We start from the raw sequence: 144,179 nt of genomic DNA on the forward strand, positions 1-144,179 counted from the left end.
CGCTATGGGTAGCTTCGGAGAGCAGGTCTGGTCATTTGTCAAGACCTTCTCCCATTTGTTCCTCTCACTTGCTGACACGCACCAGAGACGTACGCGTTAACGCTTTCTTCTGTTGTTCATTCCTTGCGGACGTTTACCATTTCTTTACCGTTCCTCTCTCTCCGCTCCCTATGTGTTCATACGTTTCCAGGTTTTCTAGGCTCAAGACCAACTAATCCTTATGGTGGCATTGACTCTGAGGGTGACAGCATCACAAAAAGGATTCATTTGGGATTCAATTCAGCTTGCTCTAAAGAAAACATCCCATTTTCTCTTTGTTTGATTTTGAGGCAATGAAGTGTTGACCCCTGTCTCTCGTAGGACCAAGAGAGGCACGTGGAGTCTGAGAGAGGATCCTACCTCCAAATATGGCAGGATATGACTTGCCAGTAGTTTGTTTGCACAATACAAAGGATGCGCACCTTAAGGAAGGGGCACGGAGAACAACTTCCTCGATGAATAATCATTTCCAGCTTGGGCTCACAGAGAAAACGGAGATGGGCACATCTCAGTTTGCATGTAAGCGGCGAACACGCAGGCGGAATGGAACGAACGCCACCGTACGCGGAGGGGAGGCACGAGGGCGGCGTCTTGCCCGTCCATACGAGCAGGGGCAGGGGCAGCCGGTGGTGTCGCCCTGGGTGCAGGAGGGAGGGAGAGAAGGAGGCATCGCGCCTGGTAGACAGTTTATTCAGGAGCGGAACCGGGGATTAGCGCTGATGGAACTGGTCTAATCCTGCGGCACGTTCCGATCCCAAAGCGCCCGCACCTAACAAAGGTGCACCACGGCAACCTGCGATAATCATTAACGAGACCACCTGTCAGTCATGGCCTATGGGCGGAACAGAAGTGGAAGGACATGTTAAAGGTTAATGTGCTGATGACGTGCGGCATTAGCATAGCTGAAGGCCCAAAAGCAGTGAAACGAGGCCTTTTAAATGCAACGTGTGTGCCCGTGTGCTCTTTTAAACCTCGCTAGTGAAATGCAGGCTCAGTTCAGGCTGTCATCTCTGATACACAGCAGCACAGTCTTAAAGATCATATATATATATATATAGTTTAGCCTAGACTTGTCTTTCTCTTTTCTAATTTAGTGTGCTTAAGAGGTGTCATGGAGTGCATGTCTTTTAGCTGGCCTTCCCTGTTTTCTATGTGAAGAGTGTTCTTTTATACTTGTTTGTTGTGTATGTCTGTTAATACATATATAATTAAACATCCAAAATAGAGCTTGGAAATATTCCACTCATGAGATTACAGTAGCATTTTGCTTGTTTGTTTATTTGTTTGAGTGGACTCTAGTTTGTGTTCTAACAAGTAAAAAACTTTGCATGTGGGAGTATATGCAAATCTTCCTTATGGTTAAATACTAATGTTACTGTACTACTCTATTTGGCGATGAGGACTCATAGCTTAACCTAAACGCATTTTTATGTCTTTTAACACAAAATGCTTTCATGTCAGTTTTACAGCTGAGACGAACAGTAAATCTCATGAAATTATGTACTGAATATCCCATCTGTCATTTACACCTGCACTGAAAATTGCCCTCTCAGACCTCCTCTCCTGAGGAGCAGATCAGCCAGTCATTTGCTGAACACATCTACAAACCAACTGAAAGGCTCACCTGGATGGCCCTGGTGGCCACGGGCCAGGGTGTAGACCAGGACTCAGGGCTCCTGGAAGTCATTTCACAGCATTAATAGTGAAGCTGTTTCAAAACTAGAGACAACAATAAGATCATACAGAGAGAGAGAAAGAGAGAGAGAGAGAGAGAGAGAGAGAGAGAGAGAGAGAGAGAGAGAGAGAAATCCCTTGCCCCTGACAGCAAGGCAAGTCTTTGCTTAAGACGACACATATTTTTGTCTTTCTCTGATAACCTAGCTACTGATGCCTTGTTATTTTGCAAGCATTTTAAAACCATTTGTCTTAGTTCAGAGTGAAGGAAATCCTACACAACTGGCTTCTGAAAAACAAAGAACTAGTCTTCCCTTTTACAGGGTCAGTACCTTGTATTTACTGTTTATTACATTTCCAGTGCAGTTATGACTAAGGATGTAGAGGTTTCAGTACACATTTATGACTGAATCTTTCTTAATCTACATATTTTGGTAAATAAGGTACCCATTCATATTTGCTAATCAAAGCTCATACACTTTCATTTCTCTGTCCTCTATCTGGATCACTGACTGCCATCAGACACAGCCGAAAGCTAGCATTCTCAAAGTGCTCCAGTAAATGGATTATACAGCAGATTAGATGAGACTGCCACTTGTGCAGGGGGAAAAACAATCATCTCTTTAAAAAGGCAGTTTTACTGGCCGTTAAAGCTCAGTGGCGCACCTCAGAAGTGTTTTGAATTGTGACACAGACATCCATGTCATCAGATGATGAGAGAGCGGGATTCACTGCAGGTGATGAAGATAAGGTCAAGTCTTCACTCTCTTCTCTGGCATCACGTCATGGATGACAGCCCACCACTTGATGCTCAATCCCAGTAAAACTGAGCTTCTGTACATTCCACTTACTCCCACCCCTTACCATGACCTCACAGTTTCCTTCGAGAACTCCCTGGTATCGCCATCCGAAACCGCCCGTAGCCTGGGCAGAACTTTGGACAACCAGTTGTCGTTCTCAACTCATGTTTAAAATCTGACCCGGTCTTGCAGATTTCTCCTTTGTAACATATGAAGGATTCGGCCTTTTCTCTTGCAGGAAGCTACCCAGATGCTTGTGCAGTCTCTTTTGATCTCAACGCTAGACTACTGCAACTGGCTACTTGCTGGTCTTCCTCTAAGAGCCATAAGATCACTACATCTTGTCCAGAATGCAGCAGCACGACTGGTCTTCAGTCTTCCGAAGTTCACACGTTACTCCGCTGCTGTGCTCCCTTCATTGGCTCCCAGTAGCTGCCCACATTAGATTTAAAACCGTGATGTTTGCCCACAAAGCCAAAAATGGACCAGCCCCTTCGTGCATGAGGTCAGTGGTCAAAGCCCAATCCGTACCTCAAGTACTTTGAACCTCAAGTACGGCTCGGCTTGAACTACTAAGATGGTGGAATGAACTCCAAGATGGTGGGATGAACTCCCACTTGCTGTCTGGACAGCAGGGTCCCTTGCAGTCTTCAAACACAAAACACCCATCTATTTGCAGAATATTTAAAGGACAACCGACCCTGCTCCCATATTGGCTGACTAAATTAGTACTTGTAATTGTAGGGTATTGTTTATGTTGTTTAACAAACTCTAGAACTTATTGTTTATAGCACTTATCATTGTTTAAGATAGACCTTTTGTATTTTGTACTTCTAGGTATCAGCATTGATCCCTGTATTCTACAGTATTCTAGTTCACTGGTATGTGGGACTCTAATCTACTGTACTGTACTAGGATATATTCTATGAGTAAATAACAAAGCAATTTTGTAAGTCGCTCTGGATAAAAGCGTCTGGTAAATGCCGTAGATGTAAATGTAAATGTAAATGCAACGAGCAATTCAGGAAGAAGCCTTTAGTTTGTGCGACAACATTACCATCTGGTGGTGATACTGCACAATTACGATGTGCCATTTTCAGCAAGACAAACCACGGAACATTTTGATGTACAAACCCAGAATACTAAAGCGATTATAATGAAACGCTACCGTTTATTACCTTTGACGCAAGCATTAATATTATTGTTTTGGCTTGCTTTTTTTTTTTTTTTTTCAAATTAGTGGCACTTCAAACAGAGATTTATACTTACACAATTTCCATAAATCTTTAGCTCTGTAAGATGTCATACATTTGGTGCTATTAAAGAAGGTGCCATGACTCTATATAGCGTGCCAGGGCAGTTCCGATATTCTAAATAGCTAAAGATAGGCCAGTGACTAAACAAAGAGGCTTTGTGCAGGTTTCCCACGTTCTTGTTCAGGAAGCCACATGAGCACCACCAAATTACTGAAGGCATGTGACTTTTATCTGCAGTTAAGATGGTCTTTCCTCCTTCCTGCAATTGCACATGGACTCTCACACACAAATATTTACAAATACTCGCCATCTAATATTCAAATGGACATTTTTTTATGTACTTAAGAATTCTATAAATACTGCTAAATATTTTTTGCTCACATTTGTGTACAGAAACGAACACACACACACACACACACACACACACACACACACACTCTCTCTGACACACACACGCACACACGCACACGCACACGCACTCACACACGCAAACACACACACACACACACACTCTCTCTCTCACACACACACACACACACACGCACACTCACTCTCTCTCTCTCACACACACACACACACACACACACACACACACACCAGATATTCTTGAATCCCGTTTTGCAATATCCTGTCCCAGTGTCTCAGTACTTCAGTCCTTTAGAAAGAAGGAACCTGTTTAGAAAGAACCTATTATAGTGATGAACAGGACCTCCACAGGAAAGGGAATTCAATTAAGTGGAATGAAAAGCGCAAGAATTAGAGAGAGACAGGGAAAGGTGTGGGGTGGAGTCTCCAGAATTATGATAGCTTTCTTAGTTTAAATCTATCTTATGGTATCTTTTTTTAACTGTCTTAGTTGTACTTAGGGGTACGAGCATTTAAATGTTCACAGTGGGGCTTGTGTTTGTGTTCAAATGATCAGTAGAACTGAAGTACAGTATCATCGTCTTTCTGTAATTCACTACCCATTTAAGTTGCACTTGTCCTCTCAATTCCACTAGATGGCGCTATTGATATTCATTAGTCAACAAATTGCTGACAACATACTACAGTAAACATAACTATCCATGCAACCAGGCATGAGTTGAACTTTATAATAAATTATGCAATATATAACAAAATGGTGTTGATGTTCTATCCATTGGGTGATATAGACTTCAGACCTTCAGTGCACCTCGACCATTAACCATAAGCCTACCTGACATATCACACCATGAGTTGAGCAGAGGGCAGCAATGAGTGAAATAGTAAATTATAGCCATAATTAACTGCCCCAAGCAACCAATAAAGTTTCCCATGGAGATCAGAGTGTACAGTCAGGGTCCCTACCGCGACTTGCTCGGCCAGTCAAGCTTCCCGCTGTGATCAGAGCCGTCTCTGAAGTCCACAAGGAACGGTATTCCCCAGTGAACCTTGCTCTCCCATTAATGACATCCCAATCACTGCCAACACTGATTGCTTTATTGAAAAAGTAACATCATACACTGGGGTATTTTTATCGCCAAGTTAAATGAAAGTGACTGCATGTCAGATTACCAGACCATGTAGATGTTTCTTATATTTTGGCATGTATTAATATTTAATTGCCAGAAAGAAATAACGAGCCACATGCAACCCCCCCCCCCCCCAGAATTATGTGTTGTCACACTGTTTTCATGCAGGTTAACCATCAATAATCTCAGATTCCAGGGACAATATCACCGGGCAACCACTATGTTATTCGTTCAGTTGGGGAAGAAGGTATTGGGCATTATTTTTGTTCTGCATATAAGTTTCTATCAGAATATATAAAAAACTAAGTCTAAGACAGGTGCTAAAATGCTATAGGATTAATGTGGGATGATATTAAAAAAGCATTTAACATCAGCATTTTTTCTATGGCTCTGACTCCAAAAACACTGTGCCTGGGGGCTGCCTGTAATATCAATAATGTTTACAGCATCTCCTATAGCAAATCTGACAGCCTTACTTACAATGTTTACATGTAACTGGTCATATTATTGTCAAAGTTTATTGTCCCTGAAGGGAGATTTCTTATGCAGCATTGTAGCATGAACTAAGACAAGACACACACATTAAAACATTAAACACACACACACAGTAAATTAGAGCCGTAACTGCCCCAGGCAACACACACAGACCATTAAGAGCTTTTATTGCACATACTATAAAAGAGCATTTATTTCTATTACACCTGGTCCTCAGAAATTTATGCCTTATGACTGATGCAAGTAGCTGAAATTCACCATGGAGAGAGTGGGGTTACTAATCATATCCTTTGTCCTACTCCACACCTGTCTATTGAATACATCCGGCAGTGAAATCTGTCGTTCCCCTATAATCTTACTCACTACATTTATAACCTTATAATTCTAACCTCAACTGGCTTCTGTTCTTGGGTTTCAAATTAACATACCAGATTGTACGACCCAGTGTTAAAATAGATACAATGAAAGTTTATTAACATAATGCCATCAATTGTTTTTTATATATTAAAAACATTTAATCACCTTAAAAAGTATCATCACTTCTTGTATTTCTTATTGATAACTTCTATATTTTTTTGAACAGCCAAATCCTTATCTATCACAGCTCCCAGGTATTTATAACCGTCCACAAGTTCTACCACTTGATCCCAAATTTGTTTCTTTAAGTGAATGTTATTTAGTCTGAAATCAATGACCATCTTGAGCTTTTTACGTTCACCCCAGCTAAAAATTCATCTATAGACCCATGTGATCGATCAGCTTATGCGATTGCATTCCTAATAACCAGCAAGGATGGTTGTCATACTACCAATGCAAAACCTTCACATAAAACCTTCTAAGACCAGAACAGTGGTGGAGCTGCTTTTATATGAGAGTGCCTCAAAGGCAAACTAAGTGGCCTGATGGCATGGAGGCCAGGGCACCTACAGGGCATCCTGGTGGCGTACAGGTGTGTGAGGCGGCGTCTGAGCCAGGGCTGAAGAGGAAGGCAGTGCAGCGACAGCTGGGTGGGCTTGCTCTTGCGCGCTGCTTATTTACGCTCCTCGCTGCAGCCATGACAACACAGCCAGGCGGTTTTACTAGAAGAGGGCATGCTACGCTATGTACCACACTATGAAGTTTATCAGCTAGTAACAACACGGTCTTCCTGTGGGTCAGTCTGAAAATGCAATCATGTTATGAATTTCTTCTCAAGTACTGAGGGCATTACTTAACATCAAGACATATCATATTGCCCAAGCATTGGAATAGCTTTGTGGAGGCCAGTGCAACAGACATGTGATCCATTGAGGTTAGCAGTCCATTTTTTCGTACCTGTAGCATACTCCAGTGTGGTACTGTATTATGCATGGATGGTTTCATGACACAGTGGGTGACCTACTTGTTAAGGAAACTGTCAGTTCAGAATGATAATTTCATATATCACTTGCTGCAAATATTTGCAGGTGCTGGTTGGACACTATGAATTGAAAAGTATGTCATAAGCCTCAGGTTACACTTGTTGGTTTAAAATTTATTTTTAAAATGTCAGCTCACTGACGTGAACCTCATATCATTATTTAATTATCATTATCACTAAGCCAACAAAACTGTACAAACTGTTTTAAATGTCGAAGAAGGGGGTTAGTAGTGGCATCAGTAATATCCCCATGCCCCTTTAACATAATTTGAAATTCAATTCAATTCATATTTGAATAGTATTTATCACAGAAACTTCTGGACTTCAAAGGAACCATCTGTACCACAGTCCCTCCTTGCCCAGAATATGTGGTTCATTGGACTTTAAAGGGGCTATACAATGCAAACCTGTGGCATATTTGAATAAGGTGAGTGCGGTACATGAAACTCATTTTATTTCAAATGTCACCTCCTCCAAACATAAATCCCGCATAAGCAAAACAGGAATTTCAAAAAATTCTAACAGTCTTGCTTGATATTAATATTTAGGGCCCTAAAACATCAGCCCCCGCGCCAGTCACATCCGAAACTGCAGCACTTCTGCAGGTGTTGCCAAGAAGTAGCTTGCTAGGTTAGCTTGCAATGGTGGCAATGTGATTTTGTTTGCTTTTTGTCTGCTGAAGCCAGATCATCTTACATCGAAAGTTTCATAGTGACCTAACACGTTTAATTTACTTTGTTAATTAATAATTAACAGTCTTCTCGAGATTGAAAGCAAGTAGCTAACTACCTAGTGTTTCTAGCGTTAGCTAGGTTAGCTACTCCTATCTCTAAGAATCGTAACTAGTATATGCTAGCTATCTTATTTACACTAAGGTTCATTTTATTTACCTGCCTGTGCCAAATATATAGCCTGCCTTGTCATATAAATCTACAACATATGATGCATGTTTGTCAATCCCTTTGTCAGGTAAATATCTAATTTAGCTGTAGTTCACCAACAAGATATAACTCGGAAGCTAACTAGCTAGCTAGCTAATTTGGTTTCTTAGCAACCGCCACTCTCTATCTTGCTAATTTGCTCCTAGCTGACATTAACTTCTCCACCATGGACGTGGACTCATTTCACAAGATATCTAATTAAAATCAGTTTTGTTTTTACCCGACATTGCATGCTTAAACATATAACCTAACCTAGGTAATGTTGTGTTTGGATGCCTGAATGATCAAATTATTCACGACCCCACAAAAAAATAAAAATAAAATAAAAATAAATAAAAGTTCGTTTTGATCTAAGGCCAAGTCAAAGGGACGTAAATAATGTAAAACCGCATCTGGGCATTTCCGAATGCATTCTATGGCACGGTTAATCGTAACAGTCTGCGTCACACTGAGCACACACTGCTGTTATGTATGTATAAGATGTTGTATATGTGAACACAATGCTTGCATCTCAGCAGGAGGAAAAGAACCTGTCTGTCCTGCTGGGGCGTTTTTCAGAGTTTTTGCTGCAGTAAGACAGAGGGGCGTGCTTTGATCATAGGCAGAGCTGACAGAAACACAGGTGTGCTCTGTTCTTCTCTCACACAGTCCACACAAACAGACCCTTCGAAACGGCAAGAACATGATGCATCAGGAAGGAGTGTGGAAGACCGTGAGATGAGGTGAAGAAAGATGCAGCCTTGCTCTTTAGCCAGCATGCTCCCAGAGCACAGGCCTAATGGAACGGAAGACGCACCACGCCAACTTCTCGTTGTCTGTTTGCTGCTCCACCTGCTATGCATCATGACTATTTCGCTTGGTTCATTTATCATGAAGCCATTTGTGGTTTGTTTTAACTTCACCCTCAGGGTGAGCATGTTAATATGTGAAGTATAATTGCCTTCAAAGTAACCATTAAGGTGATGAATTGTAGAAGCAGTATGACCGCTATTATTAACCTCATTAAGTCTTCCAGGATGAGTACCCTGACTGACTAACCCATCTGACACTCAGTCCAAGCTCATAATAAACCTGCTTGAAAATGTAAAGAGTACCTGCCTTATAGCACTGAACCATAGCATTCCATTCCTACATGCTGGCATACCCTTAAACCATACAGCTCACCGAGAGAGTGTCTCACCCTCCCAAATATACCCCTCCCCCACGCCATCCCTCAGTGGGTGCTTAATGCTATGCAAAGTCTGAATGCATTAACCCTGTCTGGTGCGTGCTGCATCCCCCCCCCCCCCCCCCCAGGGGCATAATTGACTATTCCTTAACGAGCTGCTCCTTTTAAGTCAACGTGATAACGATCAGCAGCACTGAGTTAATTATGCATGGAGTAAGCAACCTTGAATACCGCCTTACTGAGAGATTTTGCTTTAATTTCCTATTTGGCTTAATTGGTCCTTCTCTCGCACACTTCGCTCTGCCTGCGGTGCTTGTTTGATTGTTGGCAGCTCTTTATTCTGATGCAGTCTGAGAAAAGTGGGGTATGAAAGGGCCAGAAGGGGAATTTCACCTACGAGTCGGTATGAAGAAGCTTGCCCGCAATTGACTGTTCCTCAAGATGGCAAAGGGGAGGGTTTTTTGTCTCTGTTTTTTCAACTCTCCCTGCTGCATAGTCTCTATCAGGGTGAACGCTACACACAGGCGCGATGCCATGCTCGATGCATTAGACCTTGAAGGCGTGTTCTCTGGGTCATGGCTACACAGTGAAAGCAGCTGTTTACTGCATAGGCCTCAGCAGCTTCAGTATAAATTTGCCTAATGTGTTTTTCACTCAAATCCAAAATAATAGCCCCAGGGTAAATGGTAGCATTAATGTCAATTCAAAATCATTTGCACAATGCCATGACAGCATGTTTAGAAATGCACTCATAATTCTAGATAAATATTGGCAGAAGATGGAGTGTGCCTTGACAAACATACAGATTTTTTAATGGTGTCTGTGCACTGTTGGGGGTTTCTTATATATTAGATGAAATGTGTATTTTACAGGAGTCCTCAGGCATGTGTGAGTGCAGAGATATCCCCATTTAGTACTATGAGCCCTTAGAGGTTAATTAAGGCATGAGATCTTGAAAACAACATACCAACACTGGTAACGCACACACATACACACAGACAATAGATACAATCAGATAGACATGCACAGCATATAAACATACAAAACACTCTTCACAAACGAATGCTTGTTACACTAATATTAAGGTATTTTGCTGCGTGATGTAACTGCTGTCTTAAAACTGCAAATCTTCTAAATATGAAATTCCCCAACGCTGTGAGTATCCATAAAATGAACCACAAATTTGTACTGCCTTAATATCACATATAACAGTGAGTCATTGAAGTTTGTTTTACTCTGAGGCATAACAAAGAAATACATGTTCATGGATTCCATTCTAAAACGAATAGCTGTAACAGCAACAATAAATTTAGGTAAAACGGAGAAATTGGATGACAGCTGCACCCATTGTTATAAGCATTAAGTTGTGAACTATAATTTTCATCCTGTGCTGGTTATTAGAGCAGATTTGCAGTCTGGCTGCTTCCTAAATCGCTCTCTAACCCTACATCATACAGAGCAGAGCGTTAAAGCCCCTTAAACACCCAAATCAGAAAGAAAAGCTAATGGAGGTGGGGCTGTTTCTGCAGCATCTTTGCTTTTGAGGGAACTAAATGTCTTATTTTCATCGTTTAATAAACCGAGTTACTTTGCTGTTCACTTTGCTGTTGTTTTTGGCAGTTAATTTATTTGTAATGTTGGTTTATTTTTAGTTTTTAATGTGTATATTCTGCATATTCTGTAGGATATATTCATATTCATACATTGTACCGCATGTACAGTGGGATGTTCAAGACTAAACGTGAAACTAGAATGAAACTGATTGGTTGAAATAAATGTTTGGTCTACCAATTATTGGGATTGTAGACTTTCTTGTTTTGTTGCTGTTCTTCTTTTTCATCATCTTCAAACAGCATTAACAAATATAGCCCAACCACAGGATGGCACTGTTTCTTTAAAGTGTGACTTGGGGCTGCAGAATTGCTCATGGATCAAAACTGCTTCGGTTAGCTGGAGTATGGGTAGGAAATCCCCTCCTCTGCTAAGAGCTCTCTTCTAATGGGAGAAAAGAATTTCTGAGGCCTAAGACTGCACAGGGATGAATTCTACTCAGCTGAAAACATACCCTCCTCGGTTTACAACTCTACCTGTCATACTGTACACTGTGAAATTTGCTTAAGGTACTTGAATGACAGACTAAATGGCATGGCTGCTATAAAGGATCTCTGGAGAGGGTGTGAGAGAGCCAGGAGTGGAGAATGGCCTTCAGCAGGACTGAGGCAGGGAGGTTAGGTGGGAGGCTACCTTTATCACATGTGAATGAAAGACCGCAATAACTTTCCATGTGGCCTTTTGGGCCAGAGTATGAAGGCTGGGGTGACTCATTGACTGGTATTTGTGGAGCACATTTGTAATAAAGCAGAAGAATGATTCCCTTACCAACACACCTGGAGATGAAAAGATTTACAAAGCTCCATCTCACATTGTGTTATACTGTTTTGAGTGTGTGTGCGCGTGTGTGCGTGCCTGTGTGTGTTCCGTGATAGTAAATTTCTGTATTCAAACAAGACTAGGGTAGGAAGACACAAGAGTATACAGAATACAAACGAGAACAAGTCCTGAAGGGCCATTTGAGCTCAGCAGTGTGTGTGCAAGAATGGCTGAGTTAGTGTACCCTGACATCCTCTTTATCTGAGTGTCTCTAGCTGTGTCTCTCAGTGAGACACATCCATACTGAACAACTGTTGTCCTCCTCCCTCTCACCTTAATCCCACAAGCCCCCTCCCCAGAGTGCAGCTTTGCCAGTAATGGGAAAGCTGTCTCACTGTTCCGTCCACACAAACCGCTCAGACCAGTCCGGTGAAAGTATTCGTGGCCCAAACACCCCCATGGACGGAGCCAAATCTATTTAATCACACCAAACAATTCAGTCCTCATCAGAGAGGTAGTACACGTGTTGTGCAGCAAAATTGCGGTCCATGATCGGGAGAGAAACCCCTGTCGTGAAAAGTTCATGCGGGGGCCCGCCCTTTGTAGACAAAGGAATGGGAGACTCTGCATCGCAGGTAGACAAGGCCTCAAGGCCTACTTCTCTACACCCATCCATCCCTCCACACACACACACACACACACACGCCCTGCACTCCCTCGTGGGACCTTCACACTGTTTATGGGCTGCCATTAAAGTTTGCTCTCCATGTGTGAAATTGTTTTGATGGACTGTGATCATGATCTAAGGAGCAAAGAGGCAGCGCTTGGCTGCTTCCAAAATGCATGGTCATCCTGTCCCGCCGCCCACTACTAAAAGCCCTTTTCAAGTTCCATGATTAAATGGTGTGCTTGATTAAACAAAGGAATTAATTAAATCCGAACACCGGCAAAGAGGCTTTCGGCGCCTGTCAATCATACTAATTGCACACCGCGATGGTTTGGTTATTAGCCACTTGAAGACAAGGTGCAGGAGGTTGTGTATGTGTGCGTGTGTGTGAGAGAGTGGGTGGATTTGAGACACTGAATATGTTGGGGCTTTATATGCTGGGTTAGTCATTGCACTGAGTGCCTGTGTATAAGAGTGTATTGCCGTTTGGAATGGGCTGCTCCAGGGATGGGTCATCTGGGTGACGTCACCCTGTGTAGGATGAAACTGAAAATGTGAAAAAGTGCTCCTATTAATTACTGGTGCCTGATGCCTGCATGCAAATGTATCTTACTGTAAATATTTCACAATTAGCTAGTGCCTGTCTAAGCTTTGTTCCACCCTATCAGTTAATGTAGGTGGAACTTTTAAAGCCTTGTTATTAGCTCACTCCAGCTAAACGTTCACATCAATAAGAGATGGGCTGACGGTGGTCGTGCTGGTCACATGATTCAGCTCCGCCCCCCGTCGCTAAAGGCCCCTGCTAAGAGGAGAATGAAAAATTCATCTCCGTCACATCCATAATTCAGCGACAGAAGCAGGCAGCCACCACCGCTGCATCTAAGCAGGCAGTTGACCCTCACGTAAAAACTCCACAAACCTCGCAGAAGAGACAGACAGAAAGAAGAGACAGAGAGGGCATGTGAGAGAAAGAGAGAGAGAGAGAGAGAGAGAGAGAGAGAGAGAGAGAGAGAGAGGGAGGGAGGGAGCACATATTTTAGCAGACTTTCGTTGGGTCCTGAGTGATAGCCATGCTCTCTGACTCTGCTCCTGATGTGCTGACCTATGGGGGAGGGGCAGAAGTACAGACAAGCTTTGCTTTGGAACAGAGAGCTGGGAGATTGAACAGAGGTGTGGATTTCCCCCCCGAACAGAAAGATGGAAAGCAGATGAGTCATCTAGTGGGAAACAGGTGCAACAGAAAATGAATTTCCATGAAGCAGTGGAGGAGGGAGGTGCTCAGGGGGACACTGTGAAGAGCAGAGAGGGCACACGGAGTGCTGAGGACCCCCGCCGGGGGGCAGCGTACATGGCTTCACTTTGGGCCAACGTGTGCCCTGTGATAGGGCAAACAGGGATAAATGCAAAAACTGCTCCGAAGACATCTGCCTGTCCTGTGACAAATCGGGAGTGGGCGTGCCTGCTGTGTTTGTTGAATGTATCACAAAAAGAGGCTATGTATATGTGGTTTGTGTGTGTGTGTGTGTGTGTGTGTGTGTGTGTGTGTGTGTGTGTGCGTGTGTGAGAAAGAAAGTTTGTGTATGTGTTGTGCATGCAGCACAGGGTAATTAGTATCATTGACATTGTCTCGCCTGTCGGGCTAATCTGTCTACGTGGGGGCTTATCAGCACTGGTGTTTACCAAGTGTGCCTGTGGACGGGGGATCCGCTAGCCTGCCTCTGCCCTCCCCTCCCCACCTATTGTCCAGCCTGACGCCTGGCCACAAAACCAGGCCCCATGTTCTTATTGTTCAAGAACAACCAGCCAGGACAGCCATCAGCAGGCAGCGGGCAGATGGCCCTATTCAGCTGCACGAACAATACAAATAGCTCGACCCAGAGTGCAGGCCCGGGTCCCGGTGCTGGCAGCAGCCCAGCAGAACCAAAGAAAACGAGTCCAACTGCTGCTGTGTTTTAAAGTAGAACGCGGTCAGGTAAGTGAAGGCAGAGATGGCTGGCTTCTGCGCTTTCTTTCCGTCTCAGCAGATGTGTAAGTGAGTGTCGGGGGCGAAAACTCAAATAGGGGATGTGAATGTCGCGTCTGAACAAGGGCAGAGAGGCTAATGGTTGGCAATTATGTCACATCTGGATAGTGGATACACTTCAGTTTGCATTAAGAGAGTTCCAGTCATTTAGTTAAATAAGATCTATAAGTTAAATAAGAGTTTTTGGTCTTTCTTTTGGTCTGGCATTCAGCCTAGGGCTGCAAGTATGGTCACTTTTTCCTAAATGGACATGGTCACTGGCGAACATCACATTTGGTAAATCGTTATAGAGTTCATCATTCCAGACCTGATGCATTCAGCCCAGCAATCTTGCCATGCATGAACGGCATTCTCCAAGCAGAGAGGGGAAAAAAATTTTCTTTTGCATAAATGTGTTTAGGGCCACAGTGGGTGTGTGTGCTGGCCCCACCTTTCATGCTTAAAGGGTCGTCTCCCGTTGTCAGTCCGTGTGCTGGCGTGAGCAGCACAGGCTAAAGAATTTCGGAGTGCTTTTGTAAGCAGTGACCCAAGTTCTATGATGATGAAAGAGTTGATTAAAAATATTGTTTGAAGCGTGGCGTGCCTGCCCTAAGAGACCGCGCCGCCCGGCACACGGAAGTGTGCTAGCGAGTGCTTTGAACACTATTCCTGAGATTAATCTGCATTAATCAAACACATAAATTCATCAAAGGAAAGATAATAATTTGGGTTAAACTAGGTTACGCTGACTCGTGGTCCTTTAAGAGCACTGTGGTTGCTGCAGTCTCTCTCATTATTCGCTCCTCGAGACTCGGGCTAATTGAATAGCGGGCTGGCAGCAGCCGGCGCGGCCGCCCAGGGCTGGCGAGGAATGCGCCCGCCGGCTGGGCCGGTCTTCTCGGATCAAAGCAGAGGGAAGGGGAGCCGAGAGGGTAAGTGGGGCAATGTTTTGAGGGCCCTCCCCCCCCAAAAAAAAGGCTCATATGATCTCAGGGCACGGCCCTGGCACGGCGAGCTCTGTGCTGGCTGGGAAATATCGGAGGGCTGGAGGGTAAAAAAGAGAAATGCCCCCTTTTCAGCAGAGCTGCGCGGAGGAGGGGACGGAGAGATGATGGGAGGGGAAACCAGGGCGCTGGCAGAGGGGGAGACGTGGAATGGAGTGGAGGAATCCTCAAACGCCAGGCACTGCAGCGGGAGGCCAGGCGCTGGTGGGGGGAGACACACGCCGCTTCCTCCCTCTCTCGCGCTCCCGCGCTCCGTCTCCGTCCGTCGGTCCCCCACCGCCCTTGCAGGATCAGCCGAGCCGGAGCCTGGTGGCGGGAGCAGAAGGGTGGAGTGCTCTCATGCCTTTGAATGGGGGTCATGTGTGGTGTCATGTTTGGACCGATGAAAAGAAAGAAGATAAAACGAGCCACTAGAACGCACTTGCTCCCTTTTGTTGGGACTTGTTTGGTTGTCTAAAAAAAGCAGGAGTGATTCAGCATTGTTGGCAGGGAGACAAGGCTGCACTTATAGTCCCTTTTAAAAGTTGATAAAAACGCATTCGTATCCTAATAAAGTATATCCCGCGCGGTATAATTAACATTAAGTCCTCAAACATGCAATTTTGACAATCAGTTCCAGTTCACTGTTTCCCGCTGAGGTGGCCATGAGGCTTTTCACATGCTGTACTGACTAAATGACTAGCGAAAGCTCTAATGCAAGTGACATCCTCTTTGATTTGTTTATTTACTGTGAATGCTGTGGACTGAGTTGGAGGACACCTGTCTAATTTACACGCGATTGAACTGGGCCTTTAAAACAGAAACAGTAATCAAGCATTCGTCTACAAAACATACCGTTTAGCGCCTCCATCACAAGAGCCTCGTTCCCCTAATTCTTGTCCTCGCTTTGTCTCCTTTTCCCCTTCTGATCCTGACTGCCAAACATCTTTTCTTTCAGCCTTGTTTGCGCTGCGATATAATTGCTGTGCACTAATTTCCCTCCGTGTGGCTGGGAGTGCTCTGGGCTCCGGCATCAGCGCGGTAATCAGACACTACTCTGCACACTGACTGCGAAAGCCCGCCAGCCACTTCAAAAGCTCCACACTCACCATATTCTAAAGAGACCCCGCAGAGGTAAGCGTTCGTCCAGGGTGACGGCGCCCTGTACAACGTTTAAAATGGGCCTGGGCTTTATTTTTCATTTGTGCGCATGAATAATGTGCATCTAATCTAATGGTGGTCAGTGAGCTGTCACATATGACCAATGTAGCAGGGTGAAATCTTTCCTCTGCTTTCTTAGCATTCACCACGTCTGGCAGTCATTTCATTTCGGAGGTAGGCTGAGCTCCAGCTTCGCGAATCCCATTTAAATGTTAACAGAGATGTGGAACGGAAAAGGGGGAAGAATAATGGAATGTGCGGAATCCATAACCTGTAGATATCCGCTTTCTCGGCTGGTTGGAGCTCTTTAAGCCAGGCGGGAGGGAGTGCAGGGAGGCCCGCGGCAGGAGCAGAGTCTGTCTTGTGACAGGCTGCAGAGGAAGGAGACTTCACTGAGTATTCAGGCCGAGGGCTGTGGAGCTAATCCACTCAGCCTCCGTTGGGGACCTCCTCTGATAAGGATGACCAGTAACAGCATTCCAGAGATTGCAGCCACCGTCGACCTCCGGATAGTAGCAGAGATGGCGAGACAGAAAGTCATGTGATGCTCACACATGTGAATCCAAACGGGAGGCGTGAGAACACACGCCAAAGTACTCAGAGTTGAGGGTGATGGAAAAACAGCCCCGTTACGAAACTCTTCAAGGACCTCAAGAAGCGCATGTCCATCGGAGGGATCTATTCTGTGCACAGTGAAGAAGTATCAAGCTTCTCTGCTTCTGATCTCCATGATTTTCTGTGATATGATCACTACAATCACATTGTAGGGATTTATATTTAGGAGACCAGTAGCCAACAGCAACATATGAAGAGAGATAAATAATGACAAAGTCACCAAACCGGAATAATCCCTCCTGTTTGGAAGGTAAAACCAGCTGACAGCAGTTCAGGCTGCACTCCAAAGAGATGGATGGACAGGGTGCAGTGGCTCCCACTGCAGTGTTTTCCTACCATTAAAAGTTTCCTGGAAACTATCATATTCCACCCTGCCCTACTGCAGAGAGAGACATGTGTCTAAGCATCACCGGAGAACCTGAAACTATATGTCCTATAACTCATTGCTCCCTGCTATTTTAGGATTCGGGGCCAGTAATGTGTTTCAGACATCAGGCTCCTTCACCGCAGCTGCCTGGCAATCCCATATAGCGGAGGTCAACGTGCACGTGCGCGCGTGTTCTGCCGTGTGTCGAAGACAAAAGAACAGGCCTATCGACCGCTTGCTAAATGTGCGGCCTGCACCAGGCAGGGAGAGTGTGCAGGTTGGGGTCTCACGGTGATAAATCACCTCGGTGTTGTGTACGTTGTCTGCTCCACACGCCTCCACATGGAAATGCCACCAGACAAGCCTCTGGGGCCCAGAGACTACCACCCTGCATTACCATGCATGCTACATGCTGAACGGTAAACTCATTATATGTTTTAGTGTTTTTTGCTAATTTAACTTTTTTTTTTTTTTTTACTAAATCACATGAAAACATTATCTTATCCTGTATTGTATATAATAGATGCATAAATTTATTGTTTAAAAAAAGCTTAAATAAAGAGCATACCAAAATCACTTTGGTCTAATGCTGTACTTGAATCTAATTGCATTGCATTGTATTTAATATGTGTAACTGAAGTAACTGTAGCATTTACTAATCCAGTCAAATTCAGACATTCATTCATTTATCTACTTACAGAATGGCAGCGCCGGTATTTTGGTATTTGTATAGAGAAGATGGACAGTGAAAGAGAGAGAAAGAAGAAAAATAACGTGTGTGTGTGTGTGTGTGTGCGCGGTGATATAGTATCCGTGTCAGACGGCTGGCCGGGAGCCCAGAGATGACACAGAAAGTCCAGTAGCAGCATCACACGCTGAAATCAAGGCAGGCAGGGGTGCTTTTTGTCCTCAGCTGATTACATTAAGGAGTGTGGAGCACGACGCCTACTTTCTCCGACTCCTCTCGGCCCCGCCTCCCTCCCGAGTCTTCGCAGCTGGCAGACGAGGCGCTTATGAAAGCACAACTCCTCTTCCGCTTATTATTCTGCGTGCTGAGGACTTCAGCGGCTTCGCTTCGCCTGTTTCCTCTCCTTTTCATTTCCCTTTGCCATCACAGCATTTGTCTGAATGCGGCAGATCCCCAGCTCTTCAAAGAGAGCGCCAGCTTTCATGAGCCGCGCAAACACAGCAGCTCCGTGCATCTCTACGCTCTCGGTTGCCCTTATTAAAGGGAGGCACGCGAGAAAGAGTCGCTAAACTACAGTCACGCGCATATGGGGGCTACAACCATTAAAACACGCTTTGCACAAATGAGCAAATATGTGCTTGTAATCATGCCTGTCATTCAGAAAGGCTAATAACAGCCTGCACAGCAAATTATAATTACTGAGCACAATAAATGCATTATTTTTCATAGTAGTAATTAATTGCCATTTTTAGACATACAGTGTGCCCCTTCCGTAGGGCAGTGCAATCATTGCTTCTGTCGCTTTGGCCTTTCTGTGCACTGGGGCCATTTTGTGCATAGAGCCATCTCACACTGGGGTTCCCATCCACAAAAACTGTAATTACTCGTGAGTGGACTTGTCATTGTCTAGCTCTGCCGGTCTTGTGTAGGGACAGCACCACAGAGGAGCAGCAACACGAGTCAATCAGCTGAGCTGGGGGGACGCTCCACACTACCACAGCCAGGAGACTCCCAGAGCACGGCTCATTACACCGGGAATCCATGAATTCACACTGGCTGTGTCAGGTTTTCTGGAAATGCGCTCTCATTCACACTTTCTCCCTGTCTTTTTGTCCCTCTGTCTCTCTCTTACTGTCTCTCTCTGTCTCCATCTTGTTCCCACTCGCTCTCCTTCTCTCTCTCTCTCTCTCTCTCTCTCTGTCTTCTTCTCTGTCGTTTCAAGTCAAGTTAAAAGGACTAGATCAAGCCACTACCAGTTTGCTCACCAGAGTAACTTAACTAGCTATTTGAGTCCTGTCTTCACATCCTTTACCTAATGTGCTTACTGCAAAATAACTACAACGTAAATGTCAATCAAATACTTACCAATCTCAAAAAAGAGATAATGACTTTTTAGGGGTTCACCTAACAAACACCTAAAATATCTCAGGGTTTCAAACTAGACGCTGCCGAGACCAGTCCTTTGTGCTGTATGAGTTACAATCAAAAGAACAGGTGTACCATAGCAGTATAAATGGGCATTGTCCCTACAGAGGGTGTAGTACCACCGTTCAAAAACACACTTGCACAATGACTCACGTTCCCCCATGACATCATCAGTAATCAGTAACCTGCAGGACTGACGGGAACAGGCGTACAAAGGCAGTGTTTGGGCAGAGACAAACAAGCTGGTCATCCCATAGAAACCAAACGGAGGATGGAAGAAATGAGGTAGGCAGTGCTCGCTGGAAACAGGCGTGAGTTTGTGTGTGGCCTTTGGGTAACTGTCACAGCAAGACACCGAGCATCGCTTGTGGGTGGGGTAGGGTGGACGTCCCAGACATGGAGAACACCCTTCATCACTAGAGCAGTAGATATGCAGAAGAATAGTGGAGGCAACAGGGTGGATCCCAAATGACAGAAAATTCATCAAAGTGGATGAAGGCTGCTTAAACACCCTTGGCCGCACACTTAGCAACTCGTTTAAATGTCCTCCTCTCGAACATTCCTCAGCATCGTACGTCTGGATGGAGGCGGTGGCATTTGAGTATTCTGGTGTGGTAATATGGGCACATTTTTGTGTGTGAAGCCTCTTGGTAATTTCCCACTGTGCTATACCCACCAAGGCCAACCTTAAGCCCACGCTGTGCTGACACAAAGCCTGTATGAGTTTACGTGACCATACGATACTAACCTCTGTCCACTGCTCATTCTCACCAAGCTGCAAGCTGAACGTGGGAGCTCACGGTTGTAGGGAGGAGGTCATGGGTGTGGGCTACAGATACAACAGCCACATCTGATTATACGGGAGTGCAGGGACTACAGAGATGGCTGTCACAAAGGTGAAAGAGACAAATGGGTGTGAAGCGATATGTGTGTGTGTGTGTTGAAGAAGCGAAATGTGAGCTCCTGTGCGGAGAAGTGACTCTTGCTGATCCTGACCTCAGTCCATGACGCTCCACACACACTCGCTCACACGCTCCAGATGGGTTCATCCCAGTGACAGATTTGGACACAGGAACCCCCCCGAGAGAACAAAGGAACAAAGGACAGGGCCACCCCCCCCCCCCCCGTCCCCCGAGGAGCACCCACAGTCAGGTGGTAAATGATGGAGTGACTAAGAGAGTGAGCATGGGGGTGAGCTAATGTTTCAGCTCTCTTGTACTGTCTCCTGTCCTGTCCTTGCATGGACACACACACACACTGTGTGAATACTTTCCTTCTGCTTCTTTCCTGCTCCATCATTTAGACAAGCTGGAATTCCATTCTTCATCCTGGGCCCTTTTCTTGCTCTTCTTTCTCACTCTCACCTTGTTTGTCCCTGTCATTCTCTCTATCTCTTTTTCTCTTCCTTTCTATCTCCTTTGTCTCCACACTCTCTCTCTCTCTCTCTCTCTCTCACTCTCTGTCTCAGTCTGAATCAGGTAGTCTGACTGTGTTAGTAATGGCGTGAGAGGCAGGGGTGTCTCATGACTGATCGTACAGACGCAGAGGGGTAATAGTGCGCTGGTGATTCACCCGCTACCGAGCCGTCTATCACCCCGCGCTGCAGTGCCACTGCCTCGCTCCCGTGCCGCTGTGGTGGAGAACAAACACCCCCCTGGGAGCGCCCCTGCGACACACACACACACACACACACACACACACACACACACACACACACACACACACACACATATACAAGAACATATACAAAGCTTGCAGGCATCCAAAATCATGTATATGCACATACCATGTCACGGTTAGATCCGAGGGGAATACTTAACATGCCGGAGACGGGCAAAATGAGGAGAACGAGGAACAGAAAATAAACACGGCGAGAACAGAGGGGGAGGATGAAAAGTGCATGGAACAATGCCACAGAGGGAGTGGGTGAGGAACAAAGAGAAGCCATGTGGAAATGTGACAGCAAGCACCCTGAAACAGACGCTAGAAAAATACCTGCTTGAAACAGCAAAACATGCAGCCGCACGTTCCCGGCTCCCCATAAACTCGGCTGAGCCTTCGCTCCACTCATGTGAGTTGCTGATCCGTCGGTAAATGTGTGTGTCCTTCATCTGGAAAACAGCCGTGCAAACAGATTCCACCTTTTTCACCCTGTATAATAAGGAATACTTTAGGCTCCAACCTAGACATTGCTGTGGCCTGTAAAGAGGCTCTGTGTGGCCCTGTGACACATGCTAGTAGAGAGGCCGAGAGAGCTGTCTTTCCTTTCACCATGATGCACGCCGAGGGGTCCACTGTGTTCACGGTGTCCACTTGGTGTCCACCCGTATGGCATGATCAACCACTTCTTACTGAGACAGCAGCCTTACCTACGCCATCGGTCCATAACAGCAACAGAGAGTTTGGTAGAGGGAGACAAATAAGCTGTCAACTTAAATTTACAAACTAATATTTACACGCACACTAATCCACTTGTGGAAAATTGTCTAGGACACGTCGGCTTCTTGTCTGGACCCTATAAAGATACTCTGCTCATAAATAGTCATTTTATTCAACTCAGCTTAATTCCCTCCATTGCAGAAAGAATCCACAGGGTCTACAGCCCTGGAGGAGAGCTTGAGCCACATTAGCATGTATATTAGCATCTAAATGCATGGGCTCGCACGTGGCCCAACTGCTGCGTGTTCCTTCGCGCTGGGCGGATGAAGCGCGAGTCCAGGCCCGGCGCCCTCCCGATCCTTCGCCTGCGGCTCTCGTATCAAAGGGCTGTCTGTTCCGGGCAGAACGGAGGGTTACCACAGAGACGCAGCCCTCACTAGGCAGCGCTTAACCCCATGCTGCGGCCCTCCTCCGTGGGCACCGGCAAAAGCAGCCCCCTGGCACATCATTAAAAAGGCAAACGGAGCCTGGCGTGGGCCTGCCCCCTCACACCCCTGTGGGCAAACCAGAAAATTCTCCTGGGCTGAAGTGGGACCAGGGCTCTAATTTCCCAAGAGAGGCCCAGAGGGACCGTCTGATGGCAGAGACTGTTACCTCTTTCTCTTTCTCTCTCTCTCTGTCTTTGAAAGGCTTTGTCTAACTTCAGGTGATCTCACTGTAGATGGTGTGGGGGTTTTATAATGACACCCTATAGTATCATTACTTTTCTGCAGCTGTCATAGTATATAACACACAGGTGGATTGCCCAGAGCCTTTCCAAAAGGAGACAGGCCAGCTGTCTTACAGCACAATGTGTTGTACTTGAACAAGAATCTGTATAATTTATGCGCAGGCCTCTCCGTGTAAGGCAGATCTGTGGCTGTGATCTGCCATCACTGTAACTGTATAGTGGTTCTTATACCAGAAAGCTGAAAAAGAGAGTGAGAGAAAAAACCCCCACTCACTGTTGTCTGTCCGAACAATCTCGGACAGGATTGTGCAGCTGCATCGTGAGGAGAGTGAACGTATTCAAGGCGCGTCCAGCTGATCTGCTGCAGATAAGATCAATGCTATCGTTTACCGCGCGTCATACTGTCAATAATGGTCCATTCGTGTATTTAAATGCTGGCACTGTCTCTTAGGTGCGTGTAGCTAATTAGTGCACTGGTGGATTTAGCGGCAATAGTGAATAATGGTGAAGACCGTGACCAGGCTGAGTGAAGAGCTAGCCTCCCTCTGCCTGCACGACGCCATGACCTTTGGCGTGTGTTCGGCATGCCTGACGGAGCTGGAGCAGGCAGTGATGGTTGACTGCACAGGCGCAGAGCACTTGTTGCTGGAGCAGCGGGCATGCAGGTGCACACCTGCACAGGCTTGGCCAGCACTGAAGAGCAGAGAGGACCTGTTAGCTAGGCTCCCTGTTCCACTGCTCACACAAGCAGGTGACGAGGAGAGGCCACGGAGGTTGGTGTGTGAGAGGACATGGGAAGTGGGAGGGGAGAGAACAGAGGAGAAACTCATAAGTTGTTTCGCTTTCTCTCTCTCTCTCTCTCTCTCTCTCTCCCTCCCTGCTTCTCACTCTCTGTCTCTCCCTCTTGCTCTGACAATAAGAGGTGATTTGAAGGTTTCCTGCTCAGAGAACAAATTGAGTTTTGCCTTTCTGTCTCCCAGAGCGCATATTTATGAGTGTGTCACTACCTACTGCGCTGTTCTGTCCTACAGGATGTGTGGGCAAAACATAGATGAGCTACCCGTGCCGACCCCTTCACACACACACACACACACACACACACACACACACACACACACACACACACGTACATAAATAGATAAGAAAATGAAGAAAGAATCTACCCACCTCCAGCAGGTCAAATTTGCTTGCCAGCCTTCACCACCAAGAGCTGCCTGTGAGAAAAGAAAACAATAAAAAAAACCACAACAACAACAGAGAGAAATTAAATTCATCCATCAGCAGGCCACTCAGGTGCCATACATCAGTGCCCTATATTTCTTCATAATATACTCTTGCGCCATGCACAGCTGCGTATTCTAGACCAGCCTAAAAAACTAGACGTCCTCTGTGGCTGCTCAGACCAGCTTGCTCTCTCCGGTTCTGGCTGGGCAGTAGCCTGTGCTGTGCGCTCGTGCTCGAGGAAGACCACACGGACCTCCGTGGTTACCGCCGCCGCCGCCCCGAGGCTCACGTGGACGGTGCCTACTGGGCTCCACAACGGTCACATCTGCAGTGCAGCTCCACGTAAGGATGACCTGGTGCCACTGCAAACCGCAACAGCTGGGCAAGCAAACGCTTCAGTTCAGACGTGTTTGTTGTCTCACGGAAGTGGGTGGATTTGCTGCTATTTTTGACTGTAAAAACAAGATGTTATGCTGCTATTTTGGACTGCAGTAACAGCAAGCCTTTTGCATAGTAAAAATCTGCCTGTCAAAAGTCATGCGCATCAAGATTTCTAAATTCATGGAAAAGTCCTCAAAGCATCCAAACACCCACGTTCACTACCCACATGACCTTGTGCTTTCTTGTTATAAAATCGGAACCAATATGTAGGACTTACAGGCAGCAGAACACACAGAAAAATAAAAATGCACACAAACACACACACACACAGCCAAAGCATCCTCAAGCCAGGTGTTTTTCTCTCTCCAGAACAGGCCATGAAAAGTTGTGTGTATGCACGTCTTTGTGCGTGTGTCTGTGAGCTTCATGCCTCATGTGGTCCTGCCCCTGCCTCTGCCCTGTGTAGGAGACTTAGGAGGCCTGTGGGCGAACACACACATCCCACACCCTTTAGATGCATTCGAAATTCAGAGCAGAGGTGTTGTAATGGAGGAAGGGAAACAAGAAAGCAGGCTCTGCATGAACACACCCGCTGCATGAACACACCCACTGCATGTACACACCCTATGGCATGAACACACCTGTTGCAGGAACACACCCGCTGCACGAACACGCCCCGCTGCATGTACACGCCCCGCTGCATGAACATGCCCTGCTGCATGAACACACCCACTGCATAAACACACCCGCTGCAGGAACACACCCCGCTGTATGTACATGCCGCGCTGCATGAACACACCCCTCTGCATGAACACACCCGTTGCATAAACACATCCGTTGCAGGAACACACACGCTGCAGGAACACACACGCTGCAGGAACACGCCCCCCGCTGCATGAACACGCCCTGCTGCATGAACACACCCACTGCATGAACACACCTACTGCATGAACACACCCCGCTGCATGTACACACCCTGCTGCAGGAACACACCCGTTGCATGAACACATCCGTTGCAGGAACACACCCGCTGCAGGAACACGTCCTGCTGCATGAACACACCCTGGTGCATGTAAGGCCTGTTCACTCCCTCACACACAACTCCTCTGTTGACTCCCTCTGATCCCCTGAGAGAGCATCAGTGTAGGTAGACTGCATCTTGGCTGAGGGATTACAGGCCTAAATATACACCTACATTCAAAAAGTGATGAAGGTGAAGAACACCATCACTCCAAGCCAGTCCCTATTATTCTGGATGTTCTACCAACAGGGAGCTCTCCATAACCCAACTTCCCCTGGAAATCCATCAGTAGAACTGACATTCATATCCGAACCATCCGTTCTGCACAAGCATTACGGTGGAGTAGTCACACACTGCTAGAATGCGTGTGATATTATCTGATATCATGTCAACTCCCAGTTGTATTTCAAATGCCGTGTCCTCAAACTGTCCACTATGTAGTCACAAAACAGAAATGGCACTAATGTGACACACATTACAGCAGAGAACAGAAATTCTAGGTCTTATTCAAATATTCTGTCAAAATATTCAAACATATCAATGCCTGTCAGTATTAATTAAATTAGCAGTGCATGTGTGTTTATTTCCACGTTTTTCCTATTTATGAGACCACTTTATGTCATCAACTGAGCTGAGCAGTAGCAAGTCCAGATACTATCATCTTACGTATTATGCAAACCCGATGGCTTCATTTAAAAATAAAATTGCTTTCTGCTCCTTCTGCACGATAGAAGACATCTGGGAAAATGTCATTACAGACCCAAATGTTAATTTACCTGTCTAAGTGAGCGCGTGTGCACGCGCGCGTGTCCGTGTGTCTGTGAGTGAGTGGAGCGTAAGTGCAGCGGTCACCCTGAGAGCTCAGACGGCGCTTCCAAAGAGGTCACAGTGAGGTCCTAGAAACGAAAAAAAAAAAAAAAAAAAAAAAGCTGTCTCCAGCACAAAATCCCCAGCCTTCCGCTTTTCATTTGCATGATAGATCTGCAATGCAGAAGGAGATAAAGATCCCCCCCCACCTCCTCCACCCGGACCTCTTCCTATTGGGTGAAACTGCTGCCGGAGCTAACCGCTTATCGCTTGACTGACGGCTATGTCAGTCGGCTCTGCGCAGGCTTTTTCGGGCCATTTATAGGGACTAGCGATAAGAGGCGCTTTAACCCGAGCGCTGCCCTGTAAAACCGCGGCAGGGCGCGGACTAGGAGGGCGCAGAGCACCGCGGAAGACGCGGGGACGTGGCTGACTGATGAGGTCGCGGCGGAAGTCACGGTGCCGCCTCCGCTAATCCCGCGCGAGTCGGGACGAAACAGCAGCGACCGAACGAATGGGACCCGGCGCGATCCGCCCAGCCCTCCATCAGTCAGGCATTAGCGCAGAATAACATGGCTGGCGGCCCACTCACACGCCGCCTCGCTCATGGATCTTAGTTATGGCTGCCGTTCAACTTTAATTTACAGCGCCATTAAGCTTTGTGTTGTTCCACCTCGGAGGGGCGGCCAGTGGGCAGAGTTTCCAGCCAATGAACACAGGGTTTACAGACGCTCGCCAAAAATTCCTTTGTTGTTAAAAGAAAAACAGCACTCAAAAATGAGTAAAGTATGTGTAGTGCAGGAGTGAACAATCCTTAGCATACACCGGCACAGAAACATGCATATTTGAAATAAACACTCCAATAAAAGCCCCAGTCCGACAAGACGCATTTACACGCCACTACACAGACTTATCAGCTTTAAGATGACGGTCCAGCCATGTGTGGCAGGATTTAATGGACGATGGGAACAAATGTGGATCCATAATCCCAGCGGCTCACGGAGCACACCCAGTGACACTGCCCAGAGAAGTGTCACCTTAATTAAGGTGACATGCATGAGCAATGTCACTGGCTCTTATATCTGCTCATAGAGCATGGGAGAAAGGGTCCCGAACGTGTCGAGACTTTGGGGAGGATGTGAGCTGGTGAACTGAATTAGACACGCGCACAGCTTGTGATGTCGGAATAAAGAAGCTCTTCCCGTCCAGACTTTACGGGACGAGTGACAGGATATCGAGCCACTTCAGAGCCACCGAAACGTTGATCTCACTAATGAAGTCCATCCGAAATAAAGCTCACCACTGAGGAGAATATGAAGTTGGCGCACGACTTCTGCAGGTACACGAGAAGGCATGTAGACTGGGAGTCCTCAACCGGGTGCTGAGCTGCCGTACCTTCGTAGTACCTTTCTGAGCCAAAAGGCAGAACTGCACAAGCTAGCTTGTCAACACCTTTGTTGTTGCTTGGTGACATGAACCAAACGCTTCAGAACTCAGAGCCAGACTATGTTTTACTTTTCATCACTTGTTTTCTTTTGGGCTAAAACTGTGCATCATCCCATTAACAGAGCATCAGGACATTATCTCCAGTTCAGCAGCAAGTAGGCACTCAGGCAGCCCCTGCCAGATAATAATGTGCCCGAGTGCCTCTCTCCTAATGAGAGCCATTTGGGAGGGTGTGCTCAGCTAATATGACCGATAACAAGGGCCTTGTCTAATTGCACATCTAATGTGTCATTTAGAGCTGATGACTTTGATAGGAGTGGTTGGCAAAAGTCCTGGGAGCTCTGATGGGTCTACTGCCCCCATGAGAGAGAGAGAGAGAGAGAGAGAGAGAGAGAGAGAGAGAGAGAGAGAGAGAGAGAGGGCTGGGACAATCTGGCCAAAAACAGGCAAGCTCATTTCCTGTCATGAGTGCAGTCTGCTTAAATTGTCTACAGTGACTATCAACTGGAAGCAAAGCTATCTACAATGTTAATACATAATTTACCAGCAGCACAGATGCATGTAGTGCATTTAGAAAAATATATTTTATATAAAAAATATACCATGAATTAACATGGTTAAAACAAAATATGCAAATGATGGTTGTGAAAGACAAAGAGAGACAGAGTGGTCGTGTGTTTTAAATGAGGCCCATTCCAGTTGATGGCTGTTTGAAGGAGATCGGAGAGAGCTATGCTGTGTGTGTTTACAGATGGGGTCTCTCCATTTGCCAGGTCCCCAGTCTCTACGCCAACACCCACAGCTTGGACCCTGATGTGGAAAAGGCAGGTGTTTATTGTCACTTTACTTCATCGCGCTTTGAGTCAACCACATGCAGGGTTTTGAAAATACTTCTACAAGCTTTTGCAAATGCGCCCTGTGAATGATCAGAGCTCATTTACATGCAGGCTTTGCAGCAGGGAAACTGCCTTGCACAAAATCAGATTCTGACATTTAAGTGCAAAAAAGCCACAAGCCACTGCAAAATTAAATATCAATTTGTCTTACACTCTAATGTTGCTAAGCAAACACCCCAATTACTGTATATATTCAGAGGATTTCCCTATCATTAAGTCAACTCAATGGGCTAGACAAATGATATAATTACTCAGGAAATCAGGAACAAGACCCAGCACAGATGTTTTCATTTGAAATGTGAGTAATATTCAATGGTTGCAAAATCTTCACCCAGTTGGAGTCTGTCTTTGCTAACACCAAATATGGATGAGAGATACCTAATCTTTTTAGTTATTTTTAACCTTTAAGCATGGAATGTCTTTACTTGGAATACTGAATCATATTTACACACTGCTATTTATTCACTGCTGCTAAACTGGTTTACTACTGTTGCACACACTGTTTTATCAAGAAACTTTACAGGACTGACTGATTAAAAAACTGAGCGACTATGGCGATAGCATATTTTATAAAGATGAACACCCGAGGACCGGGGCTCATGGAACATTCATTTTACACAAACAGTGGGATACATAGTCAGTGCACTGGGACAAGCCACTTTACTTTTAAGCTACTTTGCTACTGGTGTACTGCTTTACGCAGGTGTGAGGCGCAGGGATGTGACAGGGTCCGACATGAGCGCCCCCGTGGGGTGGTAAAGGCTGCACTGTTTAGCCCCACCCCAGTAATGGAATTTCACACCGGCTCTCCTACTTGACGTCAGTGGCTTATTCTCATGCACAGCGATGTGCTGTGCAGAAGCCAAGTGTGTGCTCCAAGCCCAGAGCTGCTGTTCCAGGTCATCTGTGCAGAGCTGTGGCTTTATGAAGCAGACACACATCTCCCCGAGGAGCCCGAAAGTGGCCTCAGTGTTGACCAGTGCTTTAATATTTCATGCCTTTGCTGGGATAAGTGGCAAGCCAGCTACACATATATTACACCCCTCCCCCTACCAACACAAGCCATCGAACACATGACATACATGACCCGCTCTTTCTTCTCGTCCACACACACGCACGCACACACACACACACACACACACACACACACACACACACACACACACACACACACACACACACACACACACACACACACACTCCCATCTTTCATGGTCCCTGATTTACACCTGTAGCGGCCAATTAAAAAGGAACCCAATGGGGGAAAAGGCCAGGGTCAGTAGCAGGTTTAAAGCATAACCCCCGTTTAACACACACACACACACACACACACACACGCACACACCACAGACCCTAAGAAGCTGCAGTGAGATGTGCGCATGCAGAGGGGGAGGGGCTGAGAGGATGAGGCCCAAGCTGGCTTTCGTATGGAGCACCGCTGAGCCGGTCCCTTTTGTCAACGCAAAGCCACGTCTTCGTCTCTCAGCCAACTGCAGCTGCCCCGAAGGCAAAAACAAAGGGCCCAGATGAAACAGTGTGCCTAGTTTAATACAGCAGAAAATCTCTCCTTGCTAACACAGAGTCAGCTCCAAGCTTGATCCACGCCATGGAGCTACCTCTGCGAAAGGGGTAATAGGTTTACATGGCGCCCCTGGTGTGTGCTGCTTTTCAACATTAAAGCTGCTGCAGTGAATGGGCAAAATGCTGGCTTAAACGTCTCTGTTGGAGACGGAAACACTGAGGAGCACAACTGGATATCCAGAGCAGTCAGTGTGCAGCTCGGGAGAGCACATGGGAGGAAGTGCAATGATGTCTCACTTTTCAATAATGCAGGATGTGTGGGAACAGGAGGTTCGAGTATCATAATGCTAGCATTTTAACTGGATCGCAAGATATGATGTCTGTCAACCTGAATTTTCTCACCCACAATTAGAACTGCAAGCGACCATTTTACAAGTGAATTGATTTGAATGTGCTTTCATGGCAGGCTGTCGGCTGGGAAGTGGAACACGCCAAAGGCATTGCTGGGCCTGTGACGTGTGGAACGCCCTGGGCTGATTTCCGCATACTTCTGGCACCTTGCACTGACCTCAGCAGGCAGGCAGGGGCTGAGCATCACTGGCACTCACTTAAGCAATGTACAGTAGTCTAATAGATCTGTCAGTTCTCCCGATATCACTTATGCTGGTTCAGCTAGTCCGTTCCCCGAGAGTGCCCGTGTTATCCAATACAGATTAAACCACCTTGTTCCTTTTAAAGCTAAAGTGAAGGTCAGCCTGGTCAAAAGAAAAGAGCAAAGTTGTGTGAGCTGATTTAATTCTGCATCTGGCTGAAGAACAGCTCGCCATGACTTTTTATCCACATTAAGCTTCAGATGTGTGAACACTAGGTCTGCACGGTCCCTCCTGGGTTAAGTTGCATATTGCAGAGAACCACAGAAAGCTTTGCACGAATTTGCAGAGAACCACAGAAAGCTTTGCAGGTAAAAAAGTAGAAATCTGTTAAAAGGAACAGCTCATGCATTGTCATAAGTCAATAACCAACAAGTGAATAGGGCACATGGGTAGATCACCATTGATTCATACCACCGAGAGGTAGTTTGGTTCAGACTGACAGACAGTGGTCCCAATTTTCCCCTCTGAAGGTGACCTTATTGTTTGTTGCTTCCAGTAACTGCTTATCAAGTATAGGTAAACTAGAAGTAGAATTAGAATGTCAACAGTTCATTCAGTATTCCTACTGTTCATTAACCTTGTGCTAACCTTGGTGAAAGCAGTTAGCTGGGCTGATAGATTGGAATATGGAGAGATTGCATTTTCCCTGTTTGCTGAGGTGTGCTATCCATGACAGCTTTGACAAATGAGGGCCATGTGGCGTGATCCACAGAGATTGTGTTACAGTACCGCAAAGCCCAAACAGGTTTACCATGACCCAACCCAGTGCTGCCATACCTCTACCGCAGTTCTGCTACACTACCAGCACTCAAAGGTTAGAAAGAGTTTACCAGGATTTTACATGACTAGCTCATATGGTATTCTGAAGGTCACGGTACTGTTCTCTGTGTGCCTGGAAACCACTGGAAAATCATGTATTGCAAGTATTACTCATCTGAATTGTAGTAATTGTCACCTTTTGAGATTTTCACAAACTACAGATTAACTGAGCCTGTATCATCACTGTTAACTGGGTTAACAAAGAAAGGTCACAGTAAAAATACATTAGTAACATAATTACATTAAAATGCAATTTTCTTTTAAGATGGGATTTATAAGATTTATATTAATACAAAAAAAAGTGCTTGATACATTTCTGTTTATCTGAAATGTTTCTCAACTTAGGGGGAGTCTGAAAAAATGTAATATTTTCATTATAATAAAATACTTAAAGTTAAACAGGCTAATAGGTCCATATTAGTACCTGCATATTTTTCCTTGATAGGTTATAATATATTTTTGTTTTGAATAGGTTAGTAGGGTCCATGCGTTCTGCAGATGCCAAACCTCTTTGCTAAAGACAAAGACATGGCACTGAACAGATACCCAGCAGCCCAGCCTGCCTTTCTCCACCCATAGCCTCCACCTGCAGGTGCGGCCATGCTGAGGCTCACAGCTGTCAGCTCTCATGGCCGAAGATGAATAAGGGCTTGATTTCTTTCTCTCTCCTCTTCACTACAGTAAAAGTTGTGCATGAGGGAAGCCTCCTTCTGTCTGTCTGTGTGACTCTCTCTCTCTCTCTCTCTCTCTCTCTCTCTCTCTCTCTCTCTCTCTCTCTCTCCCACCAACTCTCTCTCTCTCTCTGTCCCTCTCTCTCTCTCTCTCTCCCCCTCTCTCTGTCCCTCTCTCTCTCTCTCTCTCCCCCTCTCTCTGTCCCTCTCTCTGTCCCTCTCTCTCTCTCTCTCTCTCTCTCTCTCTCTCCCACCAACTCTCTCTCTCTCTCTCTCTCTCTCTCTCTCTCTCTCTCTCTCTGCTGCAGCAGCCACCCCCACACACAAAGGACAACTGTGCCACTATTTAGACATGACTCACAGAGTTCTCCCTCATCCCTCGGTTTGATAAACTGATCGTGCAAGACGTTTAACACTTAGAGGGAAAGACAAACCGAGACTGCGCAGGTTACAGCAGGGCACATATCTCATAGGATCTACTTTGCCTTGGGATGGCATACCAGAAATATCTGCATGTATATGTTGAATCTGCATTCTAGGAAATATACACAACATATGCAAAACCCATGAAATGTCTCTGCTCTCGTCTCGTCTTGCACAGTAGAACCAGTTTATCAGATGGTATATGCGCCCATGTTTAGAAGGAGCAGCTGTAACAGCAGCATTCGGTTCCTCGCAACTACTTTCAAAAATCCCACATTTTCCTTTAAAAGGTGGCGCAGTGATCAAGCCATTACATAATGTACACACACAGGTCCAAATGCAGACACACCCGCACACACATAAATGAACACAGTCTATATATAACACAAAACAAGGCCATGGGGGGAGTTCATTGGTGACTGTGTCTGTCACCCCTATTCATCCGTGAAACAGTGAGGCGTCCACATGACAACCAGCAGAGCCTCCATTTAGTGACAGTTCTGACCTTCTTCGATTAGACATCTCTATTTCGTTTCCTCTCCCTGTCCCTCGCTCTCTCAAGGCGTTCTCTGGATATAGCACTCCGCTTTGACAGAGAGGTATGACAGTTGAGAGCGTTCGACCTTGGGCCACCATTTAGAGCTGCAGTCTCACACGCCTGGAGCCGCCGATGTGCCAATGACCTTGCTATCGCGTTTCAGACCTCCGGCGCCGCACAGATGAGTGGCAGAGCCGATCTCATTTCCGGGGGCCGGGACGTCTCCGTTTCAGCGCGCTTCCCCACTCCGCCATGCGCTCCGAGCCGCACTGCCGCGGGAGCGCACCTCCCTTTACACGTAGCGAGGCCCAGACCTCTCGCAGCCCTTCTGACATCTTTGTTCCCAGCCATCTTCGCAGCATGGTTAATGACTGGGCTCTTATCGCAGAGGACAGCCTTGTGTCTTTTTGGTCTCTGCATGGTTTGTCCTTCACCACGGCAATGCGTACGGAGATGAAATGCAGAGAGCGGCATAAAAGCAATGTTTGTTCCTGCGCTTGCAGTCGAAACGTTTCCTGGGCTCACGAGTTCTTTACGGCTTGGCAGGCGGACAGAGGTTCATCTGGGCATCTGCAAAAGTTAGTTTCCTTTTTTTTTTTTTTTTACTTTTTCCTCCCTCACCTTTTCCCTGTTTGTGTCGCGTCTGTCTTGGAGCGTGAATTCTCCCGAAGAAGTGATACCGTTGCAGAGAGAGGCTCTAATTAGAGAGTCTGCTCAGTTTCTGTTCGAACTGCATGTGGTCCTCCCACGGGGGGCTGCCGGTGCGATTAGAGTGGAGGAGAAGGCGGAGGGCCCTCTGAGTGACAGCCGGGGCCGACCACTGGGAAGAAGAACCATTCCCCAGACAAACCTATCAATGTGACCTGTCAATGTTGCTAATCATAAATAGACCTCCGCCCGGAGGCATGGGGGAGGGTCAAGGGTGAGCCCTCTTTTTAGCCAATATGACGGACAATAAATATTGATATGATAAATCAGTGGTGTAGGCGAGCGAGACGGTAGACACTGATGCAATGGATCAACATCGGTGTAGTTGTAATAACATAATAGTGCACTATTGTTACAGGAGGTTCTGGACCAGCATCATTCGTCTAAGTGACTCTGCGGGCCAGCCTTGCTTAGTCATGCGGTAGAGCAGACAGCGTCTAAAGTTCAGCAGTACTTGACTTAATACAGCCAACAAAACCATCATCTTATCATTTCCACGGCCCATTCATGAAGGAACAAGCACTCACTGTTTTTCCTGGGGAGAGAGAGAGAGAGAGAGAGAGAGAGAGAGAGAGAGAGAGAGAGAGAGAGAGAGAGAAGCTTCACTAGACACAAAGCAGCAGAGCAGACAAAGGCAGCCTGGCAGGTGGCACTGGTAACTGGGAAAACCAGTGTGAGAGTCCGTCTACATTGCCCTAATCAATTCGGCAGCCGCCCCCTCCCCATCTCAACCTGGAGCTAGTTCACACGCTCCATTAAGGAGATTAGCATCAGGTGAGCGGCGAGGTGGCCAAGTGGCCAGCTCTCTGGCTGACTGCGGGGGTGTGGAGCTCTGACCGCCAGCCAGGGTGTGGCACGCTGCCCGCCAGCCGGGAGGAAATCGATGCGGCCACGTTCCGTCCAACTGCAGCACTGCCGCATTGGCCTAGCGTTCCCAGAATGAAAACGTCGGACTTCCTGGCACACAGGTGCACATGGTTTTCAGAGAAAGCCACCCGGCAGCGAGGAGAGGGGCAGGGCACCCCCATTTTCGGAATATTCAACAGGAAGAAAATAAAGTTGTCAAATAAGACACATGGCCACTTGCGAGTCATTTCCAGAAAGCCCACCCGTGCTTGTATCAGCACTAGGCCAAAGCAGTGAAAAGAAGCTTCCTGGGGAAAGATGGATGTTGTGTGGGAAATCTCTGCCAGGCACAAGACAGATATGTTCTATATTTCACTCTTTCCATAACCCTCGGTGGGCTATAGTGTAAAAGCGGATTTGTTAAAAGGCAAGAGTGCCTCTACTGAGAATACAAAATGTGGCACACAAATCAACTGTCAGACTGTGGAACAGGTAAGTAAATGTCTGTGGTGAGCAGGTCTATATCCCCAGCAGATTCTGAGAGCTTTTTTGCAGCACGGCAGCCGGTAACGTCCCGCAGGAGTGGCCTGGCTACCTGCTGTCAGGCTGGCTCAGACATCACTGCAAAAAAAACACACCAATGAATGCTCGCACGTCAAACAGCAAGAGTCACTGCCGTACGAACAGTGGGAGGAATTCACCCACCCAAAGGTGCACTTTCCTGAGTGAAATCTCAGCTGGTCATCCATTTGCATTTGTTTATTTATTTTGAAGAAGTTGGAAATGAGGGCTCCAGGTTTTAGGCTGGGAAATAGAGCATGCCTCCACCACTGCTGATTTCACTGCTAATGTGTTTATATGCTCCGTCAGTATCCCCTAGGCACCAGCTGATGTCGTCCCAATCCGCTGCTTAGACATATAATTGCTTTGTTTTGCTGCTAGTCTGCACTTTGTCCTTCTCTTTGAAGAGCATCAGAGATGTGGGCGTTCTGCGTTTACAGGCAAATAGTAAATGAATACACAGCAGTTCCTTCCTATGGACGGAGAGGCGGGAAAAAAAACAAAAAAAACCCCCCACGTTTGCTTCCTGCCTACCCGGCAGCTGGCCTGGAAAAGAGTCCTAATCGGCTCCACCCCTGCCCACCATGCGCGATTACGCTTTGGCCCGCAGTGCGATGCTATCATGCATAGCACAGCCTGGAGCAGGAGGCAGCAACAGACATCCTTCCACCTGCCCTCTGTCTCAGACGCACAGCGACCGTCTTGCACGATGAGGACAGACATTTCACTGAGAACTCAAGCCATGCGGCGTGGAACAGGTAAGAGTGGAGGAATATGAGCACCCAAGGACATGCAGAAGGGTTTATTAGAGGGCTTATGTTTATGTTACGGATCATAACGGGGCATTAACCCGCTCAGGGCTTCTACTGCATTACTCAGCCGCTGCCCTACAGGCTGCATCGTCCCTGTGCAACCTAAATAATCAACCCATCACGAAGATCCGTTTACACTTCCTTTCACTTGCTCCGTCAGTGCAGTGAATGAATCATTCCTAGTACGGGCACTTAGCTCAAGTGCCGTAGGTATGAAGGACGGCGCACACGATAGGCCGACTGCTACTGTACAACTCTTGAAAGACTCATCACGTTTTCTCTGAGCACTGCCGCGCCTTCCTAGAGGCTGATCAAAGAGCTTCCTGTCACTCACTGTCCAAAGTACAAGTCCATTTACATGTAATTGCCCCCCTGTGCCAGGATAGCCAGGACAGGGGCAGTAATCTGTACACAGAAATCGTTACGCTGCCGCCGATGCCATTTGAAGTTCTTTAACTGATAACATTTTGTACACAACTTCAAACACCATTTCCTCTTGAGAATAAGTGAGCTTGTAGTTCCAGACAACAATCTAAAATGTTTGTCCTTTCTTTTTCGATTATGGCCTTCTACTATAGAGAAAAAAGACTTTGACACCAGAAGAAGACATGATGCATGAGCTCTCTACTGGTGGTGTTTCCTATTCTGTTTCATAACATGTTAGAGTCTAACACATTCATCTCACATTCGAGTGTCATTTCCTCCCTTATACCGGGGATGGTGAGCTAGTGGTCAGTTGATCTATGTGCATCACATCACACAGGGTGTGCTCATACACATAGGATTTAATATGGCATTAGCTAGTGTCACACATAAGCAGATGGCCATGTAGGGTAGAGACAGGCTTGTGCAGACAGGCATGTGACAGCCTGGCATTGTGGGTATTGACACTGGGATGAGGAGAACACAAGCTGCAGCTAGATAAAAGCAGACTTTGTAATGAGACCCAACGCACACAGGGGCTATATATATATATATATATATATATATATATATATATATATATATATATATATATATATATATATATATATATATATATATATATATATATGTGTGTGTGTGTGTGTGTATGTGTGTGTGTGTGTGTGTGTGTGTGTGTAGGTAATGCGTAACAGTAGATAGCACAGAGGGAAGCAGCCAGGATGCACACACATGTCCCACGTGACTATTCAGGACTGTCATCATAATTGTGAATAAACTGAAAGTAAGATGCAAAGATATCAATTGCTTAGGCAAAACACCACACAACTCTCAGACTAATTGGCATTCTGAAATGGTGACCTCATCTCCAGCAGCTAGGTTACATCATCCATCTTTATTATTTAAGCATGACACATCCCAACAGCTGCTCCCCTAATTACAGTAGGCAAGCACTGTGGTCACATTATCACTAAGCGCTGACGTATAGGCACACCCGTGTCTACAGTATGCATTTCAGGAGATGTAAGCCTCTCCCTCCCTCTGCAAGGGCTGCCCTTCACAAGGTTTATTTTGGATAACATAATTGTGCAGTCCCACTGCTGTGTGTCTGGTTAACCTGAATTTGGCCGTTGTTGTCTATTGCTAAAAGTCTTTGTTTTTATTTTGTGTTATGATAATTCAGATCTTTTTGGCTTTTTGTTGTTGTAAAGAATAAAGAAATTGTTTCATTTTCTGGGAAATTACTCACTTCCTCTCTTGAATTAATTTAATTATTAAAGCAATCCAATATAGTAGACCAGCGAGACAAAATGGCCACTGGCCAAGCGGGGAAACAATTACATCAGCTAACAATATCAGCAAAGCCTACAGCCTACAAAATTCTCACATGAATATGTTATAAATTGAGTCTCTGCTACATTAATATCAGAGACTAGATGATGCATGCACAGTTCTGGCTCTGTAGCTCACTAGGTGTGCACCAGATGCTGACGAGCTCAACAGTAAGTCAATTCAGCACAGATTGAAATGAATTTGTATACACACCACCAAAAACTTATGAACATCACTATCCAAAGTGGACTGTGTGACAGGTGGTGTCTTATTAAAGGAGTGTATTCGGGTCTGCTTATTTGTGATCGTGCATCATCCTCTGTGCATGAGCTGTGTATTTCCTACACACACACACACAACATTCAATAAATACATTTTTCATTTGTCCAGTGAAGTAACATGCCTTAATTATTAATAGGCTTTCTCTTGCTCGATATCTTACTCAAAACTGATTTGGGATAGAATTTTGGAACTTACTCTGATTGAGTTACAAGATATTTTCTAAAAAAGCCTATCGAACCATTTCCTATTTTACATCCGTGTGTGTAGCTGTGCTATATTATGTTGCCGAGGTCATGCAGTTAAATTCAAACATGCACAGTAAAGCAATTAGGCAGTCAGTCAGTCACTCTGTTAGATGCATTATAAATTAGTTTCTTCATGAACAACAGAATAATTTAATTTCATATCGACTTTGTGAGTATTTCATTCATAATTTGACAGCTTCTTATCTCCCTAAATAATGGCTGTGCTATTTCTGTCATGCATCAGATGTAAATACACAGACTATGTTGACTACCTTGATGCTGAAGACATCAAACAGTTCTGTCTAAACTAGGGCAGGTATGACTGTATATAGCAGCTGGTTATGCAGTGCCATGACAGAATTCATGATGGCAGTGACAGTTAAGAGATTTTTTCTGGACATCGCTTGAAGATTCCAGTAATGGTCTTTATCGAAGAAAAAACAGACAGAAAAATAGACAAGTGGGGATTATGGACCAGGTCCTGTACATGGATTAAGACTATTCCTAGACTAAATTGTAGTTCAGGATTAAATAACTGGCCCTAAAATAAATGTTTCTTGCCAGTACCTCAGCATTATTAAAAAAGCACTTTCAGAGAGCTTATTCAAATATGCTACCTACATGCCTATTCAGAAACAAAAAAAATCTGTTGTTACTTTGCACTTGTGCATGTTATAAACAGCGAGCCTCTAAGCTGTTTAGAAAACAACCCTGTTGGGCAGGTACCAGTTAGGCTATTTACCTTAGGTCAGCTGTACATATGTCTTGATTTTTTAAAAGTTACACCCATAACAACCACATGGAGCTGTACACCTTAGAATCTGTACATGACCCTGGCAGTCTGAGTCACCTCACCTAAATCATTATTTATGAGTTCCTGAGTCCTGTGGGCTGTGTGTGTGCATGATCACAGTGGGCTGTGCATGAGCATTCTGTTTATCCTTGTGGAAGTGACCTGCGTTGCACTCCATTGTGCGCCTCGCTGTGTCTCTAGGCACCAAGTCAGCCAGATGCGTGAAGCTATGCCAGCGGTCTGAGTGCAGCAGGCTAGCCAGGAGCCCTTCAGCCCTCAGCAGGGTGACGTTCATCTTAGGTGCATTTGGCCCTGTCCAGCCTCTCCTCGCCTCAGACCCCCCTGGACCCGTCAACTCACACACACACACACACACACACACACACACACACACACACACACACACACACACACGCTGACACATGCCAATTCCAAGGGCTTTCTGAGTCTGTTTTTCTTTAAGGTTCTAGCTGTTGCTCTGTGGTACTGAAGGGAAATAACTTTTAAAAACACTTCTGAAAACGACCCATTCCCTTATCATTCTCGAGCAGAGGTCAAAAGAGCTAGGTAAATCACTAAACGTACGCCACAGGCTCTGCAGTGCGGTTTCAGAATAATGACAGGCCGCTGCTGTTGCCAGGATATTATGCTACGAGGCTCTGCACATAGGGAGCTCACGTGTGTATGCGTGTGCGTGCTTGCCTGTGTGTGTCCGCATGTGTGCCGAGACAAACAAAAGAACGCAAACAGGGGGTCCTTGAACGGAGTTGCCAGGGGTGGGGTGATCTGATCAGAGTGACAGGCAGTCCCAGCGGAGCTTGGGGCATGATGGGCTGTCCACCTGGGAGACGCACTGCTCCTTCCTACAGGCCAGATGGGTCAGTGCGTCCATCAGGGGCTGGCTGGGCACGGACGAGATTCTTCTCCATAGGGAGAGGAAGAGGGCAGGAAGGAAGTGGGGGGTCTGACCGGGCTTCTCCGCACGTCTGACTCTTTCCTACTGCCTGCATGCTGAGTACAGGATATCCTCCATCATCTTCCATTCCCAAAAACATTCTCTGCTCAAGATCCGAAATATTTGAAAGGGCATCTGCTTATTTGGTGTGGAGCAAGTCAAATTGCTCTGTGGCTGCAAATAGTGCGAGTTGGAGTAGCTTGAAGACTTCTATACTGGTCAAAGGGACCTTCTCTGAAATAACATCTCCTTCTTCCCCATCCACTCTATTCCACCTCCCTGGACGAGTTGCAGAGTGCTGTTGCGGTCTCTTACATGGTTTGTTTCTCCGTCATGATCCAGTTTATGTTACACAGGATTGAACATACATTCTAAAAAAGGAGGCTGATCATATTAAACTTCCATTTGTGCTGTGCTGTTTCACCGTGGTGAGTAACAGACCACTGTGACTACCGAGTGTCAATTCATGAACAAGACCGGGATGCTACAGTCGCATCGCAGTCCATACACGATCGTCCCGGGTAGATCCAAATCTAATAAATATTTTTAAAAAATCTATCTAAGCACTTAGTTCTACATTGCAGGGACTGAAGCTGCGATGGATAGACAGCACTCACGCTTGCTGGGAGACGCTGACTGCAGGTCTGCAGTAAATGGTGGCAAAGTAACAAGGCAGAATGCGTTGTGATTTTGTCTATGAAGGGAAAGCGAGGGGTACAAATATTTATGTTTTGTGCTAATACAGAACTAGATTACTAATGAAATCTACTCACTTCAGTCACTAAAAGTACTCTGGGACTGGGAGAGGAGGCGTAGAATCCTGGGTTTGGACTGCTCACCAGAGACAGTTCTCCACACTCAGTGTGACTGCATCTATATCTGATCAGCCTGTATTCACTGACTCAGCTGCCCAGTACAGACATAATTCCCTCATGCTCCAGACCTGCAGCTCCTCTGTAGTCTCAGATGAATTCACATATTTCACTCACAGAAAAACAGGATAGCAGTACACAACAAAACAGTGAAATTGCAGGGAATCAAATGCTATAGCATTTTATTGAAAAAAATTATTGATTGAAAAAAAATGGAAAGAATGACTTGTTCTGCTTCACAGGTGCATGTTTTTTTTTCTGGCTTTGCTGCTTAACATATAACAGGAAAACAATAGATGCAAATTTATCTGGTTCAAAGGAAGTTCACTGTAATCTAGTTCAAAGGAAGTTCACCATAACCCCCACCAGCAGAGACAACAAACAAACAACTTACAGCCTGCAACACAAGCTGAGTAAATATTACTCTCACCAGTGAGGGAAGCCAGCACTTTGCAAGACCCTCTGCATCAGTTCCTTATCCTGTGAGGCGGGACATAACCCCAGCCAGAGTGGGTGGTGGGTGGGGCAATATGAGTAGAAGGCGGGGCATTGTGAGTAGTGGGCGGGACTTTAGGTACTGTTGGCATGAGCCTTGCGGCCTCTCCACAGGCCCCATGCACAAGAACAGCTCCATATTGCTGCCTGGCAGATGTTGCAAAGCAGACGGCAGCATGCAAACATGCTTTGGTGCCCCACTCAAAGCAGACAGATGTCTTCATTATGGCAAGGAATAGTAATGAAGGATGTGGATTATGATCTGGCAATATTTGGGAAAAATACAAAAGGATATTAGGAGGGAAATTTTCCAAAACATGTAGTCCTGGTCGGCACTGCCATGCTTTCAGGCCATTATCTGCCTCACTGCTGATCATCTGAGGCTCTCTGTACAGAAATCTCCGGTCGAGCAAATTTGCCCGAGGCTGACAGCACTGGTTCAGGTAAATAACCAGTCACGATGCTTACTTTCACATAAAGAAAACCACCTGTTGGAAGGCATTTGAAAAACAACAGATGTTACCATACATATACCCAAACTTTTTCCATGAAAATTAATTTCTCAGTTTTTATGTCTCTAAAGTAGTAGCACAAATCTTGTTTACCTCATTAGGCCTACACTACAAAAAAAGACAATGTCAATGTTCATCTTTCAAACGGAATTTCACAGGAGATTACTGGATAAGAGCACAAATACGTGTTCAAATGTTTAGCGAACACATGAGCAGAAGATATACTTGCTGTAGTTGCACACCGATTGGGGTTGATGTGCCCCTGCTATTCTTTGGTTCTGATATCCTTACCTCAGCACCTGGCTCGTTGTCTTGCCAAGAGCAGCATAGAGCAAATCAAACTGCCACCTGACAGATGCCTTCCTGCTGCCACAATGGCTTTCTGTTCCCCTGTCAAAGCCCACGTGAACACGGGCCTGCCCTTCTGCAGCCGCGAGCGCCCAACCCCCAGTGTGCGCCGCCCAGCACGCCAGGAGACCTGCGCCGACTCCTCGGCAGGGCAGAGAGGCCATCTGGAGCTCCCATCCTTCCTGGCAGCCCCAATTAAACACTCGCCACCAATTCATGCACCTTCGCAGACAGGCAGAGAATCTGCAAACTGCTGAGCTTAGCGGAGACGCAATTCGGCGTAATTACCGACGTCAATTAGTCAAGCTATGTGCACTCCTCTGGAGACAGTCAGGGCGGTAATGAGAGCCATCAGCTGCCAGGGGAGTCACTCCTGCTAAATATTGAAAGGACTTGCTTGACCCCACATATTCATATTCTACATCAGTTATGCCTAATGCAGGGCACAAGAGCACTCTAATTCACAATGCCATGGCAATTCGCTCAAAACTGCCAGACCAGATGGTGGCTAAAGAGTGTGTGCTGGAGTGCTGGAAGCACAAGGGAGTCTGGTTCTTTCATGGACTGTTCCCCAAGTTCCTGTGAAAACACAAAACACCCACCCCCCCCCGCAAGAAAACACTCGCTTCCTAGTCTGTCTGTAAGGAGTTTAGAGCCTTTTTGCTAAAGTAGATGAATGCCAGAAAATCAAATGCAATGCAAGAGCAAAGAAATAGCCTGATTTAGGACAAAGATCAGAATGCATGCAAGAATAGATACTAGCTGTGTTAGCCTCCTACAATACAGAGCAGAGGTCAGTACGGCACTGGTACTATACTGTGGTATGAGAGCACTGGTACTGTTCTCATATCTCATAAAGACATCCAGACATACATATGTAACAGAAAAAAAAATGTGAAACTTTAAACATAAAAATCTTACATTTCTGAAGGTGGATAAACCAAGCACAGTTCTTCAAAGGCACACATGCCATATAGTGAAAAAACCCTGCAAGACCTGAAAGTTCATGATAATAAAGTCACCATCAAAGACACGTCCTCACATCAGTATCAAAAAAGTTTCCCACTAAAGTTGTCTCCCCATGCGCCCCCGCGACGTGTCATCACAAATAAAATCTGACAATAAATGCCACCTGTTCTGCACAGCTTCTGCAGCCCATAAAATAAGACAGAAAAACAGGCTTTTATAGCTAAGACATGGAAGATGCCCAGGTGCTGAAGAATTCTGCACCGCCTGGAAAAAAACCCAAAAACAATCACATACACAATCTGTCCATACCTTAGTGCAGATATGCCAACACACCTGGAGAGTCCTCCCGCAATCATAATCCCTAAATACCAGTTCTTCTGTCACTAATTACTCAGTCACGCAGACCTGACCAGAGACCGGTGATCAAACACCCACTTTGCAGATGGGGAGCTTTCAAATTCATAAGCTTTGTGAAAGTTATACTGTGCTGTGATGGCTGCACTTAGCTGCGTGATTTGGTTACGTGCAGAGGCCCGCAGGCCTGAGTCGACATCAGCCTGCAACTCTGGGGTGATGCCAAGTGAGATGAAACTAACCTTCTAACCTTCACCAGTGCCTTTTGGGCTCTCGGCAGCTCCAAACAGGCACTACCCAGTGTGCCATCGCGAAGCTGAGTTTAGGGTATACCACGCCATCAGCCCACGCTCGCATTCAGTCGTCGATGCTGGCCTACCTTATACCATCTCACCACTTCAGGTGAATATGGAGAAGAAACCACGTTCTTTCGCTCGATGAAAAATCAGGAACTGTTTGAGAAACAATAAGCATGAATAGTCACAAAGCCATAGCCACTGTTCACTATTTGTCTGTCATTAGAAATCATTGTAATGAATACTCATTATAGTAATTTACATAGTTCATGCATCCATGTAATTAATTAGCTGGTGGTCTGATAGCTGTACTAATAATTAGACATTAGGAAACAATTAAAGATTTTTATCACCTAAAACACACACCATAGATTAATGATATGTCTTTAGAATACTAACTTATTGCATTTTTAGCTGACTGCTTTTGAATACTAATAATTTGAAATATGAATGTTTAGAATATTATCTTCCTATTAATAAGTCATTTTCCCACGGCATGCTTCCTAAATTATACATATTTCCATATAGGCATCTTTATAGTGTGATATTATGAATAATATACTAAAATTGATGAATATTGATAAGCACATTAATAGGAAATATGCATAAGCCAGATGGTTATATGGGATAAGATGAATGGGGTAGATGATATTAGCCATGCTAGAGCAACCCTCTTTGACTCCTAAATTAAATTCATGACCCTTTTCACATTTCCACTGTCTTCAGAAAAAAACTGGGGAACCTATTTGGCTCGTCAGCGCAAGACTAAAGGTCCGACTTATAAACGCATAAGCCACTCAACATCAGTAAGAGCAATAAATACAAATGAATTACAGTCCCACGCAAATCACCTTAAAGAAATAGACCAGAAGGAAAACAGAATCCTTATTCAGTCGAAGTGTGTGCTGTGTGTTATCTTTCTTTCGTCAGTGTGTGTGGTTGCAGCGGAACCCCTAAGCGCGGTGTTGTGTTCCAGGTCCTGGTCCGCTGCGCTCTCTGTGAGCGTCCATCTGTCCTGTCCAGCCCTCTGAAAGCTCAGCGCTCCCGGCAGCGTGCCGTCCACCGAGCATCTCGCCACTCTACCTGCGCTTCATAAAGGCAAGAGATCTGATTTTTATTACCCAGCTCCATGTGACTCGGAGTCAAAGGTCACTCAAGGTCACTGCCCTTTTGCTGCACGAGCTGCTTGGACAGAGTCTGATCGGCCCCCGCTTGGTGTTGCCATGGCGCCACGATGCGGGACGGTGGCGGGTACGCTGCGGCAACTCGAGGTAGAGAGCCACATGCAGCCGGGCGCCTCGGAAGGGCGTTTCTGGCTGGGGCCCCTTAATGAATTCAATTATGGTGGCAGTGGCAGCCCAGTAGGCTGAGAGATGGGCAATGTTGCCAGGGCTCATGCAGGAAGACGGGAGAATAATCAGCATCCCCTCACCCACCGACCCCGAGGAGCCTGCCAGTGACGCCAGGGGCAGGAGCCGCTCAAAGCCTGGAACCGCAAAACTCGCTTTTACTGTGCAGGCTGCAAAGGTTTGCTGGAAAACAGAAAGCATAAATAAGCATGCCCAGCCCTGTCTAAAACGATACAGTCAGATGGATAAAGCAACTCTCAGTTAACCATTTACCCTGAGCAGCAAAATCAAGAAGTGTAAAATCAAACAATCATGCAAATTCAAAACTCCAATGTCACACCCTGGCCGGTAACCACCCAACAGTCACACAGCACACCTAACCCACACGTCAATCACAGCATTCAGCCACTCCCTCAGTCTCGCTCAACAGTTCATTGAATTATCTAGTGCACCTGTTGCTTGTTACTTTACTTCCCCATTTAAACCCCACAGGTGTGTGGGTTCAGTGCCTCATACGGAATGACTGAGAGAGAGCATGCTCTTAGTGGCTTTTTTTGGTATGAAGGCTTCTTTTCCTGCCTCTTTCCTGAACTCCTGAAGTTTGGAATAAACATTTTGTATTTTTGCATTTGCTTCTTGCTCATGCTTCCAAAATGGTACATTCAGTACATTAAAAATACTGAATATAAGCGATATAACGTATTGGAGTTCAGCCAAACACTCCCATAATCAGGTTATTGTGACCGTAATTGTGACTTATTTCAGCTAAATAAAATGACTAAAGTGCATAATATAAAAGCTTTAATGATATGCCTGAGGGCACCTTAGATTGTGAATGTTAATTTTACATTATTTTGAGTCTTGTATATTTAGAAAGTATACATTTGGGTCATAAAATATTTATTATTGTAATAGCATATGAGGATATGAGAGCATCATCTCATTGCAGTGAAACCACTCTAGACCCAGGATATGCGTAACATAGAAATTAATTCTAGTTTTAAACTTTTCTGAACTTTTCCATCAACACAAAAGTATTTACTAACTTAGTAGTAAGTAAGCTTTACCTTAAAAATTTGTTACATTAAAAATTAAATTAGTTATCATATCACCTTTGATGCTAACAAAATGTACAATAATTTATTAATTTAGTAACCAATTCTGAACAACTATAGTGACTATATCACCTAGCAAACTGTTGGTGCTAAACGCCATGTGGTTCTGTTCTGGTTTTCATGTGATCTCTGCCCTGTCTTGTGTTTTGCATATCCCAGCATTCATTGTTTGATCTTGTATCATTCCACCTAATCTATTTCTATGTGTATTTATACCCCGTCTTCCTGTCGTGTTTGCTTGGCCTTTTTGTAATTTATTCTCCTTGCTACATTTATATATTGTTATATTAGAGATTTTTAAAATAATATTTATATATTGCTACTTCTGTTTATTGATACATTTTGTTTTTGATGCATTATCTGGTTTTGTATCTTTTATTCTTTTATGAATATGGTAGCTAACCTGATGGCTTGATTAATAGGCACAAAGCCTTAATGAAAGAATGAATGAATTTCTTTGCTAACCCTTAAGCATTACAGGCATCATTAACCCATGCATGAAACGGACAGTATTTTCTAACGTGCCTGCCCTTTGTTTCAGGGCTGTCTCGGGAGTCTTACATGGGAAAAAGAAAATGAGTGCTGACAGGGAAACGGAGGGTCCCTCGCGAGTCAGGTGAGAAAATCATTTATGGCATGGCACACGGCTCAGGGGGAGCTAGCCCTGACCTCTGCCCCTAACTTGATCTCAAATTCCCCTCCATACTGCAGAGCTGACCCCGGGCTGAAGGCTTGTAACCTGAGTCTGCGTTGCTGAGATTGTACAGGTCAAGGGGCAAGGGAAGAGAGGAGTCTGCAGGAAGTGATGGCGGTGAGTCTCGGGTGATGCTGAGGTCTGTCTCACCTGAGTCTCGGGTGATGCTGAGGTCTGTCTCACCTGAGTCTCGGGTGATGCTGAGGTCTGTCTCGCCTGAGTCTCGGGTGATGCTGAGGTCTGTCTCGCCTGAGTCTCGGGTGATGCTGAGGTCTGTCTCGCCTGAGTCTCGGGTGATGCTGAGGTCTGTCTCGCCTGAGTCTCGGGTGATGCTGAGGTCTGTCTCACCTGAGTCTCGGGTGATGCTGAGGTCTGTCTCGCCTGAGTCTCGGGTGATGCTGAGGTCTGTCTCGCCTGAGTCTCGGGTGATGCTGAGGTCTGTCTCACCTGAGTCTCGGGTGATGCTGAGGTTTGTCTCGCCTGAGTCTCGGGTGATGCTGAGGTCTGTCTCGCCTGAGTCTCGGGTGATGCTGAGGTCTGTCTCACCTGAGTCTCGGGTGATGCTGAGGTTTGTCTCGCCTGAGTCTCGGGTGATGCTGAGGTCTGTCTCACCTGAGTCTTGGGTGATGCTGAGGTCTGTCTCACCTGCTTCTCCTCCCACACTTCCCTCTCTGGCACTCACACAAAAGCCCGCGAGCATGCCTGTGTATAAAACACATGTTTGCACGCACATGCGTGGGCAGCTGTGCAATGCTAATATTTTGCTCACACTCGCTACTGAAAACCAAAAGGTCACAATGCCTTGTGAAGGTAGACACATAGGAATGACTCATTCATAATTCATACTGCCTGTATACTTTAAATTGCCTTGTAGACTACTGGACTTCATAAAAAACAAGTCTGCGAACCCGGTTCCAAAAAAAAATAAGAAAAAAGTTCATTACTTAATCAACATTGTACTATGCTATTAGAATTCTGAGGTTGCTTGGAGTGCTTCTGCAAATAAAATGTGAGTGCATAGTCCATGCACGCGCGCACGGGTGCACACACACACATATATACAATTGTAGATATTGTATGAAGTGGCCCCAAAAGCTCTTAACAGCTGCATTACACTGAGAGAGAATGGAAGCATTGTAGTTGTTCATTATTTAAATGGATGCCGGCCATAATGAAACTCTTTGGTTTTCTCTGTACACGTTCACTGTGTGAGTGATGGAACATTATGGAGGACTGGTCTAAGGTACAGCTGACTCTCTACACAGCTGCAAAGACCTTTTCATTGTAAGCCTTACAATGAACAGTGCTTCAGCCATATTTTCCCACAGCCTCTCCACTCCACTAGTGTACTCATCCAGATTTGAATCGCTTTGCTGCCTGCCTATAATAAAATCTTCAAAAACATGCAACTCTCCTGTGGCAATGTCAGCTAGCCTTCTTGTGCCCATCTGCATTCTTTAATAACAGCTATTTATCACTTCTTTACTAGCACGTTTTGTGCACTGCCCCTGGAGAGAACTGGACGACCAATCCAGGCAGAACGGCAAATGGGACGGCTGCTTCACACTCACCCTGGGGGTGCACCTTTAAACCGCTCCGCTCGAGCAGAAATCGACACACGCAAATGGTCGTCCGCTCTCTGTGCTTGTCTGGCTTCTTCATCCGAGCACGAAACCGCCGACCCAGGACAAACGGGCACCTATTTGCGCTCATCACAGTGTGCTCTAAACAACGGGCAGCAGATTGGCATAAGAGTCATAAAAAGGCAGGATTGTGGGGAGGAGGTCATTACAGATGCATTTCCCAAAACCTAAATTGAAAAAGGGCTCTGAGCGATTTGTTCCAGTGTGAGCAGGTTCCTCTGGGACAGAGAGTACAGTAATGAATAGCTTTGATGGAGAAAGATATTAATCATGTGTAATCACATCTAAAAGGTCCACTGACAGGGAAAAATGGCATCCTTATGGCCCACACTTACAATCATCTATCAGCATTTGAGGCTTTTTTGTGTTTATGTGCACAGATGTGTCTGACTGTGTGTGCATTAGCATTCAAACGAGACCAAGAACTGTTTTTCTCCATCCATTCTCTATTTGATCGCTTCTGATTTAGTCCAAGTGGGCTAATGAAAAACACTAGTTACATTAAACTTAGCACTTTTGCACTTTCTACCACTGGTAATGCTTAGGACTGACCTGTTGACCCGACATGTTCAGAAAACAAACACGCTGATTTCAGACAGCCAGAATACTGTCTTCCAATCCATATACAGCAGCACATGGAAAGAAGGTCTAAAAGGTCCTAAAGTGGTACATAAATTGCATCAACTTGTACACAGCCAAATGTTCTAAGGTGTATACATTTATGTTTAATGAAGTTGACTAGAAAATAATGAAAAGTCACCTTTAAGGTTTTCTATCGACTGCAGAAAAAGGACTTAAATTGACATTGCAAGTCTCTCAGCTCGTGTGGACTTGGAGCTTGGATCCCAGCACAAGCCGGGGAAAGGAGCTAACTCTTCCATTCAAATCACAGCATGTGACTGCCGGAATACACGTAAGGAAGCGCCTGTGCCTGGAGGGAGACACATGACAACCTCAGTGACAGGTCAATACAAAATCGAGCTTAAGCCCGATCATCACGTGTGACCTCACACAGCCGGGCTTCCATTAATTACATTGACGAATTGGCTGTGTGAGCCGGCATCTCTAATGGAGGTGTTTAGCTGTCCAAGGCGAACTAACAAATGACCACAACCACGTGGCTCACGAAATCTGTGAATGGTGCATCTACCCCCACAAAACCACACAAGCACATGCACACACAGAGCCAGTGTTCCTCAGACAGACATCTAAGCTGTCCTAACCATTGATTTATTGGCATGGCTTAAATTGAGCAGGACGCATGTTGGCTCTACCCATTGAAGGGACTGAGGGTGTTAAGTCAACACTAGAATGAGCCTCAATACGGGCCAGACAGCGAGCCTTCTGAAACCCAGCCCTGAACTGAAATGTCTTTACATTGTCTTCATTTGTTTTTACTGTCTAGGCTTTGAATGCACCACGTTCTCTGTTACACAATACACTAGTCTGGCAAAGTTGGCTGTTCTGCGCACATGAATAGGAGAAACACAAATAGGTTTAATTGGCCATTTCTTGAACCAAAAGTGGCAATTGGAAATGAAGTCAGGTCTAGTGCACTTCTAAAATACACAGACAGAAGCCATTGATATGAAGCCAGATATCTTTACAGAAATTATTGCGTGGCTGGTTCAACGAACCACCCCTGAAAAAAAGAGCACAGAGATCAGGTGGGCAGGCGGGTCATAAGAAGTGTCTGAGCATGCTGTTCCTCCAGCGTCCTGTCTGAAGAAACAAGCCTTTGTTTCTGCAGCAAAGCTCCACATCGACCTGGGCTGCCACCGAGACCAAAGAACCTTCCGAAAAGATGGCGTGTAGCTCTGCTGGCGTGTAGAGCCCGCAGCCGCTCACACGCGAGGCCGGTGCGGACGTACAGGAGCGGGTCTGGGCAGCCAGCGTTCAGCGCAGCCGTGCAGTCAGATCAGGGCTAGCAGACGCGACTGGAGCAGCTGTCTGGGTGTGAAACGTGGCCTCCCAACCCTCCCCTCCCCTCCCCTCCCCTCTTGCATTATTCTGCCCCCTCCTCTCTCCCTCTCGGAGTCCTATTATTTTCAGGCTGGCGAGTCTAGAAATACAGGTGGGGCAGTGCGGTACATGTTGAGATCGGTCCACAAGGCAATCAGCGCAGTAGCAAAATATAGTCTGTGTCACTCTCACATGGAGAGTGTGCTGGTTTTCCAAAGCACTCATATAGGGCTTGATTGGAACATAACACAATCAACACACCTAAAACAGCTGTAGAGTGGGTGTGTCCGATGATCAAATAGCTTCTGACGGTGAGGGTTGACTCACGTAATCTGCCTTGTCACGGACAACAGCTACGTCTCTGCCTTCTTCAACAGAACGAACGCTATTAAATCAATGACTAATTGAAATCTGTATCAATTTACAAAGGTTTAGCCTTTACACACAAACACACACAATTCGGTGGTGAAAATCAACCCTTTGTTTACAGCAACACAGTCTACATTGAGAACACAGGAGAGGACTCTTGAAGGGAGTGTGTGCAGGGACCAGTGCGACTGTGGTGCATATTAGGAGATACTGATGGATAAGACAACGCTGCCTGTATGCTGCAGTCACTTCTCAGTACCCTGATGATGGAGGTTAAACCAGAGGTCAGGAGGGCCTAACAGAGCATGTGTCAAAGGGAGAGATCCCTAGAGCTGTCAGCAGCCACTGTGACCTAGGATGGAAAAGGGCCTTCACTGAATTTGCTATAATTATCATTTTATAAAACACAGCAGTGGCCAATTTTCAGAAAAAAAAAAAAAATTGAAAAATATGAAAAAGAGCTAAACCCTTTCTGCTTGGACTCTGGTTTACAGAGTGATAAAACCACTCAAATGGCCGCCTACATGGATGAACAGAAACCGGCTCGGAGAGCAACGCACTGCTCCCATCGGCCCCTTCAAGCTCCATGCGTCAAAACAGTGGCGTGGAATTGCTGATGGATCGGGGCTTTCTGCAGCACGCTCACGCGGCCCGCTATTCCACACCGGCGCCGGGAAGCGCGAGGGAGTCATCAGCGGGAGCGGTACGGTGGCAGATGGCGCCGACATAGAGGGGGTCGGGGGACTGGGGCTCGGCGGCCCCGCGGCTCCCGCCTGCTTGCCAGTGCATCACTCCAACAGCACCCCGGTGGGCGGCGTTGTAGCCGTCCTAATGCTCAACTCCTAAAGGCTGCTGCAGGCTGAGCCGTTTTTATGCAGCTTGCTCCTTCTTGCCAATCTGCTAAAATGCAGCTACAGCCGCAGAGCTTATTAGGTGGCGTGTGGGATGTTTGCTCTTACAGGTGGAGTCTGACATGTGGCTCACATGTGGAGGTTTGGTAAATGTTCCCAACCCACTCAGCAGAGTAGGCAATATGCGCTGAACATACAGCAATACAGGGTCCCGGTCACTTAGGGAGCCAAAGAGTAAAAGACATTTTTAGTGCACTCTGAACAGACGGTGAAGAGCCTGATAACCTCTCGGTGTGATCGCCTGAGAACGTGCGTGCGTAATGACCGCTGAGAGGGTTAGTGCATTATGTAATTGCAGAACTGCAGGAGTAGGGAGGTCCAGTCTACTGTTGTTTAAGTGAGCAGGAAAACTCACAACTCAGACATCAGGTCCACTGAGAGATGCGTATTCCTCTGCTCTGACTCACCTCAGCACCATGACAGCAATGTGACTGGGCAGAAGTTCCTCCTCCTACACACACTTCTATAACCCTATATCCCCCACATCGATCCATTTGTGTGCATGTGTGTGTACCACTTCACACGAGTGACTAGCAGCCCAGGCTGGGCCGGCGGCAGTCACGGTGTGTTTGCATGTTCACCTGAGCCCAGCCAAGTGACAGCGGATGCAGGGGGACAGCTTGGGAGGTAGCCTGCAATCCACACTGCAGAGACAGTCACAGCCCATAAATCACAGGGCCTCTGTCCACGCAGCAGGAGCCAGGAGGTGTGGAGCAGAGCGATCTCCGCAATGCTCAGCCAAAGAGCCGGCAGATCAACTCCAGAAGATCTGCAGAACATCCGATTCACACCACCAGCATCATAATCATGGGTGTTAACAAGAACCTTCAAGTCTTATATACAGCTATATATATACAGTCTGTGTATCTAGATTTGGGTCATATACTTAGGTATATCCTACCCTGACACTGAAATGCTGCAACAAGCTAAACCAATGAGGGCTGGTAATTAGGGAAAGGAGTCCCATGTTAACTTAAGGATGCTAAAGTGACCTTGCTTAGAGGGCTGCAATGGGAGTTCAGGATGGAAAGCAGAGAGTGGCCTTCAGTCAGACAGAGGGGCAGGGCAGAGCACGGTGGGCTGGCTAATCCACTCTTTGAAGAGCTGAACCTGATACACTTGAAGTGTGGAAGGGCAATCGGAGTCTGCATGTGCCAACAAATCAAATCAAAGCTGAGTGGCAGGCGGCGGGGCAGCAGTGCCAGACCATTATAGTCTCGTGTTACCCAGTGGTCGGAGCACTGGAGGCTGGCAACTCTGCGGCACCCGCTCCACCTGCATGATGGGAAAATCTCCCACATCAAAAGAGTTCCAAGCTTTCATCGAGCTGCATAATCCAACGCAGAGAGGGAAAGATGACACTTGCCCTAAAACACAACAAGGACAGGATCTTTTCAACCTCTCTTCATGTATCGTGCCGAACGCACCGGCCATGGCTACAGACAAAGCCCCTTGTACTAACGATTCATATCTGACCTCAATTTTAAGAATCAACGTCATTCGCTTTTACGTTACTCCCCGGCTCCATATTCAGAACGGGAGGTCTTTGTTTTGTCGGCCTCGGGTGGAAGGAACTGTATCACTGAGGAGCGGTATCAACCTCCATCCTAATAATAGAATGGAAGGACAGCCTGCTCAATGAAGGCCCAGGGCGTGCTTATGTGCCTCATGGAGCAATCGTGTCACGTGAGCCAATGGTGATACCACAAGAAGACGTGTGAGGCATGCGGAGAACAGAGGGCTGGCCATCTGTTTCTTTTACCCACACACACAAAAACACTCACACACACCTGAGGGTCTGTGGCTGATCTCACATTACGTGCTAAGAGATTTTACAATCATTGCGTGTCTTGCTGCTAAAAAAAAAAGCAAAAACGAAATTGGAGACGAGCACTGAAAAGCAACAGTCATAATAACGGCTTCAGCTCACATATAACAAAGAATCCTTACATGTTACAACAACCCACTTGGACTCTGACATGGTTATATAAAGAGGAAAAAGAACAACATTAAATAGTAAAGTGAGTAAAACGCAGTGACTGATATTTTTGACAAATGGTGCAATTATCTAATTATCTGCAGGTGATGTAGATATGCAATAAAAACTTGACAGGAAGGTGAACACTTGCTGATTTTTTTGTTGTTCAACTTTCCAGATATTCACCTCTAAATCCTTGTGTTCTTTCCTCTGAAATTCAACAGTGATCTGGGGAAAGTATGTAAACTCGGCTATCAGATATAAAACTTGTTTCAGACACCCTGATGCATCAGACACTATATCAATACACTACATCAATAGTCATTAAATGTTAAAAGTAACATTACACTTTCAGTAGAATATAACATGAATAAGTTATACCACAACACAAATATTTACATTTATTTACAGACATGCATGCTCTTTTGCTGATGTGAGGTTCAATATTATACATTTAAAAAGATAAAACTACATTTAAAATGTTCAACACTGAAACAGCACAAAAATAAATGCACCTGTTAACATTTTTAGCACAAAATATCTTCCACTGAGCATCCATGAGTGCACATCGAACAATTGCTGGCCTCTGTAAAAACCACAAACTACTGGACTTTTACAAATTGAATGTGAAAAACCTTAAAATACACGTGGACGATGGTGGCAGGTCAAATCAGACTTGATAAAACAACCATCCCCATGTCTGAGTGAGATAGGTATATGGAGTTACTCCATCAATGAATAGTATAGTTACCTCAGCTGTGTCTCCAGTCATGTCACTAGCATAACTGGATGCCTGACAACTTATTAGGATTCTTACAGGCACGGACATTGTCTGGTAACTACCAGTCAAATCACTACAACAGCAGAGCTCCTGGATTAGTGTGAGGCAGACCAGGAAACATCACTTGCAGCTTTGGTCCCCCGTCATGTCTGGCCCACACGTTACATGCAACCCCAGATGTCTGTCCATGGCCTGAGATGCTGCAGGAGTCGAACAGATCCCCCCCCCGTGCATGAGAATGCAGGGACTCTGGAATGTTCTTTCACAGTAGCTACAACAGCACACGTGTCCAAACCTTGTTCTCCTCCTTGCCTCTCCTGGATGACAACAGAAGCACGAAGAATGGGAGGAACAATCGACTAGAAAACCTCTTCCTCTTCAACTTCACGGCCATATTCTGGAAGATGAAGGTGGGATTAATGATTTGGGATTTAGGAATGGCCGACAAAAGAGACGTCCGAGACTCAGGGTGACCTGACATTTGTCCTGTTGTAGTGATCTCTAGATCTACACATTATCGAGGTAGAGGGGAGTATTTATTTATCAAATGATGACGGAATCTGCTATCAGAGATGCCAAAGAACTAAACAATAGTCAAAATACTACAAACTATAAGCCAACAGTCAATATACTATAACATGTACTAAACAGTTCAATACTCCCATATTACCGTTGCCTCCCATAAGCTCCATGGCGCTAACACAGGGCTCCTCTGCCTCGGCCTCCTCGTCCTCCTCAGTGGGCTCCTCATACGCCACGGGGCCACTCTCTATTACTGGAGGAGACGCAGGGACAGGAGCCGGCTCAGGGGTTGCTGGGGGCACGCTCATTGGGTTGGGCACAACCTAAACAGGAAAACACATCCATCAATGAGAGCTGCATTGACTTACAGGTCATGTATGGTGTCATTGGACCACCATTCTTCGAGCCTGTCTTTAATGAACGCTATAGTGAAACGTTCCGGTATTCAGGAACGTCCCCTGAAATCAGTAACGTAATGATGGGTAGCAAGGTAGAGACGTTTAAAAGAAATTAATGGGAAAATTTGATTTCTCTAATTATAGGCTACAGTGCCACCGTGCTTCGGTGTACATTTAGTGTTGACTACTTCTGTGCCATTAAGAAAGAGCTGAGCAAAACAGACAGAGACCAGGCAGAGAGAGAATGAAACAGCGAGAATGAGAAAAGATACAAAAGACAGCTGCAGGGCCGCATATCCCAGCAGGCAACAGTGAGAGGAAGCACCACCTGGGGAAGTGGGAGGCCTAATTAATTATCATGTTGTGGAAAAGTGAAGATGAGGATGGAAGTCTACACGCTAATTATAGCTCAGCCCGGCAGAGATGGCATGAGGGTCCTCTCTGGGCGGTCCCCCTCTGCGGGGGCGGGCCAGAGCAGCAGGCGCTTGCTGAAAGCGGCCATGCTGAGCCCAAGGCCTGTCCCCCAGCCAGCACTTCTGCTGCTTGCGAGGACAGCCCGCGACCAGCCCGCGACCAGCCCGCGACCAGCTTCACCCGAGCCGGGATCGACTGCGCCATCGATCGACTCCAGCAGGGCTGGGGCAGAAGGCATTGGGATTTTATCAGGTTAACATGAAAACATGGTTAGCATGAGTGGCACATTAAAGGGTAAGCAGACTGAAATTAAACTGCAAAACTTCAGAAAATACTGTAATCCTTCTTGTAATGTGATATTATATATTCAAGAGTTCCTTTTTTTTTTTTTTTCTCATGAAGCACTGAAGCTTAGCCGTTGCATTTAAAGGGATTTTTTTCCTGGTTCTCTTTCCTTTCCAGGGATGGAGAGAGTAGTTAGACAGATGCTGTTGATGCTCTGGGGAGGGTGACTCCTCTCTCATTCCCTTACAGAAACATGCAGTTACGTAATACCAATCCACTTATCTGTCTCCCTTCAGCCAATCAGGGCAGCCACTCCGCAGCATCCAGGACGGGACCAGGAGGTTGCCTAGCAACGGCCCAGTTGACCCCCGCCATGCATTTTGTGTGTGCTTTCTCTACCTCCTTTGCACCCATCTCTCTCCCTCTATCCCACAATCACTCTCTCCCTCTCTCTCTTTCCGTCTCTCCCTAACTCTCTCTTTCCCTCCCACTCTCGCTCATGGCATGACATAAGACCCAGTAAAGGACTAATCGGAGCATCACCATATGAGCATGTCACTAAAAGCCCCAGAGCAAAACACTAATCCATCAAAACTATGACAGGAAATATTGACTTTAGACTAAATATGAATCCCACATAACCATAAATAACCACAGGCAGGGTCACTGCTACGGCCCTTTATGATGGCTCATCTGATTACTTAGTGTTAGTGCAGTAACTCGAGAATAAAGGTTATGTTAGGACAATTTCCTTTAACCACAGACAAGATGAGAGGATTTTAGACACACTAACGCACAGAGCACAAACTGCTCTAAATTTATGCCATTGCTAATCTGATGAGAACCTGTTAGGAAATAACATACATACAGGAACACTGATGATCTGATTTTTATGTCTAGGCTAGGTTTAATATTAAAATGCCTTACACTGCAGAAATATGTCTCGGAAGCATCACTTTGCTCACCTGGGCAACCGCTTTCTTCTTCTTGGGACTCGATGATATCAGGGGGCGGAGCCTGGAAAAGTGCCAAGAGGGAGTTATTGTTCAGATTTTTATTAAAGTACCATCAGCTACGGAGGGAAACTCTGAAATCTACTCTGGTGTTTTCCAGCAGGTGTTTCCACTGTACTCTCTGTCACAGATAACAGTGTGAACCCTTTCAACTTTCAGATGTGCACACATTCACAGAGAGATAATGCTATCGCTATGGCTCTGAACCTTCCCCCAGAAGCGCATAATGCGGGCGGAAAAATATTGAAATGTCATCTCCCCTCTGCACAGAGAACGTCCAGAGCTGCGGTGGATTGCGAGCCTCGTGACCGGTCCTCTTAAAAGCCGAGCTGAGCAGCCCCTTTGATCCCTGGACTCTTCCCAAACAGACGCTTATTTAAGCAACGCTAAGGCACTTTGCTTAGCCTGAGGCCCATGCCACTGGGCATCAAAGGACGGCGCCACCCTGACGAAACGTCCGGCTTCCATCTACCAACAATCGGATTTGGACGTCCAACACCCACCCCACACTGTTTAACACTAATATCAAAAGAGAGTAGTATGAAAAGTTAATTAGTCTTGAGGGGGAAGGGAAGCAAGAAATGACAGATCGTTCTAGAGAGAATGACCTTGATGTGAGCTCGTGCTGGGTTCTGTGTGCACGAAGCAGTGTTGGGGAGAGGCACTGGAGAGACTCTGCTATTTATGGTCCTTCTGAACCAGTCTGAATGCTGGTGCTTCCAGCTAAACACTGAAGGATATTCGGAGTTCTAAAATGTATTAAACCTAGTGTAGAAATAGAGTGAAAATAGTGGAGTGTGCAATCTTGAATGTTGTAAAGCAGTGAACTGAAGCAGTAACCATAGGATGTACTGTCCCAGGAACAAGTAAACAGTGCAAAAGAAAACCCTTCAATGTAAAATCCACTACTCTGTGTCACCCAGTGGAGGATGGTCTCGCTTTTGAGTCCAAGTCCTCTCAAGGCTCCTTGCTCGTGGCATCTTGGGGAGTTTCTCTCTCTACTGTTGTCTTTGGCTGGCTCATTACAGATCTAGACTGAGATCTTGCAAGGCTGCTTTGTAAGCACTATATGAATGAAATATAATTAAATTGAACTGGTGTGGGGGGGGGGGTGTTGCAAAAGAAATAATCAAACAAAAGTAAAAGAAAAGTATACTATAATACAGTATTGCTCCTGGACAGATTTCTCATAGTCTTTAAATACAGTTTATGCATGAACCTTCACTGTCAAGAAATATACACCGACGCAATCTAGCCTACACACGGTCACACACTCTCTGTCTTTCTGCCTTTCCCGCACATGCGCCTGAACGGCACAGCCACAGTGCCAGTGAAACAGGCTGGGAAACGACTGGGCCCCCCTGCTGAGCTCTCCCTGAGGGCCCGGCAGAAGTGCCTTCCTGGACGACAAGCGAAAGTGGCGCTAACTAATCGTCTTAAGAAGGAGGAGTAGGAAGACGAGGACGAAGGCTCCCGGCAAACAGAGCGGCCGGTGCTTTGCTCTGCCTTGTTAAGGAATCGGCGGCCGTCTGGCAGGCGCGGGGCGAGCGGGGAGCTCTGCCCTTCGTCTGGGCCCTCGCCGCTGCAGCTGTGGCTACTCTGGCTTGGCCCCACACCGCAACACCAGCGCTGGGATCACCCGAGAAATTACTGCGCAACGCAATCCCTTCCGAGGTCCCTCGCTGCGCAGGGAGCATCGCAGAGTCCTGGATACGCCGGCTGGCCGCGACTAATGCGCCACAGCAGGCAAATGGCCTCCGGGCACAATGGGGAGAAGTGTACATATATATGTGAGTGTGTATCGACTAGCTGGGCTGGGTAGCAGCAAGGGACGTAAATAATCTCTCACCGCTGGGCTCATGAGGTAGGCCAAGAGCAAGTAAACGGGATAGACACGCAAAAAGCACCGGGCATTGCACAGGGTCTGAAAGGCTAAGCGATTGCTTTCAATTATTTTTCTTGTGACCTTCCATTCCATAGCACTGGGCGGTAAAGGGGAATCAATAGCAATTCGTCTGAGCCCAGAGAGTCATAATGGGACCTGAAAAAGCCTGAGATACAGTAAGAGCATCTGCCAATGCAATCAAACGCTGATTACTGTAATTTATCTCGATTTCAAATTCAATTCTCCAAATGCATCTACAGCTTCTCAGAATAACCTGTGATGCAGGCACACAGATATCTTGCACAAGCTAATTCTTTTTTTTTTTTACTGAAAACTGAAAAACTGAACTGAAACAAGAATCCCATTTGAAGAAGTATGTATATCTTTCTCAAACCAGACAAACACAACACACACACGCACACGTGCGTGCACACACACTTGACTTGTCGCACCTCCTACTCTTTTGGTCAATCAATCTGCCGCACGATGTACAGAACGTATATGGCACATTGTGAAAGTGCCAGTAACGCTAAGGCAGTCTGGATGGGCTAAATCGGGTTGAATTAAGAGCAGAAATGCACTGCATGGATGGGAAGCTTGGTCAAAACAACCCATTATCCTACTAGTGTTCTTTTTATGTGCTTAATAGGGGACATCTGTAGCAGCGATGTGCTTGTTCTGGAACCATCCAGCCACCAAGACGCTGAGAGAATGACAGAGTGGTGGGTTAGTTGTATTTAGACGGCATCTTGAGGCTGCTGACCTCTAAGCCTCTACTCCCCCTTTTGTTGTTGTTTCTCCCTGCTGGAGGGGCTTGGCTGGGGCAGACCACATCCCCATGTGGGCGACCACATGTCCCCTGGGTTTGGGAAGGAAGGTGCCTGACGCCAGGCAGCACAGTTTAATAATGTGTAGGTATTTGGGGTTGGGGAATATCTTCACAAGTGTTTGGGGAGGGGCCGGGGTGCCATTCTGGCTTTGCTGATGCAGTAACAGCATTTGAGTGAGGTGTGAATGATAGTGGAGTGTGAAGAACACCTTGGCAAAGCACACAGCTAGTAAAAGCAGTGGTGTGAAGTGCACCATAGTCATATTAATTCCAAAAGCCCTTCAACTAAACACACTATAACAAATCCAAACAAAGACCAAATCACGCTTTGTTCGTGTACGCTGTAATACATTCATCAGTTTTGCAATTTGCAAATAAATACTGATTTTACTTCAAAAGAGTGTCTCTATGGAAAACGGGATTAAATCAAATGTATACATAAAATACTACAGTAGTCCAGTGGATTATCTTTGCTCATTAAAATAGGTTCAGTAGGAGGTACATACGGATCAGCTAAACGCTGCGTGTTATCTCGTGTAAGGCCAGGGATCACAGCTTTAGTGGGCCTTAAAACATCAAGCAGCATCTGGCCTGCTGCCCCCTTATCACTTAAACAGTGGGAGGTCACTAGAGGCCAGTAGAAAGCAGCTCACTATATGAAACGACTTTTGGACACATTATGAATTTCAGCTTCTCGCAGCAGCTCCGACTGTGGGGAGGCTACAAAACAAATGTGAAGAATCACAGAATAAAATAACAAAATAAATTCCAGACATGAAAACACAGGGTACACAACCACAATGTCTTCGCCGATGGCAAATGAACAGTGAACAGATGGAAAGCTTGTAAGATCTTGCGAGGGGGGGGGGGGGGGGGGGGAATGGTACATTTTGGGTGTCCGTCCCATGACCTCTCAGTGGGGTGAGTGACAGAGCATCCACAGAGAGTGTAACACCGTCAGGGCTCATTGGGCCAAGCTGGTGAGGAGGCGTCACCCTAATGCCAGGCATCACGCCCCCCGGCTGCCTGCTCCCGCCCCAGGACAGATGGTGGATGAGCTGGCTAATGGAGCGAATTCACGCAAGACAAATTTGCCCACTTAACAATCAATCCCCACACCTTCCAGTCATCAATAATTTCCTGGAATCACCCAGTGACTCTAGCAGTCAAGCTCGATTATTAAAAATGTGCTTTAGCTTCCCAAAGACACACAACACAAAGCACAAAAATGAACACACTTACATATTATATAGTGGTCTAGTCACTTGCATACATTTCCACTCACCAACAGTCTTACAAATTATAGAGTTGCAGCCCATAGGGAACTTAGTAGGCTATTAGTAGAATCATACACTATACAGACAGCAAAACATTCACGCCACACAACAAAGAAATCCTAAACGGGGTTCACTGTAAATTAAACAATAGCTTCCTTCTCCTCCCGCTATGTCAGTCTCATAAGTGTCACAATGAACACAAAGTAGACATTAGTATTTGAGTCACTTTGCCAACAATGGTAACATGCAAGCTACAACACGGTTATCATGGAGAGGATTTAAGATAGGAAATCAAACACTTCCCCTCATTGTAGACATGTTCTGGTGGGTTCCGTAGCTAGGCAACGCTTTTAAATGGCTCTCGGCATGATCTCATAAAGACTGGCCCAGGCACAGTGGTAAGACTGCACACTGTACCCCAGCCAGGCCTGGCTGCCAGTCAGTCAATAATGCACATCAATGAAACCTGACAGGGGGAAGTAATATTTCTGTTGGGCCAATACTGCGTGGCAGCTGGGTTTGGGTAAATACAGGATGGGGTGAAAGGGAGTGAAGATTGAAGTAAAGAGAATTAAAATAGCTAACAGTGACACCGCCCAGCTGTGATCCATAATCACCAAGTGGGTTAGCACTTAAGGAAGGCTAGGGGACCTTTCTGAGAGGTAAGGCCATCCAACACATGCTTTAACAAAACAATGGACTGGGACAACACTCTACCTGTTTAAGCACACCACTGTAATGTCCTGTACGTTGAATCAATTTAGGCTACATGAAGCAATACCTGGTATTTTAATTCAGTCACTGAGTATTTCTGAAGGACCAAATTTAGTCACTATATTAGAAACATTTACCTGCTATATATATTAACCAGACACTTTATTTGGTGCGCATATCTTATGTATATCTCATATAAGTGTGTAATCTTGTCTGTTAGCATACATGATTAATCAGAAATGAATTAATCAGATGAATGAATCATTCATCTACTGTGTTCATCAGTGGTCAGTGGTTTCTGCTCACAGTAGGACTACCAGACATTAGGGTGGTGGACTTCTCTCAGCCTGAACTCCACCTGTACAAGTATCGGGTGCACCTATAGGCTGAGTGTTTCTAATAAGGGGTCTGGTGGGTATCATTTGCAGGCAGCCAGAAAGAGGAAGAACTGAGCAGAGGGAAGGTGCACTGTTTACACACTGCAGGAAGACTCTTTCAGATAAGCAGATCAACCGGATATAATGGGATCCCAGCAAGCGCCTCCTCAGGAGCCAACTTTATGTGATTTAAAAAAGAAAACAAGGCCGCTCCACCACAGTCCCTAAATACTGTCCTTCCTACAGTCACGGTCTGATGGCTAAACGAAACACAATTACAGTCAATCGTGACGGAGTGGAGGCCGTGCTATAAAGCAGTCAGACTCAGCTTGTGAGACACTCTTCAGCTACGAGACCGCCGACGTGAGCGAACATGACGCAACACACACCGAGAAGAAGAAGGAAGGTTAAAGCGGCCGCTGACCTCTCCGACACACGCGACGGAGGAGACCCACTTGCGCGGCAGCCTCCTCCTGGAGGACAAAGCCATTAGGCATTCGGCTCTCGGCCACAGCTCCAGCGCGATGGAGGAGATACTGAGGGGAGGAGTGCAAGCTGACCCAAGAGCAGGCACACATTAAGGGCTCAGTGGGTTCCACACCACCTGGTGACAAGACGTCTTATCACACTTCCCACAGACCACTGAGGAAGCCCCCCCAGGGCCTGGACTGGAGGGGAAGGAATGGCGAGAAAGATTCAGGGCAGAGAAGAAAAAAAGTGATTATCCCCCTGCTATCTCCACCTCGAACGGTGCAGCAGGAAGGGCAGAGAGTTGGGTGGGACTATGCTCGGCTCCTGGTTCTCTGCACTTCATTTCACTTCACCCCGGAATTCCGTTTGCTTATGATGCGTCAACCATGCTGCAGGACAGCCACTGACACAAAGAAGGGAGATCAGAACAACGGAACAACGGCTTGGTGCTACACAAACACGCGCAAGCCGACGCTATGCTTGTACTTCGCAACTTAATCACTCACACGCTCATAAGCATATACCGCAGAGGCTGCTAAAACCATGCTGCCTCCATGCGAACAAAACAGTGTGTGGGAGTGAGAACGCCCTGAACGGACCGCTTGTGAAGACTCTGACATGCTGCAGGGCAACTGCAAAGGAAGTACCAATTTTCTCCTCATGAGTGGCTGTGTAGCTTGGTAACAGTTCTCACTGTCGCCGCGATGCCCATTCTTGTATCCGGCCAGGACGGCAGTGGGATCACGACCCAGAGGGTAGGAGAGCAGAGAGGATCTGTCGCGCCGCCTCCGCCGACGCTCACGTCAGCGTGCTTACAACTGCTCGACACCGCAAGGAGACATAAGCCCCCATTAGTGAAGCAGGACTGGTGGAGCTCAGCGGAGAAGAGCAACGAAGAGGTGGAGAGGGCCCCTGCTGACACAGCTTGTGATGTGCCATGTGACTGAGTCAACCTCCCACAGCACCCAAAGAGCAGATGGAAATGGAAGGCAAGACAGCGCACAGCTTTCAAGATGGCCTTCCCACACCATGGAACTAGCGCTATGGCATCTGCCTCACCCAGTGCGCAACAGTGCCAGTAAACCTCTGCTGAGAAGATGCGAAAGCGCCTGCTCACGCAGACCTTACTAATGAATTACACATTACTGTAGTTGTAATGTAGTTTTTATTTACAGTGCAATACTTGGTATTAGAATACCCAAAATAATGTTAATGTTGACGAAAGCTTGACATGAAAGCCAACATGACTAGTAAATAAGCTATCCAGCATGCACAGTTAGCAAAGTTACCATTTTTGGGTACATTCCTGTTAAATTAAATCACAGAATTATAATGATATATTTGGACATGGAAAATCTGTCCACGGTGTTTACTGTACTATTTGAAGTATTTGAGTTGATTACGTTTTGTAGTTAGGTGAGCACTGTACAAGCAGTCTTGCTGGCATTACTAAACAAATGTAAAGGGTGGTGAAGCAGCTCCTATGCTGCTAGGGGCTGTTACTTGCACAAGGGTTGTTGATTATCCTAGGTGACAAAAAAAAGGGAAAAAAGCCAAAAACAAAACAAAAAAGCAAAAAACAAAGCCCTAATCTACAATCTCAATTCTCCTGAGAAAACAACTGACCAACAGCAGCATCCAGCTGTTTCGTCTCTACACGGGATGTGGTTCACATCAGCAGGAAGTGGCTCCCCAACTCTTACCACTGTGCATCCTCCAGACTAGCAGACCACAGCCCACTGATAAATCACATCCTTAAACAATGGAAGCTTCCAGTTGCCAGAGCTGATCTGAAGTCCTTTTACTCAGTGTGGGTCAAAGGCTAGGCGTGAGATGACCCAGGGAATATGCCTCGACTAGCGGTCATGACCACAGAATTGGTTTATTTGGTTAAAAGGAGTGGTAGGGATAATTAAAATGCTAGACTGAGAGCAAGCTGTGGAAGATTCCCGGGATCCCTTTGTTCTTTATAGGTCTCACTTCTTTGTAACCCACGCTAATCTGGACCAACCAGTTCCAAAAGGTTTTTCCTGCATATCATCCCTTTCATTCCCGCAAGCATGGCCACAGGGGCTTTGTGGAGACTAAGGCCAAGCTTTCGGAGACATAATCTGTCACAGCCCCAATGTTCATTAGAGACCACACTGGCTTTCGCTCAACGTGCCCAGGCTGCGGTGAAACCTAGCAGTTAATACTAATTTGGTTACTAGGGCAGTGGTTGCAGGATTCGGTGATATGTAGCTCCAATGACAGCAACCATGTGGCACGCTTCATTGCTGGGTGCTTTGGCTTCCTGCAAATGACAGTGCCAGTTACTAAGTCTGGGCCCTCCTTGCCTGAAAGTGCTGTATGGAATCCACTGCTGTGGGAGACGACTAGCCAAACCCACAATGCTGGACGAGCTATGCTTGACGAACTGCTGTAGCTGAGAGGACTGCTGTAATTGGGTGGAAACAATGACATTAACTGTGGGAAACTGTGCATTTCCAGTGGGAACTGGTGACCTTAGCAACTGTCTGTGAAATGTATCATGCAGCTTTCCACTTTGGTTATTTGTGGCTACATCTGGCATCGTGATGTACTGCAAATCTTTCTCATTTCAAACTGTTGAATTACACACACACACACACACACACACACACACTCCATCTCTTATCCTCACTTGCCGACACTAAGCTAACATTTACAAGTCAGGATGTCTATAGGCAAAAAAACTGTGTTACTCCTTCCTCCCAACTCCTCAGCGCTCCACGTTATATCTGAACATTTCAGATGTGGTTCCAAAGCAGGAGGAGGTATTATAAAATGAGGATCAGACAAGGATTGAGTATGAAGGTGGAGGCGCGTCTGGCCCGGCTGTCACTCTCTCTGAGGTATGCAGATAGGGGCTCTGCTCGCAGCCTGTCCTGCCACACCAAGACTGGATTTGCACTTCAAAGGCTCAACTCTATAAGTACCAAAGACGGCAAACCTTTAAGAAGGTACAGATGGGAGGGAGGAGGAATACGTAAAAAGAGACCAAAAGACAAGGAACCGCAGGGCAATCATTCCTTAGGCTCTTTGGGACGGTGCCGTTCCCTCTCTGCTAGCACGGAGGTTGTGCGGGATTGCCTGCTTTGGCAGCTGGTGTAGGAGGCTGGCAGTGTGCGTTTGCGTGTGTGTGGGTGATGAGCAGGGGAGTCAAGGCACTGTGTCTGCTTGCCTGGGTACCAGAGGGGGTGTGGGGTCACGGAGTTAGCGGGGTCTCTGAAGGCCACTGTGCAAGATACACAGATGAACAGCTGGGTCTGCAGAGTGGGTAGACAAGTACACCTGCACAAGCTTAAGAAATATGCAACATTAGCCTAAGTTCATACAGAGTGTACGTGTTAAATATCATGAAAAGATATGACATTTGAGCGTGAGGACGGAGCAGCACACCTTCAAAGCATCCAAGGCTTCTTTTTGTTTTCCACAGATTACTTAATTCTTAATAAATAAATAAATAAATAAATAAATAAATAAAGCAGTTAAAATTGTAAATAAAAAAAAAATGTAAAAGATTTTTTTGTTTATGAAAAACAGAGACCTACAAAAAGTGTGAAGTAGTTCGTAGTTGCAGCAAAGCTTGATCAGCAACAGGAATTAAAGCACCAAGGCCAACCTCCCCTCCCATGACAGCTCATTAGACATCTCCCCACGGTCCTGCAGGAGGGAGAGGAAAAGTTTGCTCCCAGCCGGAGCTCTAACTAAATTTGAGTTTATTGTCAAATTTGTTCCACAGGGCCAACAAACTATGGCGATTTAATCTTTTAACAAGCCTTAGCCAACCAGTGCTAGGGGGCTGCAGCCTTTCGACAGTCAGATAAATAAGAAAACATAATACGTTAAATAATTATTTAAATGACCTCAGTGCAAAAATCTTTTTAAAGCAATAAAATGAGTTTATATTCATTACATCACACGCATCATATGGCAGTTTAAAAGCAAAAAAATCGTTGCTCGTCTTCCCTTCAAAACATGAAGGCTTCACTAGAACTCAGATGTCAGACTCACATGCATCTCAACATGCAATATGATTTTATTAATTATCATTAATGAAACGAACCGAGCATGAGAACTCACACAATGGGAGCCCATCCCTCACTAAGCCAGGAGACAAAGTCATGATCTTGTGCTCCGTCTGGCGCCAATTCATTACTTCCCTCACCGGGGCTTTAGGAGTGGAGGACTATTAATTGGGGAAGGGGCAGAGCTCCGAGAAAGCACCACAGGGTGCCATGCAACGGCAAACAGAAAACCCTGGCACAGAATTGATGACAAGCCTTTCTCCTGGTGGAAGCGACTCTGAAGGTCAGCCAAACGAACAGAGGAGAGACAAAATCTTATAGGAGGAGGGAAAAAACACAGTCCTTTGAGGGCAGGGAACAGCCTTTTGATCTTGTCTTTTGTAAGAGGTACAAAAGAAGTATTTTACCACTTGGGACAAAGCCCTGTTACTATAGAAAGGCAGCGTCTGTAGAGTTTGAGGACAAAGTGTAGAAAGGAAGGAAAAGCTACAGCAAGGTGCTAGCGAGGGGCCTTCCCTGCACGCGAACCCGCTGCTCCGTAAAAAACCCATCCGTTCAGAAGGAACAGTCTGCTAATTCTCACCTCTTCCCCATCAGGCTGGCGGGCTTGGCAAGGCCAAGGTTGCCTTTGTTGGGCTGCTTCTTGCGGCGGGCGAGCCTCTTGCGCCCAGGGCCAGGGACGGGCGTCTCCTCGGCCTGATGGGCCGGACTGCCCCCGCTGCCTTTGCTGTTGAGGTCTCGCAGCACATCGTAATTGATTTTACTGGAAATCTTCTTCTGCTCCAGCATCTTCTCGATGGCCTCCCCTGCAGTGCTGGCTCGAATGGGCTCCCGCCTCTTGGACGGCTTCTTGGGCTGCGAAACCACAGGATTAGACAGGCTAGAGGCTTAGCCTGGGAGAAGAGGACTCTGCACTGGCAAACAACTAAAGAGTCAGTACTTAAACAGTTACTCTACATTTAATGATATTTTCCCTCTTTGGCCTTCCACTAAATGATGCAAATCTGAAACCTGTCAAGAAGACGATGATAATAGCACCCTACTAGTTTCCTGTAAAACGGATTCAAACCCTGTGATCACAGGTGAGCCGCTCATGTTCGTTATAGGCTGGAACAGAACCAATCTCTGCACCACTACCGTACCTACTGATGGGATCAGGCAGCGGGCTGGCTAATGGCACCTGGGTGGGAGGAGCGATGCAGATGTCATGGCAGACAGGTTAAGCCCAGGTGGCATAGGGAGGCCGGGGTGGACCAGAAGGGCAGGCAGCCCCTCTCGAATGGCCAGCTGTGGTGTGTCTGAGCACCCCAGCGCAGTAGAGGAGCAGAGGTCAGCGCCCTTGCTCACCAGTGTCACACACACACACACACACACACACACACACACACACACACACACATACACACACACACACACACACACACACACACACACACACACACACACACACACACTCATACTCACCTTCTCCTTATAGATGCCCTGCTCTTTCTCCTTAGCTATTCTTTCCTCTTTTTCTAAAAAATAAAAAAAAATAAAGATCAGAGTGAGTTGGATTCAGTGCAGTTGAGGCAAAGCTAAGAAACAAATTAAATAAATCTCTTAAATTGTCCAGAAACTTATGATTAGCAGTGGATATGGTGTTGGATTACCACTAACAAGGAATGAAAAGCTTTTGTTCCAGTGAGGTTAATAATAAATGAAACTTAAAATATCCTCAAGGCATTTGGAAAGCACTGCTTTATTTCAGAACGTTTTTGTGGAAACCATGTGCCCTGAAGTTTGAGGTATGGGAGCCTTTCTCGGAAAGCGATTGAGTGTGTAAAACAGACCTCTCTGTTGTCTCTTACCTTTCTGCTCCCTCAGATACTCCTCATTCTGCTTCATCCACAGCTCTGTCTTAGCCTGCACCTCCTTCTCATTCAGAATGTACTGCACAGAGGAGAGCATAGGGCGAATACTACACAGCTAGACTACTATATGTCCACGTGCGTTCTGTTGTGAGATAACGTAATACGGAGGTGGGCACATAATTGTTGGTGTCTGAAGTAAATTTACAATCGGATGAATGAAGGGACTTCACTATCTAACAGTTCTCCAACTTCATGGTCCTTGCATGTTTCTGCATTAGTGTGGTGCATGGATATATTCATACACAGTAAATGTAAAAATGTAAGACTTGCGGTTCTTTTTTTACAAGATGATTTCAAACTATAGATTTACTTTTTCAGCATTTGACAGATGCCCTCATTCGAAGTGACTTGCGTGCATTTATCAGTATAAATGTGCTCCCTGGGAATCAAACGTATGGCAGACCAACATTGCTAGCACACCATTTCACCTGCTCTACTGTGCATATCCACTCTACATATGGTCTACATATCCACTAGAGCAACCTACAGTTCACCTAGACAAAGCAGATACGGCCATTTCATGTAGACATCCACATTATACAAACTAGCTAGGCTGGAAACTAGCTAGGTGTTCATAGTGTGTGTGGTTTTCTGACTATGGTTGATAATATAATCAGCATAAAAAGACAAGCACAAACACTTTTCTCGGTACTAGTGCCAAGACGGTTAATGAAGTTCCCCCTGGCACAGCCAAGTTCCCCTCTTCCTTCCAACACAGACTGGAGACCCGCCTCTTCAAGAAACAAAATTAGCACCAATTCTGCACTTAATGGAAAAACTGCACTTAAAATCTCTGGGGCCCTCATTTACTAATGTACCAAATATAAAGTGCTAATATGCGTGGGCTAACTAATAAACTGCACATGTAGTCAGTTGGCTTTGCAGTTAGTGACAGAGATAACTTGCATGAAAGATATAATGTGCAAAGAAGGCATTTAATCGGGGCTTATGTGTGCATTAAATGCCCTCGATAGCCATAATGAGTTTAGATCTCAAAGAGATCTCCTGGAAACAAATTGAAACTTAAATTAAATTTAAGACTGCAGAATTGGGTGTGATAATTGAGATGTGCAAACCTTTCTCTCCATTCGCAAACTACTTTGTGGCTTGATAAACTACCTTGCAGGAAATAAATTAACCTATTTGTAAGAACACCACCCTGTATTTTTCACCCTTAGATAGGAACAACCCAAACTGTACATTTGTCAGGGCAAACCCGCAAAACAGACAAAACCTGCTATTTTGGTCATTTGAAAGGTGCAACTCTCTATAGATCCTGTTGGTAGATCGGCTTGCACACAATTTTCTTTCTGCAGGATATATCAAGTTTGCACATTTATCTTTAGTAAATCAGGGCCTGTGGATTTGTGCGTCTGTCTGGCTCCTGGGCCTGATGAGTGTTTATCATGATGATGTTTATATAAGTGTAAAGAGGATATGTCTTCCAAAGGAGAGCAAAGCATGCAAGTTGCTTTAGAAAAGAACATCTGCTAAATGCTGTAAACGTAAAAATAAATCATTTTAAAACTGAGTTACAAAAAATGCCTGACTAAAATGGATGGGGAAACTCTCTTACAGCACCTGAGATGAAGATTTACCTTTTTTATGCAAGATCAAGAAAGAAAGAAAAAAACCAAAAAAAACAAAAAAAAAAAACATATAAACATCAAAACAAAAATTGCAAACCTTTTCGATCTCGTCCTCATCGATGCCTTCCAGATCAAGCTCACCACTTTCGGATTTGTTGTCTGTGGACACAGAGAAAGGCACAGCACACAAATGAATAGGCTGAAGAAACATCAAGGCTAGCTTCACTCCTCTGAAACAGGTTCCGACTTCTCCCCGTCAATGAGCACCAGTTCACAGTGGGCAGACAACACATGAAATTTACATGGAAGCAGGCAGAGGCTGATGATCTGGCTTTGTTGGCCAGCATTCTCAGACACCTAGCGGATGCCCGGGGGGGGGGGCGTGTTTCGGTGATTAGCGCCCCGCCACATCAGCAGGCAGGACTTTCAGCCCAGCATCTCATTTTTAAATGAAACACAGCATAACGTCTCGGCTTGACTGGAGGCCACAGAGATTCCGCCAAAACAGAAGCAGCCCACAACTCCGGCTCTAATTGGAATTCCATTTCAGCAAGGAACAGCACTACTGTGGAGTTCTGTCAATAACAAATGTCCCAGTAATCTCTTTGTTGTGTAATTGCCAGTAATAGGCTTAGCTGCGATGTGAAAGGATTTGGCGTATTCCAGAAAATACTTTCCAAAATTGTCTTTAAAGACTTTATTCGAGTTTGAGCTCTATTTAATATGTATGCACACATTGCATATTTAGGCAAATTGCAAAAGGATGTCTGTACTGTGTGAATAGTATGATTTGCTGGACCAGAGATTCATAGGAATATGTTTGAGTGTCATATAAACATAATTATCATGTGTTGGGATGAATATATTAATTTCAGTCAGACCAGGGTGAGGAAAAAACTGTAAATAGAAATCATAACACACAGACATACATCTAAACAGACAAGAACTGGCCCGGAGAGCTAAAGCTTTCGGAATATGACACGAACACTCAAAATTACACACCTTCAAAGTATATCAGTGCCTTTACAAATACTGTAAATATCACCGAAACAAATGATGAACTTCTATGCAATAATTTTACCATATGTCAGGATAAATATTTAAGCCATTGTAAGCATTCCTAAATTAGCTCTTATTGAAAGGAGACTATACACCATGACTGACTCGTTAACCTTGTAGTGATTAAAAATAGGACCTAAAAATCACTGACAAAGCCACAGTAAAGTACGGCATTGCACCTTCAGCTGCATGCGTTCTAGCTGAGAGCCTGATTATTGCGACTTCAAAAGCTCAGTCTTTCGCTAAATAAAAAGCCTCCTTCCCTGATAATTAAGAGCAGAGAGCGCAGCGCTGAAGGGAGCGCTGAGGGGGCCGGACTGTGATATTGCTGTGAATTAGGCGCGCCTCCGCAGATCAGGACCTCCGCAGATGTTCATTAGCCAAAACTGAGCCATGCCTCCTCCATGGCCAACACTCCCCCTGCACATGCACACACATTCAGACACACACGCAGTCACGCACACAGTCACGCAGACACATGCATACACTCACATGTTCACACAATCACATGCATGCACGCACACACGCATGCTCCAATGTGCATGCTTCACATGAGGACATACCCCGACGCTCCAGGGCTCAGGAAAACAAGAGAAAGCGGAGCTGAAAGGGAATGGTGGGGAATGAGCAGCAGGAGCAAGCGGATCAGGAGGGGAGCTGATTTCAGACACAAGGCGAAGAGAGAAACTGGGTCACAATCTGCCAGCCCTCTCAGAGGGGTGCCTGGGACACTTCTGATTCGGAGCGCGTTAGCAGAGAGGCTGCGATCACAAAAGATAAAGGATGCCAAGAGCCTGAAACTGTTCAATGACAACAGTAACCTACAGCATGCAAGAAAACTGAAAATGGGTCTGAAACTGTCGAAGTTGGAGCTTGCCTTCTAGAATCCCGCACTGCCAGCTGAAACTCTTGCTCACGTGCAGTGCAGCTGAAGCCATCCCTCAGTGCAGGTCCGTTTGACATCATGATAACTGTCCGCTTTCCCAATCATGCAGCATGATGAGCAGTTACCAATGCCTAGAATTCACAGTAAAATGAACACAAGCGAATCTACGGCTATTGCTTGGCTCTGCGGCTTCACCTGATGTCCAAAGGCGAGGAAAGATTACGGAAATCATGTTCCAGTGTAGAAGCTGCTCATGACGGACCCCCAGCACCTCTCATGATCTGCCTTGCAGGCAACTATTACTTCAACCGCATTCTTTCCCACCAAGCATGATTACCCGTTCGAACCTCTGTACTCCTTTCTGACCGTTCCCCCACTGAAGCCCGGGGGCTTTTCTTAGGAGCTGAATGTGAGCCAAATCCTTTGCAGGGCTATAACTGAAAATAGGTCTGTCCTCTGCAAGCTGACGATAGCGTGTTTGCCCAGGCAGGGCCTGGCGCCGGTGGCGTGGGCATGGGTGACGAGTGGGCTTTGCATATCGAACCCAGCGGCGCACATCACTGCCGCTGCTCACGGCAACGGCACAGCCGGCTCAGAGAGAAGCAGGTGGGCTGGGGGAGGATTGGGATGCTGGCAGCTGGCGCCGTTTTCCAGCGGCGGGGAAGCTGGCCGCAGCCACGGCAACAGTGGCGGCATCTCCCGCCTCGTGCCGAGAACCGGCGGGGGTCAACTTGAGGTCGCATGCCAGCTCAGCTGTGTCTTGGCTAGAGGAACCTGCGCTCAGCTCTGGTTGTGCTGAAAATCGCCACAGCAGACAACAGAAGACATCACAACGACAGGCCATAGAAAACAATCGCCAGAGGATGCAAGAGAAGAAGTCACCTTAGCAGACCTTAGAGAACTCAACATAATGGACCTTAGAAGAAATCACCACAGCAGACCATAGAGGAAGTCACCACAGCAAGCTTTAAAAGAAATCGACGTAGCAGGCCAGAGAAGCAAACAGAACTGTGTAATTTGGTTTAAGATGTTCGGAACACGCATAGGCGAGACAGTGGAGATCTAAATACAAGAAATGCCAGCAAACAAGTACCTGTAGCTAGAAGATATCTCTTAACAACACCAAAAGCAACGCGCGATGAGACAGAGAACACACCGCTAGCCGAAGCCGGAATGCAGAACAGTCAGCATGTTTTCTGAGCAACGGGCCTCTGCCGCAACTGTGCACTTGAGTGAGCATAATCCAAATTACATAATGAGTCATGCGAATGATTATGCAAATAAAAAGATCAGCTTGGTGCTGCTCAGAGAAGAACTAACACTGAAAATACACTCGAGTCATTTAGGGTAATCGCTGCTGATGAAACATACAAATTACACTACTCAGGAAAACACTAAATACTGTATACAGGGAGTAGCTAAGACACAAGCAGTCTAGTTGAAACACATGGCTAAAATATGAGTGATACTCATCTTGATAAGCACATTTTGCCTGCCTTAAAGATAGCTGGGTCATTTTTCTAGATTATAAAAGCAAAGACTTCAGGGGTTTGAGATTTTTAGAAAGCGCTGTGCTCATTCACACACACAACGCAGGCCAAGGGGAAAATGAGCGCAATATGCCAACATAACCTTCCAAAATCCCTTTCCAAACTCACCACCTGCTCCCACTATTTGTGCTGTAGGGCCAATAGGTAGATGAGAATGTGTGTGTGTGTGCGTGTGATGTTTTGCGCAAGTGAGAGTGTGTAAATGCCAGGAGGTCAGTTTCTGAACACTGTTCATCAACATCTACCCTCTAGGGAAAAGGCAGTGCTACAGCACAGACAACAAACACACACACACACACACACACACACACACAGACAGGCGCGCCGTAACTAGTAGCAGTCCACATTAGGTCTGAAACTGTGAAGAACTATTTACATATCTGCCTTTTTTTGCAAGCACATCCGTATTCCTGTCAGATCCCTCATGTCTGTCACCCTCTGTTGCTGGGACTAACAAGCTTGAGTCTGTTGGAGGAAAAATCCTGAGTGTGCATGTCTTCTATCCAGCCCTACACAAACTCAGCAGTGTTAAAAACATGACTGAGATCCCATGTATCAAATATGTCATACAAATGCTCTATAACTCATAAGCTAACGATTTTATGCAGCTTTTTTTTTTTTTCTTTGACTAGTTCCGTAACAGTTCTGATTCAGCCGCACGGGAAATGGGCTTTTAATCCAAGCAGCACCCTACTGATATTAGTATTCTGTATGCTGTCTGGAGGAGGATAAATCTTCACACACAGGAATGAGGCTTGCGGCTCCTGCAATCCCTCAGCATCTTTTGATCTTGTCAAACATTTCCATCTACTTTCGCCCGAAAGGTTAAGTGTAGCGTTCGCCCATCGAGGGTTTGTCTCCCTCTCTCTCTCTCCCTCTGTCTCTCTCTCTCCTGCTCTCGCTCTTCCTCATGCCGAGCGTCTTCCACTGAAGGTCCGTCGAGCTGTCCTGTCGTCTAGTGGCGTGTTCTCCGCTCCCGAACTCTCATTCTCTCTCGCTCGTGTTGGCTCAGGCCACGGGGCTATCGCTCTGAATCACACACAGCTGCCTGGACTCACGGAAGCCATTAGATCAATATTTTACCCACGGAGAGATGAGTAGCAGCAGCAGGAGCAGCAGGAGAGCACCTGCCCTGACAAGCGGGTGAGGGGAAGGGAGACAGAGGGCAAAAGGCAGTGGGCGAGAGACAGGGGGGCAGGAGAGGGGGTTGGTTGGGGGGAGAGACGAGCTCGAGAGCCAGAGCCGGGCCGTGGGGACAGAGGCAGGCTCGCTCAGCAGAAGGAACGCTGGCAGAAAAAAAGACGCATTACGTGGCTGTTCAGGAGCTCCAGCCTTTATGGCTGTGGGCACTGACGTGCTAGTGTAAGAATGATGCTAGAGCCATACCGGAAACCCACAGCACGTGGGCTACTGCCAATAGATGCCATTCTAATTAACAGCGAGCGTGTTTTTAAAAAAAAAAAAAAAAAAAAAACAACAACTGTACATCAGTCTAGTGTGATTCAAACATGCACTGAAATTTTTAGGAGTCTGATATCTTCTACAAATGTTCACATGGCATCCAATTTCATGAGGTTCAACACACGGGTGTGCATGAGAAAGGGGTCGGCCTTCAAGAGCAGGGACCGCTGCCTTTTAAATGACAGAGTTGAAACACGGCTTGAAAAAGACCTGCAGAAAACCTTCCTTTCCTTAATGCTTCTTTCTCCTTATCAAGCCAAATAATGGTTCAGACCCACCAACTTCCCCTCTCATGGGTTTTACACACATTTAGAAGTAAGTGATACTGGATCCAGTACCCTTTTTATTCTCATTAGATAGAACTGATATTTAAAAATGCTCAAGTGCTGTGCTTGAGCAACATTTTTGATTACATAAGCACGGACTACTTACAACCCTTTTCTGGGCTAAAAGTGGCCAGTCAGTCAGAAATAGAGCTGCTTTAAATAGTCAGTGAAGAAGGAAGGTCGTGCAATGAAGATTTCCTCTCCCCACTTCAGCTGCGGCAGACAGACAGACAGAGAGACAGGTACGTAGATATCTAGATAGATAGCTAGCTTAATGCACTGATGGATGGATGGATGGATGGATGGATGGAGAGGGAGAGAGAGAGACAGAAAGACTGCAAGCAATAGTAATAAGGGCTAAGGGGACAAAAACACCCTGGAGAATGAGCCTGAGACTGTCTGCAGAGACAGAAAGGCTCCTCAGTACTGACAGACTGTCAGAGTGAGAGGTGCATCTGGGAGACCTCACACAGTGCTGCTTGGTTTATAAACCCCCACACCATTTTCATAGACTCGCACAATTGCATTCTTAGACACTCCCTTTCTCACTCCCCAGCTCACACTCTCTCCAGTTCTGTCTGTCAAACCCTTTAGCGTTCTCCTGTCCAAACAATGCAGCAGCCTCTCACTCTTCCTCCCTGTTAAAATTCTCCGCAGGTAAATACTCTCTCCCCCTCATATTCTTAATAACGTGCACACACGCGCCATTATACGAGTGTTCGCAAGCACCGAGATTTTGCAGTCCGCTGCGCATTTTGTTGTTATTGTTGGGGAAAGGCGGATTTATTCCTGTGGAGGAAAAACCAATAAAGCCGGGCTTACTGGGAAACCCTAAGAGGCTTTCACTACTGCAGAGTCATCAGCCTCACCCTACACACAGGAGCAGGATGATGGCAAGTAATATCGACCCACAGCCACATGGTGAGAAGTGAAGTCCATAAAAGCTCTCACAGGGAGCAGCCACAGGGCATGGGTCCACCCGACTGCCACACCTCTCCTCTCTAAACCGAGGAGAAATATCCCCGACCAACCTCTGCCACACCTCTCCTCTCTAACCGGGAGAGAAATATCCCCGACCAATCGCCAGGGCAACTACACACACCAGAGGAAGTAAGCCATCCTACATTAATGACAGGGTCAGTTGTCAGGGTCAAAGTACAAAAGTGAATGGCCTGAGTTTAACTGAACAGCAGGTGCTGAAACCATAACAGCGGTGCTGCGCTAAGTAGACCTTCACAAGATATGTCTTCTGAAGGTGGTATTAGTTCAGACAGCAGTAATGCAAGCTAAATATATTTTAACTCCAGACTCCTCTGGCTGAACTACATATCTGTTAAAAGCACATTACCTCAAGCTGAATGACCTTTGCCTAGATTATGCCTTTAATTGCAGTCTTATCAGAGCTGAGATCAATGCCACTGATGGCATTGATCTCAGTATGGGCGTACATTATGGTCATAGTATGAGCGTAATATTTCATTTATTTCACAGAGTATGAGCACAGCATTTCCTAACCAAACATTACTCATTTATTTATTGACTTTCTCTGGCCTGAACACAGAGGCCATTCCTTAAACTATCATGGGTGAAAAACAAATGACCAATATGAGGTGATAATCCTTTAAGCTTCTCGCGTTTACCCCCTGCCCAAAATCAGGACTTCTCTGTAAAACCATTTACATTATTCCAATAATACTGGGAAGAGATTATTGTGAAAGGTGTCTTTTAGGCAACACTATCAGAATGTGTAGCATTTTGCATACATCTAGCCTCTACGTCGATGTAGTAAAGTCCTGCGCATCTTCAAAGAGGGATTTAGGCACTAAGTGTTTGTGTTACTGCTGGAGCATTTGCTGCATGGAGCTAATATTTCTCTCCAGATTAAAACATTCTGTCCACATTTCTGATTCTGTTAATCCCCCAAAGCCATCTCCAGAACAATGAAAAACTTGGGCTGTGAGCACAGCAGAAGGATCTTAAAACGCCTGATGTTTGGCCGGGGTGTTTTACGGCACTGTGTTATGAACGTTCGCGGTAATAAAGAACATACGGTCTATGGATTGCGATCCTTTTGCTCATTTAACTCTTCTAAATCTTTTTGCGCCTGAGCTTGATAACAGATTGTCCACAGAACCATCCCATTTACAGGCAAACCACAATATGATCCTGAAATGTATTCCGATGACACAGGAAGAGAACAGGCACGTGTTTAAGTTATGCAGTAGACCAAAAATATTTCATTTGTTCATCATGTTAGAGAAGTCTGGAGGATACTGGTTATAGATCAAAACACCTCAAAACAGGAGAGCTTGTATTGATTAGTCTATAGGGCTAAATCCCCTTTCCTCTGGCTTTGACTTTCCCACACTGCAAAAGGCTATTTTAACTATGTTTAATCAGATATTCCTAGTTTAAATTGTGAGAAATGATTATTAAACACATCAACTCTTTCTTGAGTCCTATATTACAATGGAAAAACAAATAGCTATGTTGTATAGTATGGACACCAAAATGGATAATGAAATAATAAAGGAGAAAAAGACATTAGTTGAAGGCAAAGGCAGGTAACTTAAATGCAGGAATGACTCCTATATTCACACTCTATAGTTGGTCTAAAGGGCCAACAATCTAAAAAACAAATATTGCACAGTTTATTTAGTTAAAGGAAGCAAACGGGTTTACTTAAGCTATATCATACAATGCCGAACAATATTTGAATACATATATTCTCAAAAGATTGATGTGCTGCCTCTTTGGTGAATGATGCTTTAAATAATACACAAGTGATATATTACTAACACCATGGATTTCAATTCCAATCTAGCAAAACTCATAATACAGCCTATGGTTTATAGGGCTTAATATAGCCTAATGGGAGACACTGTTTTCCATTAATTAATTCAGTCATAGTATCTGAAGGGGTTCCAGGGGTCTCTGCTTAATGTAATACAATTGTGTCAAAACAACAGACCATAGCTAGAGGAGCTGTAATTCTTCTTTTTAATCAGGTCACTGGCATTAGGGCCCAGTGGATTTAGCCAAGACCAGTTTTTCAATGCAAGTTCCCCAGACCATAAACAAGGAGCCATATGAAAATAGAAAAAAAAAAAAAAGAAGAATCCCGAATGAGCCAGGCGGAGCCTGCCAGTAAAGGGAGGGCAGGTTCTGAACAGCTCGAGGCCACTCACCGTCTCCTCTTTCCTCTGTTATGCACTGGCGGATGGAGTCACTGAGCCCCAGGCTGGCAGCACTGGGCAAGGGACCCAGCAGGGCGGTCAGAGGCACGTGGGTTGAGGCGCTGGGGAGCTCGGCTAGCTCCTTACCTAGCTCCTGGGCCTCTGCACTCCCCTCAGGGCCCTGCTCCAGTTCTGGAAGAACCTGGTTTATGAAGTCCTGGTTGAGGTGCTGGGCTGCTGCCTCCAGCTCCTCGTCTTCCAGGTCCTCTCCCTCTTCAGTAAGCTCAGAGACTCCAGACAGGCTGTCATCGTGGGCCTCTAACACACAGAGGAGATAAAGGGGCGTTCAAAGGACTTGCTGATTTTATAGTCAATTACATGTTTGTCCATTCAAAGTGGCTATCAAATAGTCCTAAAAAAAAAATCTAATCACACATTTAAATTCAGTGTATCCATTCAGTCTCGTGTGATGTTACACAACACTGATTTCCATGCTTCTCTATCAGTGACTTATTTGTTTACAGAAAAACCACACGGTACCTAGTACCTTCATAATCAACCATGAGAAGCAGCACGTGTGAGGACCGAATAAACATGCCTGCACACAGGCCCCCTGTGGTGCACTGCAGTACCTCGCTTGGCGTAGGAGGCATAACTCCCTCTCAGTTTGGGCCTGCTGTTCTCCAGTTCTGTCTCGATCTCGTCCCGGTACGAGCTGATCTCACCTGCGGAGAAAAGCATACGCGCCTCTAACTCAATACCGACAGTCTTGTCCCTGATTCATCATGCCATTACGACTCCCATCTTAAAGCATCACTGAACATGCACATGGTATGTGGTACAGTGGTTCATTAGTGCAAAAGACAGGCCTGAATGATGCCACACAACCTTATCATATGAAGGCAGTGTGATTTAATTGATTCGATGACATACCAAAATGCTTGTTCAACCACAGCAATGCAACTGACAGGGTAAGCCAAGCATAAAAGGTACTTTTTCACAAGACAATCGTACATCGAGACATAAATCAATACCTTATTTTGGTTGTACAAACTAACCTTGATATTCATCGAGTTTCCTGGCCAGCTCTTGTTCCAGCTGAAATAAATGGGCGATTGTTCTGTTAGGAGCACAGCTAAAGAATATGAACCAGATGAAAGCCTTCCAAAACACAGGCGTACTGTCTGTGATGCCTGTGACACAAAACACCCCTTTGCCTCTACAGCATAAATATTAATCAGAGGATAATATCATGTGCATGTTGACCTGTGCAGGTGAGGTCACAGCACCAACCTGCTGCATCTTTAACTTCTTCTGACCGGCAACAAAAGAAGGAGGATCACACTCCTCGTTCAAGTCCACACGCATGAACTCGTCGATGGTGAGGTGACTGGTGGGAGTGTCCTCAAATTCTGTCAGCCTAAAAAGGAACGCAGGTGGACGAGGACAGGGAACGGACAGTGAGGCCACCAGTTTTGCCCGTCATTTTAAATACGGGTGGAACTGATAACAGCTATTATTACATAAGTGCTGACTGGATGTAAACGCGGGGCGTTGACTGTAAAGTGTCCTTGGCTTCTGAGAAACGTGCCATATAGGTGTAACTTCATTCATGTACACACTGCACTAGGTGTTCAATGGAGCATCGTTTGTTCCTTGCTCGCTCAGCATATTACTGCACTCCTTTATACATAACTATTCTGTCATATGCACACTCTCCCTGATGCTTATGTATACACTGCAAAATGTGCAGTTGTATTCTGAGTTGTAATTTCAGCTGTATTAATTTCTCAGTTGTATTCTTTATTAATGTTTTAATAATTACTGATTTTTAATGTATCCTCTCCCTAGCTTTATTTGGCATTTACTACATTATCTGAGGTACCTGTACCAAGAGAAAATCCTTGCATATGTCAAAACATGCAGCAAATAAAGTGATTTCTAAAATCTTTCCAGGGATGTAAAAAAAAAAAAAAGAATTTTCAGATGTACACAGTGCAGTACAGTTAATTAAGGATGGGGAAAAAAATATTAAGAGTATAGAAACCATCCAAAGAGAAATACATAAAAGGTGGCAAGTTTCCAGCATCCTACAGATCCAAATGCAATTTCAATTAGTCCTAAACATAAAAGGAAATGCAATGTGAGGGACGCCAAAAGATGTCTCATCGAGGTGGAGCGCCTACCTCTTCCTGAGAGTGGCCTCACACACCTTCACCACACGAATGACTTCCTTCACCGTGCGACGGAACTCGTGCATGCGGGCTGCCACCAGCAGAGCTGCAACATAAAGAGGTGACCCGTTTCTAGTAGCATATAATCACGCTCAGGCGCAACCTTTCTGTTTACAAATGGTAATGAAAACATGTTTTCTAAGTGCTACTGCATCTTCACATGGCACCTCGATAAAGCCGACAGGACAATCTGAAAAAAAATGCTGCATATAGAATTAGTAAACCCGACCCACATATAGTTTGGCTGCGGTATTGTTTACAAAGTGCATTGAAGTCCTTCAGTAGATGAACACAAAGACAAGCCTCCACATGTCTCATCGCTTCTACTGCCTGCAGTCAGGCTCAGCACGCGTGAAGTGCCTCCACTACATTTACACAGCAACATCTTGCAAAGCTGAGCTCAGCCAATAAATGCTCGCATTCTTGTTGACCACCTTATGCATTTCAAAGAAGGTACTTACTTCACTATTACAATAAAAATGTCTGCACTTTATGCTGCTGATGGACGAATGACAGAGGTTTCTTTGATTTGATCATATCAGTACTTCACTTTCTGCCTTTACTCTACAGCAATCAACTTTAGTTCTGAAGACCGCCCTATAAACATTACCCTTAATTTAATGAGTGATTAATGATGAATAATTAATTTTTCACATATTGCAGAAGTGAATGTCAGAGGGAAAGTGAGACTTGGGAAGAGAGGTCTCTGAGCTTGAGTTGGAGGCAGAGTGTTTGTTTCTGATCCTGGAGCGAGGGTGGGGAACCTCCAGCCTCTGTAAGTACAGTGCAGAGGCCTCTGTCGAACAGGCTGTTCAGCACTGCTCGCTCAGACTGGTTATGCAACGCTGCACCTCTACTCCACTTCCCATGTCACGCTTTAAGCACAGTACGGGTTGGTTTCACTGCTTGGCAAAAGCCCTCAGTGGGGGAACTTCAGTATCATGTCATGACAAATCCCAACTTTGAAGATGCACAAAAGAACATTTGATCTTCCCTCTGGGATTCTCCGAAAAACGATCATGTATTTAAATTGCATATTTAGAAATATGAAGAAATGCTAAACATCCAGGTGACAGAGTGAATAACAACTTGCTTGACAAATGAACATTGAACACCAACAGTGCCATCAGCACCTGCACCGCAGAGTCCGGATGGCCTGCGTCCTGTGTGCATCCAGTCCCTCTTCATTCTCTGCAGAAGCCTCAGTGCAGTCATGGACACCTCATGGGTCTTCTCCCCAAACTCCAACATGTGAGCAAAGCGTGGAATATATAGACATGGATCTACAGATAAAGAACGCATCATCAGAATGGAAGCTAAAGACTAAGTCTTCAAAAGAGTGTTTTCATAGTGAATGGATTTATAGAACAGCCATGTTTTATTGTACTAATAAAACCATACTGACAACAATCATACTCACTACAATTAATTACAAAAGGGTTCAGCAAATGTATATTCAACAGCTGTTGGGTAAAACAAGCAGGCTGACCAATGGGAGACCTCACAAGGAGGACATAACTTTGTGTGAAGCCGGAGCATGGCTTCTCTGAAGGGAGCCCTCAAAGAAGCTTGGTTCAGAGTTGCTCCATGGGAGCAAATATTCCTCACTTACACCTACTTCGAAGTCCTTGGATAAACTCATTCTTCTGAACAACTAAAGTACACACTATTGCTGTCCTAATAACAAGGAAATGAGTTCAGCTCACAAACACACTGAACAATAATCCTGTCTGAGGAAATACTGTGCGGACTCGACCTGCGATTGAGAGATGTATCAGCCACGCAGAAATCTCACAGGACTGCGTCTGTCACTTGCATTTTCCTGACTCATATAGGCAATTTTACACTAAATTACCATATTAATGCACTGAAGCGCAACAGCGAGTGGGCCAACCTTCCTGTACCATCTGTGGAACAGGAAACAATGATTTGAGGAAAATTACATTTCCACGTGTGACAACCCTCCGAAACGCTCTGTACTACACTAAAATAGGAATTGATCTGGAAGCCTCTGTTTCGCGCAGGCTGTTGGGACTGTGCAATGCGTGAGCGTGTGCCTGTCGAAGGCTGATTAAAAAGGTGATGAATGAATGTGGAGAGGCAGGAAGATGTCTAGCAATCAGAGTTGTGAGAAGTTTCAGTTGAACAGAAAACAAAAATGCCTTCACAGAAAAATACACTGCAAATTCCTTAGCCACAACTTCTGATCTCATACAAGCCTAACGCATATATGCTGGAAAAATTTTCTTTATCCATTCTGGAACTAAATCATACAGCAACATAATTGATCTGTTATCTGCTATGTTGTCACCTGCAACAACAAAACTGATCTCAAATAATAACAACTAAATAAGCTTGATGTGATATCGTTACAAAGGCGAAAGCCACCCAACAAACAGCGTAATTTATTGCATAAGTGATTTATATGACATATTTGTCAACGTATTCCTAGGAATCACACGCACAAGAGTCATACAAAACTTTGTCACTTGAAGATATAAGCAAAGCGACGTGACCCTTTTGCTTTAACCTGTAACAGTGGTGAAGCGGCTCAGCATTTCACACAGGAGTTGATGGAAAAAAATGCACTGATGTGGACGTAAATTGATAAATGTGATTTGTAAACCCACAAAGACAAAGCAGGGGCAGTGCCATGTCTATAAAAGACTGCACTGCGTCCTTTAAAAATTAGATTACTGTTTGCTATACATTGGCACAATCGGTCTTTTTACCCTTGAACTTGTGTGATTGCGCAAAAGAAAAGTGGACAGGTATAATGATGATTGCGAATGCGACACTTAAAGAGAAGATATGCGATCGGAGACTCTGGCGGACAAAATAGCTTCATCTAGATTTGTATGATGCTTAAACCGCTTAGCATAGGCCATTCGTTGATAAACCCCTCGAAATGATCCATTTCGTAGCGCCGGGGCCCTCTATTGGAAAGCCGGGAAACCGATCTAGAAACAGGACCTAAGCCCAACCCCCTCTCCCGTAACAGTCTCCGGATTTAACATGGCTCCTGGCTGCGATCGAGCGTCCAGAGACCAAACCTGAATGCATTTCTGTGTCACCTGGGCTGCACTTCACTCAATAAGGTAATGAATTAAAAACTATTTCCAGCTGGAGTTGCAGTCTGGATGTTGGGGCGTTGGGTCTTACGCAAAAACCGAGACTAGCTCGCCTACGGACCGTTTGGGAGAAGTCGTCTGTGAAGACGGTTGTGTACTTTGTGTTTTCACACTGCCGATTTGCCTCAGAGCTTTTCTTTGCGGTACGAGTTGAGCACGTCGTTTCACGTAGGTCCGACAGAAGCTGTAAACTGTTCGCCACTGAACAGTTGTCATTGAGCCGCACTTCGCTGCAGATGTTTATCCCAATGAAGCGCATTATAAACCGTCCGAATGTCGAGTAAACTCAGATATCAAATGTTGATAAACTGCCGCTTGATCTGACTGTATAGTTCCTTCTTTATTCGTACAGTGTTACTGTATTGCATTTGGGATTAACCTCAGTTAGGGCAGTTTTAAAGTAACTTCGGGAATGATTGTGTAGCGTTGCACAAAAACTGAACCTCAAACCAATCCCACGGGTTTTTAAAACGGCAGGTTCAGTTCAACGCACCGATTCTATCTGATGTTCACATTCAATAAACTGCGCATGCAGTGCGGCACGCATTTACGATTTTATGCCTGTATTGGTGCAAATGGTGGCGTGGACGTAGATTGTCAACACTGCTGCAAGAGTTAAATCTGCTTCCTTGGGGTGTACGGGAATATTATGGCGAGAGGAGGCGGGCAAACGCGACCGTGGGCGGCGCCCGGGCGGCTTCTGACGTGTGGCGCATCTGCAACCCTGATTGGCCAGTGCAGAGCTGGGCGTGAGCTAGCGCTACGGAAAAACGGGTCCTCCGGCACGCAGGAGACGCGCAGCGCATCCAGCCGAGCGAGGACGCACTGCGCTTACCGAGAGCAGCAGCCGCAGTGTGGACGTTCATCACGCTCAGCAAAACTCGCGGTTGTCTTCACCTGGGGTTCTGTGATCATCTCAACGATTCTGCATCGTAGCAGCACATTTGTGTGGGTTTTTTTTTTTTTTTTTTTTAAATCGTGGATTTACAGCTTGAATGTTTTCTCAAGTCAGGGATGCAATGAGAAGGAGGAAAAAAGTATTCGCCATGGAGTAATTCCGCCGGAGGGACGCGTTTATGTTCCCGCGTATGTCTGCACCGTTACAGCGAAGAGACGAGTGTTGCGTAGGCTACATCCCATGTGAAACACGGACGTAATGCAGAATTAAATTATAGGACGCGTTATTCAATAAACCTGCCTTTTGATTACTTGAGAGTGGTGGATTTATTTGCTGATGCCAACACCTCCAGATTGCCTGTATGGCCGGATCATGAAGTTTTTGACGTTTTTCCTTTTACTTCCAGAAACCCTGAAAAGGACTAGAAAGAGTGGGAAACAGACCGGCAAGCTGCCAGTATGCTATGAGATCGTGACTTTGTCTTTGAAGAAGAAGATGGCTGCAGAACTTTATCCTGCCAGCATAAATACAAACCTACCAAATAGTAACGGCACAGCAGTAACTGCTGCCAGCAAAAAGACGATCGTTCAGGTGCCCCAAACGGTAACCACGCCGACAGCGACCGCCACCCAGCAGAACATAAACAACAACAACGTCGAGACCGCCAGTTGGCAATCTACTCATCCGACACTGCGGGAAAGGTAGGGGTGCTCTTAATAGCTGTGAGATTTCTGTGGTTAAGTGTTAAGCGTAGACAAGCCTTGTAACAATTGTCCTCTTCTTTCCAGGAATGCTCTGATGTTCAACAACGAACTCATGGCGGATGTTCATTTTATCGTGGGTCCCCCGGGCCAGTCAGAAAAAGTTCCAGCTCATAAGGTGAATAAACGTTGATTCTCGCGTCACTTTCGGGTCAGTTAGTCGGTTACGGACTAGGTTTAATTCCACGTGTTTTCCGTTTGCTCGTTCAGTATGTGTTGGCTGTGGGGAGTTCCGTGTTCGGTGCCATGTTCTACGGGGATCTCGCTGAGGGCAAATCTGAGATTCATATTCCTGACGTGGAGCCTGCTGCATTTTTAATCCTATTGAAGTAAGCTTTCTAACTAATGACAGATGCGTTTGTAGTCATCTTGGTATTTATTTAAACGATTTATGCGGCTGGAATCCTACATATTGCAAAATAATTATGTGAATCCTTATGAGCTTTGGGTCCAATATTTCCCTCTGCAGATACCTGTACAGTGATGAGATTGAACTGGAGGCTGACACGGTGCTGGCCACTCTGTATGCCGCCAAGAAATATATAGTGCCTGCCCTGGCCAAGGCCTGCGTCACCTTCCTGGAGACAAGCCTGGAGGCCAAGAATGCCTGTGTGCTGCTGTCCCAGAGCCGGCTGTTTGAGGAGCCTGAGCTCACGCAGCGCTGCTGGGAGGTGATCGACGCCCAAGCTGAACTGGCCCTCCGTTCAGAGGGCTTCTGTGAGATCGACCTGCAGACCCTGGAGATCATCCTGAAGCGGGAGACCCTCAACACCCACGAGGCGGTGGTCTTCCAGGCTGTCCTGGACTGGGCTGTCGCTGAGTGCAAACGGCAGGGACTGGGCCCCACGGCCCGCAACAAGAGGGCCGTACTGGGCAAGGCCCTCTACCTCGTGCGTGTCCCGACCATGACGCTGCAGGAGTTTGCGGACGGTGCGGCGCAGTCGGACGTGCTGACGCTGGAGGAGACGCACGACGTGTTCCTGTGGTACACGGCGGCCAACAAGCCCAAGCTGGACTTCCCAATGGCACCGCGCAAGGGCCTGACGCCGCAACGCTGCCACCGCTTCCAGTCGTCCGCGTACCGCAGCAACCAGTGGCGCTACCGCGGACGCTGCGATAGCATCCAGTTCGCTGTGGACAAGCGAATCTTCATCGCCGGCCTGGGCCTCTACGGCTCCAGCGGCGGCAAGGCAGAGTACAGCGTCAAGATCGAACTGAAGCGCCAGGGTGTGACGCTGGCTCAGAACCTGACCAAGTTCGTCTCGGACGGCTCGAGCAACACCTTCTCCGTGTGGTTTGAGCACCCGGTGCAGGTGGAGCAGGACGCATTCTACACGGTCAGTGCTGTGCTGGACGGCAACGAGCTCAGCTACTTTGGGCAGGAGGGCATGACGGAGGTGCAGTGCGGGAAGGTGACCTTTCAGTTCCAGTGCTCGTCGGACAGCACTAACGGAACCGGGGTACAGGGGGGCCAGATCCCAGAGCTGGTGTTCTACGCGTGAAAAACGTGTGGATGGCAGTACCGGTGCACTTCCCGCCCACTGGATTCGGATGCAGTGAACACATGGGGGAGTACAGGGTCCCAAGAGACTCTTGCCTTCTTTTCAATGTAGCAGTGGAGGATTGGATAGCAAAGTCTTTTCATGCTGAAACTGACTTTTCTCCCAAGAGCCTGAGTGAAGGAATTCTCCTCTGCTTTATTTATTGAGAAAAGTATATTTGATTTAATTATTGATGCTGCGGCATGCAGACATATATATATGAACAAAGAAATGGATGTATTGCACTCTTGGTGGCTCGTTACCACTGGTGTGTTTTTGTACATAACCTGAGGGTAATTTGTTTACAGCTTGATGCTGACTGACAAATGAAATGTCTTGTATTAGTGCGCAGATTACTAAACTGCAGATTATAAAAGTTTTGTGACTCAAACTGAAAAGGTGTCACCCTGCTTTATTGTTTGACTTGTGGGTATTTATGTCCTAATGCGGGATAATGACTGCTAAATGTCAAAACAGTCTTGCGTCCTGAAGGGGTCTGTACGAACAGGACCAACGGAAAGAGCTCAGACACACATTAGCATATTTGCTTTTTCTTAAAATCACCTCAGCTACCTTCTTAAGGTTAGAACACAAACATTTGGGCTCTGACACAAGTGTTAAAGCAAAAAACCCGCAGCGAACCTGAACTCTGTTAATGAGACAATGACTCTTGTGCATGGATTAAATATCTTCATAGCCTGCATAAAGAACCCAGTTTCCTTGCCAGACTGCAGGGGAAATTGAATAGGGGGATCGTTTGAATTTATCCCAAAGAATCTGCTGCACTGCTGTTTGAATTCTAATTGAGGTTTTAGTAAACACGGAGCAGATGCAAGTTGGTAAAATGTCAGATTTTCGACAGGCAACCATCTGAACATGAAATTGGAACACACGGAAAGCCACAAATCAGGCTGTGGGCTGGGATTACACCAAGGCGTTAATATTAAGATGGTCCCAGTTGGTAAAAAAAAAACTCCCGGTGCCTTTTGCTCCTTCTATTTCCACTGTTCCAAAAATCAACCAAAGCTGGATCAGAAAGGCACCATGACGCAGTGCCCCCTATGTGCTCCAGGACAGACTGCACCTCATCTCTCCATGTTTTCTTTTAAACAGTTGGGAAATACATTTTCAGTAATTTCCTGGTGACCTGGTGGCGTTACAAAAAAGTAAAGGTCTATGCAATAGAGAACATGACCACATCCACCAGTAAGTGCAGAATTTAAATTAGATTAAATGTTTTAGCCATTTAGCAGCAAAAAATAAAATGACTGCATAGTAGCACATTTTCCATGAGTCACGGCTTTAGTTTAGACACTGCCTGACATATGCTACCTTATTCATCTGACCAAGCCTGGCATGTACGACTGATTTAACAGAAGAACCCATCTCTGTGGTTACAGACATCCATCAGGACAGCTGGCTTTGCACATATGGACAAGTAAAACAGAACTTTACCAACAGCAGGAGCGTTGATGCAGAGTTCCCTGGCCAGGAGCAGGAAAGTCTTCCCTAGTATATACACATTCACCTGAGGAAAATAGATGGGAAAAATGAATCTGGTCTTTGCAATCACATTTATCTAAATCTTATTTTAGAGTTTCTAAGTATCTGTCATGCAACACGGCAAACAACATTTCTTCAGACAACCATTATACTATTGTGCTGTTATACAGTATTAGTTACCATTAGCAATTTCCACACCTTTCAAATTTTGTTGTTCACTGCTTATACCAAAATAGTTCCTGGCTGAGTTTGCACATTGTCATTTCTCCTCCTGCAGCCCAGCTTTGAACAGCACACAACACGTTCATAGCTCTTTAGGCAACCCACATTCACAGAGTTCATGAACTCAGCAGCGGGTCTCTAGTTATGCCCAGCAGGGTGGGGTGATGTCAGAGCTGGGCGTGGCTGCACTTGCTTGGGATTCATAGCATATTTCATCTAGGCTCTAATCCATGTACTTAAGAGCCACAGAACGCCAGAAAGGGTTCAAGGGTCCATACGGCTAGGACAGCTGGGGGAGTTAAAATAAGTGTAACACCAACTATGTAGCCCTGAAATACCTCTGCCTGGAACCACACGTATTAGTCTGTGCAGTATATGGTGCACACAGGCTTGATTTGGCAAACAACCATTTGGTATTACAGTAACAGTCAAATATCTGCTTTTTCGAACTATATACAGAATGTCTGGTATTGTATTCCAATTCAGTTCAGTTGAGGGTTTTCATTTACACAGCAGTGTCTACTTAGACCACTGCCTCATTCTCAGTGGAGCCTTGTTATAAATACCTGGCACTTAAAAATCTGAAACCTAACTTTATATCAAAAATTCAGATGTACAAGATAAAACATGCAACTTTACAGCGACCTACATTTCAATAACTTTCCAGACAGCAAATTAACCTGAGCATAGTGTTGTATTTCACAAAATAGGTGTCTAAGTTCCTATTTTGATTCAGTAAGTTCATTAAAGGCCTAATAAAACATCTGAAAGCCAACCTGTAAGAGATCACTCAGGTCCAGTAGCATGTCTGAAGGTGAGTTAAGGAAGGACAAAGCAAAGCGACTGCAACTTCTACCATCAGAAGGCATGCAGTGTAAGCAATCAACACACAAAGAGCCAACAAACACTTTACTATTACCTCAAAAGACATTGCAAACATTTTCACTGCTTATCCTCACCCATTAATGTCATATATACAAATCCGATAATTCCCATTTAATAACTGTCACTTTGGATTAGTTAGTTTAATCGGTCCCAGGCCACCTGAGGCAAAGCATCAGAGAAGAAGGTATTCGCCACCTCTATCCTTTACCACCCATCTGGCACACATCCACACACCTGTGGCACGTCTCCATGGTGACTGATGCCCTTTAAGTACAGCAGGGAGAGATTAGTACCGCTGAAAGCGAAAGGCTAATCCCGTCTTACCAAGAGATAGCAAAGGTGATCAGTCTAAGGGCCTTAATTACAGCGGCGATCTTGATATGGGCAACTCGTTGCTCTGGGAGAGAGTTGCTTACGGTCCCCGAGGAAAATCCGCATGCGAGCTATGCAAATCCAGGGAGGCAGGCCTGGTGATGCCAATCACACAGCCGAGCACAGTGTGACTTGAACGGACCTTGGCAGCTAGCAATGCACAGCGAAGTTTAATGGACAGCTGAAGCCTGCGCTAAAGCTGAGGAGATTAGCTGGAGCCTAACCTGACTGCAGAATGAGCCCTGCCCAGGCCTCTGGGGCAGGCAACCACACCCCAGTGGAAGCAAATCAAGCACAACAGCTATGAGACCAGAGCATGAGCAGGCATACAGGGCACTGTGTGGATATATCTGCGCGTTGTGGTGGGCGTGTGTGTGTGTGTGTGTGTGTGTGTGTGTGTGTGTGTGTGTGTGCGTATACATACACATACATCTGAGAGATGTGGGACAGTACCATTCTGGCATAATTTTAGAAAAGCCGTACCATTCTGGCATAATTTGAGAGCAGAGCTGTTACAGACAGCTTCTTTGACATCCTTTCTCCCTGTCAGCGTGTTATCGCGTAGACCTGAGTGTCCTTTCATACTGTAGCTCGCAGCGGCTAATGAGCGCTACAGCAGTCCCTCTCAGAAAACCCTTTCATTTGCACATTAAGGCCCAGTAGGCATGCGTTTATGTTTAGAAGAAGAAACGTGCAGGTTTCTTGACTGGCATTGTTGGAGTCTTGGAGTATTCTCAGCCCCAGCAGACATCATCACACTCCTGAAGGGCATAATAATTAGCTGATGAGTTGAGTCTTGTGTGGTGGAGTGTGGGAAAGACCGCACTGCGCAGTGCGGTAGCCCTGGATAAGAATGAACAATGCTGCTCTGAGCGTCTAACCGCATAAGGCAAACGTGTCCAAATTAACTCAACTGCTATAGGATGCCGAATACAAAAGGTACAGCAATTTAGAAATCATACTTTTTTTCATATAGCACTAATTGTGATTAAGTATTGTGGTAGCCCGAGTTAATTAAAGCTGGAGCATGTTCTATTTATAATCTTTTCTACAAAAATGTAAAACTGAGTGTTAGCGCAAACTACCAGAAACAGTCTGAGAATGAAACTCAGAAGTTTTGATTGGTAAGTAAAAAATCATGATTGTATGTGATTATATTGCTAATGGCACAGTGACTACACCCTATTATTGGCATATATTTAACGACCAATATCAAATGTAACAGCTTTCGCAGCACCTCACAGCAAATAACATAGGTCTTCATTCCATTTAAGTGTCACAGACTCTGGGCACTTTTTACGTCCCAGCTGTGCACGATAGCAAGGACTGCCACAACTGTGCTACTGCGTCTGCAAAAGAGAGCAGATGGGACTGTATTGCATGGTCTAATGGGATGAGGTGCACGGAAAGGTGGAAGTCCTGGAGGTGTAGTAAACAGTCTCCTGCTCCCCCCAGCATGGCTGCTTCCTGCCCGGCACGCCGTGGGACCCTCTCCCGATACTGCTGCTTTTCAGGTCATTAGAGACAATACACACACTGTGTCCCAGTTGCTGTCTGCAGTGATGAAGCATTAGAGTAGGCCTTTCTATTGCCATGGTGATTGTGAGTGCATTTACTTTAGTGTAGGAAATGATCATTTACGCACGAGACAGTGTTCTGCACTGTGCTGGGACCTGGCCCGGGGCCTGTCCGGGTGAGGATACGGGGTGTGCCCTCCGTTCGGCAGACCAGGTACAGGCAGGCAGCTATGACGTGGGTCATCTTGCGGCCCCTCGTCAGGTGCTTGCTCACCACCATCTTGAAGAAGTTGAAGGCTGTGTCGAGACAGTGCTGGTTCAGCTGCAACTGACTGCCCAGGCTGTGTATTTGCCGTTTCCCTGGAGATAGGACATGCGCACACATACAAATCGAGGCATGACTTCACGTGCAGGTGTTTGGTTTTCCAGTAGCAATGATGTCATGAGAACAGTGTGCATCTAGACAGGCTAATGGAGTTTGGAGGGGAAAAAAAACACACGTTTGTCTGGGCAGAGAGACAGCTGTTTTACTCCCTGGAGTGACACTATATGCAACCTTGTCTGACTCTCACACACACTCCCAGACGTTCACTGGTTCGCTCATTCGCACACTCACTTCTTGCCCGGTAGTAATTCATTTCACATGTCTAATAAATCAGACTACACCAAATCCCACAGGATGTCTGCGTGTGTTTAGCACAGGGAAATCAGCACTTAAGTCCATGGCACACTATCTGGTCAGTAATTGGCTTAACACGTCTCTTCCCGAGAACCCCCAATTTCAGATCAAAATGGGCAACATGGAGCAAGTGCAGTGGGTGTGGACACGCACTGCACCATCTGTCGTTGGCAGAGGGAGTCAGGTAGAAGAGCCCCAAAGCAGTCGCAAGGAAGAGACCGAGACAAACAAAGGCAAGGAGTCCGTCCCTCGGCTCCCCGGTGTGGCTGATCAGCTGCCAAACGGACAGCAAAACCGGCATGCCACGCAGCAGAAATAGCCCACAAGGCTGTGAAGAGCATAATCCCTCCGTCTCATGGCCACCGCCTGGCCTGTCCTTCCACACCCTCCTCCTCAGCGTCACACGAGCCACGGGATTAACGCACAGGGTCGCCTCCCTGAGGCACGTGTCCCTGCACGGCCGTGAGATTACAGAACCGCAGCAACGCTGGCTTTCTCACTGGGGCCTTGGAGCTGCTAGGACGTTGACAGAATTCTGTTAGTGTCTTACTGGACACTCCCAGGAAGTAGACTCAGAGACCTGACAGGACTAAAAAAGATTATTATACCCAGATCATTTATCAGAAGGTCTGTTCTTAATTTGGTAGCTACTTTACTGTCCCAGATTCTATCAATTGAAATGTGAATGTTAAAAACATTAATTGTAGCAAGGTATTGGATGTTTACGTAATGGAAGTGTAACATAATGGTATGGCCCATAAACCTTGCACCTACCAAGTTTGCACCTTGTATATACATGTATACATGTGTCAGGTTTCTATTTAGACCACTATTAAAATGGTCTTCAAAATCGTTTTAATATAGCTTGTGCTTTTGTAGAATAACTGACATTTTTCTAGCACAGAATTGTGACCAATCTCCACTGAGTTCCACTGAAAGTCAAGAGCATTCAAACGAATGTGACAACCGAAATAACATGCTCTTTGGAGACCATAAAAGGCAGCTCTTTGTGAAAAATATTTACAATTGCAAAAGATCTTGAACCACTGTGTAGTTCTAGTTTTGCCAGCGCACAACGTCTGCTCTAGTTAGCTGCACAAAAATGTCAAAGCACCCTACTTTGACTATTTTGAGTCACAGTGTTAAGTGGTGAAGAAGCCTCTTAAGTCCAGTGCGTATTTCACATACACACCCAGAGACACCTTTGATCACAAGATAAAACCTCATCAGCGCTACCTGTAACCTGCGGTGCCCCAGGTGTCGGCAGGAAGAGTGCGAAGGAGGAGTGTGCCGCTCACCGTTCTGTAGTGTCTGAGCCCGCGATTCCTTTCCGAGGCTGGTGTGGAAGCCGCTGCCCAGCACCGGGGTCTTTGCAGGGCCTGCAGCAGAAAGGTGCACAGAAGCACATGCAATCACCTGCTCTCCAGACAACAGGCCCGAGAAAGGAAAAGGCTTGAACTTCTCACTTGAACAATTCCAAATCGATGAGCATAATCAGACTTTTGCATAGCTTATGAATAACTCTTTCAAATGTGAAGGACCTTGTGGCCCCATCCCCTCACATTTAGCTGGTTTGGGTGGGTAGATTTGTTTTTTTTAGTATTTCCCACAGCCGTCATTATTCTCTGTTAGCCTTTCCCTCATACAATATCACTTGGCATGTCTGCAGTTTCACTTGAGGTTGGCGCTACACCAAAAACTGATAGCACCACGCAAGTACACCATACTGTTGCCTATCTCCCTTAAAGTGTTCAAACAACACCGTCTTTTTGAGCTTGCTTTTCTAGCTTCCTGCTGGTTAGCTAAAAGCATTCAGACAACCTCTAAGCATTTTTAATTTTACATGGTTGTAAAATAATATACCCTAACTTGTCTCTTTTACATTGGCTAGCTGGGTTTAGGAAATAAGTGCTGACAGGCCATGAATGGCATATGCAAGTATTTACACAGGAGGCTCTAAGCCACACCAATGAATAGACATAACAGAGACGATCATTTCCATGCCACGCTTTCTCTTGGTTATAACAAGTGAGAAGACGTGACCAAAAAAAAATAAAAAAAATGTTACAATCCTGCACCCTTGTGGCCACTAGAGAAAGATACCGGTACTTCAATCTCGAACACCGGCGATTACTATGATAACCATAAGCACTGAGTAATGCTCGCAATGAGTACAAAGCCAACAGCCTGGTGATTGTTTAACTCAAAACAAGCACTCTTAAAAGATAAACCTACTGAATCTTTAAAGGAAGCCTACAATTTGAAACTTGTGCTTATCCAGTTTCAAGAACCGACATATGCGCTCACGCTGGCCACTTAGAACTTCTGTGGCCTCTGGAGGCTTGTATGTAATACTCAGGTACTCAGAGGCTTCGGTCTGATGAGAGCCTGTACTTGGTCCAAAACTATTGAGAACCACTGATTTAGAACATAGCAATATTTGAATACCCTGGGCAGCATAGGGTGTGAACTTATCACATGATAGGCAGCATTTTGATCTGGCCCAACTGGACCCCATACTAGAGAGAAAAAATGTCTAATGATCAACAAAACTGAGGTTCAAGTTCAAAATGCAAATGAGGTCAAAAATCATTCTAAAGAGAAGACCAAAGAAAAAGTAGTCATTTTATTTAGAAGTAATGTTGGTTTTACAATGTTTATTACACCGCTGATGAAAATGGCACAGCCACTGAGGTACCTGGTATTCAATTCCCAAGTCTCCAGAACATGATACTAACATACTAATATCCCAGTTAGCCAAACCAATATCTTACAAAGGCCTAATGAGATTTATTGCAGTCGTCATTCTAGAAACACATGGTGCAAACAACCAATCGAGTTTGCTTCATTCAAGTCCACAATGAAATTAGCTTTTATTCAAAAGATACTGCAGAACTGGTACTGCCCGGAACTGACAATGCAGTAAGTAGGCCAATTACTAATACACAAAAGCATGACATATTATTAAAGGTTCATTATATATTTCAGTTTTTAAAGGCACAATTAGGAACTTTTTAAAGTCATCTGTGGTCTGGGTTGTTTAAACAAACACCATACCTTACTGTAAGGCAAAACAGAGTTAGGATTTTGTTTTTACTAAGTCATATAAATGGTTCAGAGTATGGCTTCATGCAAAAGGATCTTATTGCAAGAGAATAAAAAATGAGCTGGCAAAAATGCCAATACTGGAGCTTTTTGACATTGTACTGATGCATTATACACTGCAATTCACAATTTCTAAAAAACTAAATGAAATGAATCAATTAATCAACATATAGTATCATATAGTATCTAGCTTTATTTTATACTTAGTGCCTCCACTATTAAAGTACTTTAAATACATTTATTAAAAGCAACAGTACTTACCATCTGCAGAAACAAACTGCCCGATTGCCGACGCACCCCCTCCACTATTTTCCACAAACTGCACCTCAGACACGATAATATTATCCTCGAGTACAGATCCACATGCCGTGCAGACGGCGCTACCTCGAGCCTGGTCGATATCGATATCTGCCCCGCCACAGTTCTGGCACTGACGGGAGCTCATATTGACAGGAGCGATGATAATAATCCTAATGACGAACGCAACACAGAATCTAACATCCAACAACGCACAAATATAATTGTGGGCTAAAGCTTGTCAGACAATCAAAAACACACATTTTTCTCGCATAATCACTTTGCTCGCGTAACATCGATAGCAATTTGCAGCCGCTAAGACTCGAACCTTGGTCGCTCGCGGGTAAGCGAACGCTTGCGCCTTTCTTGCGCTGTGCCGCTCAGCCACGAGCCCAGTGCTCGCCAACGCGTTCTAAAGTATTATTATGTAACAATCGCCCAATTCCGCGGTAAATAAAACTCACGTCTCTTCTGTGACGTGATATTGAGTAGACTCGTGTATATTCTTATGAATGCTCGCAGTTACTTTTGTTAGTGGTGTAGCTAATTGCTGGAAAGCTACGGGTGAAGCTAAATGGTACTGTAGTTAATTTTATAACTAGCATATACAACTATCTAGGTTGCAACTAACTAGCTAGATTGACTCTCGTTTCCTACTCGTTGTTGGGATATTGAGCTATCTTGCATTTCTAGCAATCTACTTTATTATTTTTACCCGAAACGAAATAAAAGTTACCTATTTAGATAGCTAGCTAGCTTTTGTTATTAGCTAGCTAGCTACATGTTTGATGGGGCAGGAAAATGCTTTGCTAGGTAGCTAGCCACTCACCGGCCACGGAAGCAAGGTTCAAATTCTATATAGCAATGTCTTCGACAGACTTCGGAAGACTGAAAAACAATTAATGTCACTGCACCTCGGGCAAAGAATTAAGTAGTCATTGTCACCAATTTACTTTCAGTACTGACAGTCAACTGAGTGGTTACACTCCACTGGTCTACAGATAGATGCCTAACATTACAGAACTGGTCCAAAATCTGCGCCTCGGGGGTGTAAAGTGACGTAGAATGCATTTTCCAATTGTCTTGAAGTAAGCTTCATGCTGTAACGTAATTGAGTCCTTATGTTTTCGTTTATATTTGTTACGTTATTATTTATTCATTGTATTTGTCTCGTTAGATGGCATTCTAGAAAATGACACCCAATATATTTACCTATAGTGGTCTATACCATTATCAATGTAGTTCGCGATTGTAAAGCACACACATATTTGAGGGTTTTTCTTTTTTTTGTTTAGGGCTGCTTTTCACGTTGGTGAAATTAATAAATATTTCTTAGATAGAAAATTAATTTTCAGTGCTTCTTAGTCATTCTTGTTTGACCTTCAAATGTTATTTTTTTCACTTGTGTGCAGGATTATAGCCTATAATGAATAATGGCTTTTATTGTGACAAGGCGTCAAAACATTTTTTTGTAACCTGGAAGTACTAAGTTTTCTGCCTGCCGCCAAAATTTGTTTTGGTTAGTACTGTATACAACATACAATTTCAAGGTGTATAACTATATAGTCACATGTTGATCAAAATTCACATGTTAAACATATGTTTTTAATCGAATTCCACGAGATGCAATGGATTGGGGACGACTTAAATTGAATCCTAAGATTACAAATGCAGTGAAAAAAGGTAAGTTAACCCGACTAGCTACAGTTTTTCATATTTTTAGCAACAGCAAATGTCATTGTGTGGCGTATTAACCCTAGTCAGCCAATTTTAACTGCACGTATATAACGTCAAGTTAATTTAATTGGATTAAAAGTATTTGAGTTCATTTAATTTGCATTTACTCCTTTTGTCAACTCCCTCAGCAAGTGTGAGATCAGCTAAAGAGATTCTCAGTCTCTCGGGTCCTGATTTACAAAGACTGACCCATCTATCCAAGGGTGATGTCCATCTCCTTCATAGTGCTGTTGCTGCTGAATACCGCAAGGCACGACCTGTCACAGGTGGCTGGCTACGTTCTGCATAGCTCTAGTTAACATTTTATTAGAAATGGGCTGAAAGAGGTCATTATGCATTGGTAATATGTGTAGGAAACTACTTGTACAATACTACTTTTAGCTATTTTAGCTTTTCGCCATTTACTCTCATATGATCTTTGCAGCTTTAGAGTTGTCACTTGGAGAATGGCCCTCCTTGGAGCCTGGACACAGACTTTCGTTTGCCTGTCCTGTTTTGGATGACTTCTTGCGTGGTGGTCTTCCACTGAATGGAATAACAGAGCTGGCAGGCGAGAGTGCTGCTGGAAAGACCCAGTTTGGTCTGCAGCTATGCCTGTCTGTCCAGTATCCACAAGACCATGGGGGACTTGGAACAGGTAAGGTACTTGATTAGTAATCAGGTTGCCAGTTCAAGCCCCACTGCCGACACATTGCCACTGTTGGGTCCCTGAGCAAGACCTTTAAACCTTCAATTGCTCAAACGGTAGTCAGTCATAAATGTATAAATGTCACTTTGGATAAAAGCGTAAATGTCTGCCATGGAAACTCATTTCATGAAGCTGCCAACACAGTTTTTGTGATAATATTTCTTCCAGAGGCAGTGTGTTGTAGTGACTGATGCAACAGAGTATATGCCATTTTTGCACGCCACACTCTTCAGCGCTTGGTGGCCCACTCTGTGTTTGCGTCTAGTTTCCATTTCACAATATGCGTACAGTTCACTTATAGTTGACTGGGGCAGATATAGAAGAGCAGAAATTTCATGAATTGACTAGTGGGGAAATATGACATTCTATTATAGTGCCACATTTAAAGTCACTGAGCTCTTCACTACAGTACGACCCATTGCATGGCTATGACTTTGAGCACATGTGTACCTGTTGGCAATCGGTGTGTCCACTTGAAATCAAGATTAATCATTAAAAGATGTGTTCACATACTTTTGTCCATATCATGTATGCGTATTTATAGACTATAAATCACAGTCCAGTAACTCAAGTGACTAGTTTGAGAAAAATTATTGGATGTCAATGATTTGGCAGGAGCTGTATATATCTGCACTGAAGATTCTTTTCCCATCAAGCGACTGCGGCAACTAATTACTCAGCAGTCCAGGCTCCGCCCACACGTACCACCAGCTCTGATTCACAGCCTCCGCTTCAGTGACAACATCTACATTGAGCACACTGCAGACCTGGTAGGAGGAGTTAGCTTCCCCCACATACATTCTCCTGTAGCATGTGCCAAATGCTCAATAAGCAATCCAGCCAGCTATGAAAGGCGCTTGTGCAAGCACTGTGAAATGTGCATGGGCAGTGTTTATCACATTGTTGTGTGCATGTCCACAGGAAGCTCTGCAGACCTGTGTGTCCCAGCGTGTGCCCCTGCTGCTGGAACGAGGTCTGGTGCGGCTGGTGGTGGTGGACTCAGTGGCTGCTCTGTTCCGTAGTGAGTTCCAAGCCGATGAGGCCATAGAGCGAGCACGCCATCTGCTGGCCTTCTCTCGCAACCTCCATTGCCTCAGCCATACGTATGGTGCACCGGTGCTCTGCATTAACCAGGTCTGTCGCGCGCACACACGCAGATACGTGGTTGCTGTGGCTTCTCTTTCTTTCCTAACTATTGGATTGAATTTCCAGTTTCAGGTCGCCAGCACTTGTTGAGATTGAAACTGCTAGGCCAATCACATTATGTTAAATAATTCAGCACCACTGCACCTTAGACGTCAAGTAATTAAGTTGTGCTTCTGCTTACTTACTAGGTATCTGACCTCGTGGACAGCCCAAACCCAGGGCGGTGTGATTATGGGTTAGTATGTTTTGTTTTTTTATTTAAAAAAAAAAATAGCCATATTTTCTGCATAATACAGAAAATGTTCTATTATTTGGCACCATAGCATAACGAGTTAACAGAGGCTAAAAGTTCACCTTGTTCTAATGTTTCTATGCGTATTCCAAATGAGCTGTAAGGAATACTAACCTGTGTCCCACCCCCGCGCCACACCTGCAGGCTGGTAGGCAGCAAAGTGCTTCCTGCTCTGGGTCTCGCTTGGGCCAACCAGGTGCTGGTGCGTCTTATGCTGAGGAGGCAGGAGCGCTGTCTGAGGGTCGGGGGGCAGACCAGCACTGTCCGCAGTCTGGAGGTGGTTTTTGCTCCCCACCTGCCCCGGACCAGCTGCCTGTGCGGAGTGTGGGAGGAAGGGGTTAAGGGGGTTCCTCGTGAAGGCCTTCGGGAAAAGCCCCCATGTCCCATATAACAGCCCTGGACTACACACCAAAAGTTTCAAATGGAGCAATACACCAGAGATTCTCTAAAGAATGATGGACTCCGTTCACTTTTGCTGCATAGAATTAAATTGAAATTAACTTTATATTTAATAGTTTGTTTGTTGAAATGACCTCTAAAAAGGTAGGTTGGCTATACCATGCATGATCATATATTTTTAATGGTTGAATATTTATTTGAGTATTGTGTCTTTGATGCCTTGAATAAATGATTTTACAGTTAGTATTTATCTCATTATATTGTATCAAGTTAAATATAGTCTAGTAATTACAGAAATAGCAACATCTCTCAACTATGTAGAATAATGTGTACAAAATGAGAAATTTCTTTGCAGACCAGCAGGGGGCACCAGGGGAGTCATTTTTTGTCTATATATCCTAACCAGAAAAATATTGATTGCTTATGTGTGCTGCTCTGTAAGCAGGTTATTTCTGAATGCTGAAATGCAGGGACAGATATGGCAGTAATATCACAAGTGATTTGCTTAAGGGAGGATTATCAAATTCTGTTCTAACAAGATCTTTCAGCCTGGCTTTAGCACTGGCCTTAATTCCCACCTGCTTTAAGACAACCACCATTGTGTCTATAACACTGAAAAGCATAACATGTTTTAAATGCTACATGTGCTAACCCCAGTTGTGATGAAGTGCTTTCAAAGAAGAAGCAGTACCTTATTAATCCAGCTGTGGAAATTAGGTCTCTGCATTTTACCCCCCCCCCACACACACACACACACACACACACACACCTGGAGTAGTGGGCAGACACTAGGGAGTTGGGAGCCTTGCTCAAGGGCATGTCAGTGGTGAATATTGGAGGAACAGAGAACACTGCTCCTTCAGTCAACCTGCCAGTACATGGAATCAAACTGTTGACCCTTTAGTCCCAAGCCTGCTTCGCTAACTGCTTCTCCAAAGACCCAGATTCCGAAGAATATACAGAACGCTTGGATTCCCTCCATTTCACTTATTGATCATACAGGTCTACAGATACATTGTATTGCCTTTCACACAGCTCCTTTTGATCTAGACAGGCAGGGTAGTTATGTGAGAATGCTGTTAATTGATGTCAATTTGGCATTCAATACACAATTACATTAAATTGACTCAAAATCTATACACCTTTGGCTTCTGAGTGGTGTGTTTTCTCACAGACAGACCTCTAGGTACAACCCAAGCCCACCAATATATACGTTTTTGTATTCTTCAGAGTCAGAGGGTGATGGCATTTTAACAGATGACTTTGTGAATAGAACATCCCCAAGATTTCTGCAGAAGACAAAACACAACTTGAAGAACTGTCTCCAGAGGAATTAAACCACTCCATAAAGAGCATACAGATTTTAAAGCTCTAGGACCTGATGGTTTTAGTTAGGAGTTCTATAAAGTATTCTCGGTTAAATATTCCCTTTATTGTTTGATGTTTTTAATGAATCATTTAATGCCAATACACTTCCTCCAACTTTCTACCAGGTCTGCATCTCTATCCCCAAGTGGGATAACAGCCCACTCAACCTTTTGAATGTAGATAATAAACTAAAACACTGGCCACCTGTCTTGAAAAAGTCCCCCCCACAATTATCTCACCAGATTAAAGTGGCTTCATAAACATTAGATTTATTGTTAAACCTTCATAGAGTTTGCAATATTATCTTCTCTCCTACTCCAAACTGAGGAGGGTGACACCTCTCTCCACGGAGCCTTTGGCTATTGCCCTACACTCACTTGGTGACTATTATGGGATATTAAGAGGACAGAGGGAGCATGTGGTCTCTCTGAAAATGACCTACTTTTGTATGCCACAAATCCATGTGAATCAATTGCAAGTATCATGTCAGCACTGAGGATATTTGGTAGGATTTCTGGGTATGAGCTTAACTTAGGTGAACCTGAGTGTGAACTGTTCCCCATCAACACGGTTGCCCAGAGTCTATCATACTCCCACTAGTTATTCGTATGTCATTTTTTAAACAACTGGATAGACAAATCCCCTAGAATTAGAAATGACTTTTTACAAAGACCGAAACAGGTTGGAGGGGACAGCCTAATTTTCAGTATCATTTTTTGGGCCTGTAAGATGCAAGCTCCCTCTTTCTGCGGTAAAGTCAATGTAAAATGATCAAGCGACCTGGTGAAACTGAGCAGGCCCTATGTCATCCCACCTCTCTTAGCACACTTATTCTCTTCCCATTGTAAAACAGTCCCTTTAAATCTGGACAAAAATAAGACAGCACTTCGGACGGAATGTGAATTTGTCTGCAAATCACCAGTTTTGCTCGTCTCTATTAGATAGTTTCTTTGGCCTTGTAATGGCATTCTAAAAAATGACAAATCTTTATACTGATGGCATGTTTCCCTCTTTTGAATTGCTGTGCAATAAACTGAGTTTGCCTCAAACCCATTGTTTTTTTCAATTTCTACAAATGTGCAACTACATTAGATCCAGTAACCTAGAGTACATAACAGCAGCCAGTGGAAATCTTTATTTACTGTTGACCCCACATCTAGGGGTGACAATATATATGTATGACCATCTATCTAATCAATCAGATACATCCCTCGATTTTCTGAAATCTGATTGGGAAGTTGACTCGGGTATTGCCACAGTGTGCACTTAGCATTTCTATGATCTAACATGGTCTTACAGTTTAGAGTGTTGCACCATCTCCGATTCTCAAAGGTCAATCTTTGTAAAATGTAGCTTTTGTGCAACCATTGTGCTGTATCCCCTGCCACATTAGGGTACATTTTTTGACAATGCCCTGTTATCTAATTTCTGTAAGTCTATATTCAGAACTCTGTCAGGTCTCCTGGGATGCACCGTTGAACCTGATCCAGTTTGGGCTTGATTTGGGGTATCAGTGAAAACAAACCCCTCAGAGGTCTTACTCACACTGTGGCAAGGTTCATTCTACAGTGCTGGAAACGGACACAGCCCCTCACTTAATCTGCGTTCATCAAACATGTTATGCAGCACTATAAACTGGAAAAAATTAGATCCCCCTGCAGGGAACATCCGTGTGACCTGTCAAATCTTCAGTGATCATGTGAAGACTAGGCGATATATATTCTCTTAATTCTTAGCCCCCCCAAAAATGAGCTATACCTACTGCATGATATCAATAACCACCATCTAAAGCTGCTTTGTACTTGGTTTATATCTATTGTATAACACTGTGTACTAAATCTGTATGTTTTTTGTTGTTGTTATGCATGTCTGAGCGCACTAATTCTGTATTGTTTGTTTTTATAACCTGTACAATGTGCTTGCTGTTTGTTGACTAAAATACCAATAAACAAATGCTTAAAAAGCTGCTAACATGTTCTTTAATCGTTACTTCTTGTATTTAATGTTATGTTTATATGATTTTAATTTTTTTGTTATTTATTTAATGTTCATATATTGTAAAGTTTTTATTGAAAGCCAGCGGGAAGTGAAATTAAGAATTGAACAGTGCATACGACAGTTTGTGATCCTGATCCTGATCCTTCCAGGACCAGTTGTTCCCATGCTGCTGGATGACCGCGACAACCTGCTCATGGGATGCAGAGAGCACCCAAGAGCACTGCATCAGAGGTGCTGGAATAGGTGTGAGAAAGAACAAAACCTGCCGACAGCCTATCCGCGCAAACTGACATCACTACACGGAGTCTGCTGGGTGTGTGTGGAAAAAGGTCCTGTTGGGTCAACACGGCCTGTGTCCTCTTCCCTGGTGCTGCACTGTAGTGAGGGCTTCTGTGTTCTTGTAGCTGTGAGGGAGAGTAGTTAGTAGCTCTGGGAAAACAGATGCTGATGCAGTCGTGTGGTCAATGTTTAAATCACCCAGGGGCTCATGGGAGCACTGGCTCAACACTCGCTTTGTACGTGCCGCAGGAATGCAGCATGGCCCTCATTGGTCTTTGCCTCATTCAGTGTGTGTTGGTGTGCTGGTGTTGTGGAGAGGATGGCTAAGGACTGCTGCAGTGAAACAAAGTGGGTTTGACCAATGATGGCACACTACAAGCAAAAAAACAAACAAAAAACTTTTTCCAAGTATTACAGCAAATACATACTCAAACATCTTCCACTTTTCATTGTATTAAACCAAGCAAAGAGAAAAAAAAAAAAAACCATCATTGGCTATGTATTGTACAACATAGCAAAGCTATCTGGCACCAGTAAGCCCACTCATATATGCAATCACTCCAAGCATCTGAGGGTCCACTTAGCAGAGTATGGAAGACAGATGCACATTACACACATAAAGACGATTCACTCTCCTTCTTACCCTTGCCATCACCATGGTGACAATCACATGGGCCGGCTTGTCCCAGATTACTTGACCCACCCCCACTCTCACTGTGTGAAACAACTCTCCATCGTACTGCAAGCCTAACTCATTTCCTCTCTCTCTCTCTCTCTCTCACACACACACACACACACAGCTCCTTTCAGCTGTTTACTGCCGTGTTGTTTAAAAGCTTGTTATGTAACACCCCCCCCCCCCCTCCCATCTACGCTCTGAACACAGGCATGCCAAATATAAACCCCTCCCACATCTATGCTTTCCTCTATCTTCAAAATGTCTTCCCGGCTTGAACAGCGGTCCGTGGTGCTCCGCTCGTGCACCGCACATGCGGGAGCTGTCCTAAGTCTTCCTCAGGTGGGAGATGGCAGGTTGGCTGTTAATATGCATCCCACGTCCCCTCGTCTCTGAGCAGGGAGCAGAGGAAAGGGGCCTCTCTTGCTCACTCAGCCTTTCTGTGTGTATGTTTGCTGGAGCAAGGAGGTGAGAGATTCTGAATTCTGAGGCAGGAGAACATATGCACATGACTGTATGGCATACACTGGAGTGCATGATATGACTACGACTCGTGCACAGCTGAGCATATATCCATGCAGATGTTACATACCAGGACATATCCATACACTGTACAGTGAAGTTCAACAAATATGCACTCATTACGTAAATTAGTACCTATGCAAACAAGCATGCATGCTCCGGGAGACAGGGTCACAGCAGATGACATAATGACAGCTATGAACCAGATAAGCTAAGAGCACATTTGTATTTACATGTCAAGAGTCTTTAGAAGGGCAGATTATGCACTCACAAAGCCACGCCCACGATATCTCCTGTTTGTATTGGGGAAGCCCTAGTCTGTGCTTACATGAAGCACTGGCCTCACCTGCCATGGTACTGGAGGCGAGAGCACAACAGCTCCAAAACTCACCCCGTAATCATCATCATCTTGCCTCTACAGTTCTCATTCAGGCCTGTGCACTTCAAAGTATTGCTGTGTATCCAAGTAGAATAATAAATGCTTTTGCCAAAGTCTAAGTGATTCTCACTTCTGAAGTGCCCGTCTGCAGGCCCAAACTGGGTGCCAAACTGTTGAAGAGGATCTGTCCTTTTAGGGCAGATCGTGATAATGCACAATGTAATATGCATGGATAATGGTGAATATGCAAGTGTTGACTGAATGACTCAAACTAGGAATGGATCAGAACTGGAGTGGCACTGGTAGCAAAGCACTGGCAGTAGCTGATTCTGATAACAGGAATGAGTCCTCCAACTGGCTTTCAGCTATGTGGGCAAGTGATGTTTCTGACATCCTTAAACCTGAGCTGCTGGAACACCCCACACAAAGAGATCTGCCAGGGTAATACAATAGAGAGATAGATCATATCACTCCAAAATCTAAAAATCATTTATACCTTTTTGTCCATAGTTAAATTAGACTTGTTTTCTTGTTAATGCCATGAATATTAGGCACATTATTCATATATAGGAGAAATGATGTCTCATCCAAGTGCTTCCCTTGGTGATCAATAGTATTTTAAATGTCTACAACGGTGTGGCCCTGAAAAGATTGTAGATAGAGACAGGGTTCTACTTACCTATTAGCCTCTAAAATACATCCTCTAATGGATATGGATGCCTGGTTAAAAATGTAAACAAACAAGGTGACAGAAGGTCAGCGGGGATGACGTCATCTGAGGTGATGGAGGGTACTGTAGTAACAGAGCTTGGCCACAAGGGGAGTAGTGAGAACAGAATGGAGGATGTGGCTGCTAGCCATAATGCACGCTTACGCCCTCTTTCCAAAACATGGCAGACAAAGACAGTATCAGAGTTACTTGGATGAAGGCTGAATTAGACTGCATTTGACAAGTTGCAGGCAAGCCTTGAGCTGTTGTATGTGCTCACTGCCTGTGACCGTTAGGGGCACCAAGACTCGAGAAACATGGAGTCGATTTGAAAAGCGTCTGACTACATATAATTATTTACTCCCCTGCCTCTGTTTTAGAAAACTCTTCAGACTGACGCACCCCATCTGCTGTGAGCAGCCTGCCCCATGTTTCTAATGCTCACCCCTCCCCCACCCTCACACCATCTCGGAGAAGAGTGGATGGGGAAAGGGGGTGCCCTGGGAAGGTCCCGTCACACTTGCGCTGTTCCAGTACTCACCACCCAAACCTTAATGCGACTTTATCCCGTTTAACGGAAAATGTGGAGCTGACTTCAGATCAGGGCGAAAGAGAGTACTGACTGTGGTTATTGTGTGGCAGCAGATGAAACGGTTTCAGAGAGACAGTGGTCCCATTCAGCTCCGTTACAATAGCAGGACACTCTGCAGCAGGGAGCTCTGGCTCTTAGGACTGGATTGGCTCTTACCGCTGCTTCATGGAGATCTGTGTTTCCCTTGCGAAGAACCACCACGCTGAGCCTCACCGTCAGTGCAGGATGATTTCATGATACTTAGGCCTCTCATAAAAATATGTATATGTATTGCTATGTCATATGTGTGGTTAATACATGCATAAAGCAGTGCTTTATGACAGTAAGGAGCACACAGAAGAGGTGTCATGTCCATCACTGAATTATTTTATCTTTCCCTATAATGCCAAATTAACTGCATCATGTACATGTGGCCACTGAACGTAGGTTCCTTGTACACACAAGCACACACTCTGGCTGACTGGTGTCTCGAAACCCCACCCCAGAAATTATTTGGAAAGAATTACGAATGAGCCAAAAAGGCACTGTGGTGAGGAGGTGTCTCCATGACTACAGAAAGCCAGGCTGAGCGAAAAACACAATAGTCATTCCCAAATGGGGATAGTCATGTGGAAGACCATGTGTGTGTGTGTGTGTGTGTGTGTGTGTGTGTGTGTGATTGAGGTGGGGATAGCATTCAATTGTGAATGCATGTATTATATCATCATGAGTCCTAGCCTGTTTTTTTCTGACCTTTCTGTCAGTTTTCTGTCAGCCAAAGGTCAAGGAAAGACTTACATTTGTGACCTTTAGATATGCACAAGTGAAGTGTGTGATAGCAATGCTTATACAGTTTACACCCAACATGCACTATAAAAATATACATTATAATATTAACTAATGACAGCAGATTAAGTAGATACTATTAGAAAAAAAATTCTTGATATATCTGACTATTGTATTCTTCTAGTCATCAATATCATGAAATTAAATGTAAATAAATAAGCAAACCATTCACAGGTTGTAGGGAATTCCTCATTTGTGGAACTCCTAAAGCTCATTGTGCCTGTCTGCTCTCTGCAATAGTTCACAATCCCCTGAAACCCTGTTAAATGTTGATGAAACACATGAGATACAAACATCAAACTAGCAAGACTGAGGCATAAGAGTACTAGACTCTGGAGTGCCAGAGCAATCACTATGGTCTGCCCAGAGCTTCCCAGCTCAGCTCCATTAAATAGCTACCCAAACCCTCTATCCTACTCCCAGGATAGACCTCTACCCTACCCCGAGGACTGGTTGCTACTCACATTTGCCACATTTTCCTCAGCAGTGGCACACGTGGATCCCAAAGGGACCAGATGCTTCTTCATTAATATGACACCATGTTTAAGATATGTCAACCTCATCCCTGCTGGATTTAGATTTTCTGTTAAGAACACACCCTACTTATTGTGAACCACAGCACTTCCTATTGTGTCTGTGCACAAAAAAATCTAGGTTAGTCACAATGTCTAGTCATGAAGAATTATGTCAGGACACCACTGAAACTGTGTCACAAGTGGGAGGCAAAGTTGACCAATCAAAATGCGGAACTGCGGGGGGATTACTGTAAATCCCAATGTGCATGTATGATGTGATCAGACAGCTAGGTTTACATTAGAAAGGCCTTTCTCTTTCATAAACTCTGCTAAATTTAGCATTCCATCACATCGACATATATCGGGATTGCATACAAAAAATCTGGCTTTCAGAGGATTACATGCTCAATTTAACACGTAATGGAAACCTGGAGAGAAAGGTGTGGTGTGTTTTCAAACCACTACATCGCTGTATGCTTACTCAGCAAGAAATCATGGCTGCTTGCAACTGCACTATAAGCAGCTTCTTTCTGGTAATCAGAGGTCACCACTGTGTCATAGAGTTGTAATAGACAAGGTCATAAGGTCACCAAAAGCCAATAAGTCAACTCTGCAGTGCTGTACTTTCCAATGTGGTGAATTAGGGTACTGAAATCTTGTCTAGAACATACTGTCCTTTTATGGCTCCTAATGCGAATGAGCCCTGAATGCCTGTTTGGTGTTGCTTCTGCAAGGGTGATGTCATAATAACTGAAAATCTAGAAATCTAGGTTTAATGCATAGTTCAAAGGCATTTTATGCATAAACCATTTTTAGAAACGTCAATCAAAATGTGTTTTTCACCCTCAGGTGTTGTTTTATGGAATGTTTATGTCAATGAACCTGCGTCGGTTCAGCAATCTATGCTCTACAAGCTCTGGGTACAGCTATTCTGGCCTGCTAAGTGAGATAAACCCTCAGATTTAGTATGTACTGACTGATTTTCCTTCTGTTCTTTCTGCAGTGTCATATTATCTTGACTCAGCTGGACTGATGCATTATGCCAACAGAAGCTGACAAATAGGTTCCACTTCACAGCAATGGATTGCATAACCTTGGAGTATCTGCTGCACCGCCGCTGTGTCATTTCTCTAACATCTGATCACTTCCACCCAGTCGTGTTTGTGGGTGTGCATGCATACGTGTGTGCCATTATACTTCTTGGTGTAGTCCAGCTGGGGCGATCCCACGGTCCTCTCATGCAGAGGGTGCCTATATGTATGTGAGAGCCCACTGCAGAAGCACAGCCTCAACTGGAGCACTTGGACACACATGGAAACCTACAGCTATATTTCAATGGTAAAGCACACCCAGCCTCAGCCTGTTAACTGGGAGCATCAAGCTACCTACCCTCCCCGTGGGTCCCACAGAGCAAAGGCAAACGCGCCACTGGGACTGCTTCAGTCTCACAGGAGACGGCCCGTGCTGGGTCTCTCGCGCCCTGATAGTCAGTATTGATTGTCAGTCATAATGATATATCGCTGTACTCTAGGAGCTGGACTCATGTAGTCTTGCCACATGTAGTAAACAACCTCTTTGCTGCTGTCATCGTTAAGTTCCAACAAGGGCGTATGTATACACACATATGTACGGGAATCTTCACAATGACACATGACTGGTTACTTCCTAGTTCATCACATTGCAGTGTCTTATGTCTCTCAATATGTGACTCCAGTACACTCGATGCGTCAGACAACTTCTGTGATCAGAAATGGAGAGACAAAAAAGAAGAAATAAATGGAGAGACAGAGGGAGAAAAAGACACAAAGCTACAGTAACAGGACTAAAGGGAGGAAGAAAAATTAAATGCCTGACTTCTAAAGGAAATCACTCAACTCTGAACCAGTTCGATAAAATCATTTAGTCCTGCACCAGTTCAGGTAAATCACTCAACCCTGAACCAGTTCAATAAAATCATTTTGTCCTGCACCAGTTCAGGTAAATCACTCAACCCTGAACCAGTTCAATAAAATAATTTAGTTCTGCACCAGTTCAGGTAAATCACTCAACCCTGAACCAGTTTGATAAAATAATTTAGTCCTGCACCAGTTCAGGTAAATCACTCAACCCTGAACCAGTTCAATAAAATAATTTTGTCCTGCACCAGTTCAGGTAAATCTCTCAACCCTGCAGCAGTTCAGTAAAACCACTCAACAATCGATAGAGCAGGTCCTGGTTGTGTGGATGCAATGTATCTGGTAACAGCAAGTGCTTGAACGGGACTTACCATCAGTTAACAGGTTCTATACATGTAATATGTTGCAGATTAGGGGTTACTATTTCTAATCTTGTGTTACCAAATCTTTCTCGATGCAGAGAGAAGGTGTATATTGAGGCTTTTAAATGAATGTTTTCCTGCAAATACATCAGTTTACTCATGTGTGAAAAACACAGTTGCAAATCCATGACTGCATTTGTCAGAGTCTGCTGCCATTATGACAAAGAACTGAGAGAGAGAGAGAGAGAGAGAGAGAGAGAGAGAGAGAGAGAGAGAGAGAGAGAGAGAGAGAGAGAGTCTTTGTGTCTGAGGAGGAAGCTACAGAGAGAAGAGAGCTACTAAGGGTAGAGAGAATCAGCCTCACTGTCCACTAATCTTAATCTGGGTTGGGGCAAATGAACTGGCAAAGTGTCAGAAAATCTGTTCAGCAAAAGGACATTCTGGACATTCTGGACATTCCGAACATTTATAGCATTCATTGTCTACACTGTCTAAAACTCCACTACTCTAGAAACATCTAATAATGGTTTCTCCAAAGTAAAGAAAAATGAACAACAAATTTGTATTCTGAGTGTAGCTAAAATAAAATTCGCTGCTGTGATCGTATATCTTTCACAAATATCCTATGCGATGTAATATTCTGTTTTTCTAGCCAATGTAAAGCCATTTTGGCATGTCGACGCCATTACATAATTGAGTTGAGCTCCCTGCACTGGCATACAGCTCATCATCTCCACACTGAACCCAGACAAACACAGCCAAGCAAGCCAGACTCAGTGAGTGTATTTGCAAAGAGCATATGCGCATATATCTGTTTAAAGGTTATGCGCCATCATTCCTGATCTCTAGGGCAGGGACAGGGATGTCAGACACGTGACCGAGGAAGGGTTTTGGCACGGGCTGCAGCCCTTGCTAGTGCTTCTGAACACTAGTCAGATCCATTTTTATCTTTTTAACAGTGCTGTGTTTTCTTTAGATGAAAAAGTACTGAGATAGAAGATTCTGGCGGGGAGAGAGCGCGAGAGAGAGAGAGAGAGATGGTTTGAACAGGTGCATCTGATTGAAAGAGAAAGGAAGGGCAGCAGGAGGCACAGCAGGAGGGTGTGATGAGGGGAGAATGAATCAGGGACACAGGAAGAGAGGGGAGGGGAGACCTGATGTGTCTGTCTGTGTAAACGCGAAGAGCGAGAATATCCATCTCAGGCTAGACTGACAGAAAATGGCTTATCTTAGAAGGTATGGAATGCTCCACTGTTGGTAGCCCAGAGAAGCATATTTGTCTGCCATTCTCTTGACAACACAGTCTGTTATTACGCAACACAAACTGATTCATTCCCCCTGGCAAAACTCCCATCCTACTGGCCTTTAGCTTACGTGAGTTGTGTGTGTGTGTGTGTAGGTGTAAGTGGGAGACATGGCATTGGCCTGACTAGCATGAGGACTTTTGCCCATAAATTAATAACATTACATGCAGTCAGAATAAAGTTATTCTTTATTATTATGTATTATACATACACACACACACCCCCTACACACACACAAATGTTGAACTGCAGAGAGCAGCCAGGAGGTCAGTATTGCGCACAGATACTAAATCATCCTGAGTTATCTCCCCAGAACAACAGCAAACAAAAGTAAAAGTCTTCGTCCAACAACTTGCTTCATCACTTTAACAGGTCTCACACACACACACACACACACACACACACACGCACACACACGCACACACACACACACACACACACACACGCACGCACACAGTTCAAGTGCACATCCATACACCTGCACTGTCAACATCAAATAAGAACATCTCAAGCCCTTGGCCTTCAACACACCCACACACTCTGCGTACTGCGTGTTGGAGATGCAGCGTGTAGCGGCGGTGCTGCACTGTAGCAGACCTCACTGTGTGCAGCCCAGATGGGGCGTTAGGGGGCTCAGTGGCGCGGACGTACAGACGGTGTGCGTGGTATGCTCCACACGCCCTTTCCCAGCCAGAGTTCCCGTCCTCTTACAACCCTTGCCTCCCTGCTCTGGCAGCCCTTCCACTGCTGGCTGAAAGGCTCCGCTCCTCTCTCACTTCCTTCTCTCCCAGCACTGTGATTTTCCAGATACAACCGCACCCAGTGCTAAATGTTTTCCTCTCACCTTTCTGCTAAGGGTCTCTAAGAATTGGAGAGAGAGAAAGAGAGAATGGTCTCTGTGCGTGTGTGTGTGTGTGCGTGTGTGTGTGTGTGTGTGTGTGCGTGCGTGCGTGTGTGTGTGTGTGTGTGTGTGTGTGTATGTGGGTGGGTGGGTGGGTGTGTGGGTGTGTACCAGTGATATATCTGTGTTGATGAGGAGCAGACTTTGGTAAGTGTTCTCCCATAGACTGATAAAGTACTCTTTAGAATAGTTGTGGATTGCATTTGAAAGCCATCCACGATAAGTGTGTACTTCTTATTAGATTTCTGCTTATACCTCACTGTATCAACACAATTCATACAACAAGGCAACCCACTGGGAGCACTAGGATTCAAACAGTGAAATGTATCCAGCAATGGTCTTTACCAAACGTTGTATGTTACTGCTAAATGATTAAGTGGTTTTGAAAAAAAATCAGTTTCAAAATGAAAACAAGGAAGACCAATGAAGAGCTTAAGTTCATTACCTTCGTAGGCGTGTATCATATTCCATCTGCTAGCTTGTAATTTCCCTGTATGACCAGTTTTAAGTAATAACATGACAAATAAAGCTCCCTCCCACTGGTAGTCCATCTGCACCCACTGAAAACCACACCATGTCTAACATTTACAAATCCACGGAGCACATGGCCAACATGTCCTCCATGCCTTCTGCCAGGGTGTGAGACCACTCAGCACAGCTCAGCCAGCCATTCTCAGAGAGCACAATCTGCTTACGCACAGAGCTGTAGAAGTTCGCCTTTACTGTAGCAGTGGTGACAGGAATAACTAGCACTCCAGTACATCCCTGTGGTGCACTCTGACTGCTAGCTTTTCCGGAACTCCCTCAGCAGAACACATCACTGATGACTCTCTCATTTTGCCTGTTGCTAAGCCCTCTATGGGAACCAATCTGAAACCCATTTGAAGGGAAGGACAGTTCTTATTACTGAGTCCAAAAATAATGATTTATTATGCATCAGAGAGCGTTAGCCTTGTAGAGCGTACACTTAACAGCTGCTGTATTAGAAATGTGGCTACACTGTAGTTGAATAGCTAAAAATGCACATAGAAAAAGGTACACCAAAGTGGCTAATGAGGGCAGGTGCAAGACATTAGTTTCTAATAAAGTGAGTGGTGAGTATATAACATATTACCACTAATTAATGCTGATGTTGTACCCTCTGTCCTCTTAGATGTTGATCAAACTTTTCAACTTCTTTGCTTGGACTATTTGGCAATTATTTTATCTCGGTATTATATGGAAAAGTAAGAACTAGAAATCTGTAGACCAGTTGAAGTGTTTGGAGAAAAGCACTCCACCAGGACAGTTCCAGTGAAACTTTATGTAGAGAGTGGAGACTTGTATGTACTATTCATGTTTTGTGTCGTTGTTTAGGTAGATTAATGCTGTTACCCTTTTTTTTTTCTATTGTGTCAGTGATGTGAATGTGTTGATTTGATTTAGCCATGTCATTTTGTAGTTTTATTAGGTGAGTTAGTTTAATTATCGTAGGCATGATGTGCTTTCTCCCTTAGCGCGTTACCGCTCTGTTCCACCTACTTGTCTGCTGTATTCTGTTAAAGGCTTCTCTGTTAAAATTGCAGTCATTTTTAAAGCAAAAAACAAAAGGATAATGGAATCTATGTCTTTTCTGCCAATGACGCTGGAATATGCTATTGCCTTTATAAATCTTTTGCTAGATTAGCATATGAAAATTGTACCAAGTTTCGTGTTCATTGGAAAATCTTGATGTGTGGATAATTTTCATGCATGTTATAGTGTCCCCCAATAATGCAGTTGCATCAAATGTTATTGATCCAGCTCAGACTCCCTTGAGAATTTACACCTGTAAATTTCGTGACATTAATCAATGACATTAATGGTTGTGTATGCACAGTGACTGCAGAGTAAGCTTTGACTGTTTGTGATTGCCATCAAACAGCTACTACAGCATAGTGATGGAATTGCCATATTGCTTATATTTATTAAAGTTCACACTCTTGTGAAATTCTGTAGGATAGTTTTGTGCAGGTGTTTATAACAGAAATGTCAAGTATATGTTTTTACATAAAATACAGTTTTTGAGGCTCAAATATATTATTCTTTGTAGACTGGAGTAGGAAAAATCAGGGGTGGGGAGTTGGGGGAGGATGTTCTCTGCATGATATATGTGTGCAGGAGTTATGGACTTAAATGCATCTTTTGCACTATAACATCTTCTATAGCCCCATCGTGAGTAGCGGAAGGAACTACTACTGACTATCTATTGACCAGGTTTCATGTAAGACTTGGTCTGCATGATTTTAGGGCAGAAATAAAGTAAAATAAGAGAAACTCTGAACATAGTTTAGTTAATTGTGAGCTGCACTGTATGTTCTCTGATGTCCTATGATGACTTTTAAGGTAGGTATGGGCAGGTATGGGACTGTTAGCATGACACCATGTGCCTTTTAGCAAAGGAACAAGAACCCTGTTTACACAGGGCTGTTTTGAATATCATGATACGGATAAGGAATATCCGAAAAAAAGTACCCAAGATCCTTTAAAATGGATTTTAATTTGATCAGCCAAATCAACCATATCACTATCTGGTTGGTCTTAAAGCAGTCTCATAAGCATTTAAGTCAGATGATATTCCAGCGTAAAGACACCTTTCTCTCTCAGCCACACTTGACAGCGAAAGCACCTCAGAAAATGTCAAAGTAGAAATGCGAATCTCTGTGATTTTAATCTACCTTTAGGAAAATGTTTAAAAAACATATATTTTTATTTTCAACACAGTTATCATGATTTACCTATAGCATAACAGGAAGGAGGGCACAACATAGAACTTGGTTGCAATGTGGTATGTGAGAATTAGCTTTTTTTTGCACTGAATAGCAATCGAATTTAAAATTCATTATAAAAAAACTTAATCGGATTTCAATTTAGCTAAGTGTAGACGCATATGGCTACGCAGTATAGATTCATTTGAATTCAATCTTGTCACCACACAACCAAGATACAAGATGCAATAAACGACCAAACGTAAGCATTTAGATACTAAATGAATAACTTGAAATTAAAAGATAGAGATGGAGCATAAGAAGAAAGCAGGGCTACAAAGTTAGTGCCAGTGCTAGTTTCACATTTTCCAGTGTTCCCCAGGTGCCATGCAGGCACTGCGATTAGTAAAGCAGGTCACTGTCTCTCCCTACCATACCCCCTTCCTAAAAGCAGATTAAGGATTACAGTCAAGACTGCATACTGTCATGTGACCAGTAGGACTAACCCTTATTTACAAGACAAAACATATCAGAAAAACTGTGTGAGCTGTGTGATGTATATTGTCGTTTCGATTTTCAGGGTGATCTCCTTCACCTTACACATCAGTGCCCCATCAGTGACTCCTGGTCATGTACATCATGTATGTAAAAAAGTGGGTGTGCATGACTTACAGTACTGCAGAGGTTGGAGAGAGGGCAAGATTAGAGAGTGCAATAATTGTCTTCTGGCTGCTTATCTGCAAGCTTGCTTCTGACAGTACCTCAGTCAAGGTGTCAGTGCAAGCATACAGGGCTAACAGCACATATTCTGTTTGTGTACACTGTGTGTGAGTGAATGGGTTTGCAAGGTTCAGTCAAAAGTCAACCATCAGATTGATCCTGGCATTTCTCACAAACTAAGTATATTCTACAAATCAAGTTTACTCCATACAATTTGCACATATTGTCTCATTGTTTTAATGTGAAGGACCCATGTAACAGCAATGAGGAGGGAGTCTGATTGAGAAGACAATCATTTACTGAGGCTCTAAGTAAGCTCATTTACCAAGAGCTTACTGATGTGCCTCTGACGTTACACTGGTAGGTTTGTCAGTGAGAACTGCAAAGGAGTTCATTAATATAGTTATGATGAATAACAAGCATCCCCTAACAGCCAAAGTAATGAAAGACAACCACAGCACACATGAACAAAGATCACACACAGCATGACCAGTGGAATAGTCCCTTTGTAACAGGAAGCAATACCCCAGACCAGGAAGTGGAGGGAGGCCAGTGTAGGCTGTGGCAGACACTGTGTTGAAATCTCATCAGACAGATTTAAGTCGCTCTCTTGCACTCTCATAGTCCCATTAGATCTGCTAGCCTCCCTTTCAGATAGGAATCCAAGATGGCTCAGCTTGGCAGTCTCAAGGGTACTTCAGCATACAACTGAGCTGTGACTGGCACCAGGATGCACACACACACACACACACACACACACACACACGCACACACGCACACGCACACGCTCACACGCACACACACACACTCACACGCACACACACACACACTCACACGCACGCACACGCACACACACACACGCGCACACACGCACATACACACACACACACACGCACATACACACACACACACACGCACAAATGCACACACACACACACATACACACACACACACACACACACACACACACACACACACATACACACACACACACACACACGCACACACACACACATACACACACACACAGAGAGGAATGTACTCTACATTGTATAGACAGATAAGACCAGTTCAGGACCAATTGCCACCCAGTTGCAGAGAGGTAATGCATACACAAAACCCTGTTCACCAAATAAACATTCAGGAAACATTAAAATGCACTTTAATTCAAATTCAGCTGTCCCTGCTGTTAAATAAACAGAAATACAACAGAAATACAAGACAGAAATACAAGTCTTTTTCTGAACAACCAAAATGTAGTTGAGGAATGGTGTGTGTTTGTGTGTGTGTGTACGTGTTTCGGTCTTGCGTGTGTGCTGTCTTTTTTCTTTGACTAGGACAAGTAGGCTACATGTGTCATTTTTTCTCTGCCTCTTTGTTATCTTCCTTGGTATTGATGCCTCTGAATGCAAAGTCCTGATCTCTGTGGAATAGAATCTATGCAATTGAGAAATACCTTTTTCTGATATAAGCCATGGACAAATCAGCACAAAATCTGTAGAGCATCCACTAGTACTATTCATAAAGCAAGTTTTAGTAGGTGAAACCAATTCATACACACACACACAAACACACACACACACACACACACACACACACACACACACACACACACACACACACACATATATATAAATTCCCCAATTGCCCTCTAGGCCATCTATTCTCTGAAGCCTGGGAGCCTAAGAGTGCTGTGTAGTATTTTAGCTGTTCCCAGGACTTCACTCTTCTGGACCGAGATCGCAGATGTTGTTCCTGGTATCTGTTGGAGCCTTTCTCCCATTTGGGGGGTTACAGCCCCTAGTCCTCCAATTACCACAGGAACCACAGTTGCCTTTACCCCCCAACATATTTTCTATCTCTTCCTTCAACCCTTGGTATTTCTCGATCTTCTTGTGTTCCTTTTTCCTGATGTCATTCTCACTCTGGATTGCCAAATCTATCCCTATGGACCTCTTCTGCTGTTTGTCCACTACTACTATGTCCGGTTGGTTATCCATTACCATTCTGTCTGTCTGTATCGGGAAGTCCCACAAGAGCTTAGCACGGTCATTTTCACCATCTTTGGGGGTATATCCCATTTAGACCTTGGAACTTCCTGCCCATACTCAGCACAGATGTCTCTGTACACTATGCTTTGGTTATGGCATTCCATGTGAGCCCTGCCTGCTAGCATCTTGCATCCCGCTGCTATGTGCTGCAGTGTCTCAGGGGCATCTTTGCACAGTCTGCATCTGGGGTCCTGCCTGGCATAATAGATCCCAACCTCTACTGATCTTGTGTTTAGCGCCTGTTCATGTTCTGCCATGATTAGTCCCTTTTCCAGCCATCGGTAGGATTTCTCCATATCAGCTACTTCCACTACCTGCCGGTGGTACATACCGTGCAGGGGTTTTTCCTCCCATAATGTTGTCTTTTCCTCCTCATTTCCACCCTCCTCAGGTTTCTGCTGTCCGAGGTACTCACTAAGCATTTTGTCACCTGGGGCCATTATCTTGGTGTATTCCTGGATCTTAGTTGTTTCATCCTTGATAGTGGCCCTGATGCTCACTAGTCCTCAGGCCACCTCGATCCACTTTGTGTACAGTTTCAGAGTGCTGGAATTGGGATGAAACCCTTCATGCATTGTGCAGAGTTTCCTTGTCTTGATGTCAGTGGCTTCTGCTTAGGCCAGCGGGGTACCTGATGCCTGGCGAGGCACAGGGGGTGATAGCTTGGATCTTGTTTTTCCCATTCAGCTGACTTCACAAGGCATGCCTCACTTTTTGAAGGTGTTTGGCTGTAGCTGCTTTCCTTGTGGCCTCTTCATGATTAACCTTCTGACTGTGCTACAACATACTTGTTGCTGCCCTCAACGTTTTTTATATTATCCTCGGGAAGTGTGATCTCATCTTGTAACCATACAACCACACTTATCCAGTCCAAATGACATTCTGATGTATATCCGGGTGAGTCAGCTTCAGCTTCTTCAGCCAGTAGGCATGGACCATGTCAGGGCCTGGAGCTGTCCAATTCTTCATGCTTGAGACCCTTTCTTGAATGTCTGCTAGTGTGATGGTTACCGGATCTTGTTCAGGGAGATTGCTGTGGTCAGCTTTCAGGTTATCTAACCACTGGGCTTTGGTGGATCTGTTCTTATGCTGTTGCCCTGCCCCTGAGTGTACACTTTGGTGATATATACTGTATATATATATGCACACACACACACAGTATATATGTGTGTGTGTGTGTGTGTGTGTGTGTGTGTGTGTGTGTATTGACTGTTGGTATATTCATTGGTTTATTACTTGAAGTAAAGTAAAGCTGCAGTAAAGTAAAGTAAAGTAAAGCTGACACAGAGATTTCACCTGCAGCCCTGACACAACATATTTGTCCCCAAACCTAGTGGAACACAGGCTTTAAGTTCTAGCCTGCCTGTTCACTAAAGCCCTTGTGTGATGTCGATAATAACCAAAGGAAGGAGAGAAGGAGTGTGCTTAACACACAAATCCAGATTAGGAAGCTTTGTATGAGGTACCCAAAACATGGACCTGATTCACAGGTGCAGAGAAGCCAGTATGTGGGTCGCTGGTCACCGTGCAGTTAAGTGCGATTGGAAATGCAGTGGCACTGGGTTGAGTAGTGGTTCCGGAGCTTTCTGAAGCTATGAAATGCTGAATGGCGGTGATGGAGGTAAACAGCTTGTTGCCATGGCAACAGGGCAGCCACTGAAAAAGGAGACTGACAGCTTGGTGAATGCAGGCAGGGCTGCAGGCAGAAGGTCGCCTGGCAACAAAGCCTGGAAGAGAGAGAGAGCCAAGGCACTACGCTGGGCATACAACCCTACTCAGCCAGGGGGAAAAAACTTCACCAGTACAAAAGAATGAAAATAAACCTTCTTCAGCCCTTCCTCAGCCAGTCACGTATCCACTACAGGCCCAGGGCAAACATGACTATGCAAACTATTCAAAGTTTATGAATGACTGACAATAAAAGGAAAGGTATGTTCACTCCAATGTCTCTATCCAGGAAGCCAGGCAGTGGCACTTGCATTTCCAGTCACCAGTGTTTGACGTGCGTGTGAGGTGGGAGTGCTGGCAGAGCTCACATGATACTCACACGACGCTCCCTCCTCTCTCCTCTGCTCTCATCTCTCCTCCGCTCTCCTCTCTCCTCTCTCCTCTCTCCTCCGCTCTCCTCTGCTCTCCTCCTCTCTCCTCTGCTCTCCTCCGCTCTCCTCCGCTCTCCTCTCTCCTCCGCTCTCCTCTCTCCTCCTCTCTCCTCCGCTCTCCTCTCTCCTCCGCTCTCCTCCGCTCTCCTCTCTCCTCCGCTGTCCTCTCTCCTCTCTCCTCCTCTCTCCTCCTCTCTCCTCCTCTCTCCTCCGCTCTCCTCTCTCCTCTCTTCTTCTCCTTTCTGCCCTGAACTCAGCTGGGTGTCATGAATAAATGTGAGTGCCTTAGCCAGGCTGTGCTCTCTGCTACAAAACACAGCCACAGGACTCATACACACGTTACACTTTACACATACACATACGGCACCAGCTCCAGGAGACCTTTGCTGGATGCGGTGTGCTGTGCGTGTTTGGGATTTTACATGAGAGCCTCATGCCTGCTAGGATGACGACAGCTGTGGCCTGTCCTATTCCCCTGCTGTTTCATCTTTCATGGGTCATGGCTCCCATCTGTGTGGCGTGCAGTCGCCCAGAGCGAGCTTTGTGCCAATTGCTGTCATGTCAGCTTTGCCAACTGCACCGGCGCCTTCAAACATCCCGAGCCTGGGAGCTGACGGCTAAATGGCAGAGAGCGGGCAGAAGGAGAACTGCTGAAAGGTGTGGAATACCAGACGGCGGCGGTCTGGGCGGCCGGCCGCACCACTGGCCTGCCCTTTCGATGAACAGGTAACCTGTAATGCAGTTAGAGTGGCAAAGTGCTAAGAAGTGCTAAGATGCTTCTTATTTTCCCTCAGGGTCTACTGCCTAAAGCTTAGCTAAAGTTTATGATCAAAAACCACCACCGGTGTTGATATGTTAGTACCCTCTCCACACCTTTAAAATCACAGTGCTTCTTTGTTCCAATAAAATGTGGACAAACGTATCAGCCTCTCACCTTGGCTAATGCTAAATTTGGCAGTGTGCCAAGCTTTATCATTCAACATAGCCACTAGCTGGCACTATACCAGCCATAGAGCAGCAGTAGTGCATGCCGGTCTCTGTGTGCCTGGGGTGGGCAGGGGACAGTAGAAAAGGACCTGAGGACAGAGGACAAAGGAGACGTCAAAGTCAGAGAGAACTGAGCATGCTCCCAGGTAGCCCTGCCAAGGAGCATCATGGGAGACTGCAGCACTGCAGCAGTGACTACAGTGGCTTCTCCTGTTTCCCCAACACTTGCCCGCACACACACACACACACACACACACACACACACACACACACACACACACACACACACACACACATTTTTAATTAACATCTCTCACAGTAATGATGGAGGATGTGAGGCGCATGTGGAGTGGACATGCCTGCATAAGTAAATAAAGCAGATTGGTGCTGAAGTGACTGACCCCTTACTCCAGCTGGAAAGGCTAAATCATTCCTGACTCAGAGTGCACTGCACTGCAGCTCCTGATCTGCTCACAGAGGATGAACTGCCATCTGTGTCCTCAAGCTCACCCCTGCAAAACAACCCGGGCCAGCTTACAGTAGGAGCTGCAGGATAAGACACCGCGATATTTACTAAAAGGCAAATATGCACAATGCAAATGTGCACAGTAAAGCATCAGGAACGCGCACAACTGCAGTAACTGCAGTCTCTCTCTCTCTCTCTCTCTCTCTCTCTCTCTCTCTCTTTCTCCCTGTTTCTCCCTCTATTTCACTCCCTATCACCTCACAAGATCCTTGGGCAGCCCAGTCCCAGACAATGCTGCAACATGACACCATCAATCCCCTCACAAGGAGGCGGCGCTTCACAGCATTGCGAATGCACATGGACAATATCCGCCTTTGTGTTCCCCACACCTCAGTGACCGCTTTGAGGTCTCCACCACATCCCAGCACACTGGGGCAAGCACAGGTGGCACATGAGAGAGTTCTGATGGGCTGCTCTCTTTGAAGGCTGTTACTGGAAGGGACTGCATGAAGTCGGTTGGCATGGAGAGGAGGAACGCGAATGCCAGGGCAACAGGTTGCCGTGCGCCTCTATCCTGCGCAGTGATGCTGAAAGAAAGTGAAGCATCCTGAGCAGCTCTGAGACATGGACCAGTGGCTAGAGCTCTTCTGTGCTGATTATCGGGATATTTTGGGGGTTTGTTATACAACAACATCAGCAAAAATATCTAAACGCACACTTGCGCTGAGGCTGCACTAAATGGTCAAAACATTTGGCTGGATAATAATGTCAGGACTGAGCTCTTAGTACACCATCCAGGCTACAGCACTCACCTTCTACAGTGTCGTGAATCGACACGGCTGCCGAACTTCGCTGGTGCCAGGTGGTGTCGTTTGTTTCTCCCCCACGGTGAACCTGAGATAAAGTCTTTTTTTGACAAATGTTTTTGTCCATCACCACAGTCCGCTTGGGAATTGGTTGGTTTTATTTAAGCAACCCAATAATAAAGGGACAGAGTGGCATTAGCTCTTTAGCACAGCTGACGGAGATCCTGCTGGATTCGGTGATTAGCTGATTCTTTTTCCTCACAAAACTAGATCTCTTTGTGAGGAAAAAGAAAATGTGAGATGTTCAAGAACTACATTTAATTCAGCAGTGAGCTTTTATAAGACTTCTCACATATACTAACTTAAACCTGTTCGCAAAAGCCAATATATGTCGTTTTATTCTAGCTCTGTTGTAGTCTATATTCTATTGTAGTCCTACTGTTTAGATTTATAGTCTGTCTCACTCTCTACAGTGCTTCAGAATGTGAGTTTCATAAGCTTTACACTTTCACATGAAAGCAGAAAATCCCTCACTATGAACACTAGTGCATACTGGGAGTGCGTTATGAGTATTGGTTTAAGCTGGCTCTGAGAGTACACCTGCTGCTGCATTTTGAACCTGATTAAGCTTCCATCAAACCGGACCTTAATGAAATGTTTTTGAACATTTTTAAAGATGTGTTCTGGTTCAAGTTTTTATTTGTCATATTAACAGTCAGTTTTATTTTATAGTTTGCGTTATACAAGAATATTTCAGTAACAGCTGTTCTAAGAAAAGAACAAAAGAATAAGAAATCACTGATGTCCACGTGAAACAAGGCAATGCCTAAGTTGGTAAAAAAAAAAAAAGCCTAAGTTGTGAAATCGTATATATGTGTCCACATTATGGAATTTTTTTTTTTTTCCTTTTGCCTTTAGAAGCTATTAAATACTCAAAGTAGAGGTTGGTTTTTGTATTATCTGCCCAGCTAGCCAAATAATACAGTGTGTCAAATGGTCTTATTTCAGAGGCTGGTTCTAAGAGTCACTACTGATCTGTTGGCAAAGTGTGGAGCTCTTAGTCATACAAGCAGGAGCACTGGGAGCGCTCCCGACTGACTGTCAGGTGTTTGAGTGTGTGCATGCATGTGTGTGAATATATTCTTCAAGCTAAACAGAGCTGCTCTGGGTACTTTCCACCATACTAATGCCGTACTAGCAATCATGCGCTACACGTGCACATGAGTGCAGAGGCAGTGTCTGATAGCCCAGACGTGTCTGATATCCCAGCCCTAAGGTCACTGCTCCCTGCTCATTAGTGCTCTGCGTCCTGAGACTCCTGAGCTTCTGTATCTCGTGTTCGAAATGCCTGAGCCTGCATTGTATTGAGTTTGCAGGGGAATTCAGGCACTGCGTTTGCTCCTAATAGTCCACTTAGACCTGCTGCTTTCACTCTGCTGAAAGACCAGGGAGGCAGCGTGCGTGTGCGTGTGTGTGTGTGTGAGGGGTGAGCATGACATCATACTAGCTTTTGTTCTCCTACCAACAATGGAACCAATGTTTCATTAATGCCAGGACTCCAGCGTTCATATGCAAATAGGACATCTATGAATGGAGCTGAGCAGGCAGGGGAGAGGCCAGAGAAAGGGGGACAGGAGGAAGGAGAAGGAGACACCCCGAGCCCATTCACCCTACACACCCATCTGTGTTAATATATTCATATGCAGACTTGGCATGTATGGAGCTCTATTTTCAGCCTTCAGAACAGAACTCAATTAAAGCATCAGAGAGAGAAAGAGAGAGAGAGAGAGAGAGAGAGAGAGAGAGAGAGAGAGAGAGAGATGCAGGGCAGAAAATAGCTCTACAGCCTCCAAAGAGTCGCGTGGCCACAAGGCAAATGGATCCAGGTGGCAGAAAAATTAAGGTGACTCATACTTAGAAACAGAGTGTGTGTGTGTGTGTGTGTGTGTGTGTGTGTGTGTGTGTGTGTGTGTGTGTGTGTGTGTGTGTGTGTGAAAGAGATGGAGAGAATGAGAAAGAGAAAATGAGAGATCAGTATTATTATTATTATTATTATTATTACATAATATAATAATCCCTACCTGCTTTTTGTTAATATATGATTTAAATCCATTTTACCTTTTGTTTACCATGTTAATTTCTTTATCAAAGCTTTGACAATGCAAGTATGAATATGTCATGCCAATAAATCATCATTGATCTGAACTGAAGAGAACTGAGAAGGAGAGGGTGAGGAAGAGAGGGAGAGTAAGAGAGAGATAGGGAGAGAGAGAGAGAGAGAGAGAGAGAGAGAGGGAGAGTGAGAGAGAGAGAGAGGGAGAGAGAGAGATAGGGAGAGTGAGAGAGAGATAGGGAGAGAGAGAGAGAGAGAGAGGGAGAGTGAGAGAGAGAGATAGGGAGAGAGAGAGATAGGGAGAGTGAGAGAGAGATAGGGAGAGAGAGAGATGGAGAGTGAGAGAGAGATAGGGAGAGAGAGAGAGAGAGAGAGGGAGAGTGAGAGAGAGATAGGGAGAGAGAGAGATGGAGAGTGAGAGAGAGATAGGGAGAGAGAGAGAGAGAGAGGGAGGGAGAGTGAGAGAGAGAGAGATAGGGAGAGAGAGAGATAGGGAGAGTGAGAGATAGGGAGATAAGGAGAGAGAGAGGGATAGAGAGAGAGAGGGAGAGTGAGAGAGAGATAGGGAGCGTGAGAGAGAAAGATAGGGAGGGAGAGAGAGAGGGAGAGTGAGAGAGAGAGAGACGTAGGGAGAGAGAGAGAGAGAGAGAGAGAGAGAGAGAGAGAGAGAGAGAGAGAGAGAGAGAGAGAAGGTCTTTGTGTCTAGAGTGGAAGCAGCAAAAACAATCATTTTCACCAGAAGTATGCTCTTTCTGAACAGAGTGCTGATCGAGGAAATGAACAACTAAGTGACACTGGATAGTGAAGTGTTTGGTTACACAGAAATGTGAGCAGAGAGGAATACTGAAGAGTCAGGTTTTGATGGTATAGGGACTGTACTGATCTATGTTCCAGTAATGGAACCAGCACAAAGTTCTTTACGCTGGACTTTCACTTAGGTCAAGCTCTTCTTTCTGCACTGATGCAATACCTTCCTTTTATTTTGACAAAGGGAGGAAGCACCATAGCACGCTAGGAGCTTTCCGTTATAGCACAGAAAAAGTACTGACTGCACAGCGAGCGAACACTGGAAATGTGCTACAGCTTCACTGGCAGACAGCGAGGGAGATGGAGGGAAGAGGATTAGAGGGGAGGCGCGGCTGACTGCCTGCAGACCAGACGCACCATCTGGAGGTGGAGGGGGCGATATGGAGAGGGGAGGGGAGGAAGAGTCTGGAGTCAGCAAGTCTGCACTGCTACACACCAAGATGCCTCCACCCTTCTCGCTGAGCTGAGCGTGGAATGAGGTACATCGGAACTCTCTGTCTGCAAAAAGAGACATCAAGAAGGCAAAAACGGGAAACAAGAGAAAAAGAAAATCGCCAAATGGAAAGAGCAACTATGTTCCTCAGCTCAGAAAAGTGAGAGAGTGGCAGAGCTTGTACAAAAGTCCCCTGGAGTAGGAATGTGTTTGGGTCTACCTCGAATGCACACGCAAATTAAAAATAGCAGTTCAACAGGGGTGTGTGAGAGCACACGCGTCTGTGTAACGCTAGTGAGAATGGCCTGGGACCTCCTGGGCTTTGTGAAGTTACAGGAAAAGCAGTTTGTCCACACTGGAGGACCATCATGTTGGACAAATTAGCATGACCGAAGCCAGACAGAGAGAGACACAGAGAGACAAGAAAGAGAAAGGGAGATATTGGTAGAGAGAGAGAGAGAGAGAGGTTGTACAAAGACAGCAGACAGTAATACAGGTTCCTTTTCTGCTCCATAGCATATGACTGTATTGAGTTGGCAGCTTTCAGGAGCAGTGTGTGAACAGGCTGGGCACTTGATCAGAAGTACAACACTCTCCCCTCCCTTTGTTGGCCAAGTGCTATGCTACCTCCAACATTGCTGAACATCTTTCCTGCTACACTGCCTGTCCCAGGCACCAGCGTATGACGCAATATAGCATGTGTGTGAGGGAGTGAGGTACAGAGTGTGTGTGTGTGTGTGGCTGAAATCGTGTTATGCAATACTGCTAGTCCACCTCATGCACTACTGCATCTGCATTTGAGAGCTGTGTTTTGTTCCGTCTCAGCTATGCACTGCCATAATATTTCAAACCAGCTCTTATACAGACACATCCTTGCATCCTTTTGGAAGACATGACTGAGTAACCTGAATATCCCATTTGGTGACTTGTAAAGACAGGGCTCTAAACAATGAAATACTTGATTAGATACTCTATCAAATTTGCAAGTATATCATTTGTACTTACATTTGCAGCAGTAATTGTGCAGCATAACCCACTCTCAAGAAGAAAACAGAAAGAGGCTTACTTATAGGACTACTTGAATCTGTTTGAAACCTGCTGAAAAGCTGTTTGAAAGGCTGCTTGAAAATTTCTTAACAGGAATCCATGATGTGTCTGAGGTGCATGGCAGAGAGACACTCCAGTGTTTGATGCAAGTCTATCATTAAGCAGGCCTTAAGTTAGCCTGGTAATGGCACTGTGTGGGGGCGGGTGGACCTCCTGCCAAGAAACCACAACCTACCGACTTCCAACTGACCAGCATGGTTTCTAAGACTCCTGCTGCTTCCCTGAGACAGGAATATGATTACACATCTGCCAGAAAGCAGTTCTGCGGAGACCCCAGACTGAAACTTCTGGTGACAACAGGTAGTGAGATACAGATAGTGAGATACTGGTAGTGACAATGGCAGATGGGATACACAAATTCTCAAGCAAAAGACGGGAGAGAAACTCTCACAAAAACAAAGAAAATGTGTGTTTCTCCATTGCTTCTTCCCATGAATGTCAGTGACTAGCTTATACAGCACACCACATATTTGACTAAGGTATCCCAGCAGGACAAGTATGAACATGTGAACTGCGAGATATGAACTGACAACACTCAGCTGAACACACACTGGTGCCCACCAGGTCTACTGGAGTTCACAGCACACCACTCAGCAATGGGCGCGCTCTCTTGGCAGGGGACATACGAGGCAAGATTTATTGTTCAAGATAAGGGCGCTCATGTAAAAGGCACCGGTGACCTGAATTCATTGGACCGGTTAAAAATTAAAGGGTGTCTGTCGTTGCTGAATCCATTGACCACAATGCACTGTCAGGCAAAGCGGCCAATCAGCACAGGGAACAAGCAGGAGGACACAGCATGCTGTGGCATGATTGTGTCTCTCCTTCCCTACTCCTGGAACAAGAATGGAGCCCCGAAGAGAGAATACAGCAGAAACTATGCAGTGTGACTCCTCTCATCTGATTGGGAGGAAAGGAGACATCACTTCCAGGAGGGCCTATGCCTGTTATGTGGGCCTTCAGGACATGTTCTCAGGGAGTGCTGTATCAGACCCAACAGGTTTGCTACCTCGAACCCCTCGAACACACGGATTCCAAGACATACTCTCAGGTAGTGAGTTTACCCACAAAGGGGTTGGTCTGTAAATCTTTCACTGTACCTGTCTGGGTTAGTTCTCAATTTTTGTTCTCTATGTTCACAGCCCTAATTGATTCCGGAACAGAGGGCAATTTCAGACACACCCGTCTGATACAAAAACTGAACATTCCTGTTGAGCCTCTAGCCAAAACCCTCCACCTGTTTGCTCTAGATGGGTCTCTAGTAGGGGCTGGGTCCATCGCACTAAACCCATCAAACTCTCCACCAGTGCACTGCATTCCGAACTTATTTCATTTCTGGTTATTGAAGCCTCATCTTTCCTGGTTATTCTAGGCCTGCCATGGTTAGAACAACACAACCCCAGCATTTCATGGTCATGAAAGGGATTATTCGTTGGTCTTCACACTGAACTATTTGGAATTTCCCATATGATCAATCTGTGTTTCACCACTATAGAAAGCCATTCCGCTGACCATGTCTGTTACATTTCTAGTGAATATCTGGATCTTACTGCAGTATTCAGTAAAAAAAGAACCACCCTGCTACCCACTCACCATTCATATGATTGCTCCATTGAACTCCTTGAAGGAGCCACTTTACCCAAAGCCCTTATATATCCCTTCTCCCAGGAGCAAGAAGGAGCCATGGAAACCTACATTGAAGAAGCACTGAGCCAGGGATTCATTCAGCCTTCCATTTCCCCTATGACATCAGGCTTCTTCTTTGTTAAGAAGAAGGACGGAGGTCTCCGCCCATGGATAGACTACTGCAACCCCAACCAAATAATCTAAGACATATGCTTACCCATTACCACTTATCCCGGCAGCACTTGATCAGTTAGGAGAGGCCAAATATTTCACTAAGATAGACCTCCATAGTGCATACAATCTGGTTCATGTAAAAATAGGGGATGAGTGGAAGGCCGCATTCATTACCACCAGGCATCACTATGAGTGCAAGGTTATGCCTTACGGGCTCCATGTAGCGCCTTCGGTCTTTCAAGCCTTAATTAACGATGTACTTCGTGAGTTCATGGGAAAATACATCATAGTGTACATCGACAACATCCTAATCTACTCTCGGGATTTAGAGACCCATGTACAACACATTCGCTCTGTACTCAAGACTCTTCTGAACAATGGACTATATGTAAAAGGGGGGAAATGTGAGTTTTATCTTACCTCTGCAACATTTCTAGGATACATAGTTAGCTATAGCAGGATCACCATAGATGATCAAAAGATCAAGGCTATTCTCAATTGGCCTATCACTACCTCAGTCAAGAAGAGTTTTCTTGGCGTTGCTTTTATCTTTTATCTTTTTTTAACTTTTATCAACGTTTTCTAAGGAATTTCAGTAGTATAGCAGCTCCTCTAACAGCCCTCCTAAAAGGAGCGGCGACAAAGATACGCTGGAACCAAGAGTCAGATCAAACATTCAAACGATTAAAAGGGGCTTTCACCATTGCTCCTCTTCTGAGACATCTTCATCTGTAACGTGCTGGCCCGAGAGCCGAAGGGCATGGAGCAGGACGCAGACTTCCTCAACATGGATGAACATTTATTCATATACAACATAGAGGATGAAAGTGGCACTCACATGTAAACACAAACAATGAACATAAGCACACTAAACACTAACTACTTCTAACACTTAACACAATATTAAACAAACATTAGTTAAGATTTGATACATATAGTTACACACGACACGCTACGTTCACAATGACCAACACACTGCACACATTGGCAGGGGTTTAAATACACATAGACTAACACAATGCAGGTGTGTGCAGGTGTGGTTATGAACAAAAATCCACTTCACGTGGCGGGCCAAACCACGTGACTCACAGGGGGCGAGCGTTCCGTGACATGATCCTTCCATCCCTTTTGTGGAAGAGGTAGATGACTCAAACATAGGTATAGGAGCTGTTTTGTCACAAAGGAATGGCAATTCTAAGTTACACCCTGTTGCATATTTTTCCCGTTAACTGTCCCCGGCAGAGCGGAACTATGGGAATGGAGAACTAGAACTATTATCCATAAAATTGGCTTTGGAGAATGGAGACACTGGCTGGAAGGGGCCAACCATCCTTTCAAAGTAATTATCAATGACTGTAATTTGGAGTACATGCTTTCTGCCAAACGATTAAAGCCTAGTCAAGTCCATTGGTCATTATTCTTTTCACGGTTTTAATTCAAGATCCTGTATTGTCCAAGTTTCTGCAATACAAAAGCTGATGTCCTGTCCCGCATTCACCTAAGAGAAAGAGAGGAGGATCACAACACTCAGGAGACCATCCATCCTACATGGGTGCATGTAGCATCTATAAGATGGGACATAGACGAGGAAATCGAGCAAGCAACTAAAGACACATTAATACCTGCTGAATGTGCTGTGGGGAGAAGGTATGTACCATGCAGAGTTCAACTATTAACCTGGGCTCATTCTTCCCTCACTACAGGCCACCCCAGTGAAACTCGTATTTGACCGCTCCTCGCTTGCTATAATTGGTGGGAACCGCTCTCGAGTGATGTGCACAGGTACGTCGCCTCCTGCTCAGTGTGCAGGCAAAGCAAGACCCCCAATACCTTACCTGCAGGTAAACTTATGCCCCTTCTCATACCTGCCAGGCCTGGTCCCACCTAGCTGTGGATTTTAGCACTGACCTACCCTGCTCTAATGGAAATACTACAATTCTGATGGTAATATATCAATTTTCACATGGGGTGAGATTCCTTGCATTCGTTGGATTACCTACTGCCTTTCAAACCACAGAGGTGCTGTTTAATCATGTGTTCCTCATTTTTGGCATCCCTGAAGACATCCTTTCTGATCGAGGACCTCAATTCACTTCATCCTCAATCCAATGATCAATGTGAGCATGCCAACCAGGAACTGACCAAATTCCTGTGATGTTTTTGTCTCAACAATCCCTCCGACTGGTCCACATTCCTTCCATGGGCGGAAAGGGATCAAAACTCACTCACGATTGCTGCCATGGGAATAACTCCTGCTTCCTAGGTTATCAACCTCCCATGGCATCATGGACTTCGACCTCTACCGACATCCCTGCTGTAAATGAATGGACAAAATGCAGTGAGAAAGTGTGGGAGGAGACTCATTAGCGGCTTGAACACGCACTGCAGCGCTATAAAGAACTAGCAGATCGACACTGAGGAGAAACCCCGAAATACCAGCCTGGGGATCGCGTGTGGCGATCATCTTTGTAAAGGATTGCCACCAGCTGTCACTGTGCATACTGAGCAGTTTGTTCCTATTTAACTTGTTGTGTATCTCATTTTTGTATTTCTCTCTACTGTTTTTTGCCTGCCCCATTGAATTTGTCTGCCTTCTGTTTTGTTTGCCTTCTGGATTATGACCTGGACTGTTTATCTTCATGGTTGTGATTACCCCTGGATTCGTCTTTCTGGCTCTGACCCTTGTTTGGTCACTGACTACTGATCTGGATTCTAATAAAACCCGACGCTCTTATCTGCTAGCGTTTGACTTTTCCTGTTTAACTTGTTGTGTATCTCATTTTTGTATTTCTCTCTACTGTTTTTTGCCTGCCCCATTGAATTTGTCTGCCTTCTGTTTTGTTTGCCTTCTGGATTATGACCTGGACTGTTTATCTTCATGGTTGTGATTACCCCTGGATTCGTCTTTCTGGCTCTGACCCTTGTTTGGTCACTGACTACTGATCTGGATTCTAATAAAACCCGACGCTCTTATCTGCTAGCGTTTGACTTTTCCTGCCTCATCACAGATTGGCTGTAGAGTACAACGGCCCTGCCAATTTTTTCAAACTCCACTTGCATCCTTCCAGCCCTGTACATTTTCACCTCTCAGTGTTAAATTATACAGTGCGTCACTTGAGCTCAGCCATGTCCTCTTTCGTGATACCCCAATAGCCCATGCAACTTGGCAAAAGTGCTTTTAACGCCCTGAGAGGTCCTCCATGCTGTGACACTACGGTTCTATCCTTGTTACCTGCCCGTAATTAAAACACCCACACTGTGCACACACTGGTGCAGGTCTATCCTGCATCATGGTGCTGAGCTAGCAGCTATGAGGCTGCAAATGCCCTCCTTAAATGCAGAACAGTACAGACACTGAGGTCCAGCCTCAGCCCCAAAAACAGTCTGAGCTGCTTCACTGCACAAAGACTGGAGTTATTCAGCCAAGGTTGTTTAAAGGCAGGTCAGGTGCCTGATTAAAAATGCTCCATCCCTTGGGCAGAGCCTAGGCATTTAGAAATGGGGAGGAGGGGGCATCGCTAAGAATGTGGAGTCCTTTAACAATAACACTAACTTTGCAAAATTATTTGCAGTTGTAGGGTACGCTTCTGTTCAGACTGGTGGATGAAATACAAATGTACATAAATACACATTTATGGCATTTAGCTGATGCTTTTATCCAAAGCGACTTACAATTATGACTGAGTACACTTTGAGCAATTGAAGGTTAAGGGTCTTGCTCAGGGATCCAACAGTGGCAACTTGGCAGCAGTGGGGCTTGAACTGGCAACCTTCTGATCACAAGTCAAATACCATTCTTTTACTAGTTGAATACAATTCCTTAAAAGGTTTTTCATGATAAAAGCACAATAATGATCATTGAGACCACACATAGCATAACTTTGGAAAAATTAATAATAATAATAATAAATAAGCACTTTCATATGACGCTGCAGTACTGTAGGGGTATAATCACCCTGCTTTTTGTAACAAGATGAACCAGCCAATCATTTGTGACCAGCCCATCACTGAATTGTTGAGTGCCAGAGGCTGGGACTGTTGCCATGGGGAGAGCTGAGAGGTTCACTAAGAGATGGAAACTGTGTGATGATAGCTGGTGTGATAAAGCATTGCAAAACATACCTGCTTTACATTCACAGCAGAGTCATGAGTCAAACCCATATACAGAAATCACACATAGCATGTCATGGTGTTCGCACACACACACACACACACACACACACACACACACACACGCACGCACACACACACACACACACACACACACACACACACACACACACACACACACACGCACACACACACACACACACACACACACACACACACACACACACACACAGATTTGCAAAATATTTTATGTAACCCCATTAATGCTCTATAAAGGTGCCCCTGTGTATGAGATTGTTTTGCTTCAATGCTCATAACACAGACTTGCCAGCAGACAGACCATATGTTAGGTTCAGTCCAGTGCTAGTCAGCTGAGCAAAGGCAGAACAGAAGTGCAGGGGCAGGGAAATCAGGCACAGAGGTTGACTCAGCAGTTTCAATATACAGATAAATTGATTACAGACCTGTGAGCCAAAGTCTCTTCTGACACCAGCACAGTGCCCAGTAGCACACATGAAAAGAATATGAAGGCTTAGGTCCTCCTCTACGCAAACCGCATCTAATAAAACCAAAAAAGCTCCACCCTGTGCTGCGAGCCACAACAGCATCAATTGGACATGACAGCAGGTTTACAAGCTGCGTGGCACAGACCAAACCTGACCCACATTCGCCAGCCTGAAGAAATGCAGTCATGCTGCTTTCATGTCACGTTCAAAGGACCAACAAGGGCCACAGTGTTTTCAAGGGTCCTGTCCCTCTAAAAACACAATGCCTCATGATTTCTCAAGACCCATCAGCCAGGATATAGAGAACGTTTCAGCATGGCCTCTGAGAAGTGACTGAGAAGGCAAACATGCAAAAGCAATGCGAACAAATTATCTCATATGCAGCAGCAGTAGTTACTTTACTAGCATAGTTTGGAGGCAAGATGGCTGTGTACAGCAGCTGATAGGGAACACCAGTAACCTTCAACTCTGTGCTCTGGGGTAAAGCTGGGGGTTTTTTGTATTCAGAAAACAGCCCCCGGGGTGCATTATATAATTTTCCGTACTCTGTTTTTTTTTTTTTTTCCACTGTGTATGTGAGATGAGCGTACTCGCCTCTGTCTCCAATAGTGTTGCTGACTTCATTAAATATGCCCCCAGTGCACACTGTGTGCATTTACCTGAGCAAAAAAGTGTGCGTGAGCACACAGACACAGAATGGCATGTGCAGTCACACTTCATCCCCACCTTTCATGTTATAAACATAAATACAAATATATCACATTGTCATGATACATGGAAATGTAGTAGGGCCATAGAATGGGGAGACTTCTCCAAGCACAACATAACTCTGTCAGCTTCTTCCAGTAAACAGTCAGCACACTTTGACAAACAAAATCTAGCCACATGATAAAGTTATATTCTGGCAAACAGTCTGCAGAATATGGTTGTAAAAAAGTTTCAAAACATCATCAGACACTAAATCTGGCTGTGAATTTGTTCTGAAATAGAAATAAAAATTCAATAGCAACATCTTATAAGGGTTTATGCAGCATAAGCCAAAGGGCTGCTCCTCTGGCCATACTTGTGTAAAGTATAGCTTCCATGCATTAATAGCTCATCAAGCAAAGATCTCAAGGACATAGCTCTCAGAAATCGACACAGGTGAGGCCTGCTCTCTGATATCATGCTCACCATTCCTCCTTTCAGCTGCAATGAATCGATTCTGTATGTATCCTGATGTACCCTGCATGCGCACCTTCTCTCCCCACAGTGAGGAGAAACCTGCAGCTTCTCCACATAGTGAGACAAAACCCACACCTTCTCTCCCCACAGTGAGGAGAAACCCGCACCTTCTCTCCCCACAGTGAGGAGAAACCTGCAGCTTCTCCACATAGTGAGACAAAACCCACACCTTCTCTCCCCACAGTGAGGAGAAACCCGCACCTTCTCTCCCCAGAGTGAGGAGAAACCCGCACCTTCTCTCCCCACAGTGAGGGGAAACCCACACCTTCTCTCCCCACAGTGAGGAGAAACCCGCACCTTCTCTCCCCACAGTGAAGAGAAACCCGCACCTTCCCCACACAGTGAGGCGAAACCCACACCTTCTCTCCCCACAGTGAGGAGAAACCCGCACCTTCTCTCCCCAGAGTGAGGAGAAACCCGCACCTTCTCTCCCCACAGTGAGGGGAAACCCACACCTTCTCTCCCCACAGTGAGGAGAAACCCGCACCTTCTCTCCCCACAGTGTGGAGAAACCCGCACCTTCTCTCCCCACAGTGAAGAGAAATCCGCACCTTCCCCGCACAGTGAGGGAAAACCTGCACCTTCTCCACACAGTGAAGGGAATTCAGAGCAAAGGACAAACGCCCTTTGGTATAAAGGCAGGTATATCCTTCCGGCGTTCCTACTCGCATCGTTATAGGTCTGAGGTGCAGTGACCGAGACAACAAAAGAAAAGAGGAGAAAGGACGCTATAGCAGAAAAGCTTTTCCACCATGTAATCCTTCAGACTTCTTAAAGAACTGACAAAAACTGGCTACAATCTATGAGTCGAGTGCACAGAATCCCTGATGTCTAGGTGTGGCCCTTTTGCTTTAGATTAGCAATGAATGCTCTTATGGGATCGAGAGGCAGCTGTGGAGACGAAGCTTGTTTAAACACACAGCGTGCTGTATTGACTGTAAATGGCCTTCATGGAGGCATAAGGCTGCCTGGGTTTAAAGTGCCCTTGATAAGTGCCCTAAAATGGTTAGTCTCCTTATAGAAACCCATGCTCATTCAGAGACTTTTTGCTGTCCAGTGGATCAATAAATGATTGCACAGACAGGAACAAAAAGCAGCACCTGAGAGTTTTCGAAACTACCGAAGGTTTTGATTTATTGGCAGTTAGAGTTACACAACTGATCAATATGCAAGGGAGAATATTACAATTATAATACTCAAGACAGGCACTCTAATGCTAATTTAGTTACAGATAATGACTTGTGTATACTTGGAAAGATTAACGAATAAAGAAAAGCCTCGAGAGAATACAAATTTTGTTAGTTAAATGATCAAATGTTCTATCATATTTGCAACTGGAGATTATGAGTTGTCTTTCCGAAGGAGCATACTGTATCTATGTAAGCAAATGCACGAAAAAAAAAATCTATCTGGGGCCAATCTAAATGCAGTACACCTTTCTATAAACGTTCCGAAACCATTGCACGTTACTACCCTTAAATATATCCTTGCGTTTTGCGGATCATTAACTTTGGTGGAATATCGCACTTTACAGATTTGTAGAGGCCTACAGCTATCCGCACTATTTTGCACGCATGAACGTGACAATGACAATGAACGTCACAATGGCAACGAACGTGACAACGGCCATCGTTACTTGTCTTTGCGCCAGTGTGTCTGAAAACCAGAAGCAACGTATCATCCAGCCATAATAATAAACAAACAACTGGCGTGCTCTCCATGCATTCTTCGTTGTTTGCTATGATGCTACCCCTATAGCGAAAGACCTCCAAGTATTTAGTGATCGCATTCCACCTCGTCATAAGTCAGTCACCAAGAGGAGAGCTGTTAAACAAGTCATGTGATCCAGGCAAACAATTGCTGGATGCTGGATGTGATTGCGACTCCCTCTCCAATAGAATGAATGGACTCAAATAGCACCCAATCAAAAACAGCTCTGGGGGTGTATAAAAACCTCGCAGAGCGGCTTATTTCGGGATACCTTCATCAGTGCTGTTGTGGTTGCTTGTGGATTAAAGGAAGCATTATCCTCACTTTTCCAAAGAGAATCGACAAACGGTAAGGTACTTGTTTTGTTGCATAAGTGGATTCAGGTATTTTGTCATTTTAGAAGTAAACGCGTTTTTTTTAATTACGGTGATTAGAAATTTTGCTCATGGTTAATCTTTCTAAGATCACCTAAATTACTTGAAAATGTAACTAATCTTCGCATTTTTGTGTTGTTAAAGTAGGCTGCGGCTGGTAGGTAGGCGTTGACAGTCTACTGGGGTGGGGAGAGAAGCTGAAATCGTTTTTTAATTCAGTGTTGAGTAATATTCTTATCGTCTTCAGTTCTGATTCTGTAAATAACATGAATACAGACGTAGGCTGGGAGCTTTTGGCGCTTTTCTTCCAAACATCAGCAACGACCTTGCGGTCTCTTCCGTATATCTGCAAGGTCTTCGAGACGTTTTTGGGGCACTGCGCATTACGCATTTGTGTGCAAGAGGCGCACGGACATTCTTCATGTTCATCTCCACGGAGATTTCCGTGCAGTCGGTGACCTGAAGTTGTACACTGACGCAGCATTTGTTCTAGACATGCCATTGTATCTGCATCGCAGCCGTTTCCCATGCAAGACGCATCCTAGACACTGGCTGTTGCACCACGATTCTGCGACGGTGGCGTCTGTAACGCGATAAATCGGGGATAAATTCCAGTACCCCACTCGTCGTGCAAAATGTTTGCGTCTTAATTCCGTTGCGTCATGGGTAATGACTGGATGGCTTTGTCCCCGTGCTCGAAACGGAATGGCTTCGCGCGCGTCTAACACGCTCGTTCCTTCGTGTTTTGCCAGATCTAAGCAGTCATGCCTTTCAGTAACTCCCACAACAAGGTGAAGATGAACTACACCGCTGAACAGGAGTACCCTGACCTCAGCCAGCACAATAACCACATGGCGAAGGTGCTGACGCCGGAGATGTACGCAAACCTACGGGACAAGGAAACCTCTTCGGGATTTGGAGTGGACGATGTAATTCAAACTGGGGTTGACAACCCAGGTAAAAGCGTTTTGTCTCATAGAAGTGCATTCTAAGGGGAGAGCCACTATATACTCACAGCACACCTACAACAGACCTTCCGCTGGATTTTTCCATAGTGGGATTTTTGTACAAATTATTTGGTTAACTATTGTATTCTAGATTTTGAGCAGTATATTTTAATGGGTTTTTTGGCTTTGCCTTGTGTTCTGCACCAAATGACGTTAGTGTTCCCCACCCACATACTGACAAGGTAGCTGTTCTGAGACTAGCTCACCTGAGGAATGACCGTCCTTAGCCCACCAGAACACAGCAGCATCACACTATCTTAAGAGCCTTCACAAATGCTATGTGCCTGCAGGGTTTCACACTGACCAACCCCCCCCCCCCCCTCAGGCCATCCATTCATCATGACTGTGGGCTGTGTAGCTGGTGATGAGGAGACATATGAGGTGTTTAAAGATCTCCTGGACCCAATAATTGAAGATCGCCATGGAGGCTACAAGCCCACAGACAAACACAAGACGGACCTCAACCCAGAAAACCTTCAGGTAGATGCAGTTTTCAATCATCTTTCATCAAGCCCTCTTTGCTAGTATTGGACTGGGCTGTGAACACGGTTGACTTCTCCTTAGGGTGGAGATGATCTTGACCCCAACTACGTCCTGAGCTCCAGAGTGCGGACTGGCAGGAGCATCCGTGGCTTCTGCCTGCCTCCTCACTGCAGCCGTGGAGAGAGACGTGCCATCGAAAATCTGGCCGTTGAGGGTAGGCAAACCTGCATGGTACAAGTTCTCAAATGACTGCTTTGTGTTGACGACAAATGAAACTTGAACCGCGTAAATGTAGATGCGAGTCCCTTCGCCATGGAAATGCTGGATGCCTTTTGTCATTCTGTTGGGTATGCATTTGGGGCAAAGGGCTGCTTTGTCTTACAGGTTTAAGTTCTCTGGAGGGTGAATTTAAGGGAAAGTATTATGCCCTGAAGAACATGACGGAGGAGGAGCAGCAGCAGCTAATTGATGACCACTTCCTGTTTGACAAGCCCGTGTCCCCATTGCTGCTGGCCTCTGGGATGGCCCGTGACTGGCCTGATGCCAGGGGGATCTGGTGAGTAGGCTACAGACTTGCATAATGTACACTGGAATTTACTGTATTCAACTCCATGAACTACAAATGGGTTCAGCCTGGATATTAGAATGGATGTTTTTAATGAATTTATATTCTAAATGTCTTTGAAGACTTCAATTATCGCTTGAATTGTCCTCATGTTTCAAGGCACAACGACGACAAGACCTTTCTAGTCTGGGTGAATGAGGAGGACCACCTCCGTGTCATCTCCATGCAGAAGGGTGGCAACATGAGGGAAGTCTTCACTCGCTTTTGCACAGGCCTCACAAAGGTTGGTACCTTGAGAGAAGAAACGGATGTGACAACTTTATCCAAAGCAACTTACAATTGACTACAACTACAGCAAATGAGATTTAAGGGCCTTGCTCAGGAGCCCATCAGTGGCAGCTGGGCAATGATGGAGCTTGAACTGGAAGCCTTCTGATTACTAGTTGAGCACCTTAACCACTGAGCTACCAGTACCCCTAGGAGAAATTGATTTTGTTTCTTACAGATCGAATCCCTCTTCAAAGAGAAGGGCCATGAGTTCATGTGGAATGAGCACCTTGGCTATGTACTTACCTGCCCATCAAACCTTGGGACAGGGCTGCGTGGTGGTGTCCACGTCAAGCTGCCCAACCTCAGCAAACATCAGTCATTTGGAGAGATCCTCAAGAAGTTGAGGCTTCAGAAACGTGGAACAGGTATACCAATTGTTTGCACAAGTAGTCAGGTGCATCACTTGCTGTCAAATTCACCAACATGTATGAACACTGCAAAATGGATTTGCAGTTTGTTCACTTATAAACTGCAACTTGAGACTATGAAATCAACACAACTGAAAACCTGTTCCCAAACTTGTACCTGATGTCACACTGCCAATTGTGGCTTTTAGTGGTGATGGAAGGCTTGTCACTTCACCATCTAATATGAAACCCCTTTCTCTTGTGTGCCTTTGGTAACCATAATGTCTCAATCCAGGTGGAGTAGACACTGCTGCAGTAGGTGGCACCTTTGACATCTCGAATGCTGATCGGTTGGGCTTCTCAGAGGTGGAGCTTGTGCAGATGGTGGTGGATGGAGTCAAGCTGCTCGTAGAAATGGAGAAGCGGCTGGAAGCTGGCCAGTCGATTGATGACCTCATGCCGGAGCAGAAGTGAAAGTCCTGTCCTAATCCCAATTTGGCTCCTTCTCCATCAGTCCTCCCTCTGTCCAGCACCAATACTAACTACACCAAGGAGCACACCCCACCCAAACATTAGTGGCACTTAAGTTAGATGAGTCTTCCGTCAGTCTGAAGGATTTTGTATCTCCAGCACTTTGAGGATGGCTCTAACATCTGAAATAAAGTCTCTTTGGCCCATGGAATTGGTTGTAGTTTGTCTCCCCTTTCGAGTTTGTTAACCAGAAGCACCATAATGAGTCCTGTGCAGTAGACTCAACTAGTTTCCTTCTGTGGGAGAAGGAAATATTAAGATGGTAATATGGTTAAATTCCTGTTTTGATTGACTCCTGAAGTAAGTGTGTGGCTTATGGCTGTCTGGAAAGCCTTTCATCCACTTCTAAATAGTCCCATTTGCTTTACTTCACTATTGAAGGTACACTGGACCTGAATGTGGAAATAATCATGTGCTATTTGCTGATCTTGTGCTTGCATTGTTCTGGGTAAACGGGGACAACAGATTTGTATAATCACCAAAGGTGGTTAAATTGGTAATGATCAACTGGGGGGGTGTGAAGGAATTTAGACAAATGTAGTCTTTGAATGGCTTTTTTCCTTTAGAGACCAGGAATAACTGGCCGTTTTTAATACCATCACGTATTCCGAGAAATTCTTAACGTTAACAGCACTAATGCATAACGAGCAATTTGTTAATACTGCTCTCTAGTGGTTGATGGCATAACTACAGCAAGTTACAATTGCCGTAAATGGCTTCAAGTTTTGCAAGGTTATGTCCTACACTGTACAACATGAAGGTTTATCTAGTGTACAATGCCTATCTTGTTTGCAGTTTCTGTAGATAGCCCTTAACAGCCCCAACTGTGACTTCCTGAATGCTACTGACCACTAGAGGTAGGAGGCCATTAAAGGCCCTTCAGAGCATCCCTTTGTGTCTGGTGTTTTCCTGCTACCATCACCTTGCCTACTACCCTAGTCCTCTATGTAGAAACTTCCAAAAAGAAGCAGCTTTAGTGTGAGGGAGACAAGGAACAAGCACTGCAGCACATTTTCCCAGGACTTATTTTTATTTGTGCACATGGAGAACAGGAGGTGTCTTTGTATGTCTGCAGAGGCAGGTTAAGTCTTTCAGCATTGTCTTACCCTCCCTGCCTCCTCACAGTATGTACAGGTGAACTCCATATTAAAGCTCATGGCTGCCTCTTAGGCAGGGCAAATAGATCAGTTTACAAAACTTTAAACAGGACCAGGGAGGGAGAGACTAGCACAATGTAATGATAAAAAATTGTACAATAATGTAAATAAACTTTGTGATGCTTCAAAGGCTATAAACTAACCTAGTGTCTTGCACAAAAGCCTTATCTACAATCACAATGTATTGTTCACTCAGACTTCATCTTGGCAGTTTCTTAATGTTTATTTTTTATTACTGCCACACCAGCTTGGTTTGTTGCACTCACACACCATCACACTCTTCATCCAGTCTAAAATAGCTCATATCCTGTGTATACTAAAGATCTCATTGTCCTATTCATGCGCACACATTTCATTCTTAGCCATCACTTGCAGTGTAAAGCATTCACACAACACTGTTCATTTGAAAGACAAATCCCATTGCTAAAATGCACACTTGAACCACACTTTCTCTGAAATAAGTTGTTCTAGTATATAAATATGTATCTATTTGTTCTCATCTCATATAACCTTTTGATCTTGCACACATTAGCTCACTTAATTCACTCATTCTTTTTTTACACACTATGAAAAGACCATCTAACGCCATATCTATGGGTTCTGTATTTTAAAAAAACCAAACTCAAAACATAACACACACGACCCTTAATCCGCATGTGTTCCATTCTTGAACCACAGCTCACTGGAAATCAAAAGCAGCCATTCATTGCTCCAGCCTTCCCATGTCCTCATGGTAAAGGAAAAGTTAAAACTCAGTAGATAAAAATGCAAACACAATGACAAACCAAAAGCTATAAACCCAAGCAGGTAGTGCTTTCATCTCTATGGAGAAATGTGGAGTGGCTATGATGCACGTCACATGACACCAGGTAGACACCTAGTTTTCCAGAGTGAAGGGGGATGAGGGGGAGATCAAAGCTAGATCGTGGGAGTACTGGGATCACACTTCAGGACCTGAGGCTTCTTGGTTGGCCTTTACTATGCATGTATGTGTGTGTGTGTGTGTGTATTGATGTTGGTTGTGCGCCCAATGAGGAAACATGGTTTAGCAGCTGAGTGAGTGGTAGAGGTCCTACATCCCCGGACTTCATTCCAGTTAGTGACACAGGAGAGGGGCAGTCAGCTATGCCAGAGATCTCTGACGGGGCTTTATTCTGGGGTAGAGCTGCAAAAAGACACACGCCCACACAACGTGCACACACACACACACACACACACACACATCCACATACACACACACCCCTTTAAAAACAAAGACAACCTACTGCCACAGAAATGCACAAAAATAATATCGCAATGTTCCAAAAGTAACTGAACCTGTTGAAACAAATCAAGAAGAAAAAAATGGCTGAACAGCCACCTTCACAGAAGTGGAGTGCCACTGCGGAAAGGTTCGAGGACCTACCCCGAGCAGGTTGCGAGGCACGTAGCCCTCCTTGTCGTGGAGCCGGGCCCACCACCATTCCGTCTCAGTGTCGTCTTTCCTGTGCAGGATAGTGATGGCATCTCCCTCCTGGAAGGAGAGCTCATCTGCACTCTGACCCTCGTACTCCCACAGAGCATACACGACTCCCTTATTCATCACTCCCAGCTTCTCCTGCACGCCTGCACGCACGCACACACACGCGCGCACACACACACACACAGAATCAGTTCACCTCCTACTATCCCTGCCCCAGTGTGTACTGCTCAGCCCGGCCTGGTGCGGTTCCAGGTCTGTTTTTCTCTCACCAGGATGCAGTGGGGACTCAGCTTCTCCTCTATCAGCACCTTCATTAGAGGGTTCATTTGTCATTTTTCTTAATAAAATACTACATGACAGTTCACGTTATTTTCATTTATGTGGAATGCTCCTGTTAAGTTTGGTCTGCTGTGAACCAGGTAACAATGTTCTCTGGCTTATTTCAGCTACAGCTGGAACTATAAAATGTACAGAGCACAGAAATAGAATGCAAGACATGACAAAACCAGGTAGCAATCGAAAGAGGTTAGGGTGGGGCAAGAAAGCAGAGGTGGAGCAGGGAAGGGCTGTTACCATAGAGGAACTGGGAACACTGGATGTAGCCTTCCTCCATCTCCTCACACTTGTCTGCTGCTGTTTCCACGTCACTGATGGTGGTGGCAAAGATGGCGGCGCCAGACTCCACCAGCATCTTACAGAGGTGAACGCTGTTGCAGGAAGCAGCACAGTGCAGGGGCGTCCTGGCAACAAACAGGCACACACGCACAGACTCAGTGTTCCTGCAGAATATTATTGTTGTTCTGGCATTCACACTGGTAGTCTGTTGTACAATTCGGGTCTTGAAATGAGATCTGTATGCTCTCACACGGAATACAAAATTAATCAAAAATCTTGGGTCACTGATGAAAATCTGTCTAAATTATGGAAGAACTTTGGACCTCTTCAAAGGTTCAGGATGATTTAAAGGCATAGCACATCATTCCTTTTGTCAGTTTGAGGTTTCAACTCAATTAAAATGGAGAAATATGTTATAGAATGGGACAAAATGCTCTCATGATTTCTATGGCATGGGAGAAAGCCCAGTCAGCTTTAAACCTTTGCAGTTACAATGGGAGCTCATTAAGACATTACAGTGTAGCAGCAAGTGTAGTGGTAATGTGCTGGTGTAATCCAATTCAACAGGCACAGCGGAAATCATCAGAGCGCCTTGCAATACATAATACCCCTATACAGGCAATACAGACAGAGAATTATATGTATATATCAATGAAAGAAATAATCCATGGGTGAAACTCATATTGAATTTATGGAAAATTATTATAAAAGAATATAGTTTATATATTAAAACCTTGACATGGGGGTGGGGGCATTAGATTCATAATTCCCACCAAACAGATCGGATAATAGATTTTAAATATGGGTGGGAATTATGGCTGTGTGTACTATGGTAGAGGCATAAATTATGAGTTTATTATTAGATTATTTCTGAGCGCTATATAACAGAATTTGTCCCAAAAAAGCACGGGAATGGGAATGAACAATGGAAATAACAGATGAAGTATGTGCAGATATATGGAGATGTCCATGGAAATGGACTCTAAAAAATGAAAGGAATTCTGATGGAAAAACACAATAGGATTTTTATCCCACCTCACCAGACAACAAATATTAGGTG

At 45.2% G+C, this 144,179-nt stretch overlaps 6 protein-coding genes and 1 long non-coding RNA gene across 28 annotated transcripts in view; 3 read left to right on the plus strand and 4 right to left on the minus strand.

The window, feature by feature from the left end:
• Positions 1-13,844: 13,844 nt before the first annotated feature.
• LOC145658672 (uncharacterized) lies at positions 13,845-23,927 on the minus strand. 2 transcript variants are annotated; one of them, XR_014124377.1, is made up of 4 exons: positions 23,820-23,927; positions 21,539-21,654; positions 21,116-21,209; positions 13,845-15,614 (listed from the first exon to the last, which is right to left on the minus strand). It is a non-coding gene; the product is annotated as an uncharacterized LOC145658672 (long non-coding RNA). The 2 variants fall into 2 exon arrangements; XR_014124376.1 differs by lacking the exon at positions 13,845-15,614 and having other exon boundaries at positions 20,786-21,209.
• A 17,059-nt stretch (positions 23,928-40,986) lies between these two features.
• Positions 40,987-50,603, minus strand: LOC145658807 (uncharacterized). Its single transcript, XM_081718517.1, has 2 exons — positions 42,180-50,603; positions 40,987-41,864 (listed from the first exon to the last, which is right to left on the minus strand). The coding sequence occupies exon 1, from the start codon at positions 47,831-47,833 to the stop codon at positions 46,997-46,999; it is 837 nt and encodes a 278-aa protein (XP_081574643.1). The 5' UTR covers positions 47,834-50,603; the 3' UTR covers positions 40,987-41,864; positions 42,180-46,996.
• Positions 50,604-54,251: 3,648 nt separating this feature from the next.
• On the minus strand, positions 54,252-97,000 carry brf1b (BRF1 general transcription factor IIIB subunit b). 5 transcript variants are annotated; one of them, XR_004775810.2, is made up of 20 exons: positions 96,826-97,000; positions 95,961-96,169; positions 93,893-93,973; positions 92,102-92,275; positions 89,918-89,949; positions 88,872-88,944; positions 82,219-82,368; positions 81,038-81,131; positions 80,145-80,271; positions 79,910-79,949; positions 79,484-79,576; positions 78,864-79,169; positions 70,491-70,552; positions 68,742-68,823; positions 68,356-68,408; positions 67,475-67,746; positions 57,242-57,293; positions 55,328-55,502; positions 54,953-55,054; positions 54,252-54,857 (listed from the first exon to the last, which is right to left on the minus strand). XR_004775810.2 is itself a non-coding variant. In XM_035524414.2 (19 exons), exons 2-19 carry the CDS (start codon positions 96,142-96,144, stop codon positions 55,017-55,019), a joined length of 2,088 nt encoding a protein of 695 aa, XP_035380307.1. In that variant the 5' UTR covers positions 96,145-96,169; positions 96,826-97,000; the 3' UTR covers positions 54,252-55,016. The 5 variants fall into 5 exon arrangements, 4 of the variants coding, with proteins under 4 accessions (XP_035380307.1, XP_035380308.1, XP_035380309.1 ...); XM_035524414.2 differs by having other exon boundaries at positions 54,252-55,054; XM_035524415.2 differs by having other exon boundaries at positions 54,252-55,054; positions 95,961-96,193.
• Positions 83,867-87,814, plus strand: btbd6b (BTB (POZ) domain containing 6b). 3 transcript variants are annotated; one of them, XM_027011607.3, is made up of 5 exons: positions 83,867-84,183; positions 85,521-85,815; positions 85,903-85,993; positions 86,086-86,204; positions 86,345-87,814. In XM_027011607.3, exons 2-5 carry the CDS (start codon positions 85,610-85,612, stop codon positions 87,375-87,377), a joined length of 1,449 nt encoding a protein of 482 aa, XP_026867408.2. In that variant the 5' UTR covers positions 83,867-84,183; positions 85,521-85,609; the 3' UTR covers positions 87,378-87,814. The 3 variants fall into 3 exon arrangements, with proteins under 3 accessions (XP_026867408.2, XP_026867407.2, XP_026867409.2); XM_027011608.3 differs by lacking the exon at positions 83,867-84,183 and adding an exon at positions 84,245-85,164; XM_027011606.3 differs by lacking the exon at positions 83,867-84,183 and having other exon boundaries at positions 84,242-85,815.
• Positions 97,001-97,389: 389 nt separating the features above from the next.
• xrcc3 (X-ray repair complementing 3) lies at positions 97,390-102,648 on the plus strand. Its single transcript, XM_027011632.3, has 7 exons — positions 97,390-97,679; positions 97,862-97,999; positions 98,158-98,370; positions 99,037-99,191; positions 99,343-99,555; positions 99,756-99,802; positions 100,004-102,648. Exons 1-7 carry the CDS (start codon positions 97,625-97,627, stop codon positions 100,248-100,250), a joined length of 1,068 nt encoding a protein of 355 aa, XP_026867433.2. The 5' UTR covers positions 97,390-97,624; the 3' UTR covers positions 100,251-102,648.
• A 33,791-nt stretch (positions 102,649-136,439) lies between these two features.
• On the plus strand, positions 136,440-140,036 carry ckbb (creatine kinase, brain b). Its single transcript, XM_035524713.2, has 8 exons — positions 136,440-136,596; positions 137,375-137,579; positions 137,955-138,109; positions 138,194-138,326; positions 138,497-138,668; positions 138,837-138,960; positions 139,183-139,372; positions 139,650-140,036. Exons 2-8 carry the CDS (start codon positions 137,387-137,389, stop codon positions 139,826-139,828), a joined length of 1,146 nt encoding a protein of 381 aa, XP_035380606.1. The 5' UTR covers positions 136,440-136,596; positions 137,375-137,386; the 3' UTR covers positions 139,829-140,036.
• ppp1r13bb (protein phosphatase 1, regulatory subunit 13Bb) overlaps positions 139,789-144,179 on the minus strand; it is a 47,207-nt gene continuing 42,816 nt past the window's right edge. For all 15 annotated transcript variants that reach the window (XM_081716941.1, XM_081716942.1, XM_081716944.1 and 12 more), the window contains 3 exons: positions 143,078-143,244; positions 142,448-142,647; positions 139,789-142,207 (listed from right to left, as the gene is read on the minus strand). In XM_081716941.1, the coding sequence (XP_081573067.1) occupies positions 142,166-142,207; positions 142,448-142,647; positions 143,078-143,244 (409 nt within the window). In that variant the 3' untranslated portion in view covers positions 139,789-142,165. The remainder of the gene's footprint in view (positions 142,208-142,447; positions 142,648-143,077; positions 143,245-144,179) is intronic.

The sequence above is a fragment of the Electrophorus electricus genome, chromosome 7, assembly GCF_041902795.1.
Source record: "Electrophorus electricus isolate QZ-2024a chromosome 7, ASM4190279v1, whole genome shotgun sequence".
Classification (NCBI taxonomy): Eukaryota; Metazoa; Chordata; class Actinopteri; order Gymnotiformes; family Gymnotidae; genus Electrophorus; species Electrophorus electricus.

Coding starts and splice junctions, on each gene's coding strand:
- LOC145658807 (XM_081718517.1), bottom strand. CDS start 47,833: ATGTGTCTACCTTCACAAGGCATTGTGACCTTTTGGTTTTCAGTAGCG.
- ckbb (XM_035524713.2), top strand. CDS start 137,387: ATGCCTTTCAGTAACTCCCACAACAAGGTGAAGATGAACTACACCGCT. Junction 138,327..138,496: donor CGAAAATCTGGCCGTTGAGG/GTAGGCAAACCT, acceptor TTTGTCTTACAG/GTTTAAGTTCTCTGGAGGGT. Junction 138,669..138,836: donor CCTGATGCCAGGGGGATCTG/GTGAGTAGGCTA, acceptor TCATGTTTCAAG/GCACAACGACGACAAGACCT.
- btbd6b (XM_027011606.3), top strand. CDS start 85,451: ATGCCAACACCTCCAGATTGCCTGTATGGCCGGATCATGAAGTTTTTG. Junction 85,816..85,902: donor CATCCGACACTGCGGGAAAG/GTAGGGGTGCTC, acceptor TCTTCTTTCCAG/GAATGCTCTGATGTTCAACA. Junction 86,205..86,344: donor GCATTTTTAATCCTATTGAA/GTAAGCTTTCTA, acceptor TTCCCTCTGCAG/ATACCTGTACAGTGATGAGA.
- xrcc3 (XM_027011632.3), top strand. CDS start 97,625: ATGGATTGGGGACGACTTAAATTGAATCCTAAGATTACAAATGCAGTG. Junction 98,371..99,036: donor CCATGGGGGACTTGGAACAG/GTAAGGTACTTG, acceptor ATGATTTGGCAG/GAGCTGTATATATCTGCACT. Junction 99,556..99,755: donor CGGTGCTCTGCATTAACCAG/GTCTGTCGCGCG, acceptor CTTACTTACTAG/GTATCTGACCTCGTGGACAG.
- brf1b (XM_035524414.2), bottom strand. CDS start 96,144: ATGAGCTCCCGTCAGTGCCAGAACTGTGGCGGGGCAGATATCGATATC. Junction 80,272..81,037: donor GAGGCCACTCTCAGGAAGAG/GTAGGCGCTCCA, acceptor GTTCCTTTTTAG/GCTGACAGAATTTGAGGACA. Junction 68,409..68,741: donor GTATCTGAGGGAGCAGAAAG/GTAAGAGACAAC, acceptor TTTATTTTTTAG/AAAAAGAGGAAAGAATAGCT.